The sequence below is a fragment of the Rhipicephalus sanguineus genome, chromosome 6 (assembly GCF_013339695.2).
Source record: "Rhipicephalus sanguineus isolate Rsan-2018 chromosome 6, BIME_Rsan_1.4, whole genome shotgun sequence".
NCBI classification, from domain to species: domain Eukaryota; kingdom Metazoa; phylum Arthropoda; class Arachnida; order Ixodida; family Ixodidae; genus Rhipicephalus; species Rhipicephalus sanguineus.
Genome location: NC_051181.1, coordinates 175,201,720 through 175,345,898, shown reverse-complemented (window position 1 = coordinate 175,345,898; position 144,179 = coordinate 175,201,720). Strand labels below are relative to the sequence as shown.

The 144,179-nt window shown below is 45.7% G+C and overlaps 2 protein-coding genes and 2 pseudogenes across 2 annotated transcripts; 3 read left to right on the top strand and 1 right to left on the bottom strand.

Moving 5' to 3' along the window:
• Positions 1-11,761, bottom strand: part of LOC119397731 (ribosome quality control complex subunit NEMF-like) — a 16,496-nt pseudogene extending 4,735 nt beyond the window's left edge.
• An 11,296-nt stretch (positions 11,762-23,057) lies between these two features.
• LOC119397730 (dnaJ homolog subfamily C member 2-like) lies at positions 23,058-101,668 on the top strand (annotated as a pseudogene).
• A 10,806-nt stretch (positions 101,669-112,474) lies between these two features.
• LOC119397081 (uncharacterized) lies at positions 112,475-114,535 on the top strand. Its single transcript, XM_037664523.2, has 2 exons — positions 112,475-114,075; positions 114,133-114,535. The coding sequence occupies exons 1-2, from the start codon at positions 113,083-113,085 to the stop codon at positions 114,367-114,369; spliced, it is 1,230 nt and encodes a 409-aa protein (XP_037520451.1). The 5' UTR covers positions 112,475-113,082; the 3' UTR covers positions 114,370-114,535.
• Positions 114,536-122,165: 7,630 nt separating this feature from the next.
• On the top strand, positions 122,166-138,905 carry LOC119397080 (uncharacterized). Its single transcript, XM_037664521.2, has 4 exons — positions 122,166-122,445; positions 122,531-122,599; positions 134,858-134,988; positions 136,508-138,905. Exons 1-4 carry the CDS (start codon positions 122,352-122,354, stop codon positions 136,694-136,696), a joined length of 483 nt encoding a protein of 160 aa, XP_037520449.1. The 5' UTR covers positions 122,166-122,351; the 3' UTR covers positions 136,697-138,905.
• The last annotated feature ends 5,274 nt before the right edge of the window (positions 138,906-144,179 follow it).

Sequence of the window (144,179 nt, the reverse complement as noted above, 5' to 3'; positions counted from 1 at the left end):
AAAAAGAACAGAAAATGAAATGACACCGAAATCGCAAAACTGAGTTGCCTTGCGCAATTTTAACTTGTGGCGAAATTTATACAAAAACACCCGTGTACTTAGATTAAAGGAGCACTGACATCAAATTTCAAGATCGAGATGTGCCCATCATTCGATCGCTTGGTATGCATAGGTCTTCTTGGCCAAATTTGAACGGCATCCATCGCGTGGAAGTTATTTTAATTCGATGTCAAACAGCGTAGGAGAAAAAAAAAAAAATCGGCTGCCCTGCAACATCGACACTAGTGCTACGTGTTCGGGTGTGATACATTGCACAAAAATCACCCTGAGTGACGATACGCTAGTAACAATGACGTCGACGATCTCTGAGTGTGTTTGGAGCCGACTGCCAGCCATGCTTTCACTCTCTCGACGACTGGCACCCGGCGAGGCCTATTGTTCCGCACCCCTCTCGCTTTGTTGTCGGGCTGCTCTCGAGGTAGTTTTCATGAGGGGTCACGCGCTTAACAGGTTTAACCCATACCGAGGCACCCACATACTTTCAATCTCTACCGCGCGCGGGGCCCCGATTTGAAAACCGCGCTTTCTACGTCACCACAGCTTGAGTGCACGTGGTCTTTGACGCTCCCCGCATGGGTCGCTAGTTTTTGTGGTTTTTAGGCGGGCGTTTTGAAGTGACGCTAAAATGGTCACAATTAACTACGCTACAATTAGTTATACGATACGCTGGAGCATTTACGATTTAACTTAGGGATTACCAGACCCAAAGCTACAAATTACAGTAAAAAAGTCACCAACAAAAATTTTGCTGTCAGGGGTCCTTTAAGGTGCACGTTAAAGAGCGCTGATGGTCAAAATTAATTCAAGCGGTGTAGTTTACATTTATGTCGTAGTAATTTCACGCGAAGCCACATCTTGTTTTCTTTACGTTATCTTGAGCGTTTGTGTTGCGTTGTTTAGATTGACGGAAGGCAGCGAACATTATTCGTATGAAAAAACGTACTTTGGTCCTGTAAAATAACCGGACCTTTGTTCCATTACTGTCGGGCAAGTAATCAATCGAAGAAATTTCTGTGCTATACAGTTACCTTTGTGTACTGTTAGTGGAATAAAAACAAGCGTGTGCATGTTAAATGTCTCCGTAGCGCTAAAGCACTGTCAGCCACATGGCTTTCCTCAGTAAACCTATCAACTGTCCTACATTTCATGGAGAACTGAATAAGAAATGCAAATGAATATTTGAGCGCACAGTGCACAAAGTGCTATTTCAACTCAACGTGCAGGAATACGGGCTTTCTTTTTGTTGAGGGGCATCCAAATGAACAAGAAGTAAATAATTCAGTCGCACTATACAGCACTGCGTAGTAGGTGGAACACAAGCTAAACATGTACAAATAAAACAACAGGAAAACGTCACCCATTGCGAAAACGCCGACTGTCGCCGAAGGCGAGCAACCCGTTCGTCAGCAGAATGCGCTTCTCTCACAAGTACTTGTAACGTTTGGCGTGCTTCGTGCATGAAATATGTGAAGAGCGCACATATTACCTCAAAGCTGCAGTCAACGCATTTTGTTTGCCGGAAATCGGGTCACATCGGTCACAACGAAGCGCTGCTGTGCACATTTGTATACGCGCCGACAACCGCCTATCCACACTAGTGCGGCGATGGTGCTGCCACCTGTAGCCCGATCTCGCGGCGAATACGGCGGACTGAATGTAATACCACTGTCACATGAGCACGCAAGAACTCTTTTACGTAAGCGGTCTTTTACAAAGTTGAAAGACTTTTTAATGAAGAGGCGTTACTTCACAGGCACACGGAACCATTGATCTCTTTTTAGTGCTTTCTTCCAGACATGCTACTGAAAGCGTGGCACTAGCTTTCAAACTGGAGCCAGTCAAAATAAAATTATGTATCTTGATATATAAATTCTAAGTGTCCCCTTCTGACCACTGTAGTTTGCAGTACGAGTGGAGTTACAAAGATTTGTCGCACTCTGTAATTGTTTTCTCTCTTCTCTCAGCCAGACGAAAGCGCTGGAAGCTAAGCAGGGGGCGATGGCACGGGGGAAGAAGGTACATCACGCGCTCATGACCTTGAACACTTTTTCTTTTTTTCTTTCTTTGAACGCGCGGCATACTTTCAGTGCGATTGCGCGCGCGCCTTGGCAAGCGACAGCTTCCTGCAGCGGCTGCAGTAACTAGGGCGCGCCATGTTCAAATCAGCCAATGGCGTGGAGCTTGTGTCAGTGACGTAGTAATTTTGAGTCAATAGTTTCATTTGTCGAGAGAAGAGGAAGCGACTTTTAGCTGACTGAGAATTTATTGTAAATCCCAGGCCGCGTGCTGCGCTATAATGTTTGGCTCGCGTGTTCTCAGGAGCGACTACCGATAAGCAGCGTTTTCTGACCATACCGAAAAAGTGTTGCAGGGCCCTCTAAAAGACATTCAAGTGCCCGTGTGACAGGCGTCTAAAACATATTCAACTCAATGCAGCTGACAGTCAGAATTACTAATCTTATTTTGTTCCCGCTAAATCTTGACAAATTTCTTCCTATTGTATCTTTAGGTAGGTTTCTATTTGCTGCTGACTGAGTAATATCTCTGCATAGCCATGATAAGCTTGGCACTCTTCAGTCTGATGTTAAATAGCCATATTTAAAAGTCCTGAACACCACAGGCATGCACAGGGTTCTCCATCAGGGGGAGCCAAGTTTTACCGCAGCGCCTTGCTCCCCACCTATTGACCGAGTCCGAAAGGAAAAAAAAAACAAGTTTCACAATGGATGCAAAATTGAAAATGAAGTGATGACATGCTGCTCACAATGGCCTGCCTTTTGGCTTTCAGGGGTAGTCTGGAACTGAACAGTGCTTACTGCAAATCGGTTCTGTGGAATTCCGCAAAGTGGCGGAAGGGTCAAGAAAGGAAAACTGACTGCTTCCTGGTTAGCTCAATTGGTAGAGCAACCACTCCGGAAAGGCGTTGGCCCGGGTTCGGTCTCCAGACAAGGACAAATTTTTCAGCAACTAAAAAGCTTTCTTTCTGAGAAATCCATGTGGATTTCCTTGTGGTTTCGCGCTACAAACGGGGGGTTTGTCAATTTCTCTTTCTTAAACAGTTCTTAGAATGCCACATCAGGGGCCCTCGGACACCATGAACGTCAAAAAACCTGCATGGCCATAACCCTGCACGTTAAACAATGACAGGACAAGACCGAATGAGTAAAGGTACGGAGCAGACTCCGTGACCCGAGCCGATTAGGGATGGCGGCAGCCCCTAATCACACCTATGCTAAGCACGTTTAATGGAGCCAAGTACCAGTAATTGCCAAGCGCTTGTGTGTGTTTGCTGAAATACTCGCATTTAGCCTTTTCACCACCTGAAAGCATCTACATGGATCTTATCACTTTCTATATAATAATAATATATATAATTTTTATGATTTAACGTTCCAAAGACACCGTACGATTATGAGAGGCACCGTAGTGGAGGGCTCCGGCAATTTCGACCACCTGGGGTTCTTTAGCGTGCACCTAAATCTAAGTACACAAGTCTCGGGCATTTTCGCCTCCATCGAAAATGCGGCCGCCACGGCCGGGATTTGATCCCCTGACCTGCAGGTCGGCGGTCGGCCATCGGCAGTCGACCGGCAGTTGGCCACCACTAGACCACCACGGCGGCTACTTATAACTTTTCGTGATTTCAGATAGTGAATGCATCGCTAACAGTGGCAACAACCTGTGCCATACTACTTAACTACATGCCATGCTATTTAAGCCACGAATGTTCTGCAATGCCCATCCCACTAGAGCCTTAAAGGACCCCTGACAGCGAAATTTTTGTTGGTGACTTTTTTGCTGTCATTTGTAGCTTTGTGTCTGCTAATCTCTAAATTAAATCGTAAATGCTCTAGCGTATCGTACAACTAATTCTAGCGTAGTTAATTGTGACCATTTTAGCATCACTTCAAAATGACCGCCTAAAAACCACAAGAAACTGGCGCCTCACGCGGGGGAGCGTCAAAGACCACGTGCACTCAAGCTGTGGTGACGTTGACAGCGCGGTTTTCAAATCAGGGCCCTGCGCGGTAGAGATTGAAAGTATGTGGGGCCTCAGTATGGGTTAAACCTGTTAAGCGCATGTCCCCTCACGAAAACTACCTCCAGAGCAGCCCGACAACAGAGCCAGAGGGGTGCGGAACAATAGGCCTCGCCAGGTGCCAGTCGTCGTATTGTGCACGTGCGCCCCGCAAACCTTCTGTGACGTCCACAATACTTGCTTTACTCGTGGAACGTCACACGGGGCCTCTATCTACGTCATACCAGGATGTTGCAAGGTGCAGCCAACTCAAGTGAGCACTCACGCTTACTTTAAAACCAAATTAAGATATCTTAAAGGCAACGTTCATCACTAATAATCGGTCAGATGTGCCCCTGTATACAGGAAAGTCAAACAACACAAAGATCTCGAGGTTTCAATTTTGGTGTCAGGGGTCCTTTAACCAAGGAATATGGTGGATAAAATTACTGCTACCCTGGAACTTGCGCAGAACGAGCACGTTAATTTTATCACGATCATAATCACACGGTATGCTCAGTGTTACCGAAAGCAAACGTTCTAGTCCTGCATGTAGCAAACTGTAAGAAGTGAACAGATGTTTGAACCACTCTGTGCCACAGAAAGGAAAGTCCAGAGACCTTCCTACTTGACAGTGCACGGCACAATAAAAGTTGCAAATACGTCGAACATCAAATGTGTGGTTAACATGAAGAGTGGCTCACTCAGTGCTGCACGGCACCATTTGCAACATGCTGCACAGTTGCGAATACACACACGATAGAGACCTTCACCGCCTTAAAGGGGCCCTGCAACACTTTTCCAAGTAATCATCGAATGGCTTCAACAAAAGAGCCCATTGCCTCACGAATCGACTGCCACAAAAACATTTAGAATCCGTCAAGCACGAGCGGAGCTACAGGGATTTGTGGCATGCTTCCAGCGCTTTCTCTCTCCTTTTGTGCCAGCAAGCCTGCCAAAAGCTAGGCAGGGAGGGGGATGACAAGGGGGCAAGAGGATGCTTCCCTTCGTCAGCATGCGTCATGGCCTTGACCATTTTCTTTTCATTTTTTCTTCGAACTTGCGAATTACCTTCGGTGTGATCGCGAGCGCGCGCTCGGGCACCTGGTGGCACCCCGCGGCAGCCACGGCAACTATGCAGCTCACGATGTTCAAATCAGCCAATGGCTGTGGTCCTTGGGTTCATGGCATCGTTTGTCCAGAAAAGAGGGAACGATTTCTGGTCGACTTTGAGAAACAATTGTAAATTCCAGGTCATGTGCCGCGCTATAACGTTTCGCTAGCGTGTTCTCGGGAGCCTCGACTACCGATCGGCAGTGTTTTCTTACAACGCTGAAAAAGTGTTTCAGGCCCCCTTTAAGTAGCCCCACTCGAGAAAGCCTACTAAGAGCTGCCAACCAACAACAAACAATGGCATCTGCTGGCGAGTGAACAAATGTGGCTAAGCCAGTACTGCAGCAGTTCAGGGGAAGATGGAGGCGTGAAGCGATGAGAAAAACGGGCAATATCACTCGAGCCAACGTTTCGACCAGGGGACTAATCTTCACGAGAGCAGTTGGTACGCCAACTGGCAGATGTGTCAATCGGCACCCGCACGAGCACCAAAACGCGGTGCAGGGGCGTCTTGGCATTCAGCGCCACGAATGCGGCGGCAACCCGCCTCTCGGCCATTGTGCTGCATTGCCAAGGCATAGGTCCTAGTTAATGCGAATTTACAGGAGCAAAAGAAATTTGCAAGCTCAAGGATAGCTGCACGAACTTCCTGCCACTGCCCTTTCGTGGCTCGAGTATGATTACCTGGCCGGGTTATAAGGCATATCTTGGGCACATGCTCTATTTGACCCATCACTGTTTCACTGGCTCAGTTATCATATTCTAATAAGTGCTGCAGCTATCAACTATGTGCCAAAACCATGGTATGATTTGAGGCACGCCACAGTGGGAGACTCGGCATTAATTTCGACCACCTGGGGTTCTTTGCATTTCACCCTGATCGAAATGCAACCACTGCAGCTGCATTTGAACCCATGCCTTAGTTATTTTCTGCACATGTTACGCCCTTCTGCTGAATAAAAAAGGCTGAAAGTCAGCACTCTCTCTCGTCTTCTGCCCCCTTCCTTTTCCAATATACCACCATTCTTGCTGTCATGAACTGCTAGCAACTTGCCCAAGTGTCTACCCTTGTAGCATGTTTCCTTGCATAATCATCTAGCAACACTTCATTTTATCCTCCCTTCACCTGTAAGTAATCCTGTAAACAATACTCGCTGTATTACACACCCAGAACTGCACTTGACAATTTCCAATGCACAACAAAAGCTTCCAATGTAGTCCTGCAAAGGGCCCCTTGAATAAGGCATTGTACACTGTTGTCCTTTATGAAACGGAACACAAGAGCACGTGGCTCGCGCTCTGTGCTGCCTGCCTGCAGCGCCATCAACCGACAGATAAAGAGGGCATGCCCGATTTGGTGTCATCTATCGACAAACAAAATAATAAGCCACGACGGTGGACAATTCCTGCTAGATTACGATCCCTCTCCGCTCGCGCAACCGGTGATGCCTGCAGCGCATCGTCTGCATGCCAACAAATCGAGTGTGATACGCGAGCACGGTTTGAAATGTGTCTGTCTCTGTCTCTTGGCCGTGAGTAGCGCTTCATCTAAAGTAGAGCCACATAGGCGAGAGCAATGCATTCAGGTGAAGGTTTGATCGTGGTTTGCTTTTTCCAAAGTGTATCCCTGAACTCTGTGGAAATTTTGCTTTGATGCCGAATCCCACTCACCCGGATAGTACTGGCCAGTTGGCAGACAAAGTAGTCTGTTGTTTAGTATATGCGCACTCAATGCTATAACACCAAGCACAATCAAAGTACCCTGGCCAACATGACAGCGAAGGAGGTTTGCTTTGTAAGGCACATGAAGCAAAAAAATGTTTCTAATGTTTGTAAAAAAAATTAATTAATGTTGTCTGTGATGTAAAATGCGCGAGCACAAGGAGCATAATCTTTTTGCGAGTGGAAAGGGAGCGTAATCTAGCAGCGCTTGTCCACCGGCCAGACACCAGAAGCGGACGTTTTCTTTAGCCGTCGGTTGATGGAGCTGTAGGCAGCCGCCACAGAGCACAGTCCACGTTCCCTTTCGTAAAGACGACAGTGTACTGCACGTGCTACATTTGACTCTTGACATGTACTTTCCACAGCATGCAGTTTGGAATGCCTTCAGTGTTCCCTAGAAACAACATGACAACCAACAGACAATTAAGCCAAGGAAAGTATAGAGGATGTTATGTAGTAATTATGATGAATGTGAAGAAATTAAAGTGGAGCAAAAAGACAACTAGTGTTCAAAATCGTCAGTTGTGGGCTAGTTGGTTCGACATCTTGCATATATAGATCTTATATACAGAAGAAAGGAATTTGTATTGGCTCGTGTGTGTCTTGCCAATTTTGACCGAATGCTTCAGCAAGGATTGAACCATTCACGTGTTTTAAAAGTATGCAGATATGTCAACGATTTTATTGTTTTCATCTCGGTCCCCATCAATGCTAGCTATGCAGAAGCCGCTGACAGTGTCTTGAACTGTTTCAAACAGTGTTCGCCCTCATTATCTTTCCGACGAAACTTTCTGACAATGACACACTCCAGTTCTTAGGTTTAGCCCTGTTTTTCAATTGTGATGACCACATTTGCTGGGGAGTATAAACCGCGGGTCGAAGAAAACCATTTACCCTTTGATTCATCTCATACTAAACTGGTGAAAAGGGCGATTGCTTCCTCATGTCTCAACTCGGCTCTGACTCTGACCAAGTCATGCACTTATAAGGTCAGCCATAGCTTCGACAACCAGATTTCACGCCTTTTAGCCTCGGGTTCCCCTTCCATCTGGCTTGTTGCTGTGGCATCTTCCCTGCTTAAGGTATTTCACCCCACTTGAAAACGCATTGTTTCCAAAAAAAAAATTTTTTAATTTTTAGATTCCAAGAATCCCCGAACATTCAAAAATATTTTGCCGAAAGAATTATGTTTGTATCTCATTTAGTTCCGAAGTTATAGCCAATTTTCCAACATGCGATGAACGGTTGCGAAACCGAAACTACTGTTGTGTGGCCACAGAAACTAATAAGTTAGTGAGCACCAGCGGCTAATGTAATTCTTCTGTTATGTTTTGGTGATAAGTACAAACTTATTAAAGATAACTTTGTAAGTCTTTGTTTTTTCAAACGTTGCTTTAATATCCACAAGGGGGACGCGTGAAGCTAGGAGCGTCTCTGTTTATTTGCGCGTGCTTCATGCTACTGCTGTTATTGCTACACAGTTTGTCATTTTATGAGGATAATAGAAGTGTAGCAGCTATTTGAGAGAAGCAGGCATCGAGCCTGGGCACCACACTATCGTAGCATGCTACACTAGGGACCAATACTGTGTAAGGAAAGCCCAGCGTCAGTCGACTGGCGAAGCACAACAATACTGGATGAAAATATGGGCAGCAACAAAAGCCAAAAAAGAGCTCATGCGATCTAAGGAGGGCCTTAGCTATGAGCCTGGTGGATCTGAACTGTTTAGGGCATCATTATCCTGTTTGTACAAGCAGTGGAAAACTTTAAACTCGTTTTTCTCAAAACTTGATTTTTTGCACTTTTTTGTTGCGCAAACAGTTGTAACTTTATAAGGAAATCTTTTCCGATGAAGCTTTGTATGCTCGTTCTTTTACTACTGACGTGTGCAATGAACTAGGATCAATAAAAATGATTGGTAAGTTTTTATGTAAAATGCTTTATTTCAAGCACTGCAGAAAAAGATCCCCAATTTTTCTGTTTTCACTGGTATTTTTACTGTAACTTGATTCCCAATCATCAAATGACAAGCATCCTAGTTCATTGCACAGTGTTAAGTTGGCTACCTTTGTGCCAAAAAGATTGATATTCCGGTGCTCCATTCTCAAGTTATGACTGTTCGCGTAAAGGCCGAGTTTGAGCAATGTTTTGTCAATAACAAATCCCATTCTGATTTTTTTCACTCTTTTCTGCACATGAACACATTTAAAATGATCCTTTATGAGCCCCTTTTAAAATAAATTGTAAAGGTCAAGATTTAAAAAAGTTTACAAAAAGGTGGTGACATACCTTAATTAAGCAGCTTGGTGCTTTACCTGTGATTCACGACAGAGGCCTAACAAGTATGTTATCACGTTCTACATTCACACCATTTCATACAACCACAAGAGGATAGGATCAAAGCATGGCGTAAACCTTCACGGCTCCCTTTAAGCTTTCCCATTTGTGTGCTCTTGCTGGTGAACAAACCGAGAAATCAGTGTGCGAAAAGAAGCATAAGAAGCCTTTTTTTTCTGTGCTACGGAAGTAATCTAGAAGGTTATTATGGAAGTAATCTACAAGATCCCACTAAGTTGTGGCAAAGCTTACATTCGCCAAACGGGTCGATGTCCTAATGTAGACTAAGAGAGCACTTCCTGCACACTGCAGGAAGTGCGGTTGCACCGCGCTTTTCGAGAAGGCAGTCGGGCAAAGGGCAGGTGTGATTCTAGAGGTGGACCAGATTAAGATGGCGGCAGACGCGTGCATCAGTGTGCCTTCGCTGCATCTGACGATGAAGGAACAAGCTTCCTTCACAGCAGTTAAATGTTTAAACTGATTATGTCCTCCCTTTCAAGCTATCTTATACTGCTACCGGATGTCCCAGCAGTTTGGCAATTTTTTTTTACAGTGTCCGTTGTGAACGAGCTTGCGCATAAGCTTTCTTGGTGTGAAGTTTTTCCAATAAACTCAGTCGCAAGTGAGTGTCTTTTTTGTCGAGTGTTTTTTCTTCCTGACCAAATCCGCTCTCCCCTATGCAAACAACTAGTGTTAGAACAAAGAAAGTAACAGCGCGAATGAACAAGAACGACAAAAGGAACGAAGACCACGGGACAAGCGCTGACTGCCAACTGAATGTTTATTTCAAAAAAACTAGCCTTTTTTTTTCAGTGCGCCTTGCAAGCTGTCCTCGATATGTGCACGCATGAAACCAAGAACAAGCCTCCCGCATGCTCCACTAAACACAAAACCCACTTCAGTGAACGCACGAGTGATGTGGTTTATCTGATTCCCATGAGTTGTGGGAAAGTTTATATACGTCAGACTGGACAATGTTTCAACGATCGCGCGTGTCAGCACTGCAATAATGTAAAAAATGATACGGCAGTCATTTAGTTGACCACTGTAAGAAGTGTGCATGTGTTCCCATGTTTGATAAAACGAAATTATAGGAAATGGAAAATGTAAGAAGAAAGGGAAATTTTAGAGGCCTCTTGGATCCATAACGAAGGTGATAAGTGTATCAGTTCGCCCTCTCTTCTACTCTCGGAGAGAGAAATAAACTTCTTAAAAGAAAGTATGAGTGTGATTAGCAAGTGTTTGTTGTGCGCATGTTCATTCTGAGAATGTATAAAAGGCTGGTTTTCTTGAAAAAACATTCAGTTGGCAGTCAGCGCTTGTCCCGTGGTCTTCGTTCCTGTTGTCGTCCTTGTTTCATTCGCGCTGTTACTTTCTTTGTTCTAATTATGACCAACTAGCCCACATCAAGTTGTAACTAGTGTTTCCCACAGTACGAAAAATAAACTTGCTATTGGCTTTCCAATGTCGCTTGCATATAAGTGTCTATGATTGTAACGTGAATATTCTGTTATCACACGCACTGCAGCTCTAAGTGACTACAAGTTCCCTTTACTGCCATGTGGTGCCACCAATGTGACTACGAAGCACATTCACACTTTGTGGCAATTGAGTTTCACTGTACACATATGGCAAACACATGTTATGTGGGTTGGTATTGCACATACGCCGTGCGTATTGAAATGACTGCCGTTTCGACTGCTCACGATGTAGCTGGTACAACGCTGGTGCCTACGTTCTGAAGAGTGCCCCTTATGTAGCGCTCCATGATCTGCGTCTCTCGTGCTCGCTCAGGTTTCGCCTGACTTCTACGTCGCAACGAATCCTGCCACCAGCCGAATCTTTTGGGCTATGCAGGCTGCTAGGGCGTGGCCGAGTGCTAAGCAGAGTACACCTGCCGCCCTATCCCGCATACCTTGGCGTGAGGAGTTTGCGGAGCGTGTCGCCCTGTGCCGCCTGCGCCAGCACCTCGGACAGCTGCTGGGCGTCGAGCGACGGCGGCTCGGCGAGCGCACTCTGCACGGGGTACTTCTCGCGAACCACGAGCTTCACATCTTCGTCCTTGCCCATCGCTCGGGGCCTCAGGATGTTGAGGATGAGGTAGTCGCCGTCGGTGAGCACCACGTTGCCCCGGTCGTACAGCTCGAGGATGACGTGGTAGGCCGCTTCGCCCGTGCCGAACTGCAGGTCGACGACGCGGTCGGCGCCCAGCTGCGCCAGCCGCTCGATGCGCTTGTTCTTCAGGTGCTTCCTCAGCTTCATGGCGAAGCCCGACGGGCTCTGGTTCTTGGGCCACGCGAACTCGGTGGTGTGCAGCCGCACGCCGGACTCGATGAGCAGGACGGCCTTCTCCTCCTGCCGGCTCCTTGAACAAGTACGTTTTGGTGTCCACGTCGTACACCTGCACGACGCGCATGCCGACGACGCTCTTCTGCAGCTCGGCGACCATCGCGAGGATGTCGACGGTGCTGAAGCGGCTCTTCATGATTGATGCTTTCGGCTCTCACGACGGGCTCAACGCGTGGCCACTTCTGTGCGCCCGTCTACAGCTAGTAAATGCTGCGATCGAAGAGCGCTGTGGCTCGGGGCGTCGAAATGTCCGTCATGTTTCGGTCCAGCACCGAGCCGCACGTTTCTAGCTTTGCAATACGCAAGCTGTCAAACTCCTGTCTGCGGGTTTTCATCCGAGATACGAACGACGCCAATGCTCGAGCATGCACACGAAACGCACACGATCATCCATGCACACGATGAACTACGGAACGGATTAAAACGGGTGTCGTACTCGTCTTGGATTTCTTTGAACCGCAATGCGACAGCAAAGAGATTTCTTTTGATTTCTTTCTCTATGAGCAAGCTCAGAGAAGTACGGTAAGTTGATAAGTAATATCTCATGCCATAGTTCGGTTCTTTAAATGTACAATTATACAAACTTTACTTTTCGATCAAAATAATCACTAATAGTTTGACGACTGTCAAACTGTTGGGAAGCAATCCGATCCAGTTTCGAAATCGTCGGCGGCCAGATTGCACGAGCTGCTGCACGAGCACGTTTGGTAGAACGTGCAGAGCGGCAGAGCGAGCAGAGCGAGATCTTGGCTTTGACATTTTATTGGTGACATAATGTAATATATCAGACTGACAGGTGACTTCGGTAAGACGCGCTGGAATCTCATCGATAGCTGCAGTGACCATCCTCAGTGCCGGCTTGACAGCATTCGTCGGCTGATAAAAGTGAATTTGCACAGGTATAGCGTCATGGTGCAACTCCTGGTGCTCCCGCCAGCGCCTGCCGGCCAGTCTGGTGCTGTCGCCTTCGGCAGCTCACGGTGAGAATCTGATCCGCAGAAACTTCACGCAACGTGTGGGGAACTAGCACTCGTCAAGTACCTTTATCGCCATCGGCGACAGTACCAAATAAGCGGCGTTGTTTTGATGTCTTCAGGAGCTTACTAGGACACGGTGAAGCAGTTGGCCTCAGGTCGTTTCAGCTACTGTGCGCCAGGGCTGCGCAAAGATACTTGCGATTGTATCGCGATACGATACAAGATACTCGGGCAAGAAGTTTTGAGATACAGATACAAAAACTCCCGAAATTATTGTATCCGATACCATACTTACCAATGGTATCTTAAGATACGGTACATTTGCAGATGTGATATGGACCTATTGGATGAAGCAGCAAAACACGTATCTGCAAAAAATACTGCTTGAAAATTTCTTAACTGTGACCAGCATTGATTAATTTTAATGAAGTATCCGTTTGTATCCAAAAGTCCTGCTTTCTTGCTCAAAGTATATGTTTCATTCTTAAACAACTTATTCGGGTTGTTTGTCTGCTTTCGTCAGTGGTTTTTGCTTGACACTTTCATAATTCATGATGCCACTGCTCTACTTGCCAGCCAGTTAATGGGTTGTCATCTACTTACAAGAATGCCAATAGGAAGCCTCCGAACGATGGCGCATGTACAGTCTTGCATTGCCCATAAGCATATTCCTCTTCGCAATTACGGATCGCCCGACAGTTAGAGCTGCCACGACGCATAGCGATATTTTTTGGGACGCACATCTGTATGCTTGAGGACATAAAACTGCATATTTTTTATATTCTGCTTATTGCCGGCTCAGAGCATTTGTTGGCAACATATTCACTAGCGTGAAATCTTTCAACATTTCTTCTCCAAGAAGTTGCACTGCCCAGAAACGTCCCAGATGTATTGCAGGGACACAAAATGACGCTGGATACCACTGCTATTCACTCTCTTGGCAACAATAGTTTGGACTACCTGGTGATTTGTTACAGTAATAGAAAAAATTCGGCAGATCCCACGTGTTGTGGGAATCTGTTTCATGCAAAGCTGTCACCAAGTACTTCTGTGCTGTATTTTATGGCTTTGAGCCAAGTGTTACAAGGTGGATCGACGTGTTTTTGTAAGTGTAGTAGCTGTGTGCACATTGTGGGCTTACCGGGCGCGTCGACAACACTGGTGTTTAAGGGGTAACATCAGCATTCACGTTAGAGCACATACATCAGTATTATCGAAACTAAGTGCACTTTACGGTGCGATGATGTGAATATCATACGTAACTTTTATTAATGCATTCCTCCTGGTTCGAGCTATGCTTCAATATAGCTTGCTGAATCATAGGAATACAAATGTAATGTTATGAGTGCTATAAAAGCGGAACCAACACTGGAACTAGAGACGTTAATCTGATATGACGCCTGTATCGTAGGAGCACATATGTAGTGTTTATTGTTTTCTTGTAAAATTAGATAGCCAGCGCCACAACAACAATTGACGTTGCATCGACATTACGCCTGCAGAGGCTGTTTTCCAAACCAATTTATAGATCTGGTGTCGCTCTGTGGTACAATACCTGATTGCCACGCAGAATGCTTGGTTCGATTCCTGCTGGGATCCTAATTTTCATTCTTTCCATTCTTGGGTCAACGCTGCCTATGTCGGTTCTTCTTAACGCTCTGGCATTTAAATTGCCAATTGCAAGTTATTTTTCGTCCACTTTACTTTCTTCACGTCCTAATTACTACAAATAACATCCCCTGTACTTTCCTTGGCATTATTGTCTGTTCTTATTAATATTGTGTCTAACAAAGAAAAACGAGCCCTTAAAACTACAAGGGAACAAATTCGGCCTTGTTGGTAAGACATTAGGAAAAATTCAGCGCAAAATGACACATGGAGGAGAAGGGGACGTTCAACAAATGGTTTATTTCAACCGAAGCACGAAGATATACAGTGGTGATGCTCAAACGCTACAGCCAGATGTCATGTGTAGAGAAGTACTTTTTTGTCATTCTGACATTAACAGGAGACACGCAGCGAAGTGATATTTTTATCGTAATCTTTTATACAAGATATGCGCACCAATCACAGAACTAATGCATGTTCAAAAATACAATTCTTTTTCTGACAGGGACGGTGTGCTTACACAATCGCTACCCAACTTTGCGATTTTGGCGGCTTCTACTATTAGTCTCTTAGTTCATCACGGTTAGTCAATAACACTGTGGTGTTCTCAAAAACCGGGGCTCACCCACAAGCTCTGCAATGCATCGCGAGCCAGCCATCGTTACCCTTCTTTACAAGCGCACGTAGCGCACGTGTTGTGTCCTCCCTTCTCGTCCTTGTGTCATTTTGCGCTGAATTTTCCTAATGCCTTAAAAGTAATCATCTTTCCTTCGTTCATGGCGAGAGTCTGTTCTGGCAGACTTTATGCCTTCAGGTAGTATGCGAGGGATTATTGGTCAGCTGCCAATCCGTCAAAAGATCACGTGCTACGTGACGCCGACAGGCAGAAAAAGAGTGTTCCACACTCGCCACCATGGCTGCAATCGGCGCTGACTAACACTCTTAGGTTGAAGTGCACATATAACCCCTAAAGTGGACGGGAGGATGACCACCGCCGTAGCTCAGTGGTAAAGCATCGGACGCGTTATTCGAAGGTCGCAGGTTCATGTCCCTGCCGGCGGCAAGTTATCTTTTCGTGCACGTTACTTTCTTCACATCCTAATTACTACAAAAACATCCCCTATACTTTCCTTGGCATTATTGTCTGTTAGTTCTCATTAATATGTGTGTAACAAAGCAAACCAAGCCCTTAAAAGTAAATGTCTGTTCTCGCCATTCCTGGGTAGATACAAATGTCAATCACCTGTGGGGCATACGCGTACACCGCAGACTGTGCTAAGCGGGTATATGCCACATGTGTCTGGAGGAAAGGGTTTGACGACGTACGTGACAGGATTTTCACGTTATTCATGTAATGACCCGACAGTCACATTCGTCAAATCCTCTTACCCTCCCACGTCAATTGTTGTCTACACCAAGTATATTAAGGAGGTGATCGTGTGAGTACCCAGACATAGGCGGCTAGATAGATAGAAAGATAGAAACATTCAAAATGCCAAAGGTTCACTAAGAAATGCTTACAATTTAAAACTTTACGGTGACCTAAAGAAAATTGCAAAAACTTAGCACTAAGTTGCGCAAAGCTTGGCATAGCGAAGCGCGGAGCAATCGCTGCTCGTACTCACCGTTGACCGACACGTCTAGCTTCGAGATGTACGGCTTCCTCCTCGGGAGTACGCAGCCAGGCCATGCACTATAGAGCGGAGGTTGCGTGCGATGTCTCCGTCGATGGGCGTGGCTTAGCTACTGCGCATGCGCGGCTTGGCCAGGTGGTGCGGTATCTGGTAGTGAGACGACGCGATGCTTGCTTCCTCTTTCTTCTACCTCTACTTTCTCTCTCTTTCGTTGATGTTCTCCCTGTCTCTCTCTCATTTCCGTTTGGCGTTTTTTCACTCTCCCTCTCTCATCGTTCCTGTGCTACGCTTTACTCTCTCTCTCCTCCTTTCCCTTGTCCTCAGCATCAGATCTCTCCTTGCGAAGGCTATGCTATGCTCTGCTAGCGTGGATGGTTAGCCGAGCGGTTAGGATGCTCGCCTTAGGATCGAGGGTGCGCGGGTTCAAAATCCCGCCTCGTGAAGATTTTTTTTTCGGCAGGAATTCTTCTCTTTCTGTTCTTTACAACTTTCTTCTCATCTGGTTTTTTTCTCTCTCTCCTTCTTCTCTCTGTACTTGTTCTCAGGTGGCCACACAGTGGCACATAACCATTAAGATGATGATAGTTTTGTGCGATCGATTCACAAGGAATGATTAGCTAAACAACTTTGCTGTTAAAAGGAAAACGAATATATCTAAGTCAAATAGAAAAGGTTCCGAATAAGCGATCAATGATTACAGGTTGTTTCATGTAGCTAGAACCAACTATATAAAAAAATGTTAACCGCAGCTGAATGAAACTGACTACATATGTTTACGATCACGTGGAACTCATTATGGTATTTTTTATATTGTGCTCAATTCGGTCAATAACTAAGGTCAATTATGCAACATTTTTAATATTCACTTTAAGGCCAATTGCATTTCGTCACGTTGTATAGGAAATTCCAAAATGACCTATCCAATTTTTTGTGGCAATGTATATCTGCGTGTGATTTTTCCCCTCTTTAAAGAAAGCCGCTAAATATGAAATAAAAGCACAAAACTGCACTGATGCTCTAATGTACTGCAGTGCTCTCAACCGTGCTTCGAGTGAAACGTACAACCAGTGCGTGGACCTTCGGCCAACGGTTCTCGTTGACAATGGCATTTGCTTGGCGTGTGCGGCCATCAAAATGTTCGCCCGCTATGAAGCCAATGACTACAGCTGTGGCCGCTCATTTCGCCATGGTCCCGGGCTAGTTGTTTCGTTCAAAGCACGTTTGAGAGTGCGCAGCATGGTAGTGCACGAGGGCAGTCACATGTCATATCACGGGCTCCCTTTAAACACCACGAAAAATCACTGTGCATCATGTGCGTTGCCAACAAAAAATGCAATGGTCATTTTCAAATGCACTCTACAATCTTGTGAAACGCCCTTGGCTCTAAAGTGATTGTTAAAAATGTTGCCAAAAGTCAATATTAAAAGTGTTGCATAATTGATCTCAGTTACCTAACGGCACCAGATGACTGCAAAACCGTGTTGCAGGTTTCATTCAGTCGAGGTTAACCACATATTTGTAAGCATTTCGTTCTAGTTACGTGAAGCACCCTGTATAAACACAATAAAGGCAGCACACCTAAGCGCAATGACAATTACACATGATGTATCGTCAACTTAGATGTTAAGATCAGACAATGAATAACTCAGTGCCTATGAAGAATTGCACAAACGGCTCTTTGGACACTCGTGAGAAAAACGGAGTACTTGGCATTATGTTTCTCAAATTCCCTTCCTAACACCCTTAAGGCGTTTCTTTAAAATTTTCTGTATTACAATGACAACTCAGTGTCGCTATTTTACTAAGTCGTACGCAGAATTTTGTAACTGTATATCCCAGGCCTGCCCAGATTATTTGACCTTTCTCATAAACATTGCCTTGGCATAATTGTAAACTCAAGTGGAATGTAGATATGTAAATAGCAGGAATGACATAGGCAGGTAAAAATTAAGAATAAAGAGAAAGGTTTTTTGGCAGCCGGTCACAGCAGACATATTGCAGTATGCAAACAGCCAGAAACTATACAGAGGCTTGTTAATGTATGGAATGCAAACTGATAATAATAATTTAGAAATATGACGTCACAAAACACGAGATGATTATGAAGGACGACGTAGCGGAGCGCTCCGCAAATCAACACCATCTGGGGTTCTTTAAGGTGCATTGTAAAGTACATGGTCCTCAAGCATTTCGCTTTCATCAAAATATGTCCACCGCGGCCAGGATCCGATCCCGCCACCTTCGGGTCGGCAGTTGAGCACAATAACCACTAGACCACCGTGGCAGGTAGGATACAAGAGTAGGACAGCAAAGAGAGCACCTGTGCTAACAATCAAATTTTGATTAAAAGGACTCTTTAAATAATTTAGCAGGACTAACAAAGATGCGGCTAGTACAACAAAAGTCTTCTGTTAAGTAAATGCTTGTTGGATTGCATCTAGCATCAGCAGGGGAGGTGCAACGGTCTCTCATTTGCATACAAGTCAATCTCATCACATGTAAGTCAAACTTACATACACAAGGTCTTTCGAATTGCCGATGTTTGAAAGCCGCGATACGCAAAGCAACCCATTCTTGAATTCTTCAGACTTCTTAAAGGGACACTAAGGCAAATAACAATTTATGTCAGAGTGAAAGCTCAATGTATGACAACTTCTAAAACGGCAATATTATCAACAGCAGCGCCCTACTTACCGAGAAATTAAGCTAAATGTATCACACGATGAGCGCCACGAGCGGCACATTTTGGAAATGATCCCATGACGTGAGAGAGTTCGACTACAATTAATCGCTCGTAATCAAACTAGCTGCAAAAAAAAAGAACCTTCCGTGCATCAAAACACGTAATAAAATGCTGCTTGTTCGTTTCTGTTGATTCATGGAAAAAGAACCTCTTTGGTGTTGCCATGGGGAACGGCGCGCGTGGTTCGAAGGTTCTGTTTTCGCCGAACTGCGCTTCGCCTGCACCCTGCTTCGCTCACGCGGTCGTGTCTCGGTGGTAGTTTCAGTATCGTGTACTGCCGCGTGTGTTTTGCGCGCTCATGAAAGTCGCTCTGACAGAAAGTTCGACAAAATGCCGCATGCATGTAATGTTGCCAGATGCCTGAATGGTGCACGCCGCCAGTGCACGCCACCGCGCAGTAAAGGCGGGCAACGTTGGGCACGGCAGTGGGGACTTGAGAAAGACCGCTTTCGGGCGGTGATTGAAGTGCGTTAACGCGATGCGTACCACTAAAACATGATTTATTTCAAATAGCACTTCCTTGGCACAAAAGAAGGACTACGAGGTTTCTGGACCTTATTTCAACAATCAACATCGACTTAATATTTGCCTTTAGTGTCCCTTTAAAGAGGCGCTGCAACATTTTTCCAAGTAATCATCAAATTGCTTCATTAAAGGAGTTTTTTGCTCATGAATTGACCGCTGCAAAATTTTTGGAATCTGTCAAGTACAAGCAGAGTTACAGACATTTGTCGCATTCTGTAATTGCTTTGTCTCTTGTCTCGCCCTGACGACACGCTGGAGGCTAAGCAGGAAGGCTGGCACGGGGAAAAGAAGTTACGTCACTTGGCATCATGACCTGGAGCACCTTTTTTTCCCCTTCTAATGCGCGGCTTCCTTTCAGTGTGATAGCACGCGCGCACGAGGTGGCCTCGGTAACTTTGCAGCTCACGGTGCTCAAATCAGATGGCTGGGAATTTAGGTATATGGCCCGGTCCTTTGGTGTGGCATCATTTGTAGAATGAAGACGAAACGATTTCTAGCTGTCTTTGAGAGTTAATTGTAAATTCCAGGCTGCGGGCTGCGCTATCATGTTTGGCTCACGTATTCTCGGGGGCCTTGACTACCGATCGGCAGTGTTTTCTGACCATGTTGAAAAAGTGCTGCAGGGCCCTTTTGATGAAGCACCACGCAATGAAAGTTCGAGAACGACATATAGCGGCATAAGAATTTGTGCGAATGATGCCACACGAATTGAAGTAAGCGGCACAGAATAGTGGCTACGAGCAAGTGTCATGGCACCGACACAACTAAAAAGAAAGAAAATATCGAGAAAGCAAAAGGCCGGCTGTGCAAGACGTTTGCACCACCACGAGCTTTCGCCGTGACTGCTGCGTGTTCCGCGCAGACCTGGCGATCTTCTATAGCAGTATCTTGTATCTTAAGATACACGATACATTATTGAATGTATCAGAAGTGCAGATACTCGTCTTGCGAGACGTATCGCGATACAAATACAAGATACTTAAAGAGTATCTGAGATAGTATCAAAGATACATGTATCTTCGATACTGCCCAGCACTGCTGTACGCTGCTAGAAAAAAAGAAGAGGAAGTACTCGGGAGCATGTTGGGTGACAATGGGTACAGAGAGAAGTCTAGGCAGACACGGCATGCAGCGTCCGAATAGCTCGTGCACTGTATTCACACTCTTGCCGAGAGAGTAAAATTACTTACATAAACGTTTTCTGATAACGATTGTACGTCGAGATATGCAAGAACTGGAACCAATCTCCCACAAAGAGAGTGCGCACATCGCACATGGCCTGTTCTGAAGCTACACCTGACTGTGTTGTCGTCAGATAGCTGAAACACGCGCTCCCCGTAACTAAGGTACTGCTGAAGTAAGACTGAAAGACGAGCTAGTTGGTACATCTTGAGAAGCTTCGAGCGCGAACTAAGACAGGGACAAGAGGGAGGGAACGACACTCTTGTCCCTAGCTTAAGGCGTAAGGTATTGCAGTTCTTAACTTGATGTCCAGGGTTTTCTCTGCGCTGCAGCAGTTACATGGTGATGCGTGCAAAATGCAGGGATGCTTTTGCACACTGGACACCCCTTCCTCACCAGGCTGCATTCGAAATTTTTATGATGCTTTGGAAGTGGTTGGGCACTGTCCAGTAAGGGTTTCACCAAAACAGTGGTATGAATCACTTTAGTACTGCACCAGTTAACAGAAGTCACTCTCCTGTCACCCCAGGAAGTCAGCTTTTCTTCCTTCGCCTCATCTAATGGCGCAGCTTCCTTGAGCCCACTATGATACCATGCTTAATCAGGATTACATGATTTGAAGTTTGTAATGCTATAATTTATTAATTTAGAGAGGACTGGCTGAAGCAATGCTCAACAAAGTGCCTGTAGTAAACTGAAGGTTAAAAAGAAAGCCACTGCTGCGCTGTGCAAACGGTCATTCGATCATCAAAGGAGCTATAATTTTGTTTTATATTTGCAGTATACTTCTTTACAAGTGTGTCAAGCGTGCTGCTGGTGGCTTTTGTTTGCAGGTTAGCAGCTGTCAATGTTTGTTATAACTGGAACTGCAAGCAGCAGACTGGTTAGGTGATCACATCTGAAATCTGAAGGTTTTGTCTTGGCAAATAGTCATTCGAGAATATTTCCTATGTGCACCAATTTTCGCATGCTGTAAAAAACATTGCGACTCATTCTGATGTGTGGCCACCGAGTTTTTGTTGCTGATGAAGCATCTAGGGATTTATTCAATGGCTTAGCAAGTAGCTTGTGGCGTGGCAGACAAGAGCCAGTGTCGCATGTACGACGAGTATTGCTTCGTCAGTTGTAGGAATTGAGCGCAACTTTAATGGGACATGTATGAGGCAGAGCAATTAGGGTACTGGAAAACACTTGGCCCTATCTTCTCCGACTTGGCAAATAAGTGCAAATTGTGTGATTGTAATCTCAATTTCCATGGCACTACAGTGTCATCTCTACATAATTTGCAGACATAAGTGTTATTGATAGGACACGTTCGTGAGCAGTGCCATTGTTTCAGCTGTTCGACAAGAAAGGGAGGTTCTCTTGTAGTGCATCGTGCACACGCTTGAAGGGACTGTGGATGTTGCATGCCCTAAAAAGCGGGTGTATGACATTTGTTTTGCCGACTAGGTAGTGCAGAGAGCTTTGCACAGCGGGCAACTCTTATAAATGCGGGAAAAGTTAGGAGCCCATTGGGAAAGTGGCTGCAAGCGAAGCCTACCACTTGCTGGCTTTCTATCACATTGCGCAATTCTCCCTCCTAACAGTTTCCTTCCTCCATGACAGGCAGCGGACCGTCACTCACGTGCACAACACTTCAGCTGCTACAGGCAACCACGACGGTCATGCGTTCAGTTCAGGCTGCAATAAAATGTGGCAGCATGGAATGAAAAGCGACCTCGATAAAAGATCAGTGTGCCATATCAGAAATGGCTGATTGCAGACAAGCCCACAATCGAGAGAGCATCAATTATTATTTGAAAGCGGTGCATGCACACATGTATGTGACGGGTATATCTTTGATTGCCGCATTTCTGTACACTCGCCGGCGCCAGGTTTCTTGCATACGATTCCGTCGCCACCGTTGCCACTGAAATCTGCAACTCGTAACAACCTTCGCTTGAAAAGGTCATTGGTAGCACCCTGGACAGTTTCCAGGGAAAGGTGTTTGCGTGCCCAACAGAGTGCTATGGGCCTGTTCTGCTTCTGTGATTGTTCTAGCACAAAATATTTTTTTGGAAGTAAGAAACCCACAAGAAAATGAAATCCATTCGTAATACAAAATTTTAGCTAACAAACGTCGACATCAATTGCAAGTGACATTTTGTACGGCCGTGTAGACTAGAAATGCAAGAGCGCAGTGACTGCAATGAGGTCATTGTATGTGCCCTGTGACAAGGGTTTTACACCACTCACTCATTATGCAATTCACATGGTGTGCTATTCTGTGCTTCTGCCACCCAGTATTATGTCTGTTAATGTGATCCCTCACCCAACATTATCCCTGTACAGGTCTTTTTCCCAAAGTGGTTTCGAGCACTGGTATGGCTCTGTGATATAACACATGCCTCTGTTTCAAGAGTCCCGCTTGAACCCTGATTTTTTAAGGTCACGCTGGAGAGGTCACACGAGTTTCTGTGCTGCATGTTGTGTTTTTCAAGGCCAGCCACTGTTGAGGCATTTCACACTTTCACCTTAATAAATCTCACAGTTCTTGGAAATTCAAAAGAAGTCACTCACAGTGCATTTGAATCCAGTGGGCCATTTTGACTGTCAACGCAAATAAAACAATTGCCAAATGACAGTATTAGATTAAAGCATCGCTGACTGCAGCATTGAGATAGGCCACCATCCTAGCAAGCCCACCATTGAGCTGAGGCTTCCAGTTTTCATTATTGGAGATTTCGATTGCATTTTTGTTTTTGACTGCTCCATAACAAACAGTGTTCTGAGGGCACTAATCGGGCATGTCTCATCTGTTGCGACTGTTTCCAGAGCCGAGTCAGGTGGAGGTGGAACCTGTGGGCCGATGGTTTAGGCCGTGTACCAGAATGCTCGCACCCGGCACGTCTCGTCAGCAGCATCAATCGGTTCGGAATCGTCGGACGAGGGCGAAGGGGGGAGTGCGGCCGAAGACCCTGCCGAGACCCAGTACCTGCTCAGCCTCGATCCCAAGGAGTGGAAGGTATTTCCTGGCTTCCTGCCTCCACATGTCCGTATCTCGAGCAGATAACGCTCATAGCCTGAAGAGAACAAAATTAGTGTTACAATGTGCACTTGTTGGTATGGCATGTTGGAAAAAGATGAATACATACAGAAAATGTTTTATTGCCGAGTATCAAGTCTCATGTTCAAGTCGGGTACCATACCCTGCCCTCCACTACAGCAAGTACAGTGGCGGTCAAAATTTTACAGACCATGGGAGCGCGTGACAGACAGCACCGAGGTGCCTTCTCACGGCTGCTTGCGAAGCTCTAGAGCGCACACTGCGCACGCGCATCCTTGTTTACCTGCCGGCCTGCTCGTTCGCTCGCTTCAAGTGGGTGCACCCAGAACGCCAGAGAAAGCACAAGGTGCCGCTTCTGCAGTCGCCGTGGAAGCCCCGAGCGATTTACCTAGAAGAAAACTTTTCTACTTGGCGAAAACTTCGTCCTGGTCTGGACAAATTTTTGTCAGCGTTCAAGATTTTTCTTCTTCATTTTTTAACCCATGCGGGTTTTTCTTGTATGTTTGGGCTACAAACCGGTCGATGCCAAGTTTCTTCTTTCATAGCGCATATGAATGAGCGCAGGATATTTGCACCGAGCAAAGCGTATTTTCCATGCTGCAGAGCATCTGGGAACAGAGTGCTGAGTGCGGCGCACTGAGCACTGCCAGTAGAATTTAAGTATTCATCACGATATCATCACTCGGTGCTTCCGCGGCGACTGCAGAAATGGCACCTTGCGATTTCTCTGGCTTTCTGGCGCGTGCGCAGTGTGCGCTCTAGAGCTTCGCAAGCAGCCGTGAAAGGTGCCTCGGTGCTGTCTGCCACGTACTCCCATGGTCTGTAATATTTTGACCGCCACTGTATGTGCATTAGCATTATAACTTGTGAAGTACCGTCAGATCACTGGTGACACTTTGAATACGTGAACAGTATTGAGAGCTCTCTAATAACAGTTCCTTCACCCTTTGGCCTCCAGAATGCCGTCTTGTGCATGGGCATCCTTGTGTTCTCTTCAGAAGGATGAACCTGGGCAGGTTGGTGCACTTGCATTATGAAAGAAACAGCGCAAAACAACATGGACAAAGTGGAAGGAGCCTTGAACACTGGACGAGCAATGGCTCACAACTGAACTTAATGACAGAAAAGAGATTACATATAAACACCTGGAACAAGCAAAAAAGTGAAAAACAAAAAAAATAGCGAATACGTGTTATGAAGCAAGTGTTAGTGAAATATACTCTCAAGATATGCCATTTCCTGTGATGATAGCAAAATTGAAGGCTGGCTTATGCATCCGTCACCCTTCCTCTCAACCGCGAACTTCGTGTCTTTGTGAGTATACAAAATCTTAGTTTTATCTTAACATGGGCAAGCATTTGCACCGGCCACAATGGGTTGCGTACTTATTATTCTGCAAAGACAATTGATGCTCCCTAAGCCTCACATTAGCACAGTAGCCTATTTGCCCTGTATAAACTTGGCCACTGGAAAGCGGGGAAGGGTGTACAACATACTGGTCAACATAATTCACATTACACACCGACGCTAGTTTGCTTGTCCTTTCCATTTAGTTGCCCTTTGACAGCCAGGCAAACATAGAGCCTAATTTGCCCGGAGCAAAAAAAAAGGCCTATGTTGTGGAAAGAACCTGCTCCTTTATTTAAAGTGTTTTACACTTCCACTTTGTCTTTGTTATTTTGCGCTATTTCTTTTCATAATGCAATCGTGTCCTCTTGCCTTTGACTAGCATTAGTCCTCAGTCCGATGAGCTGGTAGCTTGCATGACATGATAAAATAATGAACCTTTAGTTTTGTTGTAATCATCTATTTATCAGTAAACTTTTAGCTGATATCGAGGTGATTATTAAAACAAAAGCCTTAAGTGGCGATGTTGTGGCTCTCCTTCGTGAGACTTTTGTGAGCCTCATTTAAACACTCACGTTCTCCAAGCAAGCAATGATGTCACTACATGAAGTTACGTGATGACGTCGTCAATTGACATTGTCAATCGGCAGCTTGCACGGTAGACAAACGTCTGTGGGGTGCCAGTTTTACCTTTTAAAGGACTATTGTGCAGTGTCTTGTGTAGTTCTGTGTGGGCATGACGTTATTGGTGCCTTCAGCTACGGGGGCTTGTCTTAATGGTCTACTCCTGGATAGTACCACTTGAGTGAATTAGGGCTCCTGATGCTTCTATTTTATTTGATTTTGCAATTAAAAGGGGAACTGTAGGCACCAGTGCTTAAGATTGAGTGTAATGGCAGGGCAAAGGGGGGAATTCAGTGTGCAGTATTAAGTACTACTACATAAAACTAGTCAACTCATACGAGTGGCACCACTCATAAATGTATCAGAAAAAAAAGGACACTCATTCTCAGTAAAATAATGCAGATAACTCTAAGTACATGGTTATTAACATTATTAACATTCAAACACAGCTATGACGCAAAGTGCAATGCAAATTCAGTATTTTATGAAAGTACATTCCTGCAAGCGATGAGCAAGGTGCTGTGCAAGATAATTATATTTGTCAGATGGGAAGCTCCAGGGGTTCAGTACTCTAAGCTAGTGTAGGTTAAACAATAAGCATGCAAGTTGTTTCAGTGTAGAGCACACACAGAATGAATGAGACAAAGATGCATGACTTATGAAAACTGCAGGTTATGGGCAGTTATCAGTTGGGTAGCCAAGGAGGGGGGGGTTCAAACCCCCTCCGAAATTTTTCAATTTTCCTGGCATATATATACATGCACACATGCAAACACACGCACGAACATACATAATGTATGGTTGCCCCCCCCCCCCCCCCCCCCCCCCAAAAAAATTTCTGGCTACGCCCCTGTTTGGGATAGAACGTGACACTAACAGTTCCTGCTCTACATTGTATGCAAGCGCTTCATGTTGACAGTGCTGACATAAAGGCTGTTGTGTTAAGTGCCTCAACTTGTGGTACTTTTTTTTCTTCCCTTGCCTGGATGCATTCTTCCTGTGACCAGGAAGTTAAACACGGGACGGAAAAAAAAACTGTATCACTTGGTTGGCGATTTCTCTGCTGCACTTTGCACAGCCAACCGCACTCAGCTCGTTTATGGACAGGCAGGAAACGGACTCCTTGAGGCTGTCGGCCTTCAACCTATTGAAGCTGAAACAGTGCGTGAAGGCATCTTTTGTTGCGGCAAACAGTCGCTTATTGCCTGAGATTGGTAGTAGGGCACCTCTATCCATCAACTGTTCCAGAAGCAAACACGAGTGTATCGACTGGAGCAACACCCAAGAACACTTTTTGGATTCTTGCTCTCATCTGCATTTTCGCCGCCACATGCCTGCTGACCTAGCACATCATGCGAGAGTCTCTGGCAAGCACAAACAAAAGCTGGGCTGGCAAAGCTCTGCACTGACAGTGGTAGAGAATGGCCGCATCGACACGTGCTCAAGCTAAAGTCACAGAGAATGCTCGTCACTTGAGTGTCAAGGCATCTCAGATTTACGAGCACGTCGACTGTCACCATGAAAAAGCGCTGTGCCCTCGTACATGATGCAGCCTAGCCGATTCTGACACCTTCCCCTTTAGCCACCAAACCATTCCCGTGGAATTATGATGTGACACTGCGCTTAAAAACGTTCCTTTTTTTAATTCTTGATTAATTTTCTGAGGTAATCCATATATGCGTGCTGATTTCAAATAGTATGCAATTATTTTTCTATTACAACATGTTTTTAAAATATGAAACATCCCATGTTGCCATTTTGCAAGCAAGCGCTTGCATAAACTGAAAGAGTTGCACAGTAAATCAGCATATCACAATAACCTGAAGAGAGAACTGTATGCAATATAACAAGAATGGATCTCCTCACCCATTTGAAGAAAAGTTACGGTATGCTGAACATTTGTGACTGAAATCCCTGCTTGACATCAACTCGCTCTTAAATGTTCAACATACCATAACTTTTGTTTGTGTTCTTGTTGTGTTGCGTACAGTTCTTTCTCCAGGTTATCGTGATACTATATGATGAACTTCGCAGCCCTTTCAGTTTAGGCAAGCCTTGCTCCCAATATGACAACATAGAATGTTGATATTTAAAAACTACATGTTGTACTAGAAAAATAATTGCACATTTGGAATCAGCACACAAACATACATAAACTGAGCAAGTTTCACCAAAATTGATCGAGAATATAAAAAAAATTTTTGAACACCCTTGTGCCCTGATGTTGCTTAAGAAATGACCCTTCATTTCAATGACTGAGTGAATGCCAAATTTGAGATAAATAAAGCTCAGTATTATCCCATGTAAATAATGAGTGTGGCCGATCAGTGAAGGGTCATCATTTCTTGACAGAAGTGGTAGCTGCTCTTCAGTAACCCACTTTTATGATGTATGCATTGCTTGATTGACATCCCTTAATGTTGGTGATGAATGCAGCTAACAAAGCTAAGCTCAGTGATGATAGTCAGCAAGCACAGGACTGATCTCGTGGGTGCTGACCTCAGTTGACGTTTATTTTTTTCAGTTACTTGCCGGAGATGACTGAACTGTCATCTCATTCAGTGAACCACTGGTCCAGTGTAGAGTTAACAGCAGGGTGTACCCAAATTAGCATTAGTGTCGTGCGTTAAAAGTGGCACATGGCCTTTGAGGAAGGTGTTAGACTGGTCTGGTTGGTCATGCATTGTGAACAAACATTCCTGATCCGTCTTTGATAGGAGTTGTTCATACACGAAAGTGACATTTGCCTCCATAGAAGTAATTACAGCTGTGTTGGATGTTAAAAAAAAAAAGTCACAGTTTTGCCTCGAAGGCGAAGCAATGAATGCAATAGCAAGAAATTGGAATGTCACAGGAAAAACAGCAAGCAGCTAGAAATTCGCTGCGCACTGCTCAAGCACAAAGGGCGCAGGAAAATAAAACATACAAGGCGAGTGTGAACTAACAACTATCACAGCTCGACACTTGCAACACGCTGCAAACATAAAGAAGGATGCACAAAAAGAACGCACAGGTTTACACAGGACAACCGCGAACTGTCACAGTTGTTTCTTCAACTTGCCCCTACTTTAGCTTTTCTAGCTAGCAGCTCACTCCTTTTACAAACGCGGCGACTGCAGCGAGCGAAGTGACCTTCGTGCGGTCTATAGCTGCGGTGAAAGCACAAGACGTACAAAACTCCCCCTCAAGAGATAAGTGTGTGAGCACGATCGACCACGCCCTGTATGTCAAAGTACAAGTCTGAGGTGCGCATCCCAACATCGGCGAAACACGAGAGAGATTTAGAATTGGGGACCCAAGAAACTTGCGAGTCTCCAGGGCGCATGTGCAGAATGCAAGCCACTCTCAGACTCTTGCGCTTGCGTTGTCCCAAGACCCCGTAGTGCCCTCCTTTGGGCAGCGGACAAAACCGGAGCGCACGTGACCTCAAGAGCAGAAAATAAAGACGGTGCTTGGCAGTGGCCCGCGAAGCCGCGGCTTGCGTTCCCTGCTGGCGTCGATTCTGGTCACTAAAATAAAACTTCATTTGGCTCTACTAGTTGGTACATATTCCTAAGGCTGAAATTACAGCGCAAGCGTACTTCTTTGTTTTTCTTACTTCTTTGCTTCTTTTTGTCTGCACCCATGTGAATATGATTTCATGTCTTCGCGTATCTAATACACTATGTCACACACTTTGCTTTGGAGCTATTGTTGTGTGCACATGTGCAGTAAGGTTGCCTTGGGCATTGGCGTATGAAAGAATAAAGCAGTTGTTAGTCAGCGCTTTTGTCGTACGTTTCTTTTTTTCGTGGGCGTCTTCTGAATTTGCGCTGCAATTTTAGCCTCAGGATTCTGGTCACGGTGTAAGATATATACCGTGATCCTGGTTCAGCTGTCTCGTTTCTTCCCTCCTGTGGCACAAGCCTACCAAAGTGAAAGCATTCCCACTAGCTCGTGCCACCACGAGCCACGAGATGCGTTGTGCAGTGTTACAACCCCAAAATGGAAAACTAGCGTGGGTCGCCAGTGATGCGACGCAAACACAGCGTGGGCAACGATTCAGCATGGCCCGCGTCTCGCATAATTTTAATTTCGCTACGTGTTTCACCCAAAGCCACGTGCGTTTGTATTCTGCTGTTAGTGTCCTGGAGAACGAATGACACATGGTATGATTGTCTAAGGCAGCACGCTGCGGTGCAAGGGGTTGCGGGTTGAATCCTCGTTCAGCGCTTCGGAATTTTTTCTTCTGAATTATTTTATTTGTGGCCTTTATGTATAACATACATGTACATATCCGGGACATGACGGCGACGGCAAAAATCCGCCGAGAGTGTCCATATATTGTTATCGCAATAAAATACAGTTCACACAGTTTGTATTGCTACGGACTGGTGCGGGAGCCTTCGGCATGGATGCATCATGTTGACACTCATTGTCACATCTCTTCTGTGCATTTTGGTGCACCTCTGTGATGTCTTTGCCAATCCAGTGCGTTGTGCCGCTTTGAGATGGTGGTGCCATTCCTGCCAAGAGGGAAGCGCATACAACGCATTCGTGATAAGTGTGCTTGCATTTGTGGTGTAGCGATCAGGCTGTCAGGCTTGTGCGCTCGAAAGTTGGGTATTTGGAGGTTCACTTCCCCCGGTTGGGTAACTGTACCCTTTTTTTTCTGGGTTTCTTTCTGAGCTGCCCATGTGCCAATCTTATTGATGTCAGTTCCATCATAGAAGTGACATACACGAATTCTTGGTGGACTTTGGCGCTTTCGTGTCAAAAGTGGGCGATGTACTACCTTGGAGCCCAAGTTGGGTTTCTCAAGATACTGAAGCATATTTTGGCATGCATGACTTGGGAGGCGGGTCAATGAGTGCAGATGTGTGGAGGGGGTTTGTGGTGTGCGAGTGCACAAACCTTTTCAGCACAGTTCCCTTGTGAGCAGCCCATGAGCTGCACTATGCTCTTGTGGCAACACGCTGCGCATATGCCCGCACAGCCTCTGCCTCGCTATCATTCAGCCCGGCGTAACGCAGCGCTGCGCTGCATTCCGATAAACACAGCGTCATTACAGTGTCACCCGTGGTATACGTCACCAGCGGTGGCCACAAAAATAGGCTGCTCCGCTTGGAGATAATTATTGCTCCACTACCCAAATGAGTGTAGGGTGTCAGTATGCTCACCCGCTGCTGCTGCTGCTGCTAGTTGAATAAACAATTGTTGCGTTTATATGTTGGGATTCGCTCTTGGGTAGACTCACCGTCCCACATTGTCATGGGAAAAAATTGCAGCCCCTGTGTTTATTGCTATGCAATTGAAACAGTTAATTAGTCTTTCTGAATTATTGGTTGCATGTTTGTTAGCTGCCTGTTGCTCGGAAGTACAAAGGACACGTGGCCTACCCATTTCACCGTCTGAGAGAAACTGCTGCAAACTCCGAAGAGAGTGAGCACAGGCCTCTTTGGGCGCCTGATAAACTTCGTGCTCCAGTTCATAATTCTCCTTGCCACGGACGACTGCAAGATTTGGCTGAGATGTTCGTAGCAGTGTCTGCTTCCCGCTGGATTTGTTTTTTTCCACCGAGGGGTGGTTCGTGAAGGCAAGCCAAGCTGGTGTCACACTGTTTATAAGTGAATGAGTATATGGGCTACCCTCATAAATTAATACAAAAGGCCAAGCTCGTGTGATAAATGCATTGTTTATAAGTGAATTAGTACATGGGGTACCCTTATAAATTAATGCAAAAGGAAAGTCAGTGCAAAGAAAACAATATGGCGGCAAGTAGCCTGCCAGTCACCATCATGTCATCTAATGCTTGTTTTTATTTACCTTGCACTTATTAATTACCTTGCTTGCTTTCAGTGGACTGCTCTGCTTTCGTATTGTGTGCTTATGCAGCCGTGCCTGCACTTATAGTACAAAGTGCACAAGTGTCACCTGTTTTGGTTTGGCATTGTCTCAACCTATTTGCTTTGCTATCTCTTACCAGACCTCTCTAATTGTCTGCTATTTGTGTTAACCTTTGCGTAACTGCTGAAAAAAATGCCGCTCTGCCTGTGCAGTCCCAAGACCACTACCGGGTGCTCGGTCTGCAGTCAAAACGGCATGCTGCCACCGAACATGACATCAAGAAAGGCCTGTAAGAATCACTTTTCAACTGTTTTACTGCTCTTGCATGCTAGGGAGTGGAAAGAAAAATTATTCAGATTGTGTGTCTTTTTTAGCATGTTGTGTTGATGCTTGCTTTTGAAGAGCCAAGGTGCATGTTGCTTGGAAAGTTTACATCGATTTCTTTTCAGAATGTTGTAAACTACAAAGACACATTCTTCATTGTTTTTTTTAGCTTATTGTGTATCTGTTGTCAGAGGCATTGTAAGTGCTGTGATTATTAAGAAATATGGCTGCATGTGACTTTGCGGCAACTGTACAACTGTAAATGAAAGCCTGTTGATTATTGAATAATATTGCTTTTCAGAGAGTAGTAACTGTGTTAGTTGAAGTGCATTTCACTGAAAGGCAAATTGCAGGACAAAGAGCACAAAAGTTTCTGAATTTAATGCCAGCCATCTGCAGTGTGGCACAGTCATAATAAGGTTTATGCTTGAATTAGTATTTGAAAAGTGCCAGCTGTGATCGGTTCTTCTTTTAATTGGATGGGCTGAATACTATTTCCTTATCTTACTAGCACTGTGCTTACTTGTTCAAGGGAAACGGCTTTCATTGTTTAAGTGTAGCTTAAAGGGTGCGGTAATGAAATTCACAGTGTCCCGAGGCACTGTAGCACGGGAAAAAGCAGCAGACGAAAGAAGTGCCAACTGTCCTCTTTTGAGCACTCCTGGTTCTATGCTAGAAATGCAATGCTCACTTCATGTGCTATTTCCCTATTTGGTGACTGTAGACCGGCGCAAGGTGCTGCTTCACCACCCGGACAAGAGGCGTACGGCGGGTGAGCAGGTGAGGGACCTGGAGCGTGACTACTTCTCCTGCATCACCAGGGGTGAGTGGGTTTTATTTGTTTACGCATTGCTGCACGCGCTTTCATGTAACCAACCAAACCCGTTGCACGTCTTGCGTGTGCCACGCCAAATGTTGAACATTCCCGATTGTTGTGGCTTGTTCTGATAATCTTGAGCATGCTACATGAACAGTAGAGATAATTCTGGAACTAATACGGTCACCAACGATAAGCCTGGAATCTTTTATGCCACTTGTATAAATATCGACGTGCCTTACTGCTGTGCCGATCAGATTACTCGACGGCCAAGGGACTGTTCTCACTGCTAAGAGTGTACAGCGTAAATCGCTTGTACGTTGACTTTTCATTTGCCGGGCACAAGTTCGCCGAAATAAAGGGCTCTGTATTTTCCAGTCTTGCTGCAGCCTTCTTCACTGTCACAACCACGTGACAACATTTAGTTGTCACGGGCCTTAGTAACCCTAAGAGCCCTCGTGCGAGGGTCTTACATAGGAGGGGATACACATACACCTAAATAACACCTGCATGTTACACAAAAACTTAATATATCTATAGACATGAAATTAATACATCTTTACAGCAGAAACATGAAATACTATAACTCAAATATAAAAGTCTACACATAAAATGTGGTTCACTTGAATAAAGACGCACATGAAAAACATATAATAAATAATATATGAATAGTGAGCAGATGCAGTGATAGTTTATGATCAACACACTTATACAAATTGTGTAAACATATAGATATCACAACTGGTAGTAATGTCAAATTTGCTAGGTCATACCATTTTCTTGCAATTGTCTATAATGTAAATAGCCTCTGTCACGCTACATTGACCTCAATAAACCGAGAGTACAAACTGTCATGTTGGCCTTATGCCTCGCCACACCAGCCAGTGCAGTGATGGGTTTTTGTTTGTTTCATCCCGATGCTAGTGCATTGATATTTATTCTGCCTTGATGTCTTTCTTGAATGCGGACATAGCACTATGCTATCCTCCCTTGCCGCTAGAGAAGCGTTGCCCCGTGTTTTCCTTCCTCTTAACCTCATTCTAAGATGGCTTCTTCACTTTGCCGATCTTTTGCATCTCCCAATAGATTGTCGGCTTTCCTTTTTTTTCCTTCTTTACAGCGTATGAAATACTGGGCAACCCTGTTCGGCGACGCTCCTACGACAGCGTGGACCCCGAATTTGATGATGACATCCCAACCAACTGTGCAGAGTCACGGAACAATTTCTTTGCCATATTTGGGCCAGTGTTTGAGGCAAATGCAAGGTGAGACTTGTCAACTGTCAAGGATGCATGGGTCTTCTCGGGGGTTGGCTAGTGACTCTGCATCGTGTTGCTGAGCGTGAGGTTGTCACTCACTTCCTGATGTGGAAGGTTGTTGACGGGCACTGAAGCGGGCTACAAGTCGGCATCCAGGGCCACGGCAGATGCTCAACATAAAAATTTTTTCTCGCTTAGAACAAAAATTGCCTCCAATTAAACTTCGAGAAATTAATCTCCTTTGTTGACCCTTTTAAATCAGTGCAAGCATGCATTCTTACTTAGATCACCAATCTGCATGTGCCTGAACATGGGTCATTTCACACATTTTTCTATGTTTTCAACCTTTCCTCTTCGAAGCTACTTGGTCATTGACCTCCATACTTTTTTTACATGCTTTCTGGCAACTATCCAGCCATGTGATGTTGTCGTATGGTGTTGATAGACTTCGTAGAATTTTTTAAAAATTGTTTTTTAATTGTCAAAATGGGCAGAGAATCGTCGTTTTGCTTCACCACAAAGCATGTCATGAGACAGAATAGCAGATGCCAATGAAGGGGAATAAGAAAGCACACATTTCTTTTCTGGTAACCAGCAGAGATTATAGTGCTCCATGTAGTAATGTGTTTTTGAGGGATTTTTTTCATCAACTTAGGTTTTACCCACTACAGAAACATTTAAAATCCCTCCTAAGAACAGAAAAAAAAATTTTTTTGCAGAGATACTGTAGGAGGTCAAATAGTGCACTAAGATGATGGCGCACAATTTTTTGGAACAGAATCTGAGAGGGTCGAGTGCAATGTCTGGGACATTTGGCATGGAAGGACCCTACCCAGGGTCTCTACCAATGTGGAAAGCCTGGAAAAGTCAGGGAATAGTCATGGAATTTCCGAAGAACCTGGCCAGGTCATGGACACTGATGGCAGTCTGTGCGACCATCACGAAATAATCATTACATTGGTCAAAGCTTCAAAGGTCGCTCCTTCGGCTGCAACAGTGAACAGCTAAGCAGAAGCATAAAAAAAAGTTTAGCAGCGTCCAGCTTTCAACTGTTGCTTCTGCAGATTGCACAGCACATCTCACTTTCCAAGCACAACATTACTCACGCTGGTAAATTTGTGCATGTTTGTCTTGGCACGATCTCGGCTTGGCTTGAAGGCCTTCTGGTTAGGCTAGAAGTGCCATTAGCAGAGGCTCGCGGGCCATGTCAAGCTCATTCATTGGCGACGCAACGGCAAATGTCCTTAGCTACGCACCTACTGCTAGTAGCAACTACGGCAAAAAGTCTCATTTCAGTTTCTTGAGATCGTGTTATTAAATCTGTGATTATTCTTTAGCATCGCGTCCATAGAAGAGCACATAAACGAAGGGAACATGCCGGCATCCGTGATTCATCTGTGGAATTGAGGTACAGCCATGGCGCTGCCCCGTCAACTGTTGCGGCCTGCAGATTCCTCCCTGCTGCCACAAATATGTCGGCGCTTTGAACGCAACCCCCAGCTTTCATTACATGCATCGGAGGACTTGCTCCAAGCATCACAGCCAGAGAAATAAAATGCAAACATGCGTGTGCCCATCGTGTGAAAAAAAAAAAAGGAAATCTCGCAGTACGACTCCATTTTTGTGACGCTGTCGCTGGTTGTTGTCTAGGCAAGGCCCACAGAATTCGCAGGTAGTAGTTATTCTTTTTCACTCAAAAATATATTTTAGGGGTGCGTAAATTAGGCGGGCACACAAATCAATAGTAAAGTAGATAATCTAAGTCGGATCAGATCCAATCCACATGCTAAGCTGCTTGTAGAGTGTACTAGAATGGAGAGTGGGTCCACACGGGGCTCCGAGCTGAGGCGTTTTTTTTCCTGAAAATCCAGATGGCATCACCGTCGCCTTCACCTGAAGGTTACCATGGTTACCACTCTTGTTGCCATGGTAATGGCCGCGTGTGGCGGCAGCCTGACGGTCACGTCTCAAGCGTAGCCTGCAGCATTGCTGCAGCGTTTGTGCAAAGCCTTGGACGGCGTTGCACCGTGTCTCGGAAATAATTCAACTAAAGGAGGGTAATACGTTTATTTCGTTGGATACCCTGCTCGTAGCTAATAACAACAGTGTTACCTTCATTTTGTTGATTGTTTTTTCGCACCAACGAGGTTAAAAGAAAGAAGCTAGCGGACAAATGGTCAAAACAACGTGCGAGCGGTGGTGCGTCGAAAAGACGATGCGTGTCGAGCAGACGCCAGCTTGGCGCTCTCGCCCGAGCTCCACCACAGCCGCTGCTCCAAACCGCCGGAGCAGGTGAAGGCGACTGCAGCGCCACCGCAAATTTTCAGCGATTTTTGCTTCACCCTTCCTGCTTGCTGCCCGCTCCAGTGGACCCACTCCCCCATTCTAGTACACTCTAGCTGCCTGGGCTGCAGCTATATTGCCATTCTTGTTGCGATGCAGTGAGTCGCCACGTGTCCCACGAGGAATTGTTCATTTAACTCTTAATGAACGCTGAAATATCCGAGCACTCATCATAGATTTTAGCAGTGCCGAAAGACACAAGTAAGGCTCAGTGTGCAGCTTGCCAGAAGACTTTCTCGCTGAGTAATATGGGCATCGCTGCTGTCTCCAGTCACACTGTGAGCAAGAAATGCCTAGCCACTGGGAGCTTGTCACAAAGTGCTTCCCAGGCAATCATCCGTGCATTTTTTAGTGCTGGACCCAACTTACCTTGTTCTGTGACTGTAACGAGTGAATGTGTACCGGCTGTGCCAAGCACGGGTGCTGAAAGTGTGCCTGCTAAGCCAGGGGCCATCGCGCCTGACAGGAAGGCATCTTTAAATGGTTTTCTAGTCAAGAAATGTGTCACAAAAGCAGAAATTGTGTCTGAACACTATAGTGACCCATGGATCTTTTTTTTACCACTCGAGGGTTTGTTTCCAGTGCGCAGAGTTTTTCAAGCAGACGTACCGGTCATAGAATTTGCTTTAAATCGTCATGGATAACCTGGAAAAGTCGGGGAATTTGGAAAAATTAAATTGGTAGACACCCTGCTACTGTGTATGTGCTGAGGTGCCACATGGCATTAAATGGTTGTGAGGAAGATGGATTTCACAAATTTTCTCAAAATGAAAATATGTCTACTGAGTGGATCACTGCTGTTTAAAGAAAAAATAAAAACTTCGAGCCTACGGAAGCAAGTATGTAGCGCTTGAGGCACTGCCTAGACAACATCTCTGTGTGATGCTCGTTCCTAATTCATTCGCTAGACTCGTCGATGAAGGCTGCATATCCGAACGTCGCACAGTATCCGACACAGTACTGTGTACTGGATACAACACAGTATACTATATGTCAGTTCGCATAAGAGTGTCTTGTCGCAATGGCGACAGTGCAACAGACGTCTGATGTTACCTACTAGAGAGGCAGTGCCTCTGATGGGATTGTTCCTCGCCGCTTAATCACCTCAGTCCATGCATTTGCTGGTAACGCCACTCACGGCAGTATTGAAAAATGGCTACAGTTTGTTTCTTATAGAATCACAATTGCTTCTAATTAAATAAAAGGGATTCCTGAGGTGCACCAGTTCAGCAAAGCAGATTCACATACCAGAGAACTCGCGAGATCGAGAGCTGCGATGCGTGGGCAGAAAAAACTCGCCGAAGCACTTTGCTTCGCTTCTCTACATTTGTTCACAACATTGAGGACGTTGAGAACTAATTGCATGTAATAACACTATACATAAGAGCACAAATGTAATCCTGTTAGGAAATGTACGCGTTCTACTATGAGCTAGTGTGTGAACAATGGGCAGCTTTACAATAGGGTACCCAAAGCTTCGCACTTGTGTTTGTTGCCACTGCACGTGTGTCATCTGCCACCTTCTTGGGCTCTTTATTAGCATGCGTGTAATATTTAGAAAACAGTGCGCATACCCAAGCAACGCAAACACTGCATGCCTAATTCTAAAACCATCGTAACGCTTGCTGCGGTATTCGTCTACGTAGGCCTACTGTCCTTATCCGCGGCTTGCAGCGGACCCATCATTACTGTATGCTGCTCTCACGTATTTATCATTCGTGATAGGGTGCGTCTATTCACGGTTTTGTACAAAATGAAGCAGCATTGTACAAGGATGTTTGTTTTGTACTTGATGAAAATACAAAGTCTTGTGAGGGTCACTAGACCAGGGACTGCTAACTCATTCGTTTGCTTCGTTGCATGTGTCTTGAATTGCTGCCTGCCACTTGCTGGAGCATATGGTACTTAAGGATCGGTGTGGATTTTAAGATGTTGCAATCCATGCATAGCAATCCTGCTGCTCGATCGTGATCATAGGCTGTCCTCTGCACTGTCTGATTGAAATCGGTTGACTCGTACACAAGTGACTGAGACTGAAACATGCACAGCTGTTGCAGTTGCCACAGTTAACTGTAAAGATAGGGATACAATTATGTTCAGTAAAAATAAACACTGACATGTGCAATACAGTTGAACCTCTTTATAAGAGACACTGATATAAGAGACACGTGGGGTATAAGAGACACCAGTGTGCTACATGAAAGTAAGGGTTGATAGGAAAATGCATCACTTAGTACCAGAGACACCTCATATAACAGGCAAGAATTTCTCCCTCGTGCGTGCCTCTTATAAAGGGGTTCAACTGTAGCAGTGTCGCCCGTTTTAAAGTGCAGTCAGTAGCTTTGATGTCCCTCAAGGTAACATCACAAAGCTCCCACCAGTCGTAGGTGAGGACGAGGTTTGCAGTATTTCTTAAGGCAGCTGTTGTGCGTTTTTGCCAAAATGGAGTCATTTGCTCAATTTCCTACCAATTTTGAACCTGTTTTCAAGCTCACCACACACAAAGTTATAAAATGGCATCATTACTTCGATAATTTTAAAAATTGCTTCAGTAGGGCTTTAAGGGCTCGCTAAATTTAGTGACCTTCCTGCTAAGTTGCTTATATTAGACACAACGTAGTGGCAAATACATATCTCATAAAACAATGTTCGAGACTAGCCTTGCTTGCCGTGGGAATACAAGATGTTGGCACGTGCAGGTGGTCGACCAAGCGAAACATGCCTCCACTGGGTGACGACAATTCTAGCCGGGATGAAGTGGATCGCTTTTACCACTTCTGGTGAGTCTGGCCTGCGTTTTTGTCGCAGAGTTTCCCGGGGTTGCATCTGTTGTCGGTCTAGACTGCAGTGCGAGTTTCATGCGGCCGTGCTCAACCAGATGTCCATAGTGGAGCCTCATCTTTGGAATAAAGAGGCAGCTGCAACACGGAATTGTTGGATTGAAAGCACCACACGTTGTGTGGGGCAGTCGTCATCCAGGTGTGAATGGAAGGATTTTCTCAGTGGTGGACGCATTCAAAGGGACTCTAACTAATGATCTTAGTGTTGTGCTTGTAGGAGCCAATCGCATTGTTTTTGTACCTAAGTTCATTCGCTGAATGCTCCAGCTCCTGAACATTGTTCGTTCACTAGACCTCTTAATGCCCTCACACACAATGTAGCATCTGCTGGAAGGCAAACAATTGTCAGCTGGTGCCAACAAGATGCAGCAGGCTATGCAGTGCCACACGTGGTATTGTCAAGGGTGTTTGTGAACTGCTGCCTGTACAACGAGCTTGGCAGCATGCGCACCAACGCTCATTTTACAGACAAGGACAAAGGGAAACATCAGCAGTGACAAGCCCTGCCAGCTTCTGCCTTTAACGGCCTCTTTCTATTTGCATCACACGATGCTGTAATTGTAATATTTTTTTTTCTTTTATGAGTGACCTAAACATATTCATGGTCTCTTTATTTCCAAACATATACAGTAACAACTGTGGCAGCTTTAATTAAGCAGATACGAATATTCAAAATTGGTTTCTTAGCATGTACAAATAAGCCAACAAATAAGCGGCAATTTGTCATCCTGTACCTTCTGGCGAGATGTCTCAAAAGCAAATTAAGAGCACTAAAAATTGTGGCTTTGTTCATTGGTTTGTAAAGAGTTATCTCATTCGGAGAAAAATGTAGGCACGTAAATTTGCATGTCAATAGTGTCCTGCTTTCTTTTCTTTCTTTTTTTTAATCTTCGCATGTGATCCTCTGTGGCCTGTTGCATGTATTGTTCCCTGTGGTGCCCACCTTTATTACTATTTTTTGGCTTGCAGGTACAGCTTTGATTCGTGGCGTGAATACTCGTATCTGGATGAAGAAGAGAAAGAAAAAGGCGAAAAGTAAGCAGACTCACTTTATTGCTCAGTCTTGTGCTCACTTGTTCCACATTAATAGGCTCTTGATAAAGGCAAAAAAAAATAGCATTAGCACGTGCAAGCACAACCGTTGCACATCTTGTGGTACTAGCAAGCAAGAGTGACCATGCCTGCATTTTTATGTCCTGTTCATTCAGTTTGCTCCGTTTAGAAGCTCGACATTTGAGCATTTTTTCTCGGGCGATAAGCAAAGGCACAGATTGAGGGGTTTGTCAAACTCTCTGGCTTTGGTGAAACACACCAGCCTTCCCATGGTGCCTCTTCGTCATTCCAATGAAGTGCATCAGCAACATGTTAAGGGGGGGACACTGCTCTTAAAATGTTTTTCTCATTTCTTGATCGATTTTGATGATACTTGGTGAGTTTATGTATATTTGTGTGCTGATCTCAAATGTGCAATTATTTTTCTAGTATAACCGGTAGTTTTTGAAATACAATATTTTTCATGTGCCTTTTAGGCAGGAAGATTTTCTTTCTACAAAGAGAGTTACAAAGTAAATCAGCATATCACAATAACCTGTAATCAGAACTGAGTGCAATGAAACAAAAACTGATGTTCTAAGCCCATTAGAACAAAAGTTATGATATGTTGAACATTCGCGAAGGAAATACACCTTGAAATTGACGCACTTGTGAATCTTCAACATATTGTAACTACCACTATCCCTCAAGAGGAAGGTATATAACAGCTGCATCTTACCGGTACTTACCTACGGAGCAGAAACCGGGAGACTTACAAAGAGGGTTCAACTTAAATTGAGGACGACGCAGCGAGCGATGGAAAGGAAAATGATAGGTGTAACCTTAAGAGACAGGAAGAGAGCAGAGTGGGTCAGGGAACAAACGGGGGTTAAGGACATCATAGTTGAAATCAAGAAGAAGAAATGGATATGGGCCGGGCACCTAGCACGTCGGCAGGATAACCGGTGGTCATTAAGGGTAACTGACTGGATTCCAAGAGATGGCAAACGTGTGAGGGGGAGACAGAAAATTAGGTGGGTAGATGAGATTAAGAAGTTTGCAGGTATTACGTGGCAGCAGAAAGCACAGGACCGGGTTGATTGGCGGAACATGGGAGAGGCCTTTGCCCTGCAGTGGGCGTAGACAGGCTGATGATGATGATGATAGCTTCGCTACAAGTCGCCTGACCGGATTCAGGGAATACAAATAAGGTACCTTGCTGAGCCATAGTTCGGGTTGTACGCCTTTCTGAAGAAATCGGAAATTATTTGCCCGAAAATTAAGAACGGTCCTCTGTTTTACGACTTGATTAGTATGACAAATCTAAGTACGTGAGCCAGTGTCATTTTCGCCTCCATAGAAAAAATGCGACCGCCGTAGTTGTGATCGATCCCGCAGCCTTCGGGTCAGCAGCCGAGCACCGTAAGAAGTGTTCCACCGTGGCGGCTAAACACAGGTTGACAGCAATGGAACATTTGTGCGAGAGGACAGCTAGACGTGTGAGATTGTACCATTATTATAGGTCACGTATGATTACATTTTGATGTTCCTGGAGCCTAGCTTGTGAAATAATCATTTTTTAAGACAGTCGAGGTTATTGAAAAAGTTTAAATCTCGGAATCTCGGCTGTCACGGCTGCCGAAAGCTGCAGCTGGCTGCAGTGACGGTAGGTCACATGGGTGTTGTAGCAGACGACGCGTCAGGCATGATGCAAGATAGAACTGCAGCTCCGCTAGTTCTTGCATCGGCCGTCGCGTCCACTTCGGAGAGCAAGCGTCTATGAGGAGCTGCGAAACTGACCTGGTTCTAGAAACGTTGTTGTATCCCACTTGCAGTTGGAAAGCAACTGAAGTCCATCACCGAATTGCTGGCTATCAGCTCGTGCCACGAACATTATCAAATAAAGTATGACATTGCCAGAAATTCGGGTTGCATAAACACAGTACTAGTCGTGTGGTTCATCCAATTATGGTTACAGCAGCGCGAACAAGACATACGAAGAAGGAGACGCAACGGGCGCCGTCTCCTTCTTCCTACGTGTCGTTCGTGCTGCTGTAACCATAATGGAACCCTAACAACTAGCCCATTTGTTGACTTTGCTGCAGTTCATCCAATAACTCGAGTAGCATAGCACACTTGTCACTTGAGCATGTGGCTTTGGGCACCTACAGTTCAGTGTGTTCTGTATTTTTAATATTGAGCATCACTGCTCTTAACTGAAGAGCTGGCAGTAATAAAGGGGCAAGTTGGCTTTCTGTGCGTGTTTCTTTTTGTCACACCATGCATTGACACTGGCCAGCTTCTGTTCTAGCCATAGTAAGCTGCACCCTGACGCAAATGAGGTGTTTGATTAATTACAGTGTGTTTCTTTATTTATTTTGCTGATAAATACGAGTGATTTTGTGCTGTGGATTTGTCACTGACATACCAATCACAACGCTAAGCCTAAAAGACCAAATCCTACAGTAGTGCTAAAAGACCTACAGTAGTGCCTCTCATGTGCATCCAAGTGCTTTACTACTTCTTGCACAAGAATTTTTTTAGACAAAGGACGAGGAAGACACCGACAGGCGCAACCGCGATCTCAATTTCTGCCAAGTATTCCTCTCGGACACGATTACTCGAAAAGGCATCTCTTCTTTACGAGTCTTAGCACTAAAGAACATGTGAATGCTGGCTGCAGAGCAGTCCGAATCACACCACATGTCACGTGACTGCTTTGTCCGCAATCACGTCCCTCGTGCGAATCGGCTTAACCGAGGAGGCGGTCAAAAAAAAAAAAAAACTTGCGAAACGGAAATAGCGAGGCCGTATGTCGGCAAAGGGAAAGACTTGGTGAGGTTGATTTGGCTTTTCATGATAGTGCGATATTGATAAGAAAAGTGAATTAACATAGCGGTGCAGTTTTGTTCAGTATAATCAATTATTGGCTACAACAAGCCAGTGAGACTTAAGGACACGGGTAAATTCCATAGTGTAATCATGCTTACAAACAGTGCTTGCAGGCAGCGATGAAGAATACTCATCTTGGACTCCTTGTACATAAATATCGCGCAGTGATGAATCTTGCAACCTGCTGCTTGGTGTGTGTTTGACAGGCTACCACATGTGGAGTGTGGTGGCATTGCTACATCCAAAATGCAATGTGGAAGTTCTACTTTCGTTAAATGAATTATTGAAATTAGTACTGCAGGAAAACTTCGCTTTTTCCCCGTTTTATGGTTCTTCTCGTAGAACCCTGGAATGCCATACGTGAAACTCGGTTTGAGAATCCCTAGCCTGGCCATTCATCCGTTGCAGAAGGGTTTGCTGTGGGGCCGGTTCATACATGTTATTTCGAAGAAAAGTAGCATGAAGGAAGAGAATTGCGCTACACTTGTGTAGTGTTATTCTCTTCTCTTCTGTTATTTTTTTTTAATGAGTTGTTCAGTGCTGAGTGGAACTTGCCGAACGGTAATCTACAGTTAACCCTGCATGATGTGTTCTATATTCCAGTATTCATTTTAAAGAGACAGGGCATGCAAACACGGACTCAAGAGACAAGTCAAGACACCACAAACTTCTCTCTTGTGTCAGTGTTTGCATGCCCTGTCTCTTTAACATGAATACTTACCAACTAGCTCAGCTCTCTGTTATTTTAAAATACTCCAGCAGTTCATGAAAATGAGTTGCTTACGTGTGCATTAGTAATGTGAGAGAAGGGTTTAACACTAAGCTATCAAAGCTTCATTTTTAAAAATTCTTCAGTGAAATAGAGATTTTATCAAGATGAAGCTTATAAAACACTAAAAGGTACGGTGTATGCTAGCGTACTGTTGAGAAGGGTTATTGAAGATATTTCTGTTATTATTAAGTGGTGGTTAATTTTATCAGAGTGAGAGATCAAAACGCAGGAATATACGTATCTTAATTTATGTGCAAGTCACATGTCGCTTTTGACTCCATGTAAAGATTAGATTCTCTTGCATCTGTTCTAAAATTTTTTTAATAGTTCACATTGTAATGGCAGCTTTCATGTGGGCACTCATTTTTCTGCTTCGTGTTGCAGTCGGGAAGAGCGTCGCTGGATCGAGAAGCAAAATCGGGCAGCGCGGCAGAAGCGCAAGCGGGAGGAGATGCAACGCATCCGCCAGCTTGTCGGTGCGTGACTTTCCGTGCATTTTCATTGCCCATCCTTTTTCTGTGTTTGCGCGCTTGGTACCCAACTACATCAAATTATCTCTTATATTGAGCAATTTCTGAACAGAGTAAAGGTATATAATGAGGATATAAAGCAAGAATTACAGTTGCATACGACAAAAATAGCAGTAACTGCCAGTGCATCAAGCTTCAAGTGGTGTTAAAGTGCCCCAGAAGGTGCCTTTTGCCCAAGACAGTGAGAAAGTTGCCGACACGTCCTTAAGAAAAGTTGTTTAGCCCGAAAGTGCAAGCCCGTCTCCGTGCAACTTGGCATTGTGCATGTGCCGCAGCAAAACGAGTTGCCAGCACTCCCCTACAAAATGGCTGATCCTGGCTGGCCCACAGTGTTGGTAGCTGCAATACTTAGAAAGAGCATTTAGGCAATGCAGCTGCAAATTGCTTCATGAAGTGCTTGCTCATTTGCGTCTCACTTTTTGAGTTGATGCTCGTTGATCTACACTGGCTAATCTGTACCCCTGTGTGAATATTTGAGTGCTTCGAATATTCGAACGAAGATTGCAGTACTTTACAGGGGCGTAGCCAAGGGGGGGGTTGGGGGGGTTCAAACCCCCCCCCGAAATTTTTCAGTTTTGCTTGCGTATATAGGCATGTACACATACAAACGCACGCACGAACACACATAAAGTATGGTTGAACCCCCCCCCCCCCCCCCCGAAAAAAATTTCTGGCTACGCCCCTGGTACTTTATATTTGTTTCAGCACGAATTTAATATTTCCGAGGTTCCGAATCATTTGAAAGGAACTACTACCGTATAAACGCGTGTAAGGGCCGCACCCGTGTAAGGGCCGCACCCACACTTTCCTCAACCAATACGTATTCAAAATGCGCGCGCGTAAGCTTCTAGGTGTAGTCGATAGATGGCGCAAGAAAACGCAACCATGTCAGAGAAGGTCAGAGAGGCGGAGAAGACTTATTGGATGACAGCGATGGAAAAGAAGCCGGCTCTGAGTAACTACCGAAAAGGAAAAAAAACGAAATAAGGAGGGAAAGGTTTTATGATAATTCAAGGGGAAGCGCTTTACTGTTTGAAGCAAGGTCGGGCTGCCTGAGAACGCGCAGTTATAAAGCGAGATTCAGTAACGAAGAAGAACAATGTACATGCTGCGGGGGAACTAAGGAAACGATGGAACATGTACTGATTGAATGTGGCGATATTCACCCAGGTATACGTGTGGGCACGAGTCTACATGAAGCCTTGGGTTTTAGGGACAACAATGGAAAGCTGAACACGTCCGCGATAGAAATAAGTAAGAGACGGTTAGAGTATTGGTGGCAGAAGAGTAGAGATAAAGTACAAAAATAAATAATGGGGGGGGGGGGGGGGGGAATAAGGTCATTCTGCCTTAAGAGGCAGAGAGATGGACCGTGAATTTATATTTTTTGTTATAATAACATAGATTTAATCAATGTAGATAAGGCATTAGGACAACATGAAACAATGAAGGTTTTTTTTTCTTTTTTTTTTCTTTTTTTTTTTTTTTTTTTAATCCTTCGAGCCTGGTGGCAGACATGTCACCGCCCCGTTATAAAGGGGACGCTCATAGCATCCATCCATCCATCCATCATCATCGTCACCAGAGTATATTTATATATTTTTGGATTTTATTCGTGTTAAGATGTTCGTGAAGTGGGCTAAAAATTTTAACTTTTTTATTAGTATTCATAGACCCGCCAACCAAAGGTTAAAGTAGGATTTTATATTTAGCTTCTCACATCTCTATACAAACGCGCTATCCATATCGGCATTAGCATCACCAACTTTGGCATGGCGTTCGCGTTGTTCGGTTTGTGCAGTTCAGCCAGCCACTTGCTGTAGTTTTCTGCACTGTTCGATGACCTTCGTGCTAGCTTGTTTTCTACACGGCGTTCACGTTTTGGCAAGATGGGCAAGTACCTGAATAGCTACACTGCTGGCTATAAGTTGAAGGTGATCGAGTATGCTCTCGAGCATGGGAAACGTGCCGCCGGCAGAAAATTCGACGTTGACGAGAAGTGTGTTCGACGTTGGTGTGCTCAAAAAGGAGCCTTGCGAAACACCAACAGCACTAAGGGCGCTTTCCGAGGAGAGCAGTGCAAGTTTCCCGATTTGGAAGAAGACTTGCTCCGCTATGTGACTGAAGTGCGGAATGATGGTCTTGCGCTCACAACGGACATGCTGCGTGTGAAGGAACTAGCCTTGGCGACTGTACTTGGGTGGATCCTATCTGCGTGGAGCTCGGTGTCGACGGACATTGTGTCCCAAAGTTTTAAAGTCGCCGGGATATCTAACAGCTTGGATGGCACGGAAGATGACTGCTTGTGGGGTGACGGCGCTTCGCAGCACGCCATCTCATCTCGGACTCCAAGTCTGAGGACTCGCCGAGTGACGACGATTGAGCACGTATGTCGCAATAAATGTCGTATACTGCAATAAACGCTCTTCGTTCGCTAACTGGTGCGTTTTTACTTAAAAAAAAAAATGTCGCGTGTATGGGCCGCACCCTGAAAATTGGCCCTCATTTCTTGAAAAAAAAGTGCGGCCCTTACACGCGTTTATACGGTAATAGACATCTTTTACCGCGTCTAATTTACCTGAAAAGATGGTTTCACTGCAGCATGTGACCGATATTCTGTAAAACCACCTAGGGGAACCGCACTGCCACTAAACCACACTTCAAGGTTAAGTGTGCAAATTACTTGCGTCCCAAATAATGTTAAGTTTAAAAGTGTGTTATGCGAGCTAGTATGGGCTAAGTATGACAAATTTTAAAGCGTTATATATTTTACTGCCATAGCTTGTGCCCTATTAGTACTATTAAAATTCTGCCACTATTAGAATTTCCTTCAACTTCGTCTCAAACCAAAAAACTGATACACACATAAACCTAGTTTCAATTCTTAAAAACATTGTTTAAATTAGTTGGGCAATGATAAAAAATGTAATTTTTCTTTATAATATGTGGTATATACTATTTGAACAGTTCACTTGGAACCTCAAGTTCACCATTCGCACACCCCCACTAATCTGACCTGGACACGTTTATACCACCAGTGTCACCAAGAAAACTTTATGTGCGACTTTCTTTTTATTCCTCAAATGTAAGCCTCTGAGATAAAAATTGCAAGATTAGATGCCTAAAAAGCATTTTAGGCATCTAATCTTGCGACGCCGTTAAACAGCTCATGTTGCAAGCATTTTGGTGTTGGTGCCAGCAGCATTACCCATGAGCGTAAAATTGCCATGAATGCAAAGAATAAAAATCAGGGTTTCAAGTCTGACTCGGGCTCAGGCATTCTACATGGCAATTGAGTGTTGTACCACAGAGCCATGCCACTGCTTGAAACTGGTTCAGGAAAAAACCATGACTTGCCTAATCATCCACTCTGGTCATGAAAGAAACCCCTGTACAGGCAAGTGCGAGGAGTTGCATCAAAGCATGTAATGTTGCATGACATAAGTGTATAATTGCATACCAGGCGTCAGACAATGTGAATTGTGCCATGAGAGGGTGGTTTAAAAGCTGTAAACCCATTAAAAATGGCTCAGGTAATTTTCCTCATCATCATCAGTCAAAGCATCAACAAAGTGTGCAGCTGCGTAGGTGTTAGCTTTCAGATGCTTAATGGGTACTTTGCTAATTTGTGAAATGATGAATTATGGCATAATTTGTCCTTCACAACCGGACTAGAAGTGGGCATTCAAAGAGAGTTTGCAAAGGCCGATGTCATGTGCACAGACGTCCTTGCGGCACAATCCACTGAGCAAACGAGAAGGTTAGGCATTCCACTAGTCACTTCTGAGTTACCAGCAAATGAATAGAATTAAGGTCACGAGGGCGTACCCAAAAGTACTGGCACTGCATTGGGCGAAGCTACCGTAGCACACTATTCTTCCACGAAGCTTTTCACTGGGTACAGGAATTTTTTTCATGCAAGCAGTTTCATGTGCTGTGAGTTTTCTGTGATGGCCACTGTGTGCGGATATGAAATTTTGTTTCAGGGTAGTAAGAATAGCACTCTGACTGGTCGCGAAAAACAACCATGGAGCGAAAGTCTGGGTCGCATTGGAGCTGCTCTTTCAAAGCACGGCCTGTTTTCGCTCAACCATCTCTTCGCTCATGTGTCGAAATTCGAGACAGAAGTTTCTCATCCCCAAATCCTCTGCTAAAGCTCTCTGAACCGAGCTACAAGCTTTACCAGATAACTTCTCCAACTCTTTAGTGGTCCGTTGTCAGTCTTCGAGCACAAGTGCACAAAATGTATTTATATTTTTCGTCCGCTCGTGAAGTTGACAGACGTCCGGAACAAGGTTTCTCAGGAAGTGACATTTCCTCCTTTTTCAAAAAGAGAAAAGCACTCATACCCTTATGTTTTTCCCATCACAGCGTCCTTGTAAACAGGGTCTGATATCACAATAGTTGCCTAGCCATTTTGACAGGGCACAAAACAAAATTTCACAGCCGCCCGCTGTTCACTTCAATCAGCCATCACGAAAAAAACACCAAGTGCACAAAACTGCTTGCAAGAAAAAAAGAAGAATCGCTAACCAGAGAAAAGCTTCCTGCAAGAATCCACAGGATGCAATTAAGGGGGGACCCTGCTTCGGAGACATATTTCTTTGTTTTTGAGTACATTTTTATGAAACTTTCGCAGCTTATGTATTTTTATGTCCTGATTTCAAATATGCAGTTATTTTTCTAGTGCACTATGCTGTTATTTTTCTAGTACAATATGCTGTTTTCAAAATATCAAATATTTCATGTATAGTGTTGGGAGCAAGATTAATTTATAAATTGTAAGAGTTATGAAGCAAATCAGCATATCAAAATATGCTGGAATGAATACTGTATGCAATAAAACAAGAATGGATGTTCTAGGCCCATTTGAACAAAAGTTATGGTATGTTGAACATTCCCAGCTTGATCCCAGTTTGACCGAGCTCGACATCGCTCACTTGCCAAGTGTTCAACGTACCATAACTTTTGTTCAAATGGGCCTAGAACATCCATTCTTGTTTTATTGCATACAGTATTCATTCCAGCTTATTGTGGTATGCTGATTTGCTTGATAACTCTCACAGTTTAGAAATGAAGCCTGCTCCTAACAATACAAAAACTATTTAATAGTTTCAAAACTACATATTGTATTAGAACAATAATTGCATGTTTGAAATCAGCACATAAAAATACATAAGCTGTGAAAGTTTCATAATGATATGCTCAAAAACAAGAAACGTGTTTCAGAAGCAGGGTCTCCCCTTAACTGGAAAGGTGTGGCACGACGCTTGCCTAGTGGGAGAATTGCATACCCCAGTGCAGCACCCCTCGTACTTTTGTAGCCCTGCACATTTGCCATTGTGATCGCAAGTGGTGCTGGCTAACACACCCAGCGTTGCGCATACATAAATACCCAAGAAAGTGGATGGGAGAATGGCCGCCACCGCAGCAGAGGTGCTAGTGCATCACACACAATGTAGAGGTTGTGAGTTCGGTACCCACCAACAGCAACTTGTAATTTTGTCCTCTTTCATTTCCCCTTATCTCATATTTACTCCATGCATAGAGTTTCTAACAATGGTACCTAGGGGTAAATGCGGCGCCACTGTCTATGGGAATGAGAGTGTATGTGTGACTTGTATGGCTGATGTTGAGTGACGCTTGTCCTGAAACATGGATGTAGTTACACAAACAGTGACGGAAGTGCTGCTCCAATCGCTCCAAACTGCTCCAAAAGAGAAACGCTGCTCCAAAGTAATATTTGTTAGTAACTGCTCCGAAATGGCATTGGCAAATGGAAAACAAGAACTGTGTGATCATCCAGCGAGCCTAAACGAAGCCAAAAACAAGCTGTATACTAGTGCACTAGTATGCAGCTGGTACACTAGCTGCATACTAGCATTGTCAATATATATCTCATTTAGCAATATCTTTGTACCTGACAAGCTGACTATTTTGGTGAAATGTATGTGCGAGATTAGTTCAGTATCATGCTGAATACAAACTTCTGCTTTGACAGCTTTGGTGTGTGACCAATTGCATTTACTTGTTTATCAGCTTTGACCTCATTTGTGTCGGTGTCTTATGCTTAACAGCTGGTCACTACTTTTTACGTGCTGTGAAATGTTACATCATAGCAGAAACTTTAAGTAAAAGTTGTTTCTGTGTAATGCTAAGGTTGGTCATTAAGTGCTGCTTCAGTACACGATTAGCCATTGTGATGCAAAGAACATTTCCAGCCAGGCTCAACTGCGAGGTTTCTGGTCTCTTCGTGAACAATGCCAGTCTTAATCCAATGCATCTCAGCATTCCCATGCACACAACAGAGTCGCAGCCCTCTAGGTATTTGTGAGAAATTCTGTGACTGCACATCAATCAAAAACAACAAAATATTAGGGGTGTGCGAATATTTGAAATTTCGAATATTTTTAGAATAGCGTTTGCTATTTGATTCGATTCACACTAGAATTTTACTATTTGAATTATTTGAACCTCTTAAAACAAATACATTCAATGTCCGATTAAAAGTTACCCCTTCAGACTTTAAATATGCTTCACCTCATTACACTCCCGTATTGCGGCAAAGCTGCCTTTCAAGCTCTGTTACGGTCGAACTTAGCCAAGACAGTCAACGTCCGATTGAAAGTTGTCCCTAGATTTTCGATATGCTTCACCTCATCACACCCCGGTATTGAGGCAAAGCTGCCTTTCATGCTCTGCTACGGTTGCAAATGTACTAACTCAAGAAACGCTGGTTCCAACAGTGGAAATGAAAGATGTGGCAGAGTTGGGGGCTCGATTAATGCTGTTTCGGACCTGAAATTTGGGCAGGAAGTCCGAAAAATCGGACGCCGAAGCTTTTTAGCATCCAAAATTTCAGATGTTTCTATATATCGACGTCTACGAGGCAGATTTGGAACTCCGGACTCGAAGGGAGCACACCCTTGTCCGCCACATCAATTGGGCTTCCACAGAAGTTGAAAGAGGAGGAGAGGTTGAGGAAATGACATCTTTGCCTGTCACGTCTAAAGTGTTGTCGGCAACACTTTGGTTGCACCAAATCATGTACATAAATACAATTCGGCCTCTACATTGCCTCATTCTTGATAAGACAACTATGAAACACCACCCACCAGCACTTCATCAACCTAGCGAAAAGAAGTGCTTTCATGTTGCTATCTCATAAGAATATGCTTAGGAATCCTCTCCAACTTTTTTTTCTGCAATTTCGCTTCGAAGTATTCGAGGAATATTCTAGAAATATTCTAGAAATATTCGAAAAATATTTGATTCGATTCGCACTCACACTTCACTATTTGAATTCACTTCGCACCCAAAATTTGCTATTCGCACAGCTCTACAAAATATGTCTCTCCACGTTTTCCCTGCTTCCCTATATGCTGACTTAATTCGGCCAAGGCCCCTTGATTAATTCCTCTCCTTCTCATTTGCACAATTTACAGTTACAAGGCCCATTATTATGGTTTCTCCTGGGCATCTCTAAATGAAGCCTCAATGTACGATACAAGTACCACTCCGTACTGCTATAACTGGCAATTAAGTGGTACTGAAGAACTTTGTGTACTACTTGTGCCATGCCAGAACAGTGTAAAATAGAGACAGTGAAACACACAGGGCACAATGTGTTCCATATTCAGTAGTCATGAGAATGAGTTGCGTACGTATGCATTAGTAATGTGAGAAAAGCGTGTAACACTAATAAACATTCTTAAGTGAAATATGAGAGCCTCCTAATGAGAGGAAATCTCTGAAACCCACTCTAATGAGAGCAAATCTGGGCCAGCTTGTTAGTTAAGTGGCATACTGTCTACACCCTGTTTTTTTTGTTTTAGGAGTGTAAGAGGACAGTGAAACACACAGGACACAGTGTTACCTTATGGGTGTGTTTCACTGTCCCATATTTTGCAGTGTTCTGTCATAATGTTGGTGAACCGACTAGCCCACGTAATAACCCCTTGCGCCACTTAATAATACTTTTCACAATATTTACCTGTAACAAGCGGCCTAATACATTCAACATCAGTGCAGGAAAAAGTATAGTGCATGCATGTTTATGAATCTGCCGTTTTAGAGTACCCATTGTGCATGAAATTAGTAAATTGCATACTGTGTTAGCTCTTTGAGGGTTCCTTTGAGGGCGCATTCGAGTTTGCCCAATTTGCGATCTCGTTTCCACTGTACTCCGCACGATACTGATAACAGGTCTCGAAAGATGTTTGGGGGGGCATTTGCAAGTTCAAAAGAATGTCCCTTTCAAGGGGGAGCTTTGCTTGGGAAGCCCCCCGGACTTGCCGACGTGCTGCTGTCGTCATTATGGTCGTCTTCTCGAGTAATTCACCTACACATAGCATTCCACATCGAGGATTGGTTTTTACTTGGCCGCGTCGGAACTACCCTTGCAGATGTGCGGCTGGCCTAGTTTTTTTTCTGTAATATCGGTCCACGGCAGAGCCGTGCTTCAAACCTTCGTTCTTTTATGGGCCTGCTTTTTTTTAAATAGAGAAACTTATTCTTTGCAGACACGGCATACGCTTGTTGACCCGCGAGTGCAACGCTTCAAGGAGGAAGAGCGTGGAGCGCAAGCTGGCACAGAAGCGAGCCCGACAGGAAGCTGCCAGGGCACGACAGGAAATGGAAGAGAAGGTGAGCAGTTCGCATTCTCTCGGGATCACATGTAGATTCCAACAAATGAGTGGTCTGAAGGAGATAGACGCTGCTTGGTGGGTGAACAACTGAAGACGAGACACGGACGTCGGCCGATTCCCTGCAGCCAGCGTGTAAACTCCCTCGTAGAGAGCACTCATTCTTTGTATGCACACTACGTCTCACTAGTGTGAGGACATCGTATGAAAGGGTGTGAGTGTTGTGCTTTTGCTTTACAGCAGGTGATGAGGCCCCACAAAGGACCTATGGTTACACCAGCAGCGCAGCACACTTGTGGCACATAGTGATGTAACCGATCCCTTATACAGCTGTATTTTAAAAAACTTGTAACTTGTAACTGGAATGGAGTTTGGCAGTGGAGATGATAGACGTTTTTCACTTTTCGAGTCGAGCCAAGAGATTACTCGTACTTAATATGCCCTTAGACTGTGAGGACACTGCAATCTCAGATAGATGCATACAGTAAAGACTCGTTCAGTTAGACCCTCACTTATATGGAAAGTCAGATTATTCAGACTTCTCGGGTCCCAGCAAGCATACACATTATTTTAAAGGGCTCCTAAACCACCTTCATTTTTTAACATTTCAAGTAAACATTTGCACCAAGTACGGAATGCCGTTGCGATCGGCAATGCGAAACGCCGCAGCGCTGTGGGCACGCCACAAAATGGGAAAGCTATCCCATCTTCCTCTCGAACATTTCGGTATCCCCGGCGCTGGTCGAGACGATGCTGTTGAGGGGTTGTACAAGAAGCTGCTTGTCTGCAAGCGTGTGGTGAGGATGAGAGACAAATGGAGCATAGTGAAGGAAAGAGCGAAACGAGCTATGGCCACGTTTTGATCACCTAACACTACAGTAACCTCGTTACAACGGATCTGTTTATAACAGACATTCGGATATTACATACCAATTTGCGGCGTTACGCCGACCTCCGTATTTGTTCCATTGATTGAGCTTCGTTTACAACGGATTCTGGTACAACGGACATTCGGATATAATTGACTAAAATGTCAGGCCAGCAAGGTGGTCAGCACTCCTTTACAGCGGACTTTTCTACCACGCACACCAAATTCAATAACTTCAGACTTCAAACATCGCTTAGCATACTTTCGGGACGGGAACAGCGCGCCGCGGATATCGACGTACCGATTTAAGAACGAAGGCTGCCGACCTCCGGTCTGTCAATGATCAGCTATGCCTAGCTGTAGCGACAAAAAATTGGCGCGCAGCGTGCTTGGTGAGCGTTTTGGGACGCTGACGCGCGAAATTGCTAGCCGCTGCCACCGCTTCTCCGAGCGATCGCTGCGGGCGAGCTTGGCCGGGGGTCCACTGTCGATGCGCAAAATGCCCATCCGCGGTTCTGAGGAGCCAGCGGGCGATGCGATTCGTTGCTTGCGACAAAGGACATTGCAGCTTCTTCGCTTTCGCATGTCCGCTAGCGCGATGTTCTTGCCCGCAAAGTTCGGATTGTTCTTGTACATCGGCACCGTCAGCAGAGTTAGGCCTAGCCACGACCATAGGCGTGCGCACGGGAGGGCAGGGGGGGGCGGCCGCCCCTTCTAATCACCTAAGAGGGGGGGGGGGGCGCAAAATCTGCCCTGTACATTGACCCTTCTAGTCACCTAAGAGGGGGGGGGGGGCAAAATCTGCCCCATGCATTGACTTAGAATGGTGGGGAGGCACTGCGACGACCCTTTGCCCCCCCCCCCCTAATGGGGAACCCTGCGCACGCCTATGGCCACGACATCGAGTAGAAAGCTCGGTTGCAATGGCGCGGCCGCAGTGCCCGATGTTTCAGAGTACGCCATACTCGATTGCGAGTACAAAGAGTTGTCCTGCGGTGGTCTTCGTCATAAGCTCCGAAGTGCTGATAAGAAGAACCTAGCTCTGGAGGGGCGTAGCCAGGGGGGGGGGTGACCCCCCCCCCCCCGAAATTTTTCAATTTCGCTTGCGTATATGTAGACGCACACATACAAAGGCACGCACGAACAACCTAAAGTATGGATGAACCCCCCCCTGAAAAAATTTCTGGCTACGCCCCTGCTAGCTCTAACAGCGGGTCCAACGAGTACGTCTGCGATGTTCGCGACGAGTGCGGCGCGCTATCGTTATCTGATGATTGAGCTTCCGCTTGCAGCTGCCAAACTAAGTGTTCTAATTATCATCGACCCGTGAACACAGAACAGTGCGAACGCGTCACTAAGTTGCGCAATTTCGACAGTCGCGACCTCGCGACGCACAAGCAGCAGACGACGATCCCGAAGCGAGCATCACGGCAGAAACAGCCAATCGGAGGCCTTGAATTGAACTTCAAACATGTGCTTTTTGTACGCTTGTTACGGAATGGAGGAGCTAGCTGAAACGGAGAACTTGAACACGGAGAAATGCTCTTCACGATGAGCCCAAAATGGCGGCGACCGGTTGCGCCGTTGCCGAGCTATAATTTTGAAAAACGCTGTTTTTTTTTTTTTGCTATTTCCGCAATTTTATCCAAGTTGGCAGATGCAAAAAAAAATTTTATAGCACTTCTACGTAGTTTTCAGTGAAGATATTTTGGAATCAGATAGAAAATGGGCTACAAAAACTGAAAATGCGATTTCCCAAAAATCGCTTTTTTTTTTTGTCCCCCGGTTAAAATAAGACGAATTTGTGACTCGTAATTCTCTGGTATAACAGACCCATTCAGCGTTACATAAAAGTTTGTTGTAACAGTACTTAGATTTTCATACTCCCTTTACAACAGACCAAAATTCTCTTCACTATGAAGGTCTGTTGTAATGAGGTTATACTGTACTAACTTCACCATTATGGCACTGTTTCTAAATTTCTTGCTTGTACTATACTCGTGTGCAACTGCAACACCACAACAAAGTTTCAACCTCAGGGAGGTTTAGGGGACTCTTCTCATTAGTACAAGTGTATCTGGCCACACTCCACTTAATTTGAACAATCTCCCAAGCATGCCATGTGCTAAGCTCTGCAAATGTCACGCAAAAGATTGAAAATGGCACCAGCAAAGACAGAATAGATGCAGTCCAAATCGCCATAGTCATTAGCACAAACAACATTAATGCCTAGCAACCTTGGTGATGAACCTCTGAATGCATGGTGGGTTTGACTGCACGTGACACTGCATTGGTTATGTGCCTTCAAATTTGCATGATCTCCATTCATAATCACTTGTAGCACCCCAGGGGTGCATATGCAGTGGATTTGGCAAACGTAGTTGCATTCTTTGTATCGCATCGATGGTGAATGCGGTTTTGTCTGGGTGGTTGCAACAAATGGTCATTTCATTTCTGCTCATAGCGCTGTGGTTACTCGCCTTTGTAACTGCATGGCTTCTCCAGTCATCTCATTAGCAAGCTAGGTTTCACCCACAGTGGTTGTGTCAAAGAATGGTTCACTTTGACTCACCGTGGATGTATGCCACGAACTTATTTTCTTGGCAGTTCGTTTTCTTTCGTGATACTGTTTTTCTAGATTCAAGATCGCTTCTGGATATTCCTCAATCGCATGCAGATTCGAGAGCTGCTACCTTGACAAGCTTAATCTACAGGGAGTTGCTAAGCAAGTGTGCAAGTTTGTCGTCTAGCTCCGTCCAGTATTTCACTCTCTCTCTCCGTAGAAGCTTTCATGGTTCACAGGCAGCTGAAGGTCTCCCTTTGTTTGTAGGAAGGAAGTGTTAATTTTAAGTGCTCGTTTTTTCTTTTTATACACAATATTAATGAGCATTAGAGACAATAATGCCGAGGACGTATAGGAGATGTTATTAGTAGTAAATGTAAGGTAAATGTTGAAGAAAGAAAAGTGGACGAAAAGATAACTTGCCGCGGGCAGGGACGCAACCCTGCGACCTTCAAATCACGCGGCCGATGCTCTACCACTGGGCTACCGCGGCGGCCATCCCCCATCCACTTTATAGGGTATTATGTACATTTAAACGTGGGAGCGTCAGTCAGCGCCCACCAGTAGGCATGACGGCGATGTGGAAACCAGTGCCACTCACGCACACTGGTGTCAGGCATGCAAAAATGACATGACACAGCTATCTTCGCATGCGGAATACTTTCCCTTCGGCATGAGCTTTCAGAATGAAAGAGGCACATCACTGTTAGTGCTCATTGGGACAGACACGAGGCACACTGGTCGCAGTCGAGTATCAAGAGAACTGCGCAGACCCAACAAAATATATGCTCCGTTGCCATTGGGATAGCGTTGACACTGCATCTCTTGGTAGGCTGTTGCAAATGCCGCAAACGTGATTTCAGTTTGTACTCAATTTTAATGCACAGGAAGCTTTTTGGATGGTTCGTTTGTAGGAAGGTGCACGTTTGCGTCTTACGTTTGAGTACATACAGCAGGCCCAGCAAGCTAGTGGGGAATTCAAAAGAATTTGCGAAACAAGTTTTTTAACTCGGAAGTGTTTTATGCCGGGGTCCACCGAGACTTCGCTGCCATCATTCCATCATGGATGTGACGTCGGTAAAATGAACACAAACAGATGACAAAGAAAAACCAGAAGAAAAAGATTTGTTATTTGAACAACCTGGGAGTCGAACCCACAACCTCTGGGTCCACTACGACAGGAGCCGGGTGCTTTCCCGAGTGCGCCATCAACGCTCGTGCATGAGCCTTTACAAACACACCTGATATCTTTCGCACCTTCTCTCTTGGACAGTGAACTTGGTTTGCGTGGGGCGGCGTGCCGTCTTGGAGGGATGAAGTGAAGTACTGCATCGTGACACTAACAAGTGCCGACAGGACGCTCTTTGGCAGTCTCAGTCCCGATTTCCACTCCATTTCCTTTCAATACAGTTTCAGCAACACCTGGTTTGAGTGGGTGCTTTGTTGCAGTTAGAGGCGCCAGCGGAACGCCTTTGCACATTCACGGCTCAGCTACAAGCTCTGCCTCTCGCGTTCCCAAAGCGATGTGTGATAGTGTATGCATGAGCACAAGTGTAGGTCAGCCAATTGCTGGAGAGCGCATATCTTGCCGTTTCTCCTCAAATGACAGCGCTTTCCATGAGCGCATATTGATACTCATTATGTGCTGGTGATGGCATCTTTGTGCGGGATTCACCGCATTCTGTGTCCGGGTATATGGTAACAACTTCAGCTACCCCTAAGGTTAAATCATGATCACTGACATTAGTCGTCGGCATGGAGATGTGCCACTAGAATCAACGTAGGTGCATCCACATCGAACTGTGCAATAGCTGGCAAGCATCAATCCATTGTACAAGTTCTCATCTATCATGCACAATAAACAATCAACTACTCCTGTAAAGACACATTTCACTTTCGTGTTTACTGATTCCTGTGACGGAGGGATCAACCATGCTTTTTTGGAGAAGCACACCGTTCACCAGGCATATGCCTGCAAGCCTCTTTTGTTCCTCTTTACCACTGGGAATGTCAAGTCTTGTTCAGGCTTCCTTGCTCACCAGCCTCCCCACGAGCCTGGGCCACTAATGCGTCCCTTCCTGTGCACAGCCTCCCAATGGTTGTTGACGAGATATAGTCAAATGGCTGCACAGGCCACTATAATCTGTGCAGATAAGACTAAAAACTGCACACCTTAGTGTCTCACGAAAGAAGGTGTCAACTTATCATTTTGTAATGAGTTCAGTTTACCACCACATCTTCAGGTACTGCGTACGAGTTTCATCCGCAATAAGTATCAAGTAGGTGTCATCCTCAGCAGCATCACTGAACATATCTTTATATTCGGAGGTAATGTAATGGTGATGCCACATGTCATTGGTATTGTGAAACTTTATATGACAGATAGTTTATGTTGCATCATAGCCAAATCGACATTTTTTGAGTGGCACTCATCGTACTGGAAACTTGAAAGCAATGCCGAAAAATGGGTTGAATTTAACTTTCTGCGCAATGCAACCTTTTCCAAAATTTTATCGTGGATCAGCACTTTTTCAGCTGCTATACCATTGTCGCCTTGGTTCAAGCTGCAACTGCACTTTGTCCCGTTAACACGTGTCCCGTGTACTTTGTAGCATCTCCCTACCACAAGCGCATCACCAAGCCAACACGAACCAAAACTAGCCCCTTCCGCCGCATTACTTTGTGAACAGTCGATGTTCTTATGTAGAAAGACGTAGCAATATCCTGGTGGATATCAGTTGTGGTTCACATTGCATGTTTGACACATGTGGTGTCAGGTGTGACATAGCTGCAGTGATTTCAGGAACGGCAGGAGCGTGAGGAAGCGGAACGCCTGGAACGGGAACGGCAGGAGGAAGATGCCAGACAGCAGGTAAGCTTCGGCTGGCAGCCATCTTGGCTGGTTTTTGGCACTTCATCTCTGCACATTAACCGCATCATCCAGGGCGCTCTTTAAAACGCTTTCATGTGTTTGAAGCTCCTTTTGCTAGTACTGCTCCTAACAAACTTCAAATTTATGAGAATCGGCCCAAAAAAATTTTGAACTTCCTAAGATATTGTGTTTGAAAAATGTTTATGAAAGAGAAGATTGTGTAAAATAAATGGGTATATTCAAAATGAGCATTTAGCAGAAGCCCGTTCGATGAGAAAGAAATATTCTTGGTGTGAAACATTTAGGCCAGACAGCTACATTGAGCATCCATTAAAGGGCCCCTCACCAGGTCTGGCCAATTTTAAGATGACAAGCGCAATGCTTAGATTGCGCGCTCACGATCGTGTCTGCCAAGAGTTACGTCACTGTGTGCCGCGGAAGAAGCTCAAATTTCAAACGGAACAATGTCTGCTCTTTTCCTCGTGGGCACCACACTCCAAGATGGGGCATTGACGTACGACACTCGGTGCTTTACGTAGTTAAAGGTGCTGTGCCGCGCACCAGAGAGAGCTTCCGTGTCCTCCTCGCCTGCCACTCCTTGCGGGGGTCGAGGGGGAATGATCAAGAATGCGTCTTGTGACGTGTGCATCACTTGATGTGTGAATCATGTGATCCTCTGGCTCTGGAACGGGAGAACACCGGGAAGGAGTTTGGCATGTGAAGGCTAGGCAGGGCAAGTGGCAAGGGGGTCCTCGCATCGTGGTTGCTTGCCACTTCAAAATTTTTTACCTCTGCTTGGAGGGAAGCAATTTGAAAAATTATTGTGGTAGAATGGTCTCTATTGGGCACTTCCGGTGCGTACCGTAAAATGCCGAGAAAGCCCCCCCCCCCCCTACGGTGAAGGATAATCCGACCAGATTTGGAGGGGGGCGCTTGCTCGGTCCCGAACCGAAATTCATATCACGGCGGGAGAACAGCTAAAAATTAAAAAATGCACGTCCACGTTTCCAATGAAATGCTTTATTTATTTACTGTTTTTATTGCCCTTCGTCACTGTCAAACCACTGAAGCAGCGACCGGTTTGACCAATATACGACCAGCTGACAACGGAGTTTCATAAACAACATTAGCTACGCATTCAGGGTACTCATTCTTGTGGTTCTGTTTACAAAAGCGATGCTCGTCTTGAAAAATAAGTGGCCTCAGTGGAGGAGGGGGGGGGGGGCCTTGCTCGGTCACTGACGTTTATTTCAGATCTCCTGAAAAGAGAGGGGGCGCTTGCTCGAGTGGGCGCGCTTGCTCGGCATTTTACGGTAGTCAAAATTTACTGTGTGTCCTGGTGAGGGGCCCTTTAGGTTGACTTTGGCTACCTTTATATTTGGCTTGATTCAATCCACAATGAAGATCTGTACAGGTGGAAAATGTGTTTTCCTGGCTTAAGCCCGCCTGCCTGCCATTTATCATATGGACTGCATCAGGTTGAACATGACTACGCACAACCTTTGGTAACTGAACATTTGCATAGGAATGACTACTGAAACAGCAGTGTTTCTGTTGTGGATTGAGGAACAGCTGATGAATTTGCCAAGGGAGACAGACTGAGCTCAAGTAATGAGCTCGCGAGGAACACTGAAGGAGCCATGTACTACCCTTTGTAACTGCTGACATTGTGGTGCCAGCTGACAAGATGTAGTGCCTGCGGCAGGCATGCTGTGTTCTGTGTCGTACTGCAATGAGAGTCTTGCTAAATCCCAGAAATAGATATATTCATTGATGCTGCTATAGTGCAAACTTCAGAGACGAGGGACGAAAGAACACCACACACACTGTCCCTCGTCTCTGAAGTTTGCGCTATAGCAGCATCAATGGATTACCAACTAGCCCAAACAGGCACATTGCTAAGATATATCCAGCAAAGGTTTTATGGCACAAGCACAAAGCTCCCTTGAAAAATCTGTTCTTCCTTCTGGAAGCTAACCAATGCCGTCCAAATGGTTCAGCTTGTGGGAGAAGTCATTTAACCAAGTCATAATGAGGAGTTTGCTGTGTAAGACATTACACATGCACATGCTCCATTACACATGCAGTATCATTTTTTCAGGGTAGACGTGTGTGAATATTCGAGTGCTTCGAATATTTGAATCAATATTACTGTATTGGAGTTCACTTTGACAGGAATTTAAAATGTAAAAAATTTGAATTATTTGAAAGAAATGAATAGACATAGTACTTTACCACATGTAACCCTGAAAAGGTATGTCCAGTGCAGCATGGGGCTGCTATGCTGTGAAACACTCTAATGAGAGCAAATCTGCCAGACTCCTTAGTTAAGTGTGCATACTGTCTACACCCTGTCTTTTATTTTTAAGAGTGCAAGAGTGTGTTAACATGTGGCAAATTTTAAAACATAACATATTTTACCACTTATAACTTGCACCCAGTTGCTATTCAGATTTGCTTCATAGTTATTCTATACTAATTGCCATTTCCTTTGACTTCACTTAGAACCAAAAACGTTATTCGCTCAAGCCTAGCTCATAGGCATACCATATTTACTCGAATCTAGGCCAATAGTTTTCAAATACCCATGTACCAAACTCTACGGTTGGCTTGTATTTAAGGTATAAAGAAAAAAAAAAGGTGCGTGAGGAAACTCTCAGGGAGGCAGTTTCGCTGCAGGGTTACAGGTCTCACTCGGTCTTTGGCGAGGGCAAGAGGGGCATTTGCTTCCTCGTGTCCAAGCGATGTTCTTTTATCGTACACTCCATGCGCATGGACCACAGCAAGGTCGAGCATTCGCTAATTGAGATCATTCCCAACGCCTGGCTCAAGTCCAGTATCTTTATTCTCAACATATACAGTTTCCCCAGGGACCACAGACACCGCTTTGCGTCCCTCGTGGCGAAGGCCGCGGGGCTGGCGGCGGGCACACCGCTGGTGGTCACGGGCGACTTCAACGCTCCACACCGCAAGTGGGGCTACCGTCCTCGACAGTGAAGGGGAATGACCTCTGGCAACGGCCGCCGATCACGTGCTCGTACTCTTGACGGATCCGTCCTTCCCCACCAGAACGGGCACTTCTATCACTAGGGACTCCACGCCGGACCTTACTTTCGTCAAGGGGGTGGGCCAACCTCGTGGCATAACCTGCACGAGAACTTGGGTAATGGCCACTTCGTCTTGGCCGCCTCCTTCGAGGTGTCGAGCAGGCCCCCGCGCGAATTTAGGGTCACCGATTGGGACCTCTTTCGCAAAATCAGGGAAGAAAAGACAGAGGAACATGCAGACTTTAAAGACTGGTTGTCGCAATTGAAAATGGACGTTGAGTCCGCCACCAAGACAGTCCGCATGGACCTCAAGGTGGACAGGATGGACAGTCGTCTCGCTCACCTCCTCAAGGCAAAGGCCGCTCTCCTAGCCAGGTGGAAAGGGCAGCGGCTCAACCGTAGACTCCGTAAGAGGATAGCCGAACTCAATCGCACCATTGAGGAACACTGTCGCGCGCTTGCTAAGTAGCAGTGGGACAAGCTTTGCAACTCGGTCGACGGGCAAATGCGCACGGGAGGCAAGTGGAAGCTCTTGAAGCAGCTCCTTGAGGAGTCGGCCTCAAAGTCAAATCAGACTAGCCATGGATAGGGTTTTACACGAAGCCAAACAGGAGGGCTCCACGGCGGATGACATTCTCCAGTCATTGGCCGACATATACCTACCGATGGGTCCCTCGGGCGACGCGGACTACCCCCACTACCGGGGCCTCCAGAGAGAGGACCTCGACGCTCCCTTCTCTAAAAACGAGGTCGGCGAAGCGCTTTTCAACCTTAATGGCCGATCGGCCCCGGGGCCGGACGGCATTTCGAACAGGCTACTTCGCAATCTGGACGAAAAGGCCATCGTCACCTTAACAGAAGAGATCAATCGCGTGTGGGATACGGGTGACGTCCCGGACGATTGGAAGCTAGCGTCGTTATTATTTCAAAGCCAGGTCGAACCCCCAGCCCAAACAACCTGCGACCAATCTCGCTCACTTCGTGCGTGGGAAAGTCGCAGAACATGTCATTCACAACCGGATATCTAGGTATATCGAGGAACACAAACTCTTCCCCTACAACATGATGGATTTCGCCCGTCCCTGTCCACACAGGATGTCATGAAGCTCATTAAGCACCCGATCATTGATAGGGTGACTAGAGACGTCAGGGGTATCCTGGCGCTGGATCTCGAAAAGGCCTTCGATAACGTTTTGCATAAGCACGTCCTGGATTCCATTTCGGACATGGGACTTGGGTGCAAGTTTCAAGGTTCGTCACTTCGTTCTTTCGGGGCAGGCGCGCCACCCTCAAGGTGGGCAAGGTAACGTCTGATCCCTTCGAGCTGGGGTCGAGGGGAACTCCTCAGGGGTCGGTAATCTTGCCTTTTCTCTTCAACGTCGCCGTGCGCGGCCTCTCCGCCCGCCTCTCTAAAGTGGACGGAGTTAATCACGCTCTTTACGCCGATGACATCACGGTGTGGTGCGACAGCGGCAGCGAAGGTAGAGTCGAGGAATCCCTACAGGCGACTCTGAGCTGCACGGAGGAATGCTTGAAGGGCACGGGGCTCCGGCTCTCCCCGTCCAAGTCCAAACTTCTTTTGTATCACCCGACGAGGAGAGGGCGCATCCCCAGGGGGCAGGTCCCTCTGGGGAAGGTCGACATCTCCATTCACACAGCCATCGGACAGGTGATTCCAAGAGTTGAGGTCATCCGCGTACTCGGTATGCTGATCGAGGCAAACGGTTGTAACGGACAAACGATCGCTCGCATCGCCACCAAAACGGACAACATGGTCAGGCTCATCACCAGGGTCTCCAACAGCCGCGGAGGGCTGGGGAAGAAAACCTCCTCAGGTTGTACCACGCCTTCCTAATGAGTCATATCACCTACGTGGCCGCCGCGCATCGCTGGCACGGATACGAAAGGTCAAAGCTCGAGGCGCTGATGCGTAAAAGCATCAAGAAGGTGCTCGGCATCCCCATGGGAGCCAGCACGGAGAAGCTTATGCAGCTGGGAGTCCACAACACCCTCGACGAGGTTGTTGAGGCACAGCAGACGGCCCAGGTTGCGAGGCTCTCTTCCTCGCCTGCGGGGAGGCGGGTCCTGGAGGCGCTCGGCTGCAATCCCACTGCCATCAGGGAGAGGCGGTGCACGCTCGACGCGCAAACGCGGGAGGCCATCACGGTCTCGCCGATCCCGCGCAACGTGCACCCACAACACAATGCAGGCAGGCGAAGGGCCAGGGCGGCCGTGCTTCTCAAATCCGTCGCCGGCGATCCGCGATCGGTCGCGTTCGTTGACGGCGCTCAGTACGGTTCGTCCGACCGGTTCGTGGCGGCCGTGGTAGATTACAGGGGCAACCTCCTTAATGCCGCATCGGTGTGGGGCTCGTCCCCGGCACTGGCAGAACAGGTGGCTGTAGCTCTCGCCCTCCGGGACGGGAGCAGGCCGTAGGTCTACACGGATTCCCAGGCGGCGGCCAGGACCTTCGCGTCAGGTTCGGTCTCGAGGGAGGCGGCCTCCCTGCTCCACGGCAGAAGCGTCGTCCCCCACGTCATCACTTGGTTCCCGGCCCACATGGGGCCTCAGGTCTCCCCCGTCGTTCCCAACGCCAACGAGCTGGCCCATGCCCATGCGCGCGAACTCACCACCGCGCTGGGGAAAAGCTGCTCGCTTGTGCGGATGCGGGGCTCCACAAGGACTCGCTCCACACGTTCAACGAGATCACGAAGCACTATAAGCTCGGCAGCTCGGCAGGAGGGTATATCCCCCGCCGCACACCAAGCTCTCCAGGCCTCAGTCTTCCACCTTTCGCATGCTGCAGACTGGGTCCTATCCCAGCCTAGCTAGGGCCAGCAGGTACGCGGACTCGTTCGAGCCGATTGTCCGGATTGCGGAGATGCTTTCTGCACTTTAGAACACATGCTCTGGCAGTGTCCCTCGTTACAGCAGCACGATCATCTAACCACGGAAGAAGAGTGGCAGAAGGCTCTCAAGAGGTCCGACCTCACCGTTCAGCTACGGGCCGTCCAGAGGGCCGCGACGTGGCGGTCAGGCATGGCCTGCCTGTCCCGACGTGGGAGTTGCCCGCGGTGGCTCCTCCCCCGTAAGGGGGCTTTCCGAGTTGCCCCTCAGGACCACAATAAAGTTCATTGTCTGTCTGTTTATAATCGAAATTGAAAGAAAAAAATGGCTCACTGCTGGCGATGCCACCAGAAAAGGTGGTATAGTGGCAGATAGTAGCCGCACCAGTATCCAACAAGGAACACTGGCTGTTATGTTTCCACCAGGGTAATGACCCCGGAGGATATAAGCTGGTTGCTTATGCTGTCATTGCTCATCGTATGCTTGCCGGTTCAGAGGGCACCCTGCAATTCTAGGCGTGGCCCTACACCATGCTGTAGTGCAAAATATATTTGCATTTTCGACTGGAGATGCCAGCTTGCTAATAATCACTATTTCGCCGCGTGTGGCGTTGGCCCAAAATGCAATCACAGCCACTGACAAACGTGCGAGCACGAGTTGTCGCTGACAGCCCTATTGCACTAAGCATCTTCAGCTATGTGTTTGGCAGTGCATTTGGCATAGCGCCGTCGTAAACCAGCCGTACACTTTTAATAGGCGACAACCCAAACGCGCCGCACTGCCATTCGTTTCCGCCTGTGTAGAACAGATAAACCAACCTGAACTGCAAAAGAAGGCATAGCTGTCGCCACATTGGCCCGACATAACATGCACAACACCCGCCTACTGTTTGAAGTGAGTGGCTCGCGCACGAACTAAACTGCAGAACTACCAAGCACGAACCCTTTTGATTCATTCTTCTGTGCACATAGTAATGCTGACCTGTTATACAGTTTGTGGCTTCATTTTTGAAAGGGACACCGAAGTGACACATTAAATCAGTTTAGACATATAAATTACTCTTTCAGAATTCTATTGTCATTAACAGGGATGCAACAGCTGCGCCAATTGCGCCATTTTGATACAATTTCGTTTTTCTGCGCCGAGCTGCGCCAAAACCGGATTCTCTAAATTGCACCACGCTGCGCCAAAACGCCCCCGGTAACCACAAAATTTTTCGGTTGTGCTAGTTTTAGCCTCGTTTTAACGCAAAACGAAGCCCGTATTGGCGACCTAATGTTGGGAGAGGCACCAGAGGCACTTCATCCAATCCAATTCGACCCAGTGGCGCTTGATTCAAACAGGACGTTAATCTGTTCCGGTGTGTTTGCTGGTGGGCCGGTGGGCCTAAATGAGATTTTACTGCTGGTTCAAACGCTGCTTTACAGGGTCATTCAGCATGAGCAAAGATGAACGCCCATTTAATGTGGAAAGCACTGCATAAAGAAAGTTAACTGACAAACGAGCGTTTGACACGTGCTGCAAATCTTAGTGGGGATGTCGTTATTGTTTGGTGGATTCCAGTTCAACGCTGCCTTGTTCAATAGCAGTACTCACGTGCACGAATTCGGGTTGTATACAGTAAAGTCTTTTAATCTACTGACGAGTAAAGTTTGTTTAGAGAATTACTACACGCGAAAACCCTGACCTCCTTAGCCAAAAGAGTTCATCAAGGTACTTGCCCCCCAGTCGCGGTGAGGCCGACACCACAATGTGCCGAAAAGGCCTTCCGTATTTTGGAAATGTGGACATTGGTCGATAATCATTTGACGTCGACGCGAGTGCGGTCACCGCTTTCCTGGCGCGAATGTTTCATGGCAGATACAACGAGCACGTCAGTACGAGTTATCACCAGCAACCTTATCGCGATCAGGATCTTTATATCTGCTCGGTAGCACGTGCGGCATAGCGCTATTGGTACTATACGCCTTGTGCACCGCCTATAGAGGCGCCAATGATACCACTAGCGGGCGCCGCCGACAGTACGTGCGGGAAGCCAAGCAGACGACAGCGCTTTGCACAGCTTTGCTGTGAGGAGATGAATGAAGTTCGCGGCGCTGTTTCCCTTCGTGCGGGTGCCAGAAAACTAATTCTGCACTGGCAGCTGCAGGAAAGGCGCAGGCCTCTACGAAAGGGACTTGTGCACGATGTTTGTCAAAAACGAGCCCTGAACTAAGCGCACGTCGCCGATTTCGAACGACGGCATGAAAGCCTGGCCTGGCCTGGCACCGACGGTTCGTGCGCGACAGAGCGCGCGCATCGAAAAAACAGTATAAAAAGGCGCCGGGAGCGCGCCCGCGCGCCCCTTACCCTCTCCGCAGAAGACGCCACCGACACAGCCAACGAATGCGAAAGATCGGGATATTCGAAAATGCAAAGCCGAGCCAGCGGCGCCGTCTGATTCCGCAGACGAATCGGTGAGAGGATCTCGCCCTTTCCCTAGCTTTCGCTGTGCTACGCACAGACGAATCATACGCACTTTCCCGAACCCAGGCGCGAGCCGATACAGGCAATGCAGCGCAGCAAGCGCGCGGGGGCAGAGTCAGTCAGTGAGGAGTTAGTCGGCGAAGAAGTTATGTCGTTCTAGTGATAGCATCGTTCGCTCGACCGCAGAAGGCGTGCTGTTTGATGATCTAGTGCTGTGAGTTAAGTATCAAGAGATGACAGTGACAAGTTTTGAAGAGGGCCGCTGAGAAGACATGTGATGACCGACTGCGGAGGAGAACGAACATCCGCGTGGAGTGAATCGTCATGCCGGTGAATATCAAAGGTGCGTCGCGCAGACCAGCGTAACAAGATCCAGCTATGAGGTGCAGCTCGTGGTGAACATCCGCTTTGTTTTGCTTACAAAGGTGACGTCTCAATCACTTCTTGTTCTTTCTGAAGTCAACCATTGCTGCATTTCTGTTTCTGTAAGTAATAAATATAGAACTTAGCTTGTAATAGCGCGGTACATGTACCGCGCTAGTACAAGCTAAGTTCATGGATGACCAACTCACCCGAACTGCAACACTTCTGAAATATAGAACGTTTGAGCGAAGTGCCCCGCACGGCGGTCGAACCGAACCAACGCATGCTCAGGCTGATAACTTTGGTCGTCTACCAGTGTCAACAGGATCGAGTGCATCCAGCGAGCACCGATATGGCAGAACGAAAGCATTAGAACAAGAAGCGACGTGTTAACCGCACAATGACGAAGCGGCTCGTCTTTGCCAATGAACAGCGGCGATCCATTGCTTCCGTCGCTCTTGCTCAGGAGGCCTTGTGGTAAGTCAGTAAAACCGTGTTCCGGGCGCGTTTTTGTAGGTGTTTGAGCACTCCACACCACAGCAATTGTTATTCGACATCCCTTGAAGTTTCGGCCACCACACATACGACGAACGTTGCTTATTTCACTACGGAAACGTGAACAACGCGGAAACACACGTACAACGACGTAGGAAACCACGGCAGCCGTCTGCTTGCTTCTCGAGAGCAATGATTAAGTTCGCCGCCTATGGCGCTTCCGTCGGCGCGCACTAGGCGTATACTGTTAATATATTGCACGCATAATATAGGCGACGAACCCAAGTATGCCGTTGGCTGACGCCACCTGAGCGGAAACGCAGATTGCGTGTCGCTTGCAGAAACGAAAGCAGCTCACCATTGTTAACCCAACGAAATCTTTGCTGTATCCCTACATGCGGTCACGAGCGGAGCGGGTAGGAATACTCCTCGGGAAAAGCTGTCATACGGTAGAGCACGCGACCGACCCGGGAGTGATGGCGTCCGCTTTTGGAGACGCGCTGCACGAAACTAGGAAGGGTTCAGCTCTACGCGGCGACAGGCACTGCATTCAATGAAACGATGCCGACTTTCGCTGTGCATAGCTCCCTCCTTCCCTTTCTCTCTCTTTCTCTCTCTCTATATATATAATAAAGATAAGGGGGAGGACACACTTATGAAGATTGTACTTATTGGCTGGTTTGTCTTAGAGTTGCATGACATATAAACACCGGACTTGGACTTTTCTCTTGAACTATATACACATATGGCGGCTCTCTTTAAAATGGACTTTCTCCTTAAGATCTTCTTAGTAGGGCGGAATACAAAATGCAGCGCATCGGTGCTGAATGAAGTAGATTGCAACAGTGACGTGATCAGCCGGTGGCGTAGGCCAGGTGTAAAGGACCTTGGTGCAAATTCACCAATGCACAAGCCCTTACTGGTTTCCGGAGAATTCACTGGCATTATTCAGCATGTTATGCACTGAAAACATGATTGTGGTGGTGACATCGAAATGTTTGCATATATTTTCTTGTTACTGTTCCAAAAGCAAGCTTTGTTTGTAAAGCTGCTCCAAATTTGGAATTTTGAGCTCCAAAACGGAGTTTTTTTTTTTCCCGTAACCTGCTCCAAATTTGGATTTTCCTGCTCCAAAAGAGAGATTTTCCTGCTCCAAAAATTGCTCCAAATCCTCTTTTGGCTGTTGCATCCCTGCATTAACTTTGCCATCATAGGTTAGTTATGAGAGGTAATGAAGGTCAGAGTTTCATTTTTGAATTTCTCATTGAAACTTGAGTACATGGATGTCAGTATGACCTCATGAATTCTAATCTCTATTTGTTAAATTGGGCCATCTTGGTTCAGTGAAACTTTTCTTAAACTTGCCCTGAAGACTTTGAGTCCCATAGAACACAGTGCAATTAATTTTAACCGACAAACGATTATGTAGGCCCCAGCAGACACCATCAAAATCTATAAAGTCACGGCGAGCTGGTGCACGAACTTCAAGGCGGCATCACCACTTCCTTTTTGTGCATTCTCGCTTACCAAGGGTCTTCTCGTGGTAAGAGTGGTGCTTTCAGTATGGTGAAATTGTAGTTTAGCAATACGAGAAAAATTGTTTTTCTCGTTAGTGTCCCTTTGAGAGCAACTATTGTAGAGCTGTGTAACAACATAGGAACACTAAGCAGGGATCAAATGTTGGTGACCACACGTGCGAATACGAGTGAATCAGTGGAGGAATAGCCGTTAAAAAGGATGATGCAGTCGCATGGTGCGATGTCTTCACTGCCCTGCGCAGAGGGAGAAAGAGCGTCGAGAGAAGGAGAACCTTCGCAAGCAGCTCAAGAAAGAGCGCAAGGCCTTGGAGGCAGTGTGCACGGATGACGGCCACTACGCAGCCGACGCTGAAGAGCGCGTGGTGCGACTGCAGCAACTTCACCGGCTCTGCCAGCTGCTCAGCCTCGAAGAGTGAGGGCTTCTTTCGGGCTGCTCTAATTTCCATTAGTTGTGATCGTATTGACAAGCGTATGGTACAGTAGCCCGAATGTTTAAGCAGTGTGCTTGAGTGGTGGCTTTTCTGTGCATCAGTGCCACATGACGGAACCGAGTTGCTAAAAGGGCGAGGGTATGCACGTGCCCACGAAGTGCGTTGAGCTGGGCCAGTCATCTGCTTGAGTGGTCCTTCCTAAGGACGTCACGTCATGTTAGCACACCTCAGATGAACCATGTTCTTCGGCTTATCTGATGCGTGGGGATCAGCCGAAAAACATTATTTCTTGCTGCAACGTTGATCTTCTTAACATAAAATATATGAGCAAAACCATTTGCTCCCTGTTAATCTGAAGTGCACTAATAAGGGGTGACATGACACACAAAAAAAGTCACCACTCACGCACGCTAGTCAAAGGTTTGGGCGACTGTACTTGCCTTTATTTTCACAGTGACCAGGTTTCACTGGCTAAAACTGTTGCCACTTGGTGCAAGCCATGCCTTGGTGTATCGGAACCTTTTCTAATTGTTTTGCCGATTCTAGTCAGATTTGAATAGCGGTGTGTATTCAAGAACTTACGCTAGCCCAGTGATTATGCTGGCATGCCATGCATGATGAGTTTTTTCAAAGAGCTGCTGCATTTCACCCATAAATCACAGTTTAATGACCAACGACTTTTCTCACTTGCCATTGTTGTACTGTAAGTGGCACTTGCTTTGCTGGGCAATAAAGGGCTACATCTTCGATTTGGCTTCTGTGCATTTCAACGTCGCAATAACAGTACAGCGCGACTTTAATGCAAAGGTAGGCAAGAAGCAGGCTGGAGATCATGCAGTCGGGGAATATGGCATCAGCTCTAGAAACGCCAGAGGGGAGTTACTAGTAGAGTTTGCAGAACGCAATAATTTACGCATCTTGAATACCTTCTACAGAAAAGGGCTACTCGTAAGTGGACGTGGAGGAGTCCTAATGGCAAAACAAAAATGAAATAGACTTCATAATGTGCGACCGCCCGGGCATTGTACAGGATGTGGAAGTAGTTAACAAGATCCGATGCAGTGACCATAGAATGGTAAGATCTAGAATTCAACTTGACGGGGAGAACGGCAGAAACTGATACGCAAGAAGCCAATTAATGAACTAGCTCTGAGAGGGAAAGTTCAGGAATTCAGAGTTTCACTTCAGAATAGGTACACGGCTTTAACCGAGGAAACCGACCTTAGCGTTGACGCAATAAATGATAATCTGACTAGTATCATCAAGGAGTGTGCAGTGGAAGTCGGGGGTACAGTCGTTAGACAGGACATTGGTAAGCTATCCAAGAGACGGAAAACCTCATTAAGAAACGTCAAGCTATGAAAGCCTCAAATGCAACAGACAAAATAGAGCTGGCGGAGCTTTCGAAGTTAATCAATAGGCGTAAAGTAGCCGACATAAAGTATAATATGGAGAGAATTGAGCATGCTCTAAAGAACAGAAGAAGCCTCAAAGCTATGAAGACAAAACTGCGCATAGGCAAAAATCAGATGTATGCATTAAGGGACAAGGAAGGCAAGGTCACAAACAATATGGATAAAATAGTTGAGGTAGCGGAAGAGTTCTACAGAGATCTGTACAGCAGCCGAGGCATTCAGGATGATAACGTAAGGAGTAATAGCGCAGAGGAATCTGACATCCCACCAGTATTGACAGGAGAAGTAAAGAAAGCCCTAAAGGGAATGCAAAGAGGCAAAGCAGCTGGTGAGGATCAGGTAACATCAGACCTGTTGAAAGACGGTGGAGAGATTAGTTAGAGAAACTGGCCACCCTGTATACGAAATGCCTCTCGACGGGGAGGATACCAGAATCTTGGAAGAATGCCAACATCATCTTGATCCATAAGAAAGGGGACGTCAAGGACCTGAAAAATTACAGGCCCATAAGCTTACTGTCCGCTGTCTACAAGCTATTTACAAAAGTAATTGCTAACAGAATTAATACGACATTAGAGTTCAATCAACCAAGGGACCAGGCAGGATTTCGTACAGGATCTCAACAATAGACCATATTCATACTATCAATCAGGTGATAGAGAAATGCGCGGAATACAACCAACCCCTATACATAGCCTTCATAGATTACGAGAAGGCATTTGATTCGGTGGAGACATCAGCAGTCATGCAGGCACTGCGGAATCAAGGCATCGACGAAGCCTATATAAACATAATGGAAGAAATCTACAGCGGATCCACAGCCACTATAGTCCTCCATAAAGAAAGCGACAGAATCCCAATAAAGAAGGGTGTACGGCAGGGAGACACGATCTCTCCAATGTTACAGCGTGTTTACAGGAGGTTTTCAGGGCCCTAGATTGGGAAGAGTTGGGGATAAGAGTTAATGGAGAGTATCTCAGTAACCTACGATTCGCTGATGACATTGCATTGATGAGTAACGCGGGAGACGAATTACAGCTCATGATTACTGAACTGGATACGGAAAGTAGAAGAGTAGGTCTGAAAATTAATATGCATAAAACTAAAGTAATGTGGAACAATCTTGGCAGAGAACAGCGCTTTGCGATAGGTGGCGAGACACTGGAAGTTGTAAAGGAGTACGTCTACTTAGGACAGGTAGTAACCGCGGAGCCGAACCATGAGAGTGAAATAACTAGAAGAATAAGGATGGGATGGGGCTCATACGACAAGCATTATCAAATCATGAATGGCAATCTACCACTATCCCTCAAGAGGAAGGTATATAACAGCTGCATCTTACGGTACTTACCTACGGAGCAGAAACCTGGAGGCTTACAAAGACGGTTCAACACAAATTGAGGACAGCGCAGCGTGCAATGGAAAGGAAAATGATAGGTGTAACCTGAAGGTACAAGGAGATGGCAGAGTGGGTCAGGGAACAAACAGGTGTTAAGGACATCTTAGTCGAAATCATGGCAGGACATGTAGTACGTAGGCAAGATAACCACTGGTCACTAATAGTCACCAAGTGGATTCCAAGAGAAGGCAGAAAGTTAGGTGGGCAGATGAGATGAAGAAGTTTGCAGGTATAACGTGGCCACAGCAAGCACAGGCCCGGGTGGATTGGCGGAACATGGGAGAGGACCTTGCCCTGCAGTCAGGCTGATGATGATGCTGATGAAGGGAATCCCTTTGCAGCCAGGCACTAATTCAAATACAAGAGCACTACAAATATACGCGAATGCCACAGCATGCAACACGAGAACACTGATGGGTGGTGCAGCAACTAAACATTGTTTGTATGTCAAACAAGCGGTACGTCTTACAGGCATAGAGTGCGATGCAACTCGAAGGCAACATGCTGTGGCATTGTTATTTATGCTTGGTGTTGCTGTTAATTTGTTGGATGTAAAATAGTAACACGCGAGAAAACCGCTTGATATTTCTCTGCTGCACAATGACGTTTCGATGGAATCAGACTGAATGTATCTTCTATTCAATACTTATGGCTACATTCTTCGTTATGCTTCCCGAGACTTCCTGAAGCACTTTTAAGCTGCTATTTTTTTTTCATAAGACCCTTTTGAATCACTGTAAACTATCTTCCAATCATGAAATGACTACCGAAATTGAGAAAAAGACATGCAAATGTGTGTTTTAATATACGAGTGGCAGAGACATGGTTCAATTAATTGCAGACAGCAGCGAGATTGATGTTGCCAGACTGAGACTGAATTAGAAAAATCTGCGTTTTGCCTTTAACTGTTATTTCTACATTTAGTTCTGCTGTAGTTTTCTAGGCTTCATCTGTTCCTATGTGCAGTTGTTACCAATGAAAAAACTCAATCGTCCATCATACCTCTAACAAATTGCTGGAACTAGATGCACTCTGTGTAGAAAAAAACTTTTGCCAAAAAAATTTGCTGCACCATCTTTCCCATGGCAATCTGGTGAGGCAACTGCGCAATTCTCTCTTCGTGGGTACAGCTCTGAAAGTCCTGCGTTCTACCCTCACCACTGTGCACTGTGTCTCTTGCATGGCACTTGAGTGTTCTTGTCTGTTATGGTTGTTTGTGCATGTGTACCTGTTTCTGTTGTGACTGCAACAGAATTCTCTTGCTTCTGTAGGCTGCAGCAGCTCAACCAGGCCATGGAAGCGGCCTCCAACGTGGACGAGAGGAAGTCCCTGTTTCTTGAAAAGGTGTGTCCTTGTTGTCGCTGCTTTTTTTTATCTTGCCTTCATGTTTATTGTTCTATGATGCATTTATCCTTTCTTTTTCCTTCTTAAAGCCATCTCACCATATAGTGAAGATGAACTCGATGCAAAGTTCTAAAATCCGGGGCCCTGTATGTATTTTTCAAGCCAAATGCTGTAAGAGAGCACAAAGCTTCAGGTTTGAGTTCATTGAGGCTTTAGAACGTAACCGCACAATGAACTTCTCTAGAAGTGACACTAGCCCCGTTTAAGTGGCAAATGTCGCTTATTTTGCCTTCACGAAGGCAGTCCAAGTTTGGTGTCATTGCACTTGCTGCTATTCTTACCATGTCTTGCAATGCAGATGCAAGCAATTGCTCAAGATTAGTGTGGCGAAACGATGCGGCGCCACTACCGCGCCTGCGCGCCGCGCCGATGCGTCTAAGCATGAGTGCCGACGATAAGAACACTCTCACCGGACAGAAGTTACATAAAAATTACACCATCTCCCACTAAAGGGGACCATGAGGCGATGCGAAGCCGGAGCACTTGCATGATCGCGTTCCGTTGGCGTTCGTTGGGCATGCTACCAACCTCGCGTCGTGGAACGCGAAGAGGAACACTACGCGTCGTGTCTTCCCTCTATAGCCTGGCCGTTAATTCCCACAGGGCGAGCGGGGAACGCGGTTGACAGGCGCGCGAGAGGGAGGCAGTGTAGGAGAGGAGAGAGGGAGGGAGGGGACGCACATGCGCTGGCGCTCATCGCGGTGCAGCGCAGGAGAGAATTTCGGCATGTCGAGCCCACGTTTCAGAGGAGTCAACCGAAGCAAGCGCTGGACTGAACGCACGCAGCGCTCTACCACTTGAAGGAGAGGAGACTAGAGGAGGAGAGTAGTGTATGCGCCGCGAGAGCAGAAGCGAGAATGCAGGAGAAGCGCAAGCAGGTGCTGGTAGAGAAGTGGAGAGAGTAACATGCAGCTGTTGGAGAGAGGGAAGGGAGGAGAGTCGGCATGCGTAGTGTGAGTGCGGACTACCAGGCCGCGGGACATACCCCTGAGCAAGAGATGCTTCGCATCTAAAACTGTGTGTGTACCCTGAATTGTATCAGTGATTGTTGTGTCTTTTATGTGGAAGCATTAAAGCTATGTGTTCCCACAACTGATGACCCGGAAAACGAACTTACTGCACCACCATGGCGGACCACGAAGCCCTTGCCGTTCTTCGCCAACAAGTACAACTGCAGCAGCAACTGCAGGCCCACCAACAGGTGATCAGTAACAAAGAGCAGCAACTTCAGGAACAGCAGCAGCGCATTCAACATTAAACACACTCTCCTGACGATTTGCCCAGCCCGCTCGGGCCACAGCCCCCAAAGCTCCGCTCCAGCAGTCGCTGCCAACGCAGGTGCTACCACTATTGTGGCCACCGCCGGCACGGACGTCTGTCACATCGCCGTCAAGCACCCACCATTTTGGGCAGAGTCACCTGAAGGGTGGTTCGCTTAAAGGGACACTAAAGGCAATATTAAGTCGACGTTGATTGTTGAAATAGCGGCCCAGAACCTCGTAGTGCTATTTATGCCAAGGAACTGCTTATTTTGAAATAAAATCGCGTTTTAGTGGTCCGCATCGCGTTAGCGCACTTCAAATCACCCGCCTGAAATCTGACTTTCATACGTCACTGCTGCCGTGCCCAACGTTGCCCGCCTTTACTGCGCGGCCGCCGACACTAGTAGCAGCAGAGCGAAAGTAGTGGGACCCACAGCAGCAACAACGGCCATCGAAGCTTGCCGCAATCGCCGCAATGGAGACATTGGCTTGCGACGCTGGGCTCCAATTCAGCGACTTGAGCCCCGGCCGATGAACGCGGTATGCTGCTGAGGGCTCGTAGTGCCGGCGTCGTTGCATGCGGCATTTTGTCAAACTTTCTGTCAGAGCGACTTTCACGAGCGCGCAAAACACACGCGGCAGTACGCGATCCCGAAACTACCACTGAGGCGCGACCGCGTGAGCGAAGCAGGGCAGTTTGGCGAAAACGGAACCTTTGAACCACGCGCGCCGTTCCCTATGGCAACGCCACATAGGTTCTTTTTCCATGAATCAAACGGAAACGAACAAACAGCATCTTATTACGTCTTTTGATGCATGGAAGGTTCTTTTTTTATTGCTGCTAGTTTGATTACTAGTGATTTATTGTAGACAGACTCTCATACGTCATCAGGATCACTTCGAAAATGTCCCACTCGTGGCGCTCATCATGTGATACATTTAGCTTAATTTCTCGGTAAGTAGGGCACTGCTGTTGATAATATTGCCGTTTTAGAAGTTGTCATACATTGAGCTTTCGCTCTGACATAAATTGTTATTTGCCTTTAGTGTCCCTTTAAGTCGAGGCGCATTTTTCCCTGGCACGTATCACCCAGAACCGGACGCGCTATGACTACATTGTTGTTCATCTAGACTCTTGCTGCAAAACTGAGCTCCGCGACATACTCGCAAATCCTCTGACTGATGACTGTTACCTGCATCTGAAGAGGGAACTGATCCGACGACTTTCACTTTCAGAAGATGAGAAAGTGCATCAACTCCTTCAGCACGAAGAGCTTGGTGACCACAAGCCATCGCAGTGCCTGCGCTATATGCGTACCCTTGTGGGCAGCACGTGGGTTGACGACTCCCTCCTCGCAATAATCTGGCTTCAGCGTCTACCCTTACACACACAGGCCATTCTCCAAGTTCATCCGAATCTGTCGCTGGACCAGCTCGCCGAAATTGTGAACCGAGTCATTGAAATCTCTCTACCATTGCCACCTCTCTCCGTCCATGCCGTCGGCGCCCCACTGCCCACGCCCGAGCTCGCAAGCCATATCTACGAAATCGCCCATCAGCTGCACTAGATTCAAATGCACCTGGATCAATGTCCAAAGTTACGTCACTGAAAACAATGCCAAAGCCAAGACCGCAGCGCCGATTCATCGCAAGAAAACGATGACAGCCGTTGCTACTACCATCATCGCTTCGGTGACAAAGCCCAGAAATGTCAACCACCTGCTCAGCCAGACATCGGGGAAACCTCAATGGCAGCCCGTAGTAGACCTGTGTGCCGGTCCCAATATTGCCGGCGCCAGCACGCCGGTGTTTCCACCAAAAAGTGTTCTAACGCATCGATATATTACTTATCTATTTATTTATCTATGCACAGTGGACTTCAAGAATATGCAATCCACCAAGTTGGGTCGTCGCCCTTTGAGGCTGGAAGACGGAGCAGCGTTGAGGTCAGGCAATGCTCGTGAGACTTCTGGAGGAGAGAAAGATGCGACAACTTCCAGGGAGCTATTCTCTATGCGCCCATCTAAAGGAGGTGTCCATTCCAGTTCGGCAGAGTGCATTCAGGTACTCGAAAAAGCAGTAAGCCGTGATACGACCTCGCTCTTTACCACGTCGACGCACTGAACCCGCCAGCACCTTCCCAGAGTAAGAAGAAAGTGGACGAAATGTTCAGAAACGGGAACTTGTGAAGTCTGATCTTGCATATGAACATGTCCCAGATGTTTGAAAACAATGCAAGGAATGCGTGTTGACCTTCACAGGTGCGTTAGACGGGCGGCCGCATGAAACCTAATTCGATGGCTAACACGATGAGAGTTCATGTACGGCCTCTGAGATGTGCACCCAAAGCGGATCTCTGGTTGCGTAGAAGCACATTTCGTCCATCGCAATTGTACAGAGAGTTGTGAAAGCTTTGTGACGTCAAAATTATGATGCGGAACAAGAATTGGAAACGGGGCGCGTTGCTCCCCGAGCTCCGCCAATCAGCGGCGGCTGAATTGGACAGTTCATTACATGGACACATCGATAAGAGCTCCCCTGGTGAAGTGATGTATTTTATGTCCAGATTCCCCGTTCGGGTTGAAAGAAGAGGCTAACGGTGGCTTGGCGCAATTATTGCTCAGCGGTGGCAGCGGCGGCAGCGTGATCACTCTCGGTACTTTGGCGGCAGCGTGAGCAAAACAGGCCGGCGGTGCGGTGCGACAGCGCACAGGTCTAGCCCATAGAGACAGCCGCGAGCTGCCAAGTCAGAGGCCGGCGCATTTTTGTCACACAAACCTATCACTCATGCCTTCTCCCAACGACGCGAAAAACTTCCACCAGTCCAGCAGAATCAACTGTCCTTTATTGCTCAATTTACCACCGACATCCAACACATCAGTGGAAAGGATAACGTGGTCACCGACGCATTCTCCCACGTCTCTGCTGTCGAGTTGCCTCCCGTCATGACTGACGCCCTCTCTGTCGCTCAGAAAATGAACACCCAGCTCCAGCAGCTCCTGGAGAATGGCTTCTCTTCAACAAGTTGCCGTCCCTGGGTCAGTATACACATTCTACTGTGACATATCCACAGGACGAGTGAGACCATATGACCCTTCTCTGCATTGCCGCAGCCTTTTCAATCAGGTACACAACCTCAGCCATCCCAGCATCCGCTCTTCTACACACCTTGTGACTGACCGTTATGTTTGGTCCTCAATGCAACGGGACTGCCGCACCTGGGCACGCACGTGCATTTAATGTCAGCACTTGCGAAAGTGAGGTCTTTGAGATCGGCATTTGTTTCCACCGTTGCACTGGTGTGGCCTCATCATCGTTATTTGTCGGACGAGTTCGCGTGGTTTGCAGTCGAACTCGTCGCGCTGGCCGTGTTGCGTGGGCTTAGTTTTTTCACACCTACAACTCTTGGTGCGAAAATAATCGCTTATGTTGCTTACAATTCTGTGGATGACACCGGTCTCAGCGCCACTGTTCTATCCGTCGGGTAGAACATGGCCGAGTGTGCCAATGCGTGCACCAGTAACGAAGTGTACAAGATAGATTTACCAGCGCAAAAAAGACAGGACAATTTTAGGAAGGACACACACATAGCAAGCAGCGCTATGTGTGTGTCCTTCCTAAAATTGTCCTGTTTTTTGCGCTGGTAAATCTATCTTGATCATGAACCAACTCGCCCAAGCAGCCGTTTTAGCGAAGTGTATAAGTTGTGGGAGCAGGGGTCATTTTCTTCGACGATTGCTTTCGGGGGTACTTTCACTTTCGGTGAGGCGTTTAACCGTCTACGATGAGCCACGGTGTTCCGACATTATGCCAACATTGCTACAATATCGCTCGGAGACGCCGACGAATCCAGTGAGAATCTCACGAAGGTATCGCCAAAATGGACTGCTTGCCAGTTGTCAGCCATGGTGGCTCTGCATTTATTAAAAGGATATGACACTGCATGTGCTCAAAGAACTTTTCGTGCTGCTCGGGCAATAGTAAACGCACCAGGCAATGTTGCACAGCTTCTTCAAGCGTAAGCATTGAAATAAAATTCTGTACCACTAAATATCTTTTCATTTTTCCGGTTTCTCGACTCTTGCATTTCCTGGCTGTTACGTTTGTTCTTACGGTCCCTTCAAAAACGTATCAGCGGGGTTCTACTGTTACCGCATCTGCTGTGTGCCCCGTTGCATGGAAAGGGCTTCATAGGAGATAGGAGAAGACAGCCACAATGGATAAGGGATTCAGTGCTGTCGTCGTGTCACAAATGGTAGCTACAGGTTAAACAAACGGCAACAAACGGAAGCGGCTAGCGGCAGCGAATTTTCAGCTTACCACAGAAGTACAGCTCGGCGCGATAATCTAGTTGGGCACCATGTTGTAAGGTGCATAGCGCCACCTATAGGCTGTGAAACATGTGAGTAGTCATGTACAACTTGAGAAGTCCAGAAAGGCCCTACCCAAATGACAGAAGCGTGGCAGCCGATCACTTTTGTGACTAAAGAAATAGTAGTCCTGCTCGTGCCCTTGGCAACACTCTTCGAGCCAGTGGCCGTCTGGCTCATCATGATGTCATTGGTGCAGACTTGTGTGCATCCACCTTTGAGGAGGTAATTCCACAGACTTCTAAAGTTGTATCCGACTGTCGTGTTCGTTTGCCCTTGCTTTCTTGTCATCCTGCTTGTGGTCAATGTCTATTGGACGGGAAGGGAAATGCACTCAGGTACAGCAAATAATTACAGGGTTTCTCCGGAAAGTACTAGCAGGACTGAACTTTTTCGAAAAAATTTATTGACAATTTGTAGTCACATCGACTTAAAGGGACCGACAACCAATTTTTATGGCACCTATTTTCTTTAACGCAACGGAAAGCTTACTGGTCAGAGTGTCTAATCCCGGAATGGTAACGTGAAAAACGCCGTGAAACATTTTTAATCGGAATTTTTCTATCTGCGGCGAATACGAAGTAGTATACACACGGGACAACACATGCTGCAAACAGTGAGAGCGAGAACGGTTGTGTTTGACTAATTATGGGCACGCATGACAGCATTAGACTACTTGACTGTGTACAGCAAAGTGATTGACTCCATAATTCAGCTTCAAGGCTCTTCCACTAGGCTGCACGACATGCCGGTTTACTGTTGCTTTTAAACACGAATTAAAGATATAAGTCCTATTCACAACGCGAAAAGAATGCTAGAGTCTGTCACTATATTTCACGGTCTTTTCGTTTCTACCAGGATCTAATCACACGTTCTGCCCAGTTGTCGGTCCCCTTAATGGTTTTCAGAATATGCCCATTCTGCATCAACACAGCGTTTCCAGCGACTCTGCCAATCACCGAAGGCTCCCTGCAATACAGAAACTGGAATGCTCTTCGGCTCCCTCGTTACAACCTTTTGAATGGCCTGGACCGAGTCGTGGTGCCATCCTTTCATGACCCTTTTCAGTCGGGGGAAGAGGAAGAAGTTTGCACTAGTGACATCTGGCTGTGGAAGCTGTGTGATGCCATGTTTGGTCACGAAGTCCATAACAACATAGGTGGTGCGGCTTGGTGCATTGTCGTGACTTTTTGCTGTTGAAGGGCATCCTGATCGTTGCTCATCTTCAACTTGCCCTCTTCCCTCCCAAAGCAATTTGTGCCACTCAGAAACACTTGATCGGCCCATGGCTAGGGTGGCTAGAGGGAGGTGTGATGACCGGGCGGCAAAAGTTGGCCGCCATTCGCGTGAATGCCGCGGGGCGGCGCTGTCGTCGGGGGCGCCGTCAGCGAACGTGGCCGTTATCCGTCCTCGGCAGGGAGAACGCTTCAGTAGAAATGCGTTACCAAAATATAAAACTTTAGCTGATAATGCAGTTCTTTAGCGCACAGCTTGTATTGCGCTACTGTTATGCGGTTTTGAAATACGGGGTACAGAGCCGAGTTTTGTTCCGACGGAAAGCAAGTGGTGGTCGCTCTGAAGGCGTGCAAGTATTTTAGTGTCACCCGAAAAGTCTTTAGAAGAATCTTCATTACCCGATGACTATATGACTTGCTAATTTAGTGCCTGTTCACAAGAGTGGACCGCAAAGTACTGTTTTAAATTATAGGCCCATTTCCCTTACAAGTGTTGCATGCAAATACTTGAACATGTTCTATTTACCAATGTTATGACTCATATGAACACGCATTCCTTACTTCATCCTCAGCAGCACGGTTTTCGCAGTCGTTTTCCCTGTACAACACAATTACTTGAATTGACGTACACGACTTATCCTGTGCTTTATATAAGGGTTTCTCCGTTGACTGCTTCTTCCTAGATTAAAAAAAAAAGCCTTTGGCGTTGCACGCCCACTCTTTAATAATTGAAAAACTAAAAATGTATAATGTGAACGATACAGTTAATTGTGAACTGGATAAACGAGTATTTAAATTTGAGAAGGCAGAAGGTCGTTCCGGTATTTCATCACATATCAAATTATTTGCCGATGACGGCGTTTTGTACAGAATTATACATAGCTCCCATGATTGCACTACTCTCCAAAACGACCTCGACAGGGTTTTAGAATGGTGTGATAGGCGGCATATGTTTATTAATGAAAAAAAAAAAAACAGTGCATATGTGTTTCACTAGGAAAAGGCCGCCCATGACTTCTTTTATGTTATAAATTCAACCAAGCTGCCATCAGTTCGCGAACACAAGCATCTTCGTGTATATTTCACACCGGACGTTTCCTGGAGCCGTCACATCAATCACGTCACAATTAAAGCTGGGCGTGTGCTAGGTTTCCTGCGCAGAATGCAAAAAGTTACCATTTGAGGCCAAGACTCAACTGTACATGTCTAACGTTCGATCTATCTTAGGTTACGCTTGTGCTGTGTGGGATCCGTGGAAGGGAAGCGACGTGTCCAATTTAGAAAGAATTCAGAACATGGCTGTTCGGTTTGTCTGCTCTGACTATATACCAGGAATTTCAATGTTTCAAATGCAAAAGTAAGGCTTGGTTGGGAACTTCTACACAAACGAAGGGAATATCTGCGGTTGAAACTATTTCATAACGTATTTCACGACCGAACGGGTCTGGACCCCTCTCGATACTTTCACAAACCGGATTACGTTTCGCAGCGATTACATCATGCCAATAAGATAAAGGAAATAAGCTGCCCGACTGACGCATTTAAAATGTCGCTTTTTCCGAGGACGATAAGCAAGTGGAATAGGTTGTCTCCTGAAGTAGCAGAAATTACTTCACATGAAGTATTTTCAAGTTCACTGCTGGGTCTCCAGTTGTGTACTGGCGCGGTTGTGTAAGGAAAACTGTACTATGAACCCGATTTACATTGTGTATATCCCATGTATCACTACGTAAGTTGACAGTGAATTGCGTTTATTGTAATGTTAAAGAGTTGGAATCTGTATTCTGCATCGAAATATTGTATTCTCCCCCCCACCCCACCACACCTGTAATATATGCCCTTGGGTGCTGTGGGTACTATGATAGATAAATAAATAAATAAAGCATGAAAAATTTCGGGGGGTGTCATAACCCCTCAACCCCCCCCTTAGTTACGGCCCTGGGGGCGTAATTATGCTCCAATGCGCTCTGATCATTTTATTCGTGCGCCTCATTACGTGCGAAAGCAGATAACTTGATTTACGCCAACCAAATGAGGATTAAACCATGGCATACATGGTAATACAACGTTCGGTGGTCTTTTCAGGCTCGATCAATTCAGAAACCAAATAAATAAACGCAACATGTTACTAGGCAAAGAAACTTTATTGTGTACAACAGAACGCACTTGATCGTTTCCGCGGCTTGTCTCATATCACACAAGGCTTTCTTCTTTTGACTTTTTTGTCATTAATTTCTTTGACTTTTGTCATTCATTCCGCTGTTTGCGCAAATGCTTTGCGCAAACAGCGGAATTCTCTTGAAGCGGTTTGTCAGCCCTCGGTATGGCGCATGCCCACTTCAAGAACAGTTCTTGGCAAGTCGGTGCGTGGAAAAGGGACACTTTTCCGAACAAGATCTGTAGCCGGAATCACACCCTGGCACGAAGCACCAATAACGCCGAGTTTTTTTCTTTTAGATAGACGGCATCTTTGCCAGCACACAGCACTCATGAATCAACAGAACACGCCAACACTTCGCAGCAACTACACAACTACAAACCGCCGGCCAGGTGTTGACAACCGGATTAGTGCCGCGGAAACGCTGACGGCGCCCCAGATGGCAGCGCTATGTTGTGCCCTGGCGGCGATCACGCGAAAGAGGACCACCTCTCCTATGGCTGGCCGCCGCGCTCAGCACACCTCCCCTTCTAGCCACCCTACCATGGCATCACTAACATAAGCAGTCTTGATCATGTCATGGGTCTCACTCGCAGTTTTACCCAGTTCGACGCAAAACTTCACGATTCGTTGTTGAGATAACGATGCACCTTGAAAGGGGCTCACCTTAAACTCGATGTACACTCCGCAAATGCTAGGAGAAGACTGGCGACTGGTGCGCTGGTGCTAGGACCCCCCACCAGCCAACTAGCGCTGTAACATCCCTCTCATTCACCACATTTTCGCGGGTAAAAAAATCAGTCCTACTACTTTCCGGACAAACCCTGTACATTGTGCGATGAAAAGATTGGAGGCATGCAAATGACACACGATACTAGAAGTGTAATTAGACATTGTTTGAAGGTGCCTCCATCCTGCAGTGATTGGTTATTGCAAACACGGCATTTCTTCACATCATACCTGCTGTGTTTGTATGTGACAGGCGAAGGCCCTTGAAGAACGTCTGGAGCGTGAGAAGGCGGAGCAACTTGGCGGGGCTCAGAGTGGGCGGAGCCAGGGGGGAGGGGACAAGGGCTCTCCTGCCTCCTCTTCATCCTGGACTGCGGATGATGTGCAGCTGCTCGTCAAGGCTGTCTCTTCCCTGCTGGCACAGCCAATAGGTCGGTGTTTTGGCTTCTACTAACTTTCTGTGTGTTCTGCTGAAACAGCCTCTGCTTAATAAAGGGTGTAGTTAGAATGTGAATGAACCTGTCCGTAACTAACTGTGAGACGCAAGGGAATGAGCAGCTCAGCACTATTGCAACAGTGTAAAACATTTTAGTTATTGTCTGCCATTTTCATTAAATGTCTGATAACTGGAGTAATTGAAAACAGCAGCAGCAAATCACTTAAACTTCTAACACTTCAAACCTTCTAGCATTCCTGTTTACACTGTCTGGCCCAGCCATCTCGGTTGGACACTAAGCCAGAAGCACACGTTGTTGGGCTAGTCGGTTCATGTTCTTTCAGAGGACACGGATGTGGCTATTCGCGCAAAGAAAACACAAGGGGAGGGTTAAGGGAGCGCAAACGTTGGACTGTTCATTCCAAATTTACTGCAGTAGTGTTATATATGCAAGCGCATGCACAGAGAGCGAGACAAACATCGAACAGATAACGTTTTGTGCAATGCAATACAGAGGTATAGACATGTGCAAAGGGGCAGGCTCACAACGATCGGATACCATCTTAATCAAACCTGCGATGCAAGAACGTGCTCTCTGCCTGCGAAAGGAACAATGAAGTGTCACTAATGCATAATAAACCTCATGCTTTTATGTGAAAAGCTTCCAACAGCTCCCGAGCAGTGGTGTCCCTGCTTCTCCCAAGAATCTGAATTTTGTGCAGATACGGCTCACACTTGCGGGAATTGCAGTGGGCCGGCAAATGTGCCCCATCTTTACCTTTTAGTGACAGCACATGTTGCCGCGCACGCTCATTCACGCACCTTCCCATCTGGCCGACATATGTCTTGCCGCAGGAGAGCAGAAATTCGTAAACAAACCGGTGGCACATTTGTGTATGAGTTTGCGTGCTTCTTGCCACAGCCACTTTTCTTGTTCCTGCCATTTAGAATACGCGGGCAAAGCTGAGAAAGCTTCCGTGGCGCGGAAAAAGCAATGGCACGCCGTGCCTGTTTGCAACCTTCTTGAGGTTGTGTGAAATCCGGTGCATATACGGGACGACCTCAGGTCTCACCGTTCCTCGCTCTTGCTCAACCCCAGCACTGTAGTAGCGACTCGGCGACGGCGTTAATGAGCGTGCGAGGGAAACCAGCCAAGGTCAAGCGATCCAATTGGTTTTGAAAGCCCTTCTGCATGACGTGTGGGCACGACCTGGTTAGTGCAGACTCTAGACAGTGTTTGGCTATGGCCCTTTTCACGGTCTTGGAATGCGCCGACTCGAATGGCAGCAATTCTTTTTAGACCTGGTTGAATAAAGCCAACAGGCGTGGCGCTCCTGCAGGTTGATACTCAAATCTAGAAAATGCAAAACACCATTGGTCGGCAACTCGTGCGTAAACACCAAACCCTTCACAAGACGGCAAAAGGCCGCTAAAACATTGTTAACATGTTAACATCTTTAACGCATGCGCTTGCATATATATACTACTGCAGTAAATTTGGAATAAACATTCGAAAGTTTGCACTCTCCTTAACCCTCTCCTTGTGTTTTCTTTGCGTGAAATAGCCACATCCGTGGCTTCTGAAAGAATTGGACACTAAGGCCTGTTCTGTCTCAAGGTGACTTGGCATTTATCGACATATCTCTGAAGAGTATTTTGAAGCCGGTTTAGAAAATGACAACAATCCAGAATTTTAAATATCTTGACACTTTAATTATTACAATATATTGAAACTTTAAAAAACTGCAACTTTGGCCAGAATGATTGAGAAGAATAAAACAGTTTTTGCCAAACATTACGAAGAAAGCAAAGCATAATTTGTGTCGAGTACTGAGAAATACACTTGGTAATTGCTGAGCTCATTGTGTCTGTTCTTTATTTCTGTGCTCATCAAGCTAGATTTTTGGGCAGCCAGTAGTTCTCACATAGATCCAAGGATGTCATGCTTTATTCACAGTTTGTGTATGGTCTGTCCATAGAAGTGTGTCTTGCTCTTGCATAGCCAGAACTTAGATATTGCTTCCATTTCCTTCAAGCACATATACTGTATTTACGCGAATGTAACGAGAGTTTTTTTTCCAGATTTTTGCTACCTAAAGTCGACCCTTGCGTTACAATCGTGGTTGCATTACAATAGAGTAAATACGACACACAGAATATTTCTTCCCGCACTGGCCTATTAGGCACGTGTATTGCATCTTACGTTAGAATGTTCTGTATTCTCGCTTGTTGCCTCAATGCGAGTGAACATTAAACCGGTTGTGTGCGCTCTAATCTTATGTATTGTATACTGTAAGCAATGCTTGTTTGATGCTAGTGTTCTGTTTGTTTTTGTATCCTGATGTCTGCATATGCATTTATATGCATAGGTGCATGTGTACACATGCACATAGGGTATTTGATGTTGAAACAGTCTACTGCTTGCCAAATAACAGCTTGTGAAGCTTCTCATTGCAGTGACTTTTATTCACTCCTAATTATCAAGAAAAAAATAAACTTGAGTTGAAATCTCAGGTCATCCCAGTGGTGACAATGTTCATTGGACTTGTGGCAGAGCAAAGAAAGTCTATGAAATGACAACAGCAAAAGCAACGAGCTGAAGGTTTTGGTCCAATTGTGTATAGCCAGCATAGGAGTCTGCCTTGTTTGCCAGGGTTGGAGTGAAATATAGAATGTATGCATTGTCCTTTTGGCTACGTGGCCATCTACTGCTAGTTCTGTGCAGTTTCCTTTCCTTCATGTGTTTTCACCCTTACTTTCATTCTCACCCCCGCCCCCCTCCCCGTTTTGTTTGGTTTCTTTTTCGCTTATATTGTCACTCTGATGATTTCACTGTTCATATGGTCCTCCTTTTTTAATTCTTTTGACATTGTTTTGACACTTGTTTGTTTCTGCTTGTTGTGGCTCCACCTTGAAAATGCCAGGGGAGTACCCGAAATAATATTTTCTTTAAACGAAAAGGGGCTGAACACCATACACGTGTAATGATTATGCTGGTGTGGGGCGCTAAGTAAGGCAGCAGAGTGGCTAGGAATGTACAAAGCGGACACTGCCCTGACGTGCTGTTGCGCTCCTTGTGGCAGGTGGGAAGTGGTGGCGGCCTTTCTCAACCAGCATGGAGCCACGTCCGATCGCACGGCCAAGGAGGTGCTCGCAAAGGCCAAGAGCTTGCAGAAATTGGGTCTGTAGGCTTTGCATTGATGCTAGGGTCAGGAAAGCGCACTGCAGAACCGACCTGTAGTGTCATTTGTGACCCAAATGCAAAAGAAGGGTTCTTCGTTGAATATCTATTTTACAAACTGCTTACCAAAATTGCATCACGCGGGTTTCAATCCTGTTTCAGCTGTGGAAAGGATAGCCACTCTAAGAACTGGCTAACCTCCCTGTCTTCTTTCCTTACTTGCCTGTTACTCTTTTCTTTGCCTGAAATAGCAGCCGTTTTTCAACCAGCAGCAGATTTTAAAATTTTTCTGGAACCAGTGCCAATAGAATTCACATTCATAATGTGTTTCACATTCTTGGAATCTGCGATGTTTTAGGCAGCTGACTTTTGCCGTATTTCGAGAGCGAACAAGGAACTGAAGTACAGTTGCGCGTAATGAATTGTACATTGCCGTAATTGTATGTTATAACATGTGGGAACGTTTGACATAGAATAGAAGATTCCTTCAGTTGTTACCATTAAAAGTGTACCGCCCACTTATAGCGGTATTGTGATTGGACTTTCAACGATGAATTGTAGTGGCACATTTTTCAGTGACCAACGTCATGTCTCGGTTTGTTTCCAGTACATATTTATATAGGCATCGTGCCAAACTCATAATCATTAAAGGGACTCTAAAGGCAAATAACAATTTATGTCAGAGTGAAAGCTCAATGTATGACAACGTCTAAAGTGGCAATATTATCAGCAGCAGTGCCCTACCTAACGACAAATTAAGCTAATTGTATCACACGATGAGCGCCACGAGCGGCACATTTTGGAAATTATCCCGATGACGTGAGAGAGTTCGACTAATTAATCACTCGTAATCAAAGTAGCTGCAATAAAAAAAGAACCTTCCGTGCATCAAGAGACGTAATAAAATGCTGCTCGTTCGTTTCTGTTTTATTAATGGAAAAAAGAACCTCTTTGGCGTTGTCATGCGAAACGGCGCGCGTGGTTCAAAGGTTTCGGTATCGCGTACTGCCGCGTGTGTTTTGCACGCTCGTGAAAATTGCTCTGACAGAAGGTTCGACAAAATGCCACATGCATGTGATGTTGCCCGAATGGCGCACGCTGCCGCGCCGTAAAGGCGGGCAACGTTGGGCACGGCAGCAGTGACGTGAGAAACACCGCTTTCAGGCGGGTGATTTGAAGTGTGCTAACGCGATGCGGCCTACTAAAACGGGCTTTTATTTCAAAATAAGCACTTCCTTGGCACAAAAGTAGCACTACGAGGTTTCTGGGCCATTATTTCGACAATCAACATCGACTTAATATTTGCCTTTAGTGTCCCTTCAAAGCACAGTTTGGCATTAGCCACACTGTAAGTTGATGTGTGCTGTTAACCTTTACTGAAAGAAAGTAGTTATGATATGCACTGACTAGTAGACGTACGGCGAGCTGCTACTGCATAAGCAGTCAGTGAATGCATTAGACTATGTAGCCTGGGCTGGGAATTCGTCGTGACTATGTTTGAACCATGAACATGTTTAAAACCCACGCATAGGCTGATACCTACGGAGGTATGGCAAGCACAAATCCAGAACACCCAACACAAGTTTCTTACTGGTGCAGCAAATTTCTATGGGCATCTCGTTCCATGCATTTCACTCTACATTCCTTGCAATGTTTCTTTGCGAAAAGAGGCTGGAAAAAGATAAATTTGCTCTTGTCTGATGTTTACAAGTCTTTCATTTGTTATGGGGGTTCATATGTGCAATGAATGAGGATTTCATCAAATCAAACCTCTGGCACAATGTTGCTTTACTAAATTATGGAAAAGTATTATGGTTTCTATTGCAGCTAAGATTGGGACATGAGAATAGTAGTTTGTTAGATTCTGGATTTCCTGGAAACAAGGTCTTCTATGTCAGTGTTTGACTGCACTACTGAAATGACAGTTTTCGTTACTAGGTTTTATGGTGTTCGACTAGATTATTTCTCATATTTTTTTCACCATCAAATAGAATAGTAGTCATATAATGTTTCCTCCATGGAGGTTGCCTTTTATCTTAAATTTTCTTGGACAATGATAATTTGAGAATGAATATTAGGACGTGGAATCTGGAAGTTCAGTAAAACCTTGTGAATTCATAACTGCCAGAAACGCAGCATAACAACTCCCTAAATGATGGCTTGCAGTAACTACCAAGTACAATAATTCATCGCATACTACCTGAAGGCATCAAGTCTGCCAGAATGAGACCCTCGCTATGAATGAAAGAAAGAGACTTTTAAGGGCTCGTTTCTTAGTTAGACACAATATTAATGAGAACTAACAGACAATAATGCCAAGGAAAGTATAGGGGGTTTATTTGTAGTATAATTAGAATATAAATGTCAAGAAAGTAAAGTGGACGAAAAGATAACTTGCCGCCGGCAGGGACCGAACCTGCGACCTTCGAATAACGCGTCCGATGCTCTACCACTAAGCTACAGCGGCGGTCATCCTCTCGTCCACTTTTATGGGATATATGTGAATTTATATATATATATACCCCAAAAAGTGTACGAGAGGATGACCGCCGCTGTAGCTTAGTGGTAGAGCATCGGACGCGTTATTCGAAGGTCGCAGGTTCGGTCCCTGCCGGCGGCAAGTTATCTTTTACAGCGAAAGCTGTTATGAGATACAACAAGGGCCGTTTTTGGCGCCGCAGTTGTCCGCCGCCACCGCCGGTGTCCATAACCACTATCGCGCGAAATAAGAAAAAAAAACGAAATAAGAAAAAATATCCAGGATGGAACGAGGTTCGAACCTGGGCCCTCTGCGTGGGAGCCCAGTATTCTACTTCAGAGCCATGCCGATGCTTGAAACTGCTTTGCAAAAAGATCCTATACAGGCTTCATGTCGAGAAGGAACCACATTGACATACTGTAGTGTGGTAGAAGAGTAAAATAACAACCAGGCGCCACACAACGCGAATTTTGTAACCAGGCGTCAAACAATGCGAATTGCGCAACGAGTGGGTTGTTGAATGCTTCCAACCCATTACAAAGGGCTCTGCCATAATTCTTGATTGTCATCAGGCAGAGCATCAGCAATGCGCACATAATGCCTTACAGATGTGTAGCGGGTACCATGGTTCCCCGCAGAATGATGAAAAATTGCATAGTGGCTGCTTCCCTTCTTCACAAAAATTATGATGATTTATAGCGTAGTGGGTTCCTCGCAAGTGCACTTCTCTTGGTTGCCAAGGGAGCCCATAAGGCTCCCATAATCCATTTCCTCAGGGTCTCAATGAAGTTATTTCCCTCTCTCTCTCTTTCTCACGTTAATGTATGTTATAAAGCATGGTGGGAGAGTTAAATAATGACCGGGCGTAATACAATGCGAATTTCGTAAGTAGTGGGTCGTGTAAAGCTTCCAACACATTACAAAGGGCTCAGCCATAATTCTTCATCGTCATCAGCCACAGCATCAACAAAGTGCACATAATGCCTTACAGATGGTACCTCGCTTCTCCGCAGAATGATCAGTAATGTCGTGGTGGGTGCTTCCCAACTTCACAAAATCTATGATTTGTGGCGTAGTGGGTACGTTGCTAGTGTACTTGTATTAGTAGCCACAAGAGAGTTGATAATGGGCTCTAGAAATGCCGCTCTTCCAGCTTTCACTGTGACTGTGCTGCGCTTTCCGAGCAGGCCTGGCATTTTTTTTCGTCTACTTTCTTCGCCTTTATATCTTAATTACTACAAATAACATCTCCTATACTTTCCTTGGCATTATTTTCTGTTAGTTCTCATAATATTGTGTCTATATATATTAGAAGGTCTTCCTGGATTCTGTAGAATTATAGATGCTCGAGTGAAGTGGACGAACGAAAAAAACGATGCTTTATTGCCAACGGGGACCGGCTTTCGTCAGGGCAGGATGTGTGCCCTGACGAAGGCCGGTCCCCGGCCGCAACATTGGCAATAAAGCATCGCTTTTTGTTCGTTCGTCCACTTCACTCGAGCATCTATATATAGATATATACATCTTATTTACTCTCGTAATGTACCCACTCGCATAATGAACCCACCCCCACTTTGGTCCTCAAATAAAAAAATCTATGCTTTATTCTATGTACCTGTTCATTTTATTTCGGTGTGATTGCCGTTGACAATAGAAACAATGTTAAATCACACCATTATATCTCAAACAAGGACGCAATAAAAGTCCGGACATAGTTTAACAACCAGTTGCCAGCAGCGCGAGTGTGAACAACAAGGGTCGAAACTTGAAAGACGCACCTTTTTGCGACGGAGCACCATCTGTCGAATGCAGAAGAAATCTCCTTGCTTATAGTGCCACGCAAGCACAGCGGCATGCAAACAAAGTAAAAGACAAAGTGCAATGGTGCCGACGGCGCAACGTGCACCCGCTAAAGCCCGCAACGTGTGCGCTGTCATCCGTTGCTGCTTCTTTGTTGTCGGGTTTCTCGTGGTGGACACCTGCAGCGTAGGGTACGATGGGCCAATACGCTAGCTACACGGCCGGTTTTAATCTCAAGGTGGTCGAACATGCACTGGAAACGTTCGGTTGGACGACACTTCAGCGTGAATCCGATGTGCGTATGTTACTGGAGAAAACAAGAGGGAGGGCTTCGGGCTAGAAAAAGGATCGTCGCACATTGCACGATGCAAAGCAAGGAAAGTTTCCTTTTGTGGAGAGCAAAGTTCTCGCATATTTAAGAGGGCGAGGGATGTGGAGTGTCCCACAAATTGATTCAAACCCATGCACGGACCACGGTCAGATATCAAGGCATTCCTGCCACTGGCTTCATGGCCAGCAGCGGTTTCTTAACACCATCATGCAAATTTCAGCTCTTACGACTTTTGCAATTTTTTTCTCTCGCGTAATGACCCCCCCCCCCCAAACTGGTGTCAACTTTTCTGAAAGAAAGGGGGCTTCATTACGCAAGTAAGTACGGTATATATATATTGCCACTGCTTATCACCATTGCTTGCAGATCCTCAGCTGAAGGAGGAGGCCAACCGCAAGGCATACGAGCAGCACCAGAAGTCCCTGGGTGCCAAGGCCGAGGTGGCCTTCAAGGACGAGTCCACCCCATCCCAGCGCTTTGACGGTGCGTCTGTTACGGCCCCTTCTACCACCCCTGTCTACTATACACATGACATCTTACCGGCGCATGCATGTGACGATAATGCTTTCAATGACTAAGTGGGTGGCAGCAGACTATACACGCACTGCAGTGCAGCCAGCATTCAAATGGGCTGTGGTAGGGCTGCTATTCATCCTAGAAACCTTTTCTCGTGTTTGTGAATGCACATTGCACTGAAACAACAGAAAACTCAGAAATTGAGTTAAGAAGTGAAGGGAGCCACTTTAAACTCGGCAGCCGTAGATCTGGGCAGCATTCCTGCATTCCTGGTCACCACAGCGGGGGGTGAGTCAGGTGAGTAGAGTAGCAGGTGACCATCTGCTCAGTGGAGGAGGGGAGGGTACGTCTCCTCCTCCTTCTCTGTGACGGCTATCGAGAGCTGCTGTTACAAAGAGAAGAGGTGGAGCTACCTCCTGCAGCCCATAAAGGATCACAGGAAGGCAGTGAAATAAGGGAAGAAAGAGGAGGTTTGGACCAATGTGCGTGACCGTGGCCGTGGGTCATAAAGCCCTCTTGACTGTAGGAAAGTGTGCCTTATAGCAAAAGGAGCAGATGATGGGAGGGGGAGTGTGTGTTAAACGGGACGGCAGGCCAAAGGGCTGGTGGGCAGTTTCCCGAAGGCACGAGCGAGCCCGAGCCTTGCGTGCTGCACGTGGCAACGGTCGTACCAGCCGAGCAGGTAGGCGGCCTCACCTTATAGGTAATCCGTAGTAACAGTCGAGCCTCGATTTAACAAAATCCTCTGTCTAATGAATAATTTTTATTTTGTAATCTTATTTACATTGAGTATTTTATCGATATATTTTTTTTTTTTCGCAAAGTAATTTCGTCACGAGGTCTTGATTTGACGAAGCTTTTGACTACTTCAAGTCTACTTGGAGCCTCTGTGGCTAACAAGTTGAGCAAAAGTTTAAAGAAAGTTGACCGTGACAGAATTCACCCGTGCACACCTTATCGCATGAAACTTTTGAACAGCAAAAAAAACCATCGTGCATCCTACGAACATTCAAATCTGCACTCAAGAGACACACTGCCCTGCCTGGTGCGGACACGGCCTGACATCGGGGTACAGACGTTCGTGCCAACAGCCATGTGGAGGCTGCTTTCGGCGACCTGACAAGGTTTCATAACAATGATTCAACTTAAAATTACCCACTCTTGGAAAACATGCTGTGGTGTGCTCAAAGCACTGCAGTGGCGTCTAGGGTTGAAAACGCTTCCATCAGTTCAAGCACTCGCAACTGAAGAGTTGAATGATGACAGTTGTAGCCCCTTGATGGTCGAATTTTTTTCACCAAATGCGACCCCCCCCATTATAGCCTCGAAATTTGATGGCACCACCCCTTTAAGTGCTGCTTCAGTACAAAATTAGCCATCATGACACAAGGAACGCTTCCAGCCAGGTGTATCTTCATCATGAACAATGCCAATTTTAATCCAATACATCCAGCATCCCCATGCATACAACAGCATCGCAGCACCACTTTTCCTCTTAGGTAACAGCAAGAAGCTCTATGGTCACAGTTAGTATGTTGGGCAAACGGGCCTTTGCATTATTGATTGGTTACGTGAGCACAGTTATATTGTCAAAAATGCGGCCGATGACTTTCATGCAATGCATTGTAAGGTTTACGGCTGTGTTCCAATGTCTGACACCTACAGAATTGTTGGCCAAACGAGGAATAGGCTTGCACGGGAAATTGGACCAGAATAAATTTGAAAGATGTGTGGATGTGTGTGTGCGTGCGTATTGCCATAAGGTAATCGGTCATGCCTGGATATCTTGGCCTTGAAGAGTGGAATGATTTTGATCGGCCTTGCTCTTTCAGGTGATGGTGGGCAGTGGTGTGGCAGGCTGAGGAGCAGCGTCTTCTCGAGCAGGCTCTGAAGACATACCCGGCCAGCACACCCGACCGATGGGACCGCATCGCGGAGTGTGTGCCCACTCGTTCCAAGAAAGAGTGCATGCGACGCTACAAGGTGGGTGTCTTCTATGGGCTGTGCTCAAATGGTCAGACCATCGGTTTTACTGGCGCAAAGTAGGCACTCTATACCACTGTTTAGATTTGTACAACACGCAACGGAGTTGACTGCAAAAATACGAGTAGGACGGTCATTGCAATGTGTTTTCCTGCATCTTTGTGTTTTCTTCATTTCTATGCATACTAATCTGATAGTTTGGTGTTGTTTTTATTATAAAGGAGTATACCTACCCTAGATCTTTTCACGTGGTCAGTTTTGGGAATTTTACTGAAGGCGTTAGGAACCAGCTGAAAAAATAGGGGAGGCTGCCCGAGAGTCCGTGTTTGTGGATACCACTTTTTTTATTTAGTATTACTTTCTCGTTACCTCAAAGGCCCCCGGAGGTGTTTTAAATAAGGGTGGGTTGGTACATTTCATTTAGCATAAATGTTAGCTCTTGGATGATGTATTTCAAATGGTTCTTACAGAAGCACCTGTGGTGCATCGTGTGGCTTATACGGAGCACGGTTGGTATTGCCATGTAATCTACCTTCTGAGTAGTCCAGACTTCACCACCAGGCGACACCACTCATTCGTGATGGAAAAAGAAACAGTCCTTGCAATAAACTAGGATAAATGAGAAGAGATGGCAACTTTTTATACTGTTGGCGATTGTTTAAAAACTAATTGGGTGAGATGGAATGTTTTTCACTGTTTATATTTAGCCTGCAGGTATTACAATTATCCTAGTTCATTGTACGGGTCATTGTGCTCATTTTGTTCCTACTAAGCCACTTTTGATTTATGCCATCTATTTTGTAGCTGCTAATGATCATGACTCGCTGTTGACGGGGGTTCGCTGCACTGCACCTCGGGGATCTGTACTAGGACCGCTACTTTTGTAGCGTTAGCTACACTGGCCTAGCCGAGCCAATTTCGCGCGCCTCCTCAAGAGCCGTGCTGCGCATGCGCGAGGATCAGTGATGTCACGCAGCTGGCGCCCGGAGCCGGCACCTCCCGCGCACTTCACCATTGCCCGCTCGCGATTCGCCGCCGCACGCGCAGCTATTCGCCTTCGCTATGCAGTCGCCATCTGACACTGCGCTGGAGCCGCTTGATAACGCCTCTGACTGGCGTTTGCCATGTGGTATAGCCATGGAGAAGGAGAGCACAAATGCTCAACGGCGCAGAAGAGCGGAGAAGCTTAACTCGCAGGATCCCGAAGTATTGCCTGGCAATTAGCAGTTGAGCGTAGGAAGAATGAACAGAAGAAGGCTAAACGTGCTGCGGAGACGCGAAAAGCTAAGAATAATCAGCTGCACCTTCGCTAACGCTACGTATATCCTGGCATAGCCGAGCTAAACCACTGCAACATTTTTTTTAATCTGTATTAAAGGGACTGTCTACCGTCCTTCATCGCTTTTCTGTTTTGTACCGCAATCGAAAGCATGCCGTCTGAAGTGTCCAACCTTGCAGCGGTTTCTCTGGAAAGTAAGTAGAAAATTTTAAAACAGAAGTTTTCGATCTGCGTTCGGTCTTCTTCTGTTGGTGTGAATACGCCCCACAACACTGGTTGGTGGACGCGATGACGATTGTAGTGCCGGTAAAACTTAAAACCGAAAGCACATGTCATTTCTGTAGGATTTCTTTATTTTCGTTGAACACTAATGCAATGAATGTAACAGTCGTTTTAAGCGCGCCGTCGGTTAAATGAAGCCTTATTATATGATTACAGAACACTAGTTCTGCTATGATTGCAGTCTATGCGTTTATTTTAGCACTGCTACCGCAGTCTTCCCACAGACGTTTCTGTAACGGTCTTACAAGCAAACGATGTAACGAAACTCATGTACTGATGTAGCGATGATAAATGCATGCCTTCACAGCGCCACGCGCGAGACATCCTAACGACAGTGCAGCGTAACGGTACAACCAGCGCGGGGTGTTGAAGCAGACGAACTCGAAAGCGGCGGCGTCGGCAGCGCCGCCAGGCGTCTTTTTGGACGCGTGAGATAAAAAAACAGCAAAAATTACTTTTGACGCAATCGGAAGCTGTTTCAAGAGCGGAAAATACACTCTCAAGTTCTACATGTTTGTTTTTAAGCAAAGTAAGTCCACCTGCGTGGATAGTCTGTCACACCTATAGATTGCGGGAATTGCGACCACTTTGCTGTTGGGTGACGCTAGCGGTCATTCTTTCACGGTTTTCAACATCAGATTAAAATTATTCTTTTTTATGGGACGAAAGCGCGCTCGTTGCCGCCGATGTGACGAACGATCTTCTCATTTTCACCACAATCAAAAAATTTTTTCGTAGCGGTAGACAGTCCCTTTAACGATCTACTTTCTTCATTGTCTTCTCACGTTCACCTGTTTGCTGACGGTTGTGTAATTTATTGTGAAATAACTAGTAATGTCGACTATAATTCTTTTCAGTCAGGTTTGAACTATATCGTCGATTGATGTAATACCTGGCGAATGGAACTAAATATCAATAAATGCAAAATTTTTATGTTAACGAATTCCACTACCCTTCCATTCTACCATCTGACCGTTTGTATTGTATGTACTCGTACAAATACCTTCAAACCTAATCTGGTCTCTTAGCCTGAGTACGTAATCAATATGGAAATACCAACTCTTTCAGTCATTCCTTTTCCCCAGGACATCCCGGCAATGGAACCTTTTCAAATGACATATTCGCCATCAATGATAAACTTTTTTGCAAGGCTATAGGTAATATTGTATAACTAGGAAATTTTAGCATGTTATACACTTGAACCTCATTGTAACAAGGTTGCATTTGACACGAGAATAACTTCGCTATATCCGAAAATTCGTTATATCGAGTTGCTGTCAAGTTCTTCAGCACAAGTAAGCTAACATTGTATATACAGAAATTAATGTCATGTCACCTTGTTTCTTTATATTAGTACTTGCAGTCCTCTGTGCAATGCATTGCCTATGCTCCTTCTCACAAGCTGGTTGCAGCAGGGTAGGGTGGCAGCTACGATGTGTAAACAAAGCACAAGCTTGCACAGCAAAACATAGTTCTGCTTATAATTGCATTATTGTTGGAGAAGGTTAAGAAAACTGCGTTTGTTTGGCACGTGCTACGTCACAGCAATACTTGATACGCTAATTGCAATTCGCATGTAGGTCGTAAGCATTTAATTATTGTATCGGTAACTGCCGATAAATGTGATGACGAACCAATGTGGCAGCGCCCATGCAGACGGGATCGCCCGCTCGATCCAAACTCACACTTGCTGCTTGCCCGCGGTCCCAACAGCAATAAATAAACGGTGGGATTGGCTATTGACTTGTGTCATCTCACGCTGAGGTCTAAGTGTCAGGTACGTCTTGTCCTTATTATTGAGATTAGCTGTTTGTTCAGCCACGCCTGCTAAGCCTTGTCCCCAAGAAGTTGAGAATGAATCTTGGAAAGAGTGCAAAATAGACACGAATATCTTGCTGTCGGAGCATGAAGACGCAGATATAACGCAAACACAAGCGTCGGTTCAGAACTTACGGGCCACACAGCTCACGACAGCGGCTTACGTGCGCTGCCATGTTGATTTTTTTTCCAGCACTACTGTTGCTGCTCAATGCTAAGAGCGCTGATTGCTACCGTGTGTTTGCTGTACTCACCCAGGCATTGACTCGCCCAACGCTTTCTTTTTTTGGGGCTCTGCTGTTGCTGCCCAACGCTGAGAGCATTGGTTGCTTCCGTAGGCTCGCTCTACTCGCCCAACACGGGAGCACAGACACTATGGAAATGCCAAGCAGGCGACGCTGCGCAGATGAATACATCGGGAGAGGTGTTCGCTCTTTCTATCGGCTAAGCAGCCCCGTAACTTCCACAGTGCTGCAACCAGCTTATGAGATGGAGTATAGCTACATAGTATATGCAGGTACATTCTAATATGTTGTTTTACTTCACTAGTGTATTACTTTTTTGCTGTATATTATTACTACCCAATTGTTGTACATCATTTCCCCATTGGTTGCTACCGTCTGTAATGCCCTCGGGCTTTGATGGTACAATAAATAGCAAAAAATAAGTGAATATGAGTATTGGTGTAACACCCGCTTTTTGCTAAGTTTTAATTATATTATAAAAGTATTTTTTTGTAGTGTGAATAACTTTTTCATCTTCAACGTCCTAAATAACTACTCGTTGCAAGACAAAAATGTAACTGTAACTTTGGATTAAAACTCGAGGGTGGCGACATACATTAACACTCGAACTGTCTCAAGTGGAGCAGATTAGCAGAAGTACATTATTAAAGGGCCAGTAAACAACCCGATGTCCAAAAATTGTAATGAATAGAAATATACGCACTTTTGCTATGTGAACATGCTGCCGCAAGAATTTTGCGAGTACGTGCTATAATAAGGAAGTTACAGGGGTTAGAACATCCGTTTCAGCTGGTTTCAAATTTTCGCGCGGCCTCGCCACCCTTCTCCGCCACATGGAGGAAAAGGCGTAGCCCGTCGTCATGACTCCGCCCACTTCGGCAACGTGACACGACGTCATGGGCGAGCTCGATCAGTCGCAATGCACTTCCGCTTGCTGCGGCTCCTGTTTGTTTATTTTTATATTGTCGCACGTGCTCCGTAACTTGACGGGCAGTTTTCGGCTCTTCACTATTTTTAAACCTTTGTGACAGTTCACAATGCAGCAGGAATGCGTGCTTGCTTTCCGAGACGTCGAAGGGGCGCGAGAGAAAAGCCTGGAGAACTCCGCTTGCCACGCGAGCAAGCGCGACCCGTCCGAGCTACCGGAGATTCCCCTCTCCCCGCTCGATTTGCAGCCGGCAACTGAAAAACGCTTCACCTCATGTCGAAGGCGAAGTGCATGCAGGTGCTATGCGGTGCGAGGAATATACGCGCGACAACTGCGTGGCCGAAACCGCATCACCGCAGGGCCAAAAAACAAGGCGCAGTTTCGTAGCGGTGGGTGGGAACAGGAACTGACGTTAACTTGACAATTGTTTGTTGAGACCTGGTTTAAACCAATCGACGAGCTCAGTGCTACGTCAACTCGGCGATCGCCGAGTTGACGTCACTGCGCGTACGAGGTGGATTGGTCAGGCGTAGGAAAGACGCGGGAATTGTTTTTCGAAATGAAGGGTCTGCGCGGCGCGCAGCGCTGTAATATTCGGAAAGCGTGATCGCCGCGGTCTACTGTACGGATTAGCGAGCTTGTTTGGCGGGTGTAAAAAAAAAGTCGCAGCCTGTTTACGGGCCCTTTAAGAATTAGCAGCCATGAATTTGGATACTATTATTGGCCTTACTGATGTAGGAGAAACGTGTACACAAACATGTCCTCTGCTACAGTGGGCTCTCTGAAAGAATGATTCTTGTGTGCGGTCTCTAATTCATAGATACATTACAGGCAACATTGATCAACAATACAGCCTGAATGAAAGATAGCTAGAGTTGTGGTAAAAGTAAACACGAGATGTAATATTAAAGTACCAGTACAAAGGTACGCTCCGACATCCAGCCATGATGACAAGGAAGTGGAACGCTTCTCTGAGGATGCCGGACTCACATCAGCCCTGATGTGAGTCCGACTTCTTCCGGCTTCTTCCTGTTCCCAAAGCTCAAGATAAGCCTGAGAGGTCACTGTTTTGACGGTGTTCCTGCCATCCAATGGGCTGTCACAGAGTCTCCGAAAGGTCACGGCAGCTGCAAAGTCAGCTGCCGTGACCTCTTTGCAGGAAGCATATGCGGCGTAGGAATCGTGTTGGAAGTGTTTATAGGCACCCAAGGAAACTCTTTGGAGAATTTTAATACTATGTACCAATCGGACCATGAAATTCTTTTTACAGAACCAGTCTCATTACTTTACTGATACACCCTGTACATTCCAAATGGAGTTTTGCATTCTTATGGGCTTACCACAACCTTGAACACAACACTTGTCTACATTGACATCCCATTGACTGTGACGACTGTGGCCACACTTCTCTTGGACTGAAATGTAAAAACAACAATACTGTTATAGCTGTGTCATATGGTGCAACAGTGCTTGGCTACCTTCCGCAGTTTGCACCAAGGAGCCACTATGATGCAGCAATTAGATTTCGATCGATCTCACTCAGAAGTGACCATGAGACGCCGGTGTTAGGTTTAGGTGCATGTTAAAGAGCCCCTTACCAGGTCAGAGAATTGCAAAGGCAAAGGCATGTAGATCAGGCAGTGAGTGTGTTTGCAAATCATGGAATGGCTCTTTTCTACTGCAGAGCAAAATAGAAAAATGTGCTGGAAAGCAAAGTTAGAAAGGGAGGCAAGCTTCGTCGTGTGACCATGACATGCTCCTGGCCTTGTCACGTGGGAGCATGCAGTGGAGGTTGGGGACACCATTCAAGGCGAAGAGAAGAGCGTCTACAATGGAAGCAGCGAAACTTGCCTCCAGGCAGCATTGTAACAGGGCAGTCATATTTCTGCCAACACCTGCAGTATGAACTGGTGTGAGAAATTATTCCAGCGAAATGTTATGCCATCTTACACCTTTCTGTGTATAGCTCAGTCTCCTGGTACGCTGTGCCTCCTCGCGAGAGCATGTTCTCTTCCCTCCGTCTCCTTCCTTTCTCCCGCCGAGTACTTCCATCTCATAAATGGCACGCGTATTATCAGCAAGAAATAGCATTTTAGACTTGAATATAGCAATTGCAGGATTTCTAGTAAGAGAACACGAGTCAGACAGACAAATTATTTTTTGGGACAACATATGCCTCAAATGGTGTAAATTATTAAAATTGGATTGTAGGACAGTTTTTTCATAAGATCATGTAGTTTGTTTTTTTCGTTTCCTCTTGCAACTGTCTGACAGGTAATGATTTTTTCACTTTGAAATTTCTTCCGAATTAAACTAAACATCTTTGTTTACCATTTGTGCAGGACCTGTGGAGCTTGTGAAGACAAGAAAGCAGCGCGCAGGCCGCTGCAGCGCAGCAGCTCAGAGTGGCCGAAAGTGACAAGTCGTGCATTGCAAACCCGATGGGCGGTTGCCGTCCTGCGGCATCTACGTCGGGACTGTTGTGTGTGCCTGTGAGATCCTTGGGAGGCGACTGCTCATACCCCGAACTGCCCGATTGTGAGCTGTGCTGGTAACTCTTGCAAAGATATAAAAGTCGAGACCAGCACATTGAATGCAGAGTGTCATCTCTTGAAAGACACTCCTAAGACTTGTCGTGCTGTATCGCATCACGTATGTAGACAATAAACTGCGCTGGCATGTTCTTACTTCTGTGGTCTTTTTTTCTCTGAGCTGCTTTGTCTCTGTCACTGTGGCATGGCCTCTAATAGTACTTGCATATCCTACACTCTTCTATCATTGTACCACACTGGCCCAAAGAAAAAGTTTCAGAAAATGCCTTAGTTATTTTAGCAAACGTAGAGCTCAGTGATGTACTAAAGAATGTGCACCTTTAGGACGTAGCTGTTACGACTATAGAAATGAAAATGCTGTTAAAGAGCAGCTTCCTTGCAAACCCTTCCGTCTGACTGCCTCTGCCGTGTTGCCAATAGTTCACACTGGAAAGGTGAATGTGGTGTTCAACAGCACGGACCGAAACTGGTTCTGTTGCATAGCCTTCAGTCACCTGCAACAACTTTCCTTTTTTCTTTTGTTTATTGCCTTCATTTAATCGCACAGCACAACAGTTCCTTTAAGCCAGAAGCATTGCAAGAGAAAGGAGCAACCCATTAGCCAGTGTTAGCATGGCAGTCGTTCATCATTCCCGTGGAATTCGTGGAAAAGAGACTGTCGTATGTTTCATTGCATGCCAGTGCAGAGAGACAGGTCGCAATTAAACTCGAAGTGATGAGGCACGTAAATTATATCACATCGTGCATTGTGAGTCTGTGCCTTTTAATGCTAAATAATGCTTCCACTTGTTCTGCCGTGGTTGCAGAAAAATTGAAATGTGCTGCACTTTGGCAGCTCTAATACGTATTTTCACTCTACTGCCTCAGAGATGGCCATCAAAGCAAAGCAGCTCATTAGCAAAGAATGCCCCTGAGGCAGGCTTTCCATCCATTTATTGTACTTGGTGAAACTTAAGAGGAAAATAGCGGTTCCTTATTTTCTTTCTAGACCAGTAATGTCACCTTATTGAGGAATTAAAATGCATTGATTTCTTCGTAACATGGGCAGAATTCAGAAGTTGTAGTTTAATTTAGATGCATGTAAAACAACAAGCAAAACCGTAAGTTAATTTACGGAATAATCAAAATGGGTTTGAGTGGACCGCAGCGAATTGCAGCTTATTGCTGTCCATGAAAAATCATTGCTGCTTGCTTATTGGGGGGAAACTAATGAAGGTGGAGAACAATGCAGGACACCACTTAGAGCAACGGAACAAAACTTTTTATGTGCGAGGTTAAGAGACAAATCATGGTTCATCTGGCAGATGGCACTGGCACCAAGGGCATGTAATGCATTGGAACAGATAATCTGTTACATTTGTGAAATGCGAGCGGTCGAGGATGGCAGAAAATTATGTGGCACGATGAAATGCAGAAGTTCATAAGATGTGGCATGTGGCACATTTTGTGCCTGCAGTCTTCTTGCTAGCAGTGCTTCTTTTTGCCTTTGTTGTGGATAATTAGAATAACACTGAATCAGTCGAGGCTGATCTATGCTTCCTTGGAAACATCATTATCATTAACTTCACAACAATATATTTATTATAGGAAAGAATACTGTCGAGCCCGACTATATCGAACCCGTTTATATCAAATATCCCGTATATCGAACAATTTCTAAACACTGTAAATATACATTGAGAATATATAGCAAAAGTTACTGTTACATGCGAGCGAAAATAGCAACAACAACAACCGATATATCAAACTCCATGTGCCTCAAAAGTGCCCCAGCAAGTTGGCTTTCCCTCGCGGTGGCGGGGAAAACTGCCGGCGCCACCCTAGAAAAAGTGGTTTAGACCCGGTTGCGCACGGGCGAACACCCCCCTGCAAGAAATGATCCAGGCCCGCTCGCAGCGCTTACAGCCAATCAGAGGCCGTCGTGCTTTCTCCGAGCGCGGAGGCGGTAGAAGTGAGCGCCATTTTTTCTTTCTTTATGCTTGTGTGCCTGCTGCTGCCTGTTTTCCTCGAGTCCCTCATTCAGCGTGGTCCGTGCTGGTAGTGTTGCCTGTTGTGCTCTGTGAACTTTATTGGCGCGCTGTCGTCATGGCTTGTGCAAAGAGGCAGAATTTGCCGTTCGCTGCGAAAACTCGAAATCATAAATCGGGTCGAGCGCAGTGAAAGAAGTCCGACGTCGCCGCCGCGTACAAAATTCCAAGGAGCACCTTGAGTACTATCCTGAAGAACAAGGCAGACATCAGGGCCAAGTCGGACAAAAGGCCAGGTGCCCGTGGCGCCCCGACGTGTGCGCACTGCTGTGTACGAAGATGTTGAAGCGGCCGTTTACAAGTGGTTTGTGGACGTGCGGTCGCGAAACATCCCGGTGTCCGGCCCTATGATCGAGCAGAAAGCCAAGGACCTTGCTTTGCTGCTTGGCAGGAACGATTTCCAAGGCGGTTCAGGCTGGCTCCAACGGTTCAAAGAACGGCACGACATCGTTGGCAAAGCTGTTACAGGTGAAAGCAGAGCGGCGGACCTGTGATGCGATCTTGTACGCATTCCAAATAAACACGGAGGCGTGGCGTTACATCCAGCCGCACGCGAATGGCCCATTTGAACCGCGACAGACGTCACGGCCCTGCATTGACCAATCGCGTGCGGTCACGTGCGGCTGGATGTACTGCCACGCCTCCGTGTTTATTTTGGAACGCGTACAAGATCGCACCACTGGACAGCGTAGACAAATGGCTCGAGGAAAACTGGCGAGATATCGCAGCAAGATATCAAGCCCAAGATATCTCCAATGCGGATGAAACCGCTCTATTTTGGCAAATGTTGCCAAACAAGACACTTGCGTGTCGTGGCGACAAGACTTGCGGCGGCAAGGCAAACAAAGCTCATGTGTCCGTGCTGTTGGCAGCTAATTTAGACGGATCGAAAAAGCTTCGACCTCTGGTTATCGGGAAAAGCACGGCACTGCGGTTTTTTCGAAATGCGCTGTCGCTTCCAGTTACCTACCGAGCAAACTCAAAAGCGTTGATGACCGGGGAGCTTTTCGGCAGGTGGCTATCGTCGTGGAATGATGATTTGGTAGGCGAAAATCGCAAGGCGTGCCTGCATCGCACCACTGCAGTACGACCTTCAGCAACATCGAGCTGCGTTTTTTTCCCCCAAACACTACGTCTGTACTGCAACCACTGGTGTTATACGCGCACTGAAAGCTGGCTATCGGAAGCGCCTGGTGGAGAGGCTGCTGCAGAACCTTCGTGTCGGCAGGGAGCTTAAGATCGACTTGCTCGGAGCTCTTTCTATGTTGAGTAGATCGTGGGCAGATGTCACGAAGGAGATGATCCAGAACTGCTTTAGGCATGCTGGCTTCCGCATGCCTGGTGATGACACCCCAAATTCCGATGACGGCACTGAAGACACCGCAGGTGTTTCCGCCGAAGTTTGGAGCGAGCTGGCAGAGTTCCCGGGAGCTATCGACATTCGACGAGTTCGTCAGTGCGGACGATGATGTCGCCATCATGGCTGAGCTACAAGATGAGGGCTACGTTGCAGACGTCGTGCCGACCACGAGCCAAAGCGACAGCAATAAGGAAATTGATGATGGCCCGTTGCCTACATCCTCCGAAGTGATTAGTGCACTTGCGTTGGTCCGGCGCTATTGCGTGAATGTGGAAGGTTGCGGCCTCAGCTGCTCCGACTCATTGGACAACGCGAAGGCGTGCGTGCTGTCCAGGCAGCGAAGTCGTTGACACAGAAGAAAATGCAGGACTATTTTGTTCCAAAGTAGGGCACGCAAGTAAGCCACCATATTAATAAAGTACTTTTCTTATTGTTATGTGCCTTTGTGTCAAAATCCTATAGCGGGCCTATATCGATTATGCCATATAGGGAGCTTTCACAAGCGGCGGAGGCGCTGTGCATTGTGGGTAGTCCGCCATTTTGAAGTCATAGTCAACCAAGCCGGGAGGCGCGCGCGTGCGGCAGCTCCGAGTAAACAACACAGACGTGCCGGCGTGATCGCGCATGTTCTTATTGTGAGGAGCATCGAGCATGAACTACGAAGTCAGCGAAGACCAGAATGTATGTACGCATCCACGCTCTCCTTAAACACCGCGAGTGATACAACGAGAAAATCCAACTATCCGGAGTGGACCCGTTCACGCTGCAGGCAGCCGACTGTGAACTTGTGACCACTCGTCGATGGCTCGGACATTCGTGAATTCGTGGTCTTGCGGACGTGTTTGTTACGCGGCAGCAGCTCAAAGGAAGGGAGGCCGTTGGCGGCCACAAACTTCGTGACAAGCGGCTGGTAAGTGAGCCGCGAATGAAGCAAGTTGCTGCCGATAGCGTGATCATCATGACACAGGTAAGCTTGTAAGGACGCTTTAGATATTTATCTTTTGCATTCTTTTGTAAGGTGACAAGCCTCAAGTCGAAGTGTGGTTCCTTGGGGAAGGGTGACGGAGAAATCCTTGCCGCGCACGGCCTGAAACAGCGAGGCGTGATCCCACATCGCAGCGCTCCCCTTTTACGTGAAGTACGGCCTGCGAGCGCGCGAAGAGCGCTCGTGCACAGACGGCTCCAAGAGCTGGCTCCCTCCTGCCATGAAAACACTTGAGGTGCGGCCCGTTGCCGAAATGGGCTTGCCGTCATCGGCGATGAAGAAGTGGCGCATCGACACTGCAACAAGCCAACTTGTGCACCGCAGCCTTGACCGCGACCAGTTTCTCGGCGTACTGATTGCGGCGGAGTATCGACCTGCAGTAGCGAGCACTTATGTGTCGTCGGTGAGAAGCAGCAAAGGTGCCGATTAGCATCAGCTCTTCGAGAAAAGTGCAATAAGGTTAAGTTTTCATGAACTTTTGGCAAATATACCAAGGTTTACAGCACGCTGCAATGTGCGAGCACGCCTCGCCGTTTCGGCCATGCACGATGCAATGCGCAGCAAGGATTTCTCGCTCTGTCACCCTTCCCCAGGAACCACACTTCGACGGGAGGCTTGATGCGGGCCTGCGAATGGGTCACCTAACAAAAGAATGGAAAAGATAAACATCTAAAACGCCCTTAGAAGCTTACCTGTGTCATGACGATCCCGCTTTCGGCAGCAACTTGCTGCGTTCGCGGCTCGTTTACCGGCCGCTTGTCACGAAGTCGTGGCCGCCAACGGCCTTCCTTCCTTCGAGCTGCTGTCGCGTTACAAAACACGTCCTCAAGACCACAAATTCGCGAATGTCGGAGGCATCGATGAGCGGTCACAAATTCACATCCACTAGGCAGTCGCCTGCCTGCAACGTGAACGGGTCCACTACGGATAGTTGGATCTTCTCGTTGTATTTTATTACTCGCGGTGTTTCGGGGAGAGCGTCGATGCGTACATTCTGGTCTTCGCTGACTTCGTAGTTATTGCTCCGTACTCCTCACAAGAACAACAAGCGTGATTGCGCCGGCACGTCTGTTTGTTTACTCGGTGCTGCCGCACGCGCGCGCTTCCCGGCTCGGTTGTCTATGACTTCAAAATGGCGGACCACCCACAATGCACAGCGCTTCCGCCGCTTGTGAAAGCTCCCTATATCGAACTAATAAACGTTTTTTGGCGAGTTCGATATACCCAGGTTCGACTGTACATGTATTCACTGCCTTGTATTTTGCTTGCAGTAGGTCGTTTTGGTTGTTACAGCACTCAATGGCTGCTTCCCGATTGGACACTGTTGTGCACTTTGTTGTATTCATTAATCTGCTGGGCTCAAATGCAGTTTCGCATAAAAAAAAACGAGGACTTACCCACCATTCTTTCGGGTGAATAACAGCACATTTCCCCCAAAAAGAAACACATAAACATTTTAGTAAAGAGTTAACTGTTGTAGTAACTCATTTATCAGCAGTTGGCTTCCTGGACCACCCACAACTTCTAGCTCACTCTGCCATATCAAAAACACTATTGCATTAAGGTTGCCATGCTCAAGAGCTCCCGTCTAAATACATGGGATTGGAGAAACAGCTATTTTCAGCGGTCACTGCACCTATTTTAATGAGGCTCATTATTTGAAAGGAAGAGTTAAGATCTAATAACTGCTGGAAGTGTATTTTCAATTTGTCTCGTGTGCTTTTTTTTTTAATTTACGAAAACTATGAGAAAGAAACAACTAGCGTCAGGCTTACAAGTACTGTGCAAGCCTGCAATGAACAAATGATGTGACGATTCTGCATATTGCGTGTTATAAACAATACGTGTAAGGCGGGCAGGATATTGGTGTACATACCGCATTACAAAATGTATCATTTTAAATTGGTATTATCGCTAGCTTGGGAAACCGTTCTAAACGTTGCAACAACTTCATGCAAGAGGTGCTCCAACAGATGCTGTGGAATGTTCCTTAACAACCGGATGTCTGACTGATATATTTCAACAGATGCACCACTGTGTTTGACGAAGAGGGCTGCAGCTGTCGAAACATTTTCTAGGCCATCGAGGCATCTTACCCTCATTTATAAAACTTTTAAACCGTTATTTAGACACAGTTTATGGAACTTATAAATATTTATCTCCTGGTCACTGTTGCTCATTTGCAAATATCATGCTTCTGTTTATATACTTACAGGTGCCTTGCCGTGTTCATTAAAAAAGTCTAAGCTTTTCTTAAAATAGTTTAAATAATATAATTTTAATATTAATTAATATTTTACTTTATATCATTGACAGAATTTAACATACCCTCTCAAATAATACAAAGATTGTTTAAAGTGGTGCAGTAGTTTCATTTCATGAAGCATTTCTGTATTTTATGTGTATTTCAGTAAGAAAATTGGAGTTGGCCTTGAGCTTTCGCCCAAATTGGAGTTCTTGGGTATTTAACTCAGTGTTGTCTTAGAGGTATTGGCATTAGAGAACTAAATCATAAAGCATCAGTCATGAATGGGGAAATAGCATGTTTATAAATTTCTGGCATTTAACATTGTAATCTAGCCACATTGATACACTATGTGCACGTCTTCATATAAGAGTGTTATTTATGCTTGAAATTTGTGTTTAAACTTGGCAAGAATTAATTTCACATAGATGTATCATCTTTCTCCTTGCAAGCATGTACCAACATTAATTGTGTGCACCGAGCCAGTGACTTTTGTTGTCACACGAGCAGTGCGAAACCAGTTCAGAGATATTGAAGAGGTCACATTGCGGCATCAAAAATGGGTGCACCTCTTGACTAAAATATGAAACTTTAAAGTTAGAAACTTGGCAGATCCCACACCTTGTGGGAATCTGTTTCACGTGAAGCAATCAGCGAGCAGTTGTCTATGCTGAATTTTTTGGCTTTGATACAAGTGTTACGAGGTGGATCGACGTGTTTTTGTAAGCGTAGTAGCAGTATGCACATTGTGGCTTTACCAGGCACGTCGACTATACTGGTGTTTAAAGGGTAACTTATGATCTGACGTAACTTCAGCACTCACTTTAGAGCACAGATGTTGGTATTATTGAAACGAAGTGCACTTTATGGTGCGATGATGTAAATATAATACGGCACTTTCGTTAGCGCGTTCCTCCGGGATTGAGCAACGCTTGACTATAGCTTGCTGAAACATAGGAATACAAATGTAATGTTTATTAGACTTCTATAAAATAAGAGCCAACACTGGAACCAGAATTGACGTTAACCCGTCACGACGCCTGTATCATAGGGGTACATGTGTAATGTTTATTGCTTTGTTATAAAATTAGATAACCAGCACTGCAGCCACAATTCACGTTGCACCAACATTAACCTGCATAAGGGCTTTTTCCAAACCAGTTTCAAGATTCGATACTTTCAACACGCCCAAGCTTCGATACTAAGTCAGTTTCAAGATGTGGTGTGGCTCTGTGGTAGAATACCTGACTGCCACGCAGAATGCTTGGATTCGATTCCTGCTGGGATCCTGACTTTAATTCTTTGTAGTCGTCGTGTCAATGCTGCCAATGTCAGTTTTTCTTTACGCTCTCGCATTTAAATAATAAAGTAAAGAAGTAAAGAAAGCCCTAAAGGGAATGCAAAGAGGCAAAGCAGCTGGTGAGGATCAGGTAACATCAGACCTGTTGAAAGACGGTGAAGAGATTATGTTAGAGAAACTGGCCACCCTGTATACGAAGTGCCTCTCGACGGGGAGGATACCAGAATCTTGGAAGAATGCCAACATCATCTTGATCCATAAGAAAGGGGACGTCAAGGACCTGAAAAATTACAGGCCCATAAGCTTACTGTCCGTTGTCTACAAGCTATTTACAAATGTAATTGCTAACAGAATTAATACGACATTAGAGTTCAATCAACCAAGGGACCAGGCAGGATTTCGTACAGGATTCGCAACAATAGACCATATTCATACTATCAATCAGGTGATGGAGAAAACACTCCTAGGTCTAAATGCACATATATACCCCATAAAGTGTATGGGAAGATGACCGCCGCCGTAGCTCAGGGGTAGAGCATCGGACGCATTATTCGAAGGTCGCAGGTTCGGTCCCTGCTGGTGGCAAGTTATCTTTTCATCCGCTTTACTTTCTACACACTTTATCCTAATTACAACGAATAACATCCCCTATACTTTCTTTGGCATTATTGTCTGTTTCTCATTAACCTTGTACTTGATTGTGCCTTCAGTGTGCAGGTTCTTGGACGAAATCATCACTTCCATTACTCCAGCCTATGCCAAGTGGCTATAATATATTGGTTGGAATTGCTGTAATAAAGGTTATGATCAACAACATTTGTTGAAATTTTGCATTTACTTTTGGAAGCACAGTATAATGCATTCCATACAATATCAGTAATGAAAATGAGTTGACATTAATATGCTTGCGTTGTCTTGAGGCACAACGGATTAAGCCAATGCCATGTTGGAATAAACAGCAGTAAAGTAATTCTTTGAACTAAGAGAGCGCCAATTTTGTGGAGATGAAAAATTCTTGAACAGAGAGTGTCAGAGGAGTTGTTTCCACAAGCGGACTTGTCTTCTTCAAGGCTGCAACTTGAAGACAAGTCTGCCTGTCAAGACGTTGGCTCCAATGACACCCTAGTCAATTCGTTGCATCATGCAACAATTTTGGTTTGCAACATTTTGCAATCGAGAGTTTTCAGCGTGAAAAGTTGGGCAAGTTGGTAAGAATTCATTTTGGTCAAACTGCACGGTGGGACGGGACACGAAGAAAGAAGTGAGGCAAACAAGCGCAGTTTGTCTCGCTTCTTTCTTCGTGTCCCGTCCCACCAGGCAGTTTGACCAAAATGAAAAGTCAGAAGTTTTAGGTGTTCACTGCCAAAAGTGATAACTAAAGGAACACCTGTGTGATATGGCATCCGATTAACTTTTGGAGCTTCTCTAGTGAGCAACATTGATAGTCCAAAAAAGGGGAAGGAGGAAGCTTGAAGAGATGAAAAATTCTTGAACACGGGGGAGTCGCTTGAGTCAATGTTTAGACAAGTGGACTTGTCTTCACTTTGCACCCTTGGAGAAGACAAGTCTAAGATTAATCTGATGCCATATTACGCACACGTTTTTAGTTGTCGCTCTTGACACTGAACAGCTAAAACTTTTCATTGCAAAATGCTGACATGATGCAATGAACTGACGAGGGCAAACTCAACAACAAGTGGTTTGTATTAAAAGATAAATGTCTAACAAAAGTCTTAAAGTTCTCGCAAGAAGTCTTCTAGACTTATTATTAACGTGGCATTAGCACAGCTACAGGAGGTTTTCAAGCTGCATATGTCTAAATAACATCTGAGTTAAACTTCTCATATACTTTGCGCCTTTCCTGTCTAGGTCTTTATGAGTAGTTTTCTAGCTTTTTTTTGAGTGTCTTTGGTGCTGTGGTTAAATTAAGTGTACACCTTGGTTCGCAACCACCGGTTTTTCTAATGGGCAGAAAGGCCTGGCGGTGCAATTGGCCTCTACTTTCTGCTCTCTTCTTTTATTCCCTTTCCCCAATGATGTTTAGCCACACTCCCTTGTGGAAATAACTGCCTTTCCTCTCCTCAAACCACCACCTGCAAGGAAATTTCAATGTGGATTTCTCACACTTGATACTGGGCAAGATGGTGCATATAGCTTATGGGGAGAAATAAAACACAAAAAGCTGTGTCTCTTTCCTACGTGGATGTCTTTGTTTTTTCCAGGGTGAATTTCTCAACTGAGAAGCCTTTCTTTTTAAGAAATCCTTATGGATTTCCTTGGAGTGTTGTGCCTTTAATGGAAATGTTCCTTTAATAAAATGGCGTAAAAACAAATAATGGTACTATAATTGCTGTAAAAAACTTCCAGCAATTAACTGAAGCGAATAGATATTGAGAACTTGATGCGAAACCTCCACCTCAAAATCTTCAGTTTTATGCACACATAACAACACACGCAATTAAGAACTACAGGGGTAGGTGGGACCCTCCCCGCTCAACAATCCTGTAGCAGAACCGGCACGGTGATGCAATGCTGTTTTATTTCTCAAATCAATACTATTCTAACGTAAGTCAGAATAAGATCGAACTTGAGTGCGGCCTAGTTGAAAGCGCTTACAAAAGCTACCCGGTTCTTGGCCTATCACCCAGCGTGGGTGTGTGCCGCGGTTTCTACTACTGCTCGTCTTTTGTTAGCGGCCAAGAATTTTTAAGCCCATATACCTTCAGCAAACTAATTAATTTCTTAAGGCACCGCGTCCGATTCATGGCCGATCCCCCCGAGGTGGCCATATGTGTCTGAGATACAACAACGAGTGTCCTCCAGCGTCCGCTGTGTTGCAAGTCAACTTTCCAGGTTTTACTGGCGAACGAACAAACCAACGGACACAGCCAAAAGAGGCGCCGAGCTTAGGCAACGAAACTGCCCCTTCAGCACGTCTGGCTATGCCATTACGGTCGCTAAATGCTGACCAAGTATGTACTCGCAATTGCTTTCTTTGTTATTTTGACGCGTGCACCGCCATATTGGCAATATTGGTGAGAGAGGAGGCTCTAGCCAGGCGTTGGTAGAGGCGTGCACGCGCTGGGTTGATCTGTCGCGGCTGCAGTTCATTGGACCCATAGAGTTTCTTTGTGATTGGACCATTGGGGTTTGTGACCTTATTTGGCAAAGCACTGGGCTCGGCGGATGCGGCCACAGCCGCCATTGCCCGCACTCCTCAGACAATTGCGGCTGCGACCCACTGACCTCCACTAGCCCTAGTGGAGATCAGTGTTGTGGCCCTCGCAATGCCGTAATGCTCAACCATGGCTACATTCAACAGTCTGCAGGACGACCTCGTCCTATGTCCCTACAGCCAGCACCACAAGGTGAAGAGAGGGCGGCTCAACATACATATATCAAAATGTAGAAGAGACCTACGCCGCCGACGACTGAAGCCCTGTCCGTTCAATCCCGACCATGACGCGCCCGCCGAAGCGGAAGAGTATCGCCGGCACCTGGCTACCTGCCCTGATCGAACCACCAAGTTGCTGTGCACGGCGAGCAGGGACGACCCTCCTTATGAGGTTCCGGCGCCAGGAGGGGCGAAACCTTTCCTTCACGAGCCCGAAGAGGAGTGGGTCGTGGAACCAGGTCGGCCGATCAACCCATTCAAGCCTGCCGTCCCGCCCATCTTCCGTACAGTTACTGGACTCAAACCTGCGGAGCGGCGGCGGTACTACCAATCGCTAAGTGCGAACGGCCCTCCAGTGGTGTACGTGCCTGGCAGGTACCCGCAGACGTCATCCGTACCTACCTCCAAGCCGAGCTGCAACACACATGGCCTTGGAAAGGGGGACAGCGCGGATGAGGAAGAAAGCTGGGATGAAGCTCCGCGAATTGAACCCAGGGCAGTCCGGCCGCCAGTCTTCCAGGCTGTCCAGCCCCACAGCCACCAGGCCACTCAAGCCCAGACCAGCCATTCGGGGACCGACCAGGCTGTCCAGCCAAAGACCAGCCAGTCCTGCTTTACCCTGCAGGCCGAAGCGAGCCTTCCCTGCGGTGCCCAGGAGGCTCGGGCACAGAAGACTGGGCGTTCATGGGTTGTCCCACAGGCTGACCATGCCAAGGTCAGCCAGCCCTACAGTGCCCAGGCCATTCGTCAGCAGTCCGACCAGGCCAGCTGTGCAGGCCAGGCCACCCAGGAACAGAGTGGCCATCCATGGACCACCAAGGCTGAGACCAGCAAACCATATGCTTCCCAGGCCACCCAGCCCCTGACCGGTCGTTCGAAGCCTCTGCTGGCTGTCCAGGCCGAGGTAAGCGAGCCCTGTAGAGCCCAGGGCCCGGCCATCGATTCCCGCTCTGACTGGCAGTCCATGACCGGCGAGTACCGTGGCACCCGTGACCAGGCTCTGGTCGGCCAGCCCTATGGTGGTGTGGCCACCCACCCGACTGGCCATTCGCGGGCCGTGCAAGCCTCGGCCAACCAACCTCAGGCTGTCCAGACCTTGACCACCCAAGACCAGAATGCCCTGCCAGCACCAGAGGCAATCGATGTGGATGCCCTTGCTCGGAGGCTCATGGGGCTCGGCAGTGCTCGACAGCACTGAAGCTAGGACTGAGCCTTGCCAAAGCAGCCAGCGCAGTTCTTGAAGTCACTCGGGTGCTTCTTCTTTTCTTCTGCATTTTTCACTGTTTTCTTTTTCAGTTGTTTGTTTTGTCACATTAGAGAGAAGTCTGTCATTGCTTGTGCGTAAACCTCAATAAAGGGCTTTTTATATCCAGGAGCTAAGCAAATGTGAATTGTTTCCCTCTGAAAATATCATTTTGAACATTTTGCAGAGCCTTTTCTTTAGTTAGGACATTTCTGCTATACGATACGGTCTGCGATAGAAAATTTTCAGGGCGACTATACTGCAGTGCACCTAAGGTGGGTCAGGTCACGTACGAAGACCTCATGAGATGATGTCATAAACTCTTTATTTGTGAATACTGCTGTCTTAAAAAATTGCAGCAGGGTATTTACAGGCTTCTTTTTAAAGTGAAAATAATTGTATGAACATGGAGGTTAGTAATATTGATTACAATGATCAGCGAGGATCAAGTGAGGTTACCTTCACATGACAGTGTATTAATATGCAGTACAATAGCAAAAAAATCATTCCGATCCATAAAACTAATAAAAAATAAATACTTGGAATTCACGAAGCTGTGTTACCACCTGGTCATATCATAATTCCTAGTGAAGTACACAAGAATATTTCAAGTATAATATTGAAATGCCTGTTGATTAAATGGAAGAACTGGTTTTGCACCTCAATAACAACGTAGTGGCTTCAGTAACAGGATAAGAGTTCGGTGAACTTGACGTCCTTGTTCTCTGTAACGTACGTGATAGCGTTAGCTCATTTTGCAGAAATTTCTATGTCAGCGAAAAATTGGTGTTCATTACAAAGCTCTCCGACATAAGTAATCATAACTGTCAGCAACAGCATCAACAAGGTGTGCAGCTGCATATATTGCCTTACGGACACAGTGGGTACTTCACTGATTCCCAATGTGATAAATTATGGCACAGTGGGCACTTCGCAACTGCACTTGCAGTAGGCATGCATTCTAGGAGAGTTTCAAGCGGCCAGTGTTACGTGCACAGATGTTCCTCTCTCCGTGGCCCTGTTAATTGAGCTCGACCACTGAGAAGCAAAGCCTGGCTAGCAAATGAGAAAGTGATGCACATGTGACTGTTCTTTTCCGACACTGCAATTCTCGTGGATCGTCCAGAACAGTGCACCCGTGAAATTGCCGAGGCCTTCCGTATCAGAACGCACGTGCAGTGGTGTCTCTCGGGCTTCCATCTTGCTCACCGATCAAGGGTTCGTTCTCCTTGATAGCACGTATAGGTATCACACTATCGCGTTCTACTCTTGAACGCAATGCTCAAGCGTCCAAGTTTTTCATACATATGCTTAGTGAAAGGATTCTTACTATTGATGGATATTAAGACGTGCTTTTATTAATTTCTGCCAAGTTGCCACGACTTGGTTGCATCCAGATAAAGTAACAACTTGAACATCATGCTTAAGACAGGATACAAAATTAAGCAAGCTGGATTATGTTTATGGTTTACAGCGCAGAAAGACACGGACAAAGAGGAGACCAGACGACACGAGTGCCGTCTTTCAACTGAATGTTTATTGAAAGGCACATGAAAATAAATATACCAGCTGTAACTGAACCAAAGACGAATTCAACAGACATGTGAGTTGTGAAATTACGTGCTATCAAGCAAAACGAACTCTTGATCAGTGAGTGAGATGGAAGCCTAAGAGACGCACAACTGTGCATGCTTGCTGTCATGGAAGGCCTCAGCAATTTCACGGCTACACTGTTCTGGATGATTCATGAGAATTACAGTGTCGGGAAAGGAGGACAATCACAGGAATGGCAATGTGAGGATAAATGGGTACCCTTAAGAGAATTGGGGTGTTCCCTCAAGCATAGTGCCCAGTCTGGCCTATGCATGCATTGCCACAGGATAGTGGGACTCTGTAAGCTACACCTTTATCGAAGCAAATAAAGCATGTTTGACAGAGAACACATCCTGTTCAGGCACAGCCTCCTCGGCTTTTCTTTGGATGACCACACATATGCCACCTAGCTTGCTTTTTGAGGAAAAACCAAGTCAATATCTGTTGCCTATTTTAGATTGTGTGACACCGAGTGCAGATATGGTAAAACTGCAATCTTTTTATTTTGCTGGGAATTGGCTGTATTATTGTCACGTCCAGCTGCACCTTTCAGTTTATTGAACAAACGTTGTGACGCTGATTCTGCAGTACTAGGCAGATACCCTGCTGACAAAAGACGATGAACTTGTGCTCCGAAACTGGACTGCATGCTATGGGTGCAAGATTTACACAAAGCAGAGTGTAAGCACGACATAATCAGGCCATTTTTCACAATTTTCGAGCGCACAGAACTTGCATTGAAAAGAGGCTTGGCAGATCTGGGTGAATGAGCATGTTTGTCACGAAATGGAATAGAAAGGTCCAGAAACTGCAAAGTAGAATATTTGGACACTTTGCACATGAAACGAAGCCCATGCCTTCTGTCCTTAAAAACCTAAACTATATTTATTAAAGACCTTGGGAAGGTGTTCCGGTCACATGCCACGGTGGTCTCGTGGTTATGGTGCTCGACTGCTGACCTGCAGGTCACGGGATCGAATCCTGGCCATGGTGGCTGCATTTTCGATGGAGGCGAAAATGCTTGAGGCCCATGTACTTAGACTTAGGTGCACGTTAAAGAACTCCAGGTGGCTGAAATTTCCAGAGCCCTCCACTACGGCGTCTCTTATAATTATATCGTGGTTTTGGGATGTGAAACCCCAACAATTATTAATATTAGGTGTTCCAGTTGACGAAGACCAGATAATCATCAACATGTCGAGCCAGTTCTTTTAAGTCCAACTCCAAGTCCCTATCAACCCAGCTTAAGAAAATGTCACTCAACACAGGAGCTACCCGAGGACCAAAACAAACACCCGATTTTTGCATGTACAACAAGTCGCTGCAGGCAACAGGTTGTAAATGAAAGGACGTAAGTACAAGGAATTGTTTAGTGCACGAACAATAGTCATTTCTAAACAGTACTTCATTGTTCTCCTTTTTTTTTTACACACAGCATTAATTGGTTATGGAGAAGAGAGTAAAACAGATCCTAGGCGTCAGTGCTCAGGGCACTCCAGCCTATCGTATATTCGTCCCTCAGAAAATCAAAAACAATGTTGGAATTAGAAACTAGAAAAGGATCAACAATGGTTATAACGCCTGCAGATGCTTTTTTTTAAAAACCCGAAAGCAGTTTTGGTCGTGCCCGAAAGCGTTTTTGCCAAAAGCGCGCCCGAGGCGGTGCAAAAGAATTTCAAACTGAGGAGGGACAGTGACTGCTGCAGCAATAAAGAAGCGTGTTCACCACTCACGTCTAGTTTGAATTCGTCATCGTTCCTTGGCACTGTAACTGCTGGTATATTTGTTTTCATGAGCTTTTCAGTAAACATTCAATTGAAAGACAGCGCATCTGGTCTCCTCTTAGTCCTTACGCACTGTAAACCGTGAACATGCTTAAGAAATTCACTGCATTTCTTTCATGAATGGCGCCAGGTCATTCAAGTGGGGTCATGCTTGAGGTTACTTTTTTTTTATTTACAAAACACCTGCGTTGCCTCAAAGGCATAATCACAGGGGAGACAGTTTGAGAACAATGTGACACATTTCGGTTGTCGCATTTATGAACGTGGCAGTGTTTATATATGTTGGTGCAGGCAAGCAGGCGGAGTGAAAAATTTTAACAAATGCTTCAGAAAACGAGTTTATGAAGGCAGTTGCTGGTAACTGTGTCATGCTTGCCTGTAGCTTTGCCAGAAATTTTTTTCTGGGGGGGGGGGTTCAATTATACTTTGTGTATGTTTGTGTGTGTGTTTGCATGTGTGCGTGTATATATATGCATGCAAAATTGAAAAATTTCAGGGGGTTTGAACCACCTCACTCCACTCCTCCCCGCGGCTACGCCAGTGGTACTTTCATCCGTGTTGCCTATAAGACCTGCAGGGGTCTCTTAAGGGCTCAGAAGTTTAGTAAGCTATGTACAGGCACATTCACAGCCATTTTCAGGAAGGAATATGCTGTAAGATTGGTGATGATAAAAAATTTCCTTTGGTTGAGTGCACAATGCAGATTTATTGTTTTTGGAGTTATGTATTGCAATAGTGTCTGTTGCAGCAATGAAAAGCCTAAGTTAGTGGAAATTCTACCTACTTGTTGGCATGGGAGGCGGCTTCTTGACAGAACAACAGTCGCAGCACTTGACACAATTAGTGATTGTACTGTGTCATAAGGACTTATAATCTATTGTTTTACACCTTCACAAGCATTTTCACTAATAACTTCACGCAGCCAGTGTCAAAATAATAATTTTATTCTTTCATAAATGCACAAGTGATGCAAAGCATTTTTTAACTACGCAAGACTAAAAGGGCGCAATGTTCTTTTTTAAAATCTGCAATGGCATTATAATCGCGCAACAAATATTTCCTTCCTAAATTCTGTCGTTTGAGGTACTGTATAGCGATTACACTGTGCAAAACCAAATCGAGTCGGTTGCAGAAAACAACACACCCACGTTGTTGAGGTCGAGAAGCACAGAAAAATGATCATTTGCATAGAGGTGAACATATAAAAAAATGAATGCTCTAAATTGTAGCACTCCATAAATGTTGTTAGTGCATTTCAAAAATGAAAATATCGTGGAACCTAAACATAATGAATGTGGACAAAAAATTACCTTTTGCAAGGAAGGACGACTAGTCTTGGTAATAATTAATACACGACAACAAATATAAGTCTATAACAAATTCTTGGTTTTAATGAAGGTATTTTCATGTTGGGAGTGGCTTCTTTCAATGAAGTTTGACTGTGCTCATCTCGTCTTTTAACAGCAGAGTTGTTTAAAGCTTGGGGTAATTCCAGCATGGGGCACAAGAACAAGAAAGCGAAGATGAAGAAAGAACTGAATCTGCGTTTGCCAGGTGGACTCAGATTGCACAGGCATAGAACTGACTTCAATTTTTTTTTTTACTGACTTCCTAGTACGATAGTTTCTGATGCTTTATATAGTTACAAAGCAAAGGTACTATTTTCTTAGCATTTATCTAAGCATGGTGTCGTCTTGACATTTCAAGCTCAACGTTGGAGATAGTCTCATCGTTGATTTGTGACACACATACTCGATGATTGTGAAATTGCCTGTTATGATAATTAGATTAAGGTCATCCTCTTTTTTTTTCATTAATGACATGTTATGTCATTAATATTTTGCAATGCAAGTCATTCACTTAGGTGACGTATGATGTCATGACATGACAAGCCATTTGCACTATGTAATGCATATGTATGTTATGCATGCACATATAGCTCAATTGTTAGAGCATAGAACACATGTTATCCAAAGGTTTTAGGTTCGGTCCCTACCAGCAGCAAGCTGATTTTTCATCCACTTTAATTCCTTCCATTTATGTACTGCACTACAGTTAAGACCTACAAATAATGTCCCCCATATGCCTTCCTTAACTTCATTGTCTGTTGGTTTCATTAAGTTGTGTATAACAAAGAAAACGAGCCCTTGATCAATCCTTCTTTTGTTCATGCACATGTGTGGCATTATATCATGACATATATAATTTCTGCAATGCAAACATTGTATGCATGTATATCAGCACATGTGACATGTCTTACATGTGTTTTGTGATTATGTAGTGTTGTCATGCATGCAATATGCACGGATGTCTTGAAATGCATGACATGTCATCCAGTTGTTCATATTGTGTCATGCATGCATACTTTATGCAACGATATCATATCATGACTTTCATGTGTGAAAGAGAATGGCCACATCAATGTCATGCAAATTATGCAATCTATACGTCATGTTTGTCACATGAAATATCCTTGAACAGCGGTGTTAGTGGAGCCAGCATTTCGTCAAGTGGTCTTGTCTTTTTCAAAGCAACAACAATGCAAGGCACCAACAAATGACATGTTTGTTATATGTCATTTTTTTTATGTTGTGCGCATGTGTACACATGTCGTCCACATGATGTCCCAGTTCAAGAGGAACAACCGTGACGACATTGTGTCACTTCTGCCATCAATCTCATGACCTTAATTGGCATATGCATGTTTGTGATACATGTATGAACTGTGAGTAACTTCATTGAAAGAAAAGCAGGGGAAGATGGTCAGGCTCGGCTTGCTGTCCAGGAGAGCCAGTTTCCTGCATGTTGTGCATGAGCTGGGATCATTCTGGACATTCCCACATGACACAAGTGTGTTGGGCTCTCAGGACACCACGGTGTATCATGGTCACTGTCCAGGAATCCAGCAAGGCAATGAAATGACCACCTTGGCATCACATTTTGTCTTTTATGCCATAACGTATCTGACATGCACCTCACGTCAATAATGTGATACTATATGTCGTTAGACAAATTTAGTTGGGTGTTTGCAGAGCTGCTACTCAAACTGTCCATTCATCGACCTGTGTTGTACAATGGTGTCATTCCATATGCATGGCAGCTCCAAAGGCTTGATTCGGTCAGTGTGCCTCTGGTATTGCCAAGAAATGTTTCACGTTTAAAGAAACACCAGATACAAAACAATTTTTCTCATTTTAGTAAATTACCTACTTACAATTGCGAAAGCACAACTCCGCAACAGGTAGTTTGGTAAACAAGGAAACGCGCGCGAAAAAAAAAAAAAGGACATGCAGGTAACGCCCCGGGCCTTGAAGTTCCCGCAGCAATGATGTCACGCATTTTAATGGCGTCCATATATAATTAAGGGCCCACATTTTCTTAATCTCCAAAAATAAAGTGCAGCTTTTTGAGGATGCCAGAGGCTGCTAAATCAGAACGCGAGAAGACACTTCGCGTGATGTCATGCCGACATCCACGTACACGCAGCGATTCTGGCATAATATTTAATTATTCTTCTATGACGGCGGAATTAACGACAATAGAGTTCCAAAGAAGAATTTGTCAGCTTAAAATGATGCATTGTTTCACTTTAGTGTCCTCGGTAACGTCATGTGAAGCAAGCCACACGCAGAAACATATCAGGGGAGTTTTCAAATTGGGGCCCCGAAGCCCTTCGCGTGTGCTCGCTTTGTGTCCAGCTGTTCGAGGTCACTCGAGACCTTGGCCAAGAGCCGTCGCTTCGGTGGGTGCCGTCATGTCTGTTTCACGGGTAGAGAGGGCGCGCCCTCTCCTCGTAGGGAGAGGGCGCGGCGCCGCGTAAGAAAGTCACGCGCTGCAGCGCGTACGTGTGATCAGACCTTTCCCCAACCCAAACGCTGTTTGGGTCTCGCGCATGCGAAGTGGCCTCGACGCTATTTCTTTGGGGCCCCTATTCGAAAACTCCCTACTTTCTGCAGCAAAGGGAGAGTTGGGCTAGTTGGTTAGGGTTCATATTGAACAGCGCAAAAAACGAGACACAAAGAAGACACTACACAACACAGCGCTCGTGTTGTGTACTCTCTTCTTTGTGTCTCGTTTTTTGCGCTGTTCAACATGAATCCCTATTTTCAGCAACTGAACAAAATATGAATATAATTACACGGATCTTGAGGCCATTGTTCTGCTCATTGGATGCGGCGGAAGTGAGCATCGACGTTAAGCTTTGGGCGGCACGCGTATTTCGCAGCCACGCAGCTAGCAGAATAATAACCTTTAATAAAATTATGGGGTAATAATATCTGCATAATTGAGTTCGGAGAGCATTTTGTTAAGGTAGGGTGGCCAGATTGTCGCGGAGTATGAAACTCTACGATTTGGATAGAATGCTCAAATTTTCGAGGCTATGGCTGTGTTGACCGCTAAACTTATGTTTCTGAACATTTTTTCTTGCGTTCCGCATGAAGTTGCAGCATAGCCATTGAGATAAGTTTTCTGCTCCGATTGTGCAGGAGTTAGAACAGAAACGCCATTCGATGCTGTCGACCATGTTAAACGGATAAACACGTAACACGTGCTTCCGAAATGTCGTGCCGCGGAGACGCAAGTTTGAACGATAGCGTGAAGAAATGTGCCAGCAAACACTCGAAAGACCTTTTAAGAAGCGAAACGATCTCACGTAAGACACTTGGCCTACTCACGCGCATGACATTGCCTTGTGTAGCCGTTTCTTATGCGCCTGTCGATGGGCATTGTGTGCACAGGTGAAGACCACATTCGCTCCCTGGTCCAGTCCAGCGGACCACCGAAAACGTTTCAAGTGAGAAGCTCGGGTAAGCACGCTTTGGCACTGAAATTCTGTGGACGTCTCTGCACTGTAGTCGTTAAAGGCGTCTAGCTGCAACGAGATGGCTGCTTGGACCGGTTGGTAATACATAGTTAACGAGGAAAACCGTTGTCAGCGCACAGAACGTTTGAAAAAAAAAAAAAAATTCCGGCAGATCCCACGCATCGTGGGAATCTATTTCAAGCGAAGCACTCAGCGAGTTGCTGCTTTTGCCGCAAGTTTTTGGCTTTGAGCCAAGTGTTACGAGGTGTATCGACGTCTTTGTGTAATTTGAGTAGTTTGCATATCATGGGACTACACTTGCGTGTAAACAGTGGCGTAAATCGGGGGGGGGGGGTATACACACCTTGCAAGTGTCCCCCTTGAGATTTAGCTTTCGAGCACCATGTTTGAATTGCTTGACTGTTAAACATCTCCGTAAAACCAACTCTGAAATCAGAAGCGTTTCCAAAGAGCCGAAACTAAGCACAAAAGCTTCTTTCCATAGCTGCTGTAAGCACGAAAGACACGTATCGTGGACGAACACGGGCAAGCGCTGCTTACAACTACGATTTTAATGCGTGGTAACACCCACTATATAGGTGTAGCCACCGCAAGGAAAGCAAAGGCAGAAAAGTTAACATAAAAACAACCAAAGATCTAAAAAGACGTACTATCACAAGGCAGCGCCCACTTGTGCTAACACGTGTCAAGAGCATATGTACCAGCAAAAGACTAAGTGTTGAAAAATTTAATGCACATCACCCCAATTGCATCAGCAAATGTGGTGTCAAGGTGCACACTTATGTGATTGCACCATTCTAAAAAGTGAAGCTCCTTGATTGTGAAGGCAATCGAAGGAGCCATCCCTGCCATCCCTCTTTATCTCAGCAGCCTCAACACTCAATCTGGAGTCCCAACACAACACCACGGTGTTAACAAGAAATGGCTTACACCCGCAATTACGACAGTTTAATGGGTGTTACATACCTGCCAAGTCTCCCGGATTACCCGGGAGACTCCCGGATTTTGAACGTTTCTCCCGGTTGTAGGGTCATAAGAAAATCTCCCGGAAATCCAGTTTTGCCCCGCGCGTCCAGTGCTTTGTCTGGCCACATGAGCAAAGTTGTCTGGCCACGTCTGGTCACATCCTAAAGGTGTTATAGGTTATATCAGCCGTTAATATTTCCTAGATGATGCGTTTGTGTACACACAAATCTTGCCCGACGAAATAACTGGTAAGCAAGCGACGACAGGCCTCGCACGCGGAGTGATGTTATCGCACGTGCCCTTCGCGCGACGGTGACAGCCGGGTGGTTTCATCTCTGCTTCAACCGCGTTCGTCCCTAGCGCTAGCGCACTTTGACTCGCACGTCAAACAGACGATGCGTAAGCGTTGTTATCGGTTTGGACTCTGTACAGATCAGCGGCAACCGCAACATCCCACTGACAGTGTCCATATAATTGCTATAGCAGTACCCCCCCCCCCCCCCTGCGGTCGGCACACTTTATACGACCCCCCCCCCGCCCCCCGGTGAGTAGATCTCCTGGATTCCGCTTCTCCAAACTTGGCAGGTATGGTGTTACCACGCATTAAAATGTTAGTGGAAAGCAGCGCTTGTCCTGTGTTCTTTGTCCGTGATACATGTCTTTTGCACTTACAGAACCTACGGATGAGCACCAACTAGCCTGATCTCGGTGCTAGCTCCTTCCAGTTTCAAAAGCCACGAGCTTTCTGAAATGTTACGGGTTACTTCTGGCATGCTGCAAATGTTTTTTATACTTGGCTTTAAAATGCAAAGTAAATAAAGAGTTCCCCATTATCTAGTATTATTTATCTATGTCGACGGTTTGTTGGAAGCCATTGACGATGAAGTATGAATCCAATTGCTGGAAGAATCACCGAGAAACATAAGCATGCTTTACAAGCAAGTTATCGTGGGACGCTATATCTAACAGGTATAAGCAATGGGGACCGGAGCTAAAGAAGTGCTAGCATTTTCACTCGATTGTTTAACCCGAGTGATATATTAACCAGAAATATGCTAGAGCCCACCTACGAGCCACACTTAAAAACTAACTTCATCGATGTACCTTCCTGCTTATTGGCTGCTCAGTGTTGTTAGGTTAAGATCCCTTACCTGGTTCTAAGGCCCATGCTCACTTTTTAACGCGATAGCGTGAAAGAGCTCGTTTCATAGAAATTACGGTGTCGGTGTCGTTGGTTGTGAACGAAAAATCAGTGTTTTCCATGAGCGAAAATTTGAGATGGACGCAAATAAAGAAATAATTTTAAAATCTTCGGTTTGAGTGGGAATCGAATCTGGGACTTCTGCATGGCAAGCAGGTGTTCTACCACAGAGCCATGCCTGCGCTTGAAATTGCTTCCGAAAAAAGCACCATATGAATGTTACAAATGCGAGGAGTGCCATTAACACACGTAATATTGCGTGGCAGAAGCGTAGAATCACACCAGGCGTCAAAACATGTGAATTGTGCTACGAGTGGTTTGTTTAAAGGCCCATCAATGACAGACCTCACAAGCATCATTAATTATCGTTATCAACAACAGCATCAATGACGTATGCATCTGTGCGTACTGCGTTATGGACCCGTAATGGGTACCTCGCTAACTCGCGAAAGGATGAATTACGTCGAAGTGGGCACTTTACAACTCTACTTGCAGTAGGCATTCTATGATAGTTTGAAAGGGCCGATTTACAGGTGCACAGATGCTACTTTCCTTGCGGCACGGTGTCCACCGAGAAGCGAAGCTAGGGTAGCACTTGAGAAGCTGATGCAAACAGGGTCCAATAGACCTTTTTCAAGCACACGAGCGCCACCAGCGGGTGCGCAAGCGCTCATGGGAAATGTGTGTCCACTGCAGCAGCCGCCGTGACGAGCGCGCGGGCCTCGCGCTGTAGCTTTCCGCTTGCGCCGTGACAGGACTTCTTAGACACAGTGAGTTTGGCAAGGTGCAACATGTTACTGCGCAATTCAATCACGAACATCAGTATTTAGCTGCGACGGCCTCTCGACGATTTCCATCTGTCCCACTGTTGGACCAGTTGAGCCGCTCAGAAGCGTCACCTTTTATTTATTTATTTTATTGGCGCCAGTGCGCCTTACGGCATAAATTAAAAAAAATGCAATTCGGTTGCCTACGAAGTGCAGGAGCGGTCTATGACTCGCGGATGCATTTGGAATCAACGTCCATCGACACTGTCGACGAGTACAGTGTGAGGTTCTGATATTTAAAGAGTACACTGGAAAGGTGTAGTCGGCATTTGGGGAAATGAGATACATTTATTGCGTCGCTCGCACCATATATGTAAAGAACGACAAGTGCTTACTAAGCTTCGTTGGTGCTATAACTACAGGTTGGAATAATACTGAGCGCGAAAAAAGAAAGAAGCAGTGCAAGGAAGGAAATGCACAAACCAGCGCTCACACACAACTGAAAGCTTATTGCACGTGTGAAAAAAAGCATATATACAAAAATGGGAGTGTGTTCCGCGTGTCATAAAGAGTCACAAAAAGTCAAACAACCAAGGCACATGCTTAAAGTCGATTAATAAAGTTGAATTCCTTGTCTTGTAACGACTGAGAAGGTTGACTGACACAAAGTGTGGCGTTATTTGTGACGTTATATGACTCCGAAATTTCTAGCGTTGTCTGATTAGGTTGACGGTACAAAATTACTTGGCTTTCGAAGATGGTATTACATTTTCATGACTGACATAGCGATGCGAGATGAGACGGCTCCATTCCATGAATTTCGATGCCCGCTGAGGCACGTATTAATACATCGACCAGTCTGGCCGATGTACTTGTGGGCACAAGAAAGATAAATTTGCGGTTAACTCCTATACAATTTACGAAACAATTGGCATGCCTCTGACCGCATTTTTCTTTGCTCACCGCAGACCCCTGCAACCTTAATGCGACTAAGCTTATTTGGGGCAGCAAACACAACCTTCACCCCCACATCTCTTCCCTACGTTCGTCAGGCCACGCGACTTCTTATAAATATGTTGAATAACTGCAATATTTCTAGTTTCTTCATTATTTACGGATGGAGGACATCCGTGTTAATCTTTGCCATGCGAGCAGATTTTCGCAAACCGATACAACGATACGCAGGATATCCCGCCTCTTTGATCACTCTGCAGCTGGAAACTACTCCTCATCTTATGTGTGCAAGTTTTTTTTCCAATGCCGTGCGTAATCATGATATCACAATTCCTCGCTTAACAATATTTGAATGCGCCGATGCGAAATTAAACACCTATTTCCCTGAACGCGGGCTATACTGCCCGCCAGCATGCTCCGCAGTACTTAAAAGCATGTATCAAGAAACTGCAAATTATCAGAGCAAGGCATCTCGCAAGAGAATTCTAGTCCCATCCCTTTTTCTTTAAACACGTTTCGAATGTGCTCACTTCTTCGTACAGCGCGTGACTTGTCAATTAAAATCAATTAACCATCTGTATACCTGAACACTGCAGCACCTCTCTACAGTTTGGTTAAACCCGATCACGAGCCGCTATGGCATTAAATGCCATAGCGGTAGTGAACAACTAACATTGAAAAAATACGAATTCGGTGTTTCAGCTCACATTGCTCACGATAGCACATTTTGACTGCATGTATTGGCATGTGATAACTCGCATGCCGCTTAACTGCTACATCCGGTATACATCCGCTCGGTAATACCTACACTGACTGTATCATTTCTTTCACATTTCATGCGTAAAGATACATGCAGGTGCGTTCAGACATGTGTAGTATTTAGGATTTAATAATAGTCAACCAGCGGCGACGCGTTTTCGTTTGGTGCTCCCACGGCGCCAACGAGCAGCGAGTGACGGAACAGCCGGCGGGCTCGCCGTACACACTTTTCCCATAGTGCTTCGCGTGCCCGCAGGGGGTTCTGGGATTGCTTGAAAAAGGTCTATTGCGCTATCACATTCTACTCTTGAAGGCTCCTCCAAATCTTTTGTTTATTGTTTTCTCAAAGCACGATTTTAAGTTTTATATAATTAAAATGAAACCTATATTTGTAAAAGCAAAATAACACTTGTGATTATTCTGGATTTATGCCACTGCGTGCAATGGGTAGCTCATTTAGCTAAAACTGCTGCTTGGGCAAGTTGGTTCGTGTTTATGACAAATTTTACCTGTGCAAAAAGACTGAACACCCATGGATCGAGACACCAGGGCTGGGCAAAGATACCTTGAAATTGTATCGCGATACGATACGAGATACTCGGGCAAGAAGTATTTGAGACACAGATACAAGATACCACAACGCCGATTGTATCCGATACGATACATTCCAATTGTATCGTAAGATACTTCGATACATTCGGAAATTTGTTATTATATATAGGTATATACGGTAATACAGCACTAAACGCTGATGCACAAAAATGGTCACTTGAATGTTTATTGACTGCGACCAATTTTGTTTCATTTGAATGAAATGTCTGTTAGTATCTCTAATCTCCAAAGTGTTGTATTTCTTGCTGAAGGTATCTTTTGTTCCGAAACAACTTATTGGGGTTGCTTTAGCTGCTTACTATAACAGCTCTTTATACACTTCGCTGATAACGGTTTTTGCTTGCCGCTTTTGTAATTGGGTGGAGTCGATGCTCTCCTTGCCAACCAGCTAGCGGGCTGCCATCTTCTGCGCAATGGTGCAAATACCGTTGTTAAGTTCTACCTTGCCCGTAAACGTATCACGGTTTTCGCAATACCCGATCACCGGACAAGTATACATCAGCGAGAACGCTGGTAGCGACATTCTTTGCGACGCATCTTGTTTGCGTAGATGACATAAAACTGCAATTACTTCTATATTCTACTTATCTGCTGGCGTAAAGCGTTAGTTAGCGACGTACTCAGTGATGCGCGATCCTCTAACAACTTTTCTTTTATGAGAGAACATCTGCAGTCCAGAAAACATGTCAGACGATATGTAATAATACAATACAATACATCTTTATTTCCAGAAATACAGTAAAACCTCGGTGATACGAATCTCGCGGGGTTACTAAAAATGTTCGTATCATCCGAAATTCGTATCACCAGAAAACATGAAAAATTAGTATGCAACAAAAGAAAGTTGGCATACGTTTTGATTTAGTGCTTCCCAGGGCCGCACCGACGTCGTGAACAGCTCGAAATGATTGCCAGTACAGTTTTTAGACGTCAACGATCATACTTGTACTTGTAAATATACGGTGCATGCGTGCGTGTGTAATCAATGAACCAGATGTGTTGTGACCCATGACCGCTAGTAGCCCCTTCCTAATATTACTAGCTTTTCTGCATGAAATCAGAGTACTTTACACACGATAGATGAAGGCCAGGAAATTTTGTAGCTGTTACCGTCTTATAGAGATGGTGATGGGGGTGTTTTTGGGAGATTTGGGGCGGTGCCCGCACAATCGGGAGGTTTGCTCAAAATCCGGGAGTCTCCCGTGCAAATCGGAAAGTTGGCATGTGTGCGCATACGTTGCGAAGTCCAGCTCCTTCGCCAAGACCGTCCGCTTCGTCTCTTGGGGTCTTCGTCCACCTTTCGTTGGGCTTCATGATGGACCCGCAGCCCAAGTTTGAGTCTTGTTTCATAGAAAGTCTGATTGGCGAGGACATGGCTTGCATTGACGAGGCGGGGACGTGGTAACACAGTGCAAATAGGCTGCTGCCTCTAGCACTGCAGCACGTGTCAACGCGTTGGGAAAAAAGAAAGAAACGCGACGTCAATGCCATCTGTAATCTAAAGGCGAAGCCGCATAAAGGCTTCCAAGGTTCGCGCGCACAATCTCGGAGGCAACGACGCACCGTTGATGGTCGCGCACGCAGTGCGCATGCCCGCACCCGCGACGACTGCTGCGTCTTCCGCAACAGCGCGGGCAGCACCTGTTCGTACCTGTGCGATAGCGTACATTCGTATCAAACATCGCGGGGTGAAAATCTGTTCGCAACAACCATACTTCAACACATTGCAGGCTAATGGGCCTTGGCTGGGACCACAGAAAAATTCGTGTCACCCTGAAATTCGTACGAGCCGTGATCGTATCACCGAGGTTTTACTGTACATACATTCTGGGGGATACCATTAGCTAAAAGCTGTTTAATAACAGCTTGACTGGGCCGATGGTCTGTTACAAGGCATACATGGCGGTTGCACGAAAAAATAGTAACATTGTTAGAAACTCAAAGCAAATAAATGTTTACACAAATGCACAAAACAAGATATAACTAATATAAAGAAATAATGAAAACATAACACATAAGAGGAAAGGGATATATGCTAGGGTTACAAAAAACCATACGTAAGTGGCTCTGATTAAAGAACACTAAGAAAACAATCAATCGTCACATGTTAACAAAAAGTATTTGAAGTTCCTTTGGTGAGCTACACTTTACACCTTGATATTTATTTAAAATGTGTGGCAGATTATACTGTAATGATTGTAGGCTATATTTATTATGAAACCATGGAACATACCATATATCACTATTTCTGGTATTGGCCAGCAACCGCATCATAATAGTAATATCTGGGGTTTAACGTACCAAAACCAAGATATCATGAGAAAACCACGATATGATAATGACAGACATAGTGGAAATTTCCACTATGGCAGAAATTTCAGCCATATGGTGTTATAAAACTTAAATATAAGCACACGTATGAATGAGACGTTTCGAACGTAACATACATGTAGCAAGTGCTGTATTGTGTACGTGCATTTTTTTTTTTCGATGGCGGCGGACCAGTCATGACATATGTCATAAAAAAAATTGCGCTGGCTTAGCTCGGCTATGCCAGGATATACATAGCGTTAGCAAAGGCTCAGCTGATCATTCTTAGCTTTCCAGATTGTCTAGGATTATTAGCCTTCTTTTGTTCATTCTTCGTACGCTGAAGCGCTAATTGCCAGGCAACTACTTCGGGATCCGATGAGATAAGCTTCTCGGCTCTTCTGCGCCGTTGAGCAGCATTTGCGCTCTCCTTCTCCATGCCGTTACCCACCTGCAAACGCCAGTCAGAGGCGCTATCAAGCGGCTCCACCACAGTGTCAGATGGCGACTGCACAGCACAGGCGAATAGCTGCACGCGCGCTGGCACCAATACGTCTGCCAAGACTACGACGTCACTCCTCTGGAAAGAGCAGACCGGCAGCGGCGAGTCGCGCGCGGTGGTAGCAGAGTCTGCGCGCGCGTCGGCGCCAGTTTGTCTGCCGCGGCTACGATGCCACTCCTCCCGAGCGCGCAGACAAGCAGCGGCGAGCCGTGCGCAGCGGTAGCGGAGAGCGCGTGAGATGCCGGCTCCGGTGAGCCAGCTGTGTGACATCGCTGATCCTCGTGCATGCATAGCACGGCTCATGAGGATCCACGTGAAATCGGCTCGGCTAGGCAAGCTAATGCTACAAAAATTCGATGGTACTATTGATAGTATAAAATCAACAGCGCGGACTCATTGCAGAATAAACTTGATTCCCCGTGCGCGCGGTACATAGTGGAGCCGGAGGAGCAGGCTGAAGTGCAAGAAAGTTGACATGATTGTGTTCTTCACGAGAGTGCTTTGCTGACACATGATCATAAAGTCAAACTGTTGAGCTGTAGCGGAAAGGAAGCCTTTACATGTGGTGGGACTGGGCGGCTTCAAATTGATATTGCATTTTATGATTTCAAAATAAAAAAATATCATGAAGTTAATTGTAAGGTGTAACTGGTTGCTTTCGGATACGAATTTATTGATGGATATATTCCGCCATTTTCACTGCGGAAATAATTAATTCCCTCTGCTGAAAATTGCTCATAAATTAAGCGAAGCTGGTAGTAGGCTATTGCAAATATTTTGGCAATATGGCCGGCCAGCAACCGCATCATTATTCACACCACTATCGATAGTATTGTCACGTGGTTGTGATTGTGAAGAATGCTCACAGCGAAAATATTACGGCGAAGAAAACATTACGGCGTGGTCTGCGTCAAACGTTGCTAACAGTCTTTGTGGGTGAAACTCGAATACGTCAAACAAAGCAATAGACACGCGTGGCAGTAATATCGCTATAGTAATATTACCGATGGTAATATTACTTGCACTATCGATAGTTTGTTGATAGTAACACTATCGATAGTTTGTTTACGCTATCGATAGTTCCAAAAAAGCTATCGATACTATCGATAGTCAATTTACCGATAGTTCTGCATCACTAGTAAGCAGACAAGCACCATAACCACTAGACCACCGTGGCGGGTAAACCCTAATACCCATGACAATTAGGCACTTAAGATAAGACCACAGAAAAATCAGTGCCTATATAAAATAGCGTAAACCGACTCGTCGAGACGCTCATTAGAAAAACGCAGCATTTTGTATAACACTGTTTCTCCAATCCCTTTTCTAACATCTCCGAGATGGCTCCTAATGATTTACATTATTATCATGAAAACTCAACTTCGCTATTTTACTAAGCAGTAAGCAGCATTTTTGTTACTGTATGCTCCAAGCACGCGCAGATTATTATATATTTGTTCTCAACGTCGCCTTGACATAAAACTAAACTTAAGTAGAATATAAGTCTGTAAACAGTGGCAGAAATAATGCAGACAGCTAAAAGTAAGAATAAAGCAGATGTTGCCAGCACGTTAAAGACATATCGCCGTAAGCAGACCCGAAAAAGCAACACAGAGACATAAGTAATGTATGGGATCAAGAACGACAGCTTAGAAAGAACTTGTGCTAACAATCCTTTTATGATTTTGAAAACTCATTGAATAAAAGAAAAGGAGACGTATGCCAAGATAGCTTATGTTAAGTGAATGCTTGTTCTGTTAAATCCAGCATCGGTACCGGTGGTGCTACAGGTGTTACAATCTTCTTTACATATAAGTCAATCTCATTCCATGTAAGTCAAACGTGCATCAACGAAGTCCTTCGAATGGCCAATGTGTGAAAGCCACAAGACGCAAAGCAACCCCTTTTCTTGCATTCTTCAAACTTTGTAACGACGCACAACGCAAGAGAAACTTCGATAAGGACACTACAGTGGCATCAGAATTTGTGCAAAAGACCCCGCACGCACTGGAGTACGTGGCATAGGATAGTAGCTAAGAGCCAAGTGCCATAGCACTAACACAACTAAAAGAAAAAGAAAAAAGAAACCGTGAAAACAAAATGTCGTCTGGGCGTAGACGTTCGCGCATTTGTCGAGACAACGCGAGCGCCACTACATGACTCTGCTCCCTCAATAGGGACGCTCAGAGCTCATCATCTGTCCTCGCTGGAAAACTCTGGCGGAAAGATAAAATAATGTCATTGTCTAGTTTAATCTGGTGGCTTAGTGGGAACAGTATCAGCTTGAGAAGCGGAGTTCAACCAATGTTCATTGTTTTGAACCGCGGTTGCGATCGCAGTATTTTGTATTTTAAAATACACGATACATTCTTCAATGTATCGGAAATACAGATACGGATACACGCCTCGCGAGACGTATCGCGATACAGATACAAGATACCCAAAAAGTATCTAAGATAGTATCGAAGATACATGTATCTGCAGTACTGCCCAGCACTGCGAGACACGCACACATTGCTCATTGTTTGACGTCAATGAGTAATGCTAGAATATTGCTCATTGAGTCATGGGAGTGCATATGTAAGCCTTATTGCATTGTTGCACAGCAGATAGCCAACGCTGCGACCACAATTAACACCTCGCAAAATAGGTACGGTGTATGTGCGAGCTAGTATGTTTTCCAAGCCTTGACAAGCAAACTGTTTATTCCATTCAGCACTCGGCTTCTTTCGTTTGTCCCCCTCTCACCATAGAGCTTACTATGAGGCGTGATGGCAAAAGGGAATGGCTAGCCGGTGTTGCACGGTCTGAAGTGAGTAGCAGTGCATGCGACACGGACGACACGAGCACAGAGTGTTGTCATCCAACGGTACTTTTTTAAAGGAGTACTTACACAAAGGCTAGATAACTTGTGGGATAGATTTTTTTTTGGACAAATACTCATCATCTGCGAAATATCAATGGATAATATAGCCTAGAATATATTTAAAATCGTGTTTAAAGTGTGCGTCGCGCCACTCCACGTGAAACACACCTTTGGTTTTCGTGTAAACAACCAACCACCACCTGCGTCACGAGTTTGTCTTGGCTGCCACAATTCTTGTGGGCGAACTCTCCTGGCAGACCTTTTCAACGGAAAGAAGGGGCGGGCTTGCACGGGAGTACAAAGGCCGATGTCCTTGCCTCGGCAGTGCATTTTTTGGGAGGGTCGCGCATATTTACAACGTCTCGGAGGACATTATAGCAGCACCCAGGAAGTCTTTGTTGAAAAGAGTTGTCAACACGGTGTTCATGTGCACGTGGTTGTGTGTGCTCACGTAGCCAGCTATGTTTACATGAAAAACCACTCTGGGTCCCGCCCCTCTTGGTGCTCTCTGATTTTAGCAAAGCGTCTGTGCATGTAAGACAAGCATCCCCAGGACAACTGATGTTAGGCAACCGTTGTATATATTTATTCACTATCTGTACCACATGGCTTCTGGCAGAAGGTCTTTTCAGTATTTGTCTGCTGCATTAAAATTGCCAAGCTGTAATGAATGTTACGAAAGGGATGATCGACAACCACCCATGCACATGTGACATGAAGCCACAAAGAAATTTATAAGGATTATTCGTAAAGAAAAGCTCCTTAATCGAAAAAAAATTTGTCCTAGCTCGGGGACCAAACCTGGAACCAACGCCTTGTACAGGGCACCCTGTACTTTTTGTGCATATTAAACATTCTCAGATTTTCGTAATCTCATATATTGGTTGAGTTTCTGCGCACTTGAAATAGCTGCTGGAGTGCGAGGTTGCTGGCTATTTCAGCATTTCTAGTTGTGCAGGCAGGCTACTCTGGCTGACACACTCCGTCTGCACGAGGAGGTTTCTGGCACTCGGGGTGTAGGATCTGGATGTTGAGCCTTTGGGTGCAAAAGGAAGCATGCACTCGGTCATTTTTTTTCCATTTTCCCAACGTGGGGCTCCTTATCATCCCTCAGTAAGTGCTTCAGTGAGGCTTTTAAGGAAGAGTTTGGGCAGTCATGTTTTAAGAAGTCTCTTGGCTCACATGCCAAAGCCACCTTTTATCTGATGAAGGCCACAGTGGGCCAACTACAAGGAAGGAAAGAGATAACTAAATATAGAAGCTACGCACGGTGTAGTGAGTTTAAAGGTCTTCTTATCTTCTAGCCCTGGCACAGGCAAGGTCTTTCCTTCCGAAGCTGGCCGAGGCCGAAAGGACGAGGCTGGCTGCCGGTTGTGACGATGGTGCAAACATTGAGGCAGAAGATGCCACCGGCGAAGGACCGTTCATTGAAATGGTGAGCGCTGGTTTTGGCCATTTTTGAGTACTCTCAAGTCGCTTTTGTTGATTGACACAAGTGACTGAAGGGTTGGGCTCAGGGGGTGCTTGAAAATTAAGGTTCCTCAAAATTGAAAAGTTCAATTTTTCTGGCCCTTGCACTGCTGTAATTTATTATGAATGGGCTCAGTAACACTTTATAAATTTTCTTGGGAATTGCTATTCGTGGGCATCACTTTATGAATGTGTTAAGTATGTATGGGGTTACTTTAGTACACACTGGTGGAAATAGTAAAGCAATGTGTTGCTCACATTGATTTGCCATTCATGGCAAACCTGTGTTACAGTTTTTCTGTTTTTAGTCGATAGTGTGACTGCCTGCTTGCATCAATTTCTCTTGAGGTACACTATACTGGGTTGAAAAATTTGGGAGCCGATGTTTCAACAAGCAGCCTTGTCTTCTTCAAGGCTGCAACTGCTTTCCTTAGCGCTTGTGTGTATAGCTGCGAAAGTGGGGGTGGGACCACCGTGGAAAATTGGGTGAGTTCAAAGGAAAGAGGAATAGTCCGTGAAAGAGAAAGCGAAGGCAGGTAAGGGGGAGACGTTTCGCTGAATTATGGTTGTCAGAAGGAAGCACCACTTGACCATGATAATCTCACGGGGATGTTATTGTCCGTGAAATTATCATGGTCAAGTGTTATCATCAACGCAGTGAGTATATTTGGAGGCACACAAAGAAGAGTAAGAATGTGCCAAGAAAAATGAAAAGACGAGCGCACTTGTTTTGGAGCTTGCAGTGGGAAAAAAGTGGAATTCTTAAGAAACATCTCGGAGAATCTGCTGACAGGTTGTGTGAAGGTACCGAAGTGGACGGTGACATAACTCGATTAGGCGAGGCAAACTGCTTATGAAGGACAGCCGGAAAACGAAATACTGAGGTAGTGACTGTGGCGATGAAAATGCCAGCTGGTAAGAAAGAGATTCGAGGATTCATAAAATACATGCAAAATACGTGAGTAGAGTTCCTTTTGCCTCTCCTTCAATTTTGGCCTTCAGAAATTTTGAAATCCTTGAATAGTCCTCGAGCTTTAACGCAAATATTCTGTACAAACCCTGACACAGAAAGTCACTGAGCCAACTGGAAATGCCATAGCAGGGGTTAGATATGATTGCATTGGATCTGTTACATTTTGTTGGTAGTGGAACCTCTTGAGTTAAACAGCGCATGCAGAAAGAAAAGTCTTACTTTAAAGCTGAAGAAAATGTGGATGCCACGGCTCCTGAATACAGGGTGCAAATCACCTGCAGAACATTGCTTTGTCATCCACTTTCTTCTCTGATTCACTTATTAAGTTTGATATTTCAATGAAAAATTAAGATTTAGTTTTCCCTAAGCTTCTCGGACTTCATCGTCTTGTCTTTATTTGTAGCTAAAAAGACATTGACGAGCATTCCACGGTAGTCTCACTCGGCAGCAGTAATTAATCCGAATGAATCTAAAATAAGTATGAGAGTAGGGTGGTCGTCGTTTGCTGCAGAACCTCGCCTTCGCCGGTCCAGTGTCAAGCAGCGAGAGCTCCTCGGACTCTGAGAGTCCAGAGTCCGACTACGAAGCGGAGGAAGCCAGCCCGACCGTCCGAGTGAGGCCCTCTCGGAGAGGCACGACCGGCGGCTCGGCCCTCATCAAGGAACTTCCACAGGTGGACGGTCAGGCCGATGATTCGTGAATGTTCGTCTTGACATTTTCTGTCTCGAGTGACATGCGCCATAATGCAGCAAGCTTGCATACTGCATTGTGTAGGTGCCCACTTCTGGTGCGCATGTTTAGACAATTGCACTAACTTGTGCACTGCAAACTCTGAGCAAAAATCTGGGAAGAAAAGAGTGTTTGTCACAATTTTCTGCATGATTGACCGCACCTCAAACTTGCGCTGTGAAAACTGCCACCCTTCTTTAAACATTAGTACAGTTCAGTGTCAGCAGTTTTGAACTGTGGCTGCGACCATATATTAGTTTGTACAGCCATACGATGGATGGTGGTTACCGTTCGTGTCTATAAGGCTTCAACCTTTAGACATTGTGAACCATCAAATGTGTAAACTCATAAGAAATACTTTGTGGTGGAGAACATTTTCATTTTTATCTGTTAGAGCTGCATCCCATGATTTTTGATAAATTACTTTCATGCAAAACAGGGGCACGAATATCACGATGAGCTGTAAGTGATAGTTGTCATTCATTCTAAAAAGACAGGGCGTGCAAACACGGACACAAGAAATAAGTCAGGACACCACAGTTTGTGGTGTCCTACTTCTTTCTTGTGTCCTGTGTTTGCATGCCCTGTCTTTTTAAAATGAATACTTACCAACTAGCTCAGCTCTCTGTTATTCAAAGTTGTCATTTAATTACATTTGTGCCCTATCATGCATAAAGCTGGCCTCTTTGGTGCCTCACTCTATAAGACATTTTAGATATCTTTTAGTGCAGATGTAATGGACTGATTGGCCTCCACTTATTCTGTCCAGTCATGCTAGTTTTCACTTGACTGCTGTGGCTGTTGCAGTAAAGCCAGGATTAATGGGTGTGTCTGGATACGCTGTTGGCTTGATGTTAAAAGGGAAAGATGGTTGAACTGAAATAGTGAGTAATGCTTCTGCAATATGAAGGAAGCTATTAGTGCGAGAAAAGGCTTGTAAAGCCATTAGAGATGTGACAACAGGTGCTCCATCCCGCAAGTTTCTCGCAATAAGCTATGATGTCGCATATTTTGCTTGAATCTAGTTGATTGTTTATGGGCAAAGAGTTATTGCATTATAACAGTGCCAAAGATTAAATTTAGTGAGTGTGAAGAAGTGACGAGACAAACACTTCTGAGGTTGGGCTAGCGTGAAGAGAGAGAGCACTGCTAAGCATAGGAAGTTGCCCCATCATGTTACAATGTTGTCGCACAGAAAATATCGATTCCTTTCACCGTACACGATGTCAGAACATGTGCCTAGTTTCTGTGAATAAGTAGGAATATACTTTCTATTTGGTTTGCTGTGTGAAACCACTTCAGTGCTGTTAAGAACTTCTTCACTTCTGGACCACCTGTGTGACTGCCTGTGCATCATTTATTTTACACCTACTTCAGAGAGACTCAGAGATGTGCAGTGCGAGTGGACACCTGATAGTATTATGAGATTGCATTGTCCAAGATATTCAGTGTGGGTACATCAGTGCACTGATACTAGTGATATCTGCAAAGTGCAAAGATGTATTTCTAAATAGTGCAAATACATCATAGCAATTCATGTTTTTGTGTCAACCTGGAAAAGCAGTAAGCTGTGTCAAAGGTAGCCGCTCATAGGTGTCGTCAGAAGTTTTCTTGTTGTGTCATCATGATGGAGTAAGCATGTGTTTATATACGTACCGCAATTACATCATTCTAATGCGCAGCCACTTTTTGTGACTTCAGAGTATGAAAATAGAAGTGCACCTGCCTCTGATGGTCATCTGATTTTTACTAGAAAACTGTGGCATGCACCACAGTGGGATGAAAGTTAGATGACTACAATTTACATTCGTAGAACGGAACATTTATACTGCTGGCCTCTCTTATCCAGTTTCTGCTGACTTTAAAATCTTTGGAATAGACCTTGATCGCATGCTAGTTCAGGAGTCCTTGCCTTCAGTAGTTTGGTCTTCAGTGGCATGCCATTTGCATGGCACTGCTTCACAAAGTCTGCAGAGTTGTCTTCCAAGTCCAGATACGTTCCCTGGTTGACGTGTAGCTAAACATCTCCTCCCTTTGTTTGTGCCATTCATGAACTCGAGTGTCGGGCATGCAAAAAAGATGTGATGCAGCCCTCTGCAACTATGTTCAATGCCCAAAATACCCTGTTTACATGATTGTAAGTTGACTCGAATCTAGTTTGACCTCCCCAAAAATCGCAAGGCAGAAAAAAGAAGAAAGAAAACAAGAAATAAAAACAGTGCGAGCGTATTTCATTAAGGAAGCTTGTTTACGTAGTATCTGGATCGACTACACCTGTTTGCTCATCATTGTCAAGCCAGCTTTCTTCGTGAACTTCAGTGCCCAGGCTCTGCTGGCCTTGAAGTTCGCCCTCAGCATTCCTGTTTCCTGTGTGAAGATGCAGGCTTCTTGCATGACGATTTCACGTACCACCAGGAGAAACTGATTGCATAGTTCGTTTACGTGTGCTGCAAGCAACGGAAAGTGTCTAGAGTTCTGCCCTCGAGAAACCTGGCGCTTGGCGTCACAACTGAAAGTTTGGTCACAGTGCAATTCGCTGCTGCCGCAGCACCCGTTGAAAAACTCCCAATTTGCTTCCCGCTGCGCACTTGTTAGTTTTTTCGGCATGGAGAATTCTTTGGCAGCCCTCTTGAACGCTGCTGTGATTGAGCATCGAAATTTTTTTGGCCCGGGGCTCTCGTGACGATTAAGCATGATGATCGAGCACACGTGCAGCCCGATGGGGCCGGCGGCACCGGTAAATCTTCGCATGGCTGCCTGGCTAGTGGTCGTTCCCACACTGTAGATTACAAAACATTGGCCGACTCCAGCAGGCGTCAGTAACCAAAGCCACCCGAAGCACGCTGTCGCTCGTGGGGACAGTCGAGGGCGAGAAAGTGGAGGGCAGGGAGGGCCGAGGTGCGTAGGTTACGTAGATTTCAGTTCCCGCCCACTTGCCAAACGCGGTTGTCATAAAAAAAAATGCGTCTAAAACAGATTTTCCATGAATTACCACTGCCCCTGGAACAAATCGGACTCTGAGCCTCTGTTCGTTGTCAGGAGTGCTGCTCCTGATTGGAATAGCGGCTCATCCATTAACGAGCGACATCTCAAAAAGGGCGTGCCGGACTCTTATGGGAGTGCCGATCATTGATGGAAGAGCCGCTCTTCCAATCAGCAGTGGCACTCCTGGCTGCTAAAAGTAGCTTTATGAAAGTTGAAAAATTTCTTCAAAACAAATGCGTGAAGTCAGAGTTTCCTACAATTGCATAGAGGGAACTCTAGCGCTGCGATCGTTGAGCCACCATGGGAATGATGGGCAGTACACGGATTTGCCTAATCTTCGTGCTTACAGCTTCGAGCGCACTTGTGGCTTTTCTTATTGCTGTGCTTTGGCGTTCATTTCGAATAAAAGAATAGACCATTGTGAACTTCGTGACCAGATTTGTATTGGTGAGCCTAAAAAGGTTAAAGTGGTGAAGTTGAACGGCTGACTTTTGCTGAACTTCGTTTTGCGATAAAGCGGATGCAGGCGACACGGAGCCAAACGGAGCTGAAACGAACGAAGTCTAGACAAATCCGTGTACTACCCATCATTCCCATGCTGGCTGAAGAGCCATGCGTTGTAGCTCCCATAGACACTAGAGCCAGAGTTCCCTCGAGTAAGTATTGTAGGAAACTCTATGCGTGGGAATAATTATTGTACTTTCTTGCGTGTAACCCACGTAAGAAATACAGTAGACTCTCATTAAACGGAACCTCAAGGGACCAAGAAAATGTGTTCCATTTAACAGGAGTTCCCTTTACTGAGAGATGAGCAGTTGGTGCAGAATACAAGTACGAAACCAATAATATCTGAGATAGTTGTTCCATTTAAGCAGCAGTTCCATTTAAGAGATTTCCGTTTACTGAGAGTCTACTGTACAGAAAATGTGGAGCTTAAGTCAAGACAGCTGTTACTTTAGTTATTCCAGTGCTACTTTTTGCAAAGATGGGACTGTGGTGTTCTAGAAGGGGGGGTAGTGGGGTAAGGGAGAGCCCACGGATGTGGCATCTCATGTCGACACTGCGAGGTGGTGCCACTAGAGCATAGGGTGTATGGAACGTGAAACGTGGAGCACTTGCAATGGCATGAAAGCCTTGTGCACTTGGCCTTGCACCGAAAAAGAAAAGTGTGCAGCATGTCTGAAATTAAGACAAGGCACAGAGAGAGGCGGACGTTCTGTAAGCTTGCGTGAAGATAAAGCCGTCCCGACAAATGCAGACAAATGGCTCCACGACGATGTAGCTGATTTCGAAACTGAAAGCTTACAAGTACTGTAAATGAGGTAAAGATATCAATGGGTAATTTGGTTCATTCATTAGCTATTAGCAATTTTCATTCACATCAGCACGTTATCACATTCACAAGTTCAAGTCAGCTAAACAATTGTGGCACATGTAGCTAACACATTTGGAACAGAGGCCCGATATGATTAGGTTTTATTTCATTAAGTGCACTTTTGTTTATGGAAAGTACATATCCGCTGAAAGCTAGGGAGTTAATAATTCCTGTGGCGATGCACACACTATTATGTGGTTGGAGTGGTTACCAGGGAGAGCGAAATTTCGTAACACAGATACAGAAAAGAGATTTCTTGGTAGTCACAAACAACTCTTTATTGGTACAAAAGACGGGCAGCCTCCCCATCATCAAAGTTCATGGCTGCTACAAGAGAGGCACTATGAGCAGCGGCTTACCTTTGCGTGCAATTTCTTTGTACGCCGTACCAGTCGCGATTGGTTGAGCCTTTTTACATGGAAGTGCAGCCTGGCCAGCACATAGAACTTGGTCAACTCTGTTGTGAGTGCATCTGAGTGCCGGGTGCAAAGATCATGCCGCGAAGATTGTCTTCACTATGGCGATGCAAGTCACTTGGGGAATCAGTCTTCATCGCTGTCGGACAACTCCTCGTCGCTGTCAACAGCCCAAAGCTTTTCATCCTCGGTGCCGTCCAAGGCATTCACTATACCGCACTTCTTGAAGGCCTTGATAACCATGGCAGACAATATCGTGCACCATGCATCCTTCACCCATCCGGTGAAGTCTTCTGGCGATGAACGCTTCATTCTGTTGCTGGGCATGAATTCGTGTCTGCCATTAATGAGCCAGTCGGCGTAGAGCGCCCGAATCTTGTTTTTCACCAGCTTGTTTGGGCTGAGCACTTGGTGCTGGTGAAACAGTACGTGCAGCGACAGTCAACCCAACTTTCAAAACATGCTCAAACAATCCTGCAGAACAGAGCGCGTGATAGTATTGTCAGCGTCATTCACAAAGGCTTTCTTTCAAAATGCCTGCACACGCTGCATTGAGACGAACATTAGGATGAACATATTTGTGTGTCTTTTCTTTAGTTCTGTGGGGAAGACTCAATAAACAGCTTCAAAATACGAGAGTAACGATTTTTATATGAATGTTTAGAAAGCCGGCTAAGGAACACAAATAGCAAGAGGCACGGGTAATGAGTCAAACTGTGTCGCAGCTTCAGCACTTTTCGAGAGAGAGGCTTGTTCTCTAAGATACTCACAGCAGCGTTTCTGTCAGTCGCACCGAGTGCATAAATACTGAGCATTGGCTTTATGAACTTCTTCGAACTGAGCTCGAAGAGCTGCGTCCGGTTGTTGACGTCTGCGTTCCCACAACTCAGAATTTGAAGTAGTGCAAGTACGACAGTGCGCTTCACACAAACCTCAAGGGGCTTTGTGATGCATCTTCTGTGCGCCAACACGCAGTCTAGAAACTTCCTGAGCTCTACTAAAAGCTTTAAGGGTTCTTGGCTTGGATATAGCAGTCCACCACAGTACAGGTGAGCGATAAACCCAAGTAGGGGCGTGTTGGCTTTGGGCCCTTGCAGCAGTGCGATACAATTTGGACAGGAGATACTCTCGTTCGCAGTTCAAACAATAAACCCTCCCACCATTGTCACGATTGCAACATCGGGATTTGAAGGGCATGATCCTTCTGAAAGGCAGTGGTCCTTTAATGTCATAACTGCCACATCCAAGATCTTGTCAGCCACACCCGGGTTAGTGGCAGGGCTTTGTTGAGAAGGGAGGAGCTGTCTCGATGCACAAATGACTCGGAGCTTTGAACGTTGCTCTCCTTGGAGGCTGCAACGATGCCGGTTTTCAACATTTTCTCTAGACCACTCACGGCACTCTTCACGTCCAGCATGTCGTCGCATCCGGAACTTTGTTGTAAAAAGTCAAACAGTGACTCAATTGGATCACTTGACATCTTGTGCATGAGCACAAACTTAAAATGCTTCACGGTGAGCAAATGGCGTATGCAACGCACGTTTAATTTAGTCGCGAAGACAAAGGCACGACACATCTCTTTACTGGAAACGTTTCCTGCTGAGCTTTCATTCTTTAAGTCTTCAGTGTACCCGAGGAAGACAGCATCCAACCATTCAAGCCTCGGATCTTTGACGTCTGTGAACGGACGAGCATCTTCTTTATTGCAGTGAATATACTGTTGGAAGTTACTGACGTCCATGATTGTAAAAACTGCGCCACAGTTACTGCGAAATACGAAGTTAGGGGGGAGACATGAAACGAAGTGGACACTACAAGCGAAAACTATCAACTGAATTTTATTGAACAAAACTTGAAGGTAAGAAGACATCCAGGAAAGGGAAAGATCAGTATGTAGAGAGGGTAGGGCGGGGCAGCAATCTTGCCGCATTGTCCTTATGTGCTCCACGTGGGGTGATTACGATGAGGTGAATGGGTGATTACGATTGCGAGAAGTGGAGAAGGCTCAAAGTTCTTTTCCGAGTGTGCTGATTCAATTGCTATCTCTGGCTTCTGATGAATTCGATTTCCGCGTCGCGGTTAGTAGAATGGAGCTTGTACTGACGCAAGCGCTTTCTGGTCCGATATGTGGAAGGCTTCCCAAATTTCGCGTGTAGTCTTATTCTTTGATTTGGCCAAAACTGTCCTTTTTTCTAACATTGGGCGGCACCCACACTCTCTGCACTGCATGGAAAGGTTGCCTGTAATCGCCGTCTGCTGGCATGCATAACGATGCTCTTTAAGCCGTTCATTGAGGCTTCTTCCTGATTGTCCAATATATGCCTTGCCACATGTTAGTGGGCTAGTATATACGATTCCTACTTCACATTCAACGTATCTATTAGCATGACGTGTTCGGCACTCTTCTTTCTTCGCTTCAGGGTCGTTTACTTTTTGGCACATTCCTTTTAACTTGACTGGAGCTGAGAATACGACATTCAGCTCGTGCCTGGCTCCTATCTTCTTCAATTTGTGGGATGCTTTGTGAATGTATGGGACCACTACCGGCTTTTTATCTTGCTTGGTGGGTTCTTTGCTTTTCTTTCGTTTCATCTCTTTTAGCATATTTTCCCCAACTGATACCAGCACGCTGTCTGGGAAGCTGCTTTCTCGTAGGTGCTGTATCTGCAGGTTAAAGC

Bases quoted from the DNA above. Each gene is read 5' to 3' on its own strand.
- LOC119397080 (XM_037664521.2), top strand. From the start codon at position 122,352: ATGTCGTGCCGCGGAGACGCAAGTTTGAACGATAGCGTGAAGAAATGT. The intron at 122,446-122,530 runs GTAAGACACTTG...TTGTGTGCACAG, and splicing joins AAGAAGCGAAACGATCTCAC to GTGAAGACCACATTCGCTCC. The intron at 122,600-134,857 runs GTAAGCACGCTT...CTTATCTTCTAG, and splicing joins GTTTCAAGTGAGAAGCTCGG to CCCTGGCACAGGCAAGGTCT.
- LOC119397081 (XM_037664523.2), top strand. From the start codon at position 113,083: ATGGCTACATTCAACAGTCTGCAGGACGACCTCGTCCTATGTCCCTAC. The intron at 114,076-114,132 runs GTAAGCGAGCCC...TCTGACTGGCAG, and splicing joins TGCTGGCTGTCCAGGCCGAG to TCCATGACCGGCGAGTACCG.